This window comes from Jaculus jaculus, chromosome 1 (assembly GCF_020740685.1).
Source record: "Jaculus jaculus isolate mJacJac1 chromosome 1, mJacJac1.mat.Y.cur, whole genome shotgun sequence".
Taxonomy (NCBI): Eukaryota; Metazoa; Chordata; class Mammalia; order Rodentia; family Dipodidae; genus Jaculus; species Jaculus jaculus.
This window is the reverse complement of record NC_059102.1, coordinates 176715829-176830026: the sequence shown is the minus strand read 5'-3', so window position 1 is coordinate 176830026 and position 114198 is coordinate 176715829. Positions and strand designations below refer to the sequence as shown.

The following is a 114198-nucleotide window of genomic DNA, read 5'->3' as shown; positions in this document are numbered from 1 at the left end:
ATTCATAGAGTCAAACGATAATGAGAACACAACATATCAAAATCTCTGGGACACAATGAAGACAGTTATAAGAGATAAATTTATAGCCTTAAGTGCCTATATTAAGAAATTAGAAAGGTCGCAAGCTAACGACCTAATGCTTAACCTTAAAGCCTTGGAAAAAGAAGAACAAGGCAAACCAAAAATCAGTAGGTGGGAAGAAATCATAAAGACTAGAGCAGAAATTAATGAAATAGAAACAAAAAAAATCCAAAGAATTAATGAAACAAAGAGTTGGTTCTTTGAAAAGATAGACAAGATTGATAAACCCTTAGCAAATCTGACCAAAAGAAAGAGAGAAGAGACACATATTAATAAAATCAGAGATGAACAAGGTAATATCACAACAGATTCCAGAGAAATTCAAAAAATCATAGGGACATACGATAAAAGCATATACTCCACTAGGTATGAAAATCTGAAAAAAATGGATGATTTCCTTGATTTCTATGACCTACCTAAATTAAATCAAAATGAGATTAATCACTTAAATAGACCTATAACAAACATGGAGATCCGAACAGTTATCAATAATCTCCCAACTAAAAAAAGCCCAGGCCCAGATGGATTCACTTCTGAATTTTACCAGACCTTTAAGGAAGAGCTAACACCATTGCTTCTTAAGCTTTTCCAGGAAATAGAAAAAGAAGGAATTCTACCAAACTTCTTCTATGAGGCCAGCATCACCCTGATACCAAAACTATGCAACAATAGAAAAAAAAAAAAAAGATAATTACAGACCAATCTCCCTCATGAACATAGATGCAAAAAAATCTCAACAAAATATTGGCAAACAGAATACAAGAATATAACAGAAACATCATTCACCCTGACCAAGTAGGCTTTATCCCAGAGATGCAGGGATGGTTCAACATACGCAAATCTATAAATGTAATACATTATATAAACGGGTTGAAGGACAAAAATCACATGATCATCTCATTGGACACAGAGAAAGCATTTGACAAAATCCAACATCCCTTCATGATAGAAGTCCTACAGAAACTGGGAATAGAAGGAACATATCTCAATATAATAAAAGCTATTTATGACAAGCCTATAGCCAACATATTACTAAATGGGGAAAAGCTGGAGGCTTTTCCACTAAAATGAGGAACAAGACAAGGGTGTCCACTGTCCCCACTTTTATTTAATATAGTTCTGGAAGTCTTAGCCATAGCAATAAGGCAAGAGACACACATAAAAGGGATACAAATTGGAAAGGAAGAGACCAAGTTATCATTATTTGCAGATGACATGATTCTATACATAAAGGACCCTAAAAACTCTATTAGCAAACTGTTAGAGCTGATCAAAACCTACAGCCATGTAGCAGGATACAAAAGAAATACACAGAAATCAGTAGCCTTCATATATGCTAACAACAAACACACAGAGGATGAAATCAGAGAATCACTCCCATTCACAATTGCATCAAAAAGAATTAAGTACCTTGGAATAAACATAACCAAGGAAGTAAACAATCTCTACAATGAGAACTTTAAAACACTCAAGCGAGAAAATGCACAAGACACTAGAAAGTGGAAAAACTTTCCCTGTTCCTGGATTGGAAGAATCAATATTGTGAATATGGCAATCTTACCAAAAGCAATCTACACATTTAATGCAATCCCTATCAAAATTCCAAAGGCATTCTTTCATGGAAATAGAAAAAACAATCCAAAAATTCATTCGGAATCACAAAAAACCTCGAATATCTAAAATAATACTGAGCAACAAAAATAAGGCTGGTGGTATCACCATACCTGATTTTAACCTATACTACAGAGCCATAGTAACAAAAACAGCCTGGTACTGGCACAAAAACAGACATGTAGATCAATGGAACAGAATAGAGGACCCAGATGTAAGTCCAGGTAGCTATAGCCACCTGATATTTGATAAAAATGCCAAAAATACTCATTGGAGAAGAGACAGCCTCTTCAGCAAATGGTGTTGGGAAAACTGGATATATATCTGTAGAAGGATGAAAATAGACTCTTCTCTCTCTCCGTGCACAGAATTAAGTCCAAATGGATTAAAGACCTTAACATCAGACCTGAAACTCTGAAACTGCCAGAGGAAAAAGTAGGGGAAATCCTTCAACATGTTGGTCTTGGCAAAGACTTTCTGAATACAACCCCAATTGCTCAGGCAATAAAACCACAGATTATTCACTGGGGCCTCATGAAATTACAAAGATTTTGCGCTGCAAAGGACACAGTGAAAAAAGCAAAAAGGCAACCTACAGAATGGGAAAAAATCTTTGTCAGCTATATATCTGATAGAGGATTAATATCTAGGATATACAAAGAACTCAAAAAGTTAAATAATAAGGAATCAAACCAGCCAATCAAAAAATGGGCTATGGAGCTAAATAAGAGCATTCTCAAAGGAAGAAATACGAATGGCATATAAGCATCCAAAGAAATGTTCCACGTCACTAGCCATCAGGGAAATGTAGATTAAAACTATATTGAGATTCCATCTCACTCCTATCAGATTGGCCACCATCATGAAAACAAATGATCATAAATGTTGGTGGGGATATGGAAAAAGAGGAACCCTTCCACACTGCTGGTGGGAATGCAATCTGATCCAGCCATTGTGGAAATCAGTGTGGAGGTTCCTAAAACAGCTAAAGATTGATCTACCATATGACCCAGCTATAGCACTCCTAGGCATATATCCAAAGGACTCATCTCATTTCCTTAGAAATACCTGCTCAACCATGTTTATTGCTGCTCAATTTATAATAGTTGGGAAATGGAACCAGCCTAATGTCCCTCAACTGATGAGTGGATGATGAAGATGTGGCACATTCATACAATGGAGTTCTACTCAGCGGTAAAGAAAAATGAAGTTATGAAATTTGCAGAAAAATAGATGGACCTGGAAAGGATTATTCTAAGTGAGGTAACCCAGGCCCAGAAAGCCGAACGCCACATGTTCTCTCTCATATGTGGATACTAACTACAGATGATTGGGCTTCTGCGTGAGAAGGAAAATACTAACAGAGGCAAGTAAGTTAAAAAGGAGACATAAAGGGAAGAGAAAGGAAAGCAGGAGGGTACTTCATAGGTTGATATTGTATATATGTAGGTACAATGATTGTGATACGGAGGTAATATGATGGAGAATGGAATTTCAAAGGGGAAAGTGTATGGGGTGGGGAGGGAGGGAATTACCGTGGGATTTTTTTTTTTTTATAATCATTGAAAATGCTAATAAAAATTTAAAAAATTAAAAAAAAAAAGACAACATAACATCCAGCAGATGTTACGAGTAATATATTCCTTATAGGGAGAAGGAAGGAGAATGAGAGAAAATTGGTTGCTTTGGGTTTTTTTCTACTTTGAGGATTGCAGATTCTACAGAGAGAATTACTTAGGGCTCAAGTTAGGAACCAAAATTCTACTTAAAGAGCACTATAGAACTTCAGAGAAGAGGGGAAGGTTTGGGGGTTTCTTCCAAGGCCGCTTTGGTCTGTACAGCGCATAGGCGAGGAGCAGACCACGTGTACAGCTGCGAAGAGTTAGGCAGGTGCAGCCCGGAACGTGGCCATGAAGTCCAGGAGGAAAAGCAGGCTTCAAAACACGATACAGATGGAACCCAGTTTTCAAGCAGACAAGTCAGAACTGCTTGAAGCATGAGAAATAGACCCAGGGGTTAATTCGGACTATTTCTGAGTAACTTACATTTCACATGAAGTTCTCTACGTTTCCAAAATGTTAATTTTCTGTCCATACTTTGTAAGACCCAATACTAACTACTTTTTTAACCAAAGTACTGTCAACGCCATAGATATATATACACACACATATATATTCCATCAGGTTCAGGCCTGAAAACCCTCTTCACAAGGAAAAGTTGGAGACAAGGCAGATGGGGGAGGGAGCTAAGAAACGGGGGCCGAAGTAGGGGGAGCCTATCTTAGCCTGAAAGTCGGACCACAGACTTCACCGCTGGGAACCGGGTCGCTTTGCCCCTGCCCGGGGCCACGCTCCAGGGGCCGCGCGCAGGCCCGGTGTCCGCTCGTCCCCAAGCGCCCCGGGCGCGCGGACAGCACCGGCCGCAGCACGTCCCGGCGGCCGCCCCGGAAACGACCCGGCGGGACGGACGGCGCGGAGCAGTCGGCAGGGGCCGCGGTGAAGCCGCAGCTGCGCGGGAGGCGGCTCTCCCCGGCCAGGGCGCGAGTCGTGCGGGGACTTCGGGCGGAACCCCGGCTCTCCTCGGGTCGTCCGCGGCTGCCGAGCGAGGGACCGGACCGCACGCACCGTCCCCACGGCCGGGGTCCCGGGAAGCGGCGCCGAGGAGAGGAGAGGAGCGGCTCCACGACGGGCACGCTGCCCACACAGCCGCCGTGCGCCCGAGACCCACAGCGCTCCGACCGCCGCTCGCGGCCCCGCCAGCGCCCGCGCGGCCCGGAAGCCCGGAGCCCGGACGCCCACGCCCGCGGGTTCCCAGGCAACGCCAGGGGCGGGGCCCGGCTGCTGCCCGGGACGGGGTCACCTGAGCAGCGGGGCTCCGGGGAGGAAGGACCCCAACCCTGGCTTCCTGCCGAGCCGCCTCCTTCCTGTTGACAGTGAACGTCCTGGGGCTCTGCTGGCTTCCTTCCCTGGTCAGAGAGGCCGCCGGAGACCTGAGAGCCAGGCTGAGCACTGGAAATGAACAGTCAGGGAAAGAAAGAAAAGCATAGGTTTTAATATATACATGTGGAAGCAGAGGGAGAGAGAGAGAGAGGCCGGGCACCTCAGGGCCTCCAGCCACTGCAGAGGGACTCCAGATGCACGCGCTACCTTGTGAATTCCAGCTCAGCCTGCACCAGAGTGGGACCCTACCTGGAAAAACGAAAACAATGACAAAAATTCCTGAGGGCGTTTACACTCCAGGCACCCCTCTAGTCTCCTTGGGCAAGAGCTCTGCCTTCCTTGTCTTAAGTCATGTCTATAATCTAAGAAAGTCACTAAACTTAAAAAAATGCATGAGTATAACTACATAGAGAATTAATCTGTCAAGCATGATGTTTTGTTCTAGCCACATTTCTATTGCAAAAAATAGAAAACAGAAAATAATTCCATGTAGAAAATCTCACTAATTCATAACCTCAGCATTAAGAGTTTTCTGGCTTTCAACCCCAAGTTTCTGGGCTTTGTTTTCTGGCCCAATGTGGAAATATGTATGATGTAGTTTGGGGGCAGTATTTCCACTGTTCCCCCAACTCAACAATGTTCTTACTGAAAGATTAACCAGCTAGAGGTCACTGTTGAGCCCCACTCTGATGTTTGCAGCTGGACCAGAAATCAAAGACAGGGAAGAGAGGAATGAGACCAGGCTGCTGGCCTTGACATTTTCCTTGGACCTCAGCATCACCTCAGGTTTTCATTTCCCTTCCCCACCTTGGAAATGTCTTTTGAGATTGGAGAGAACGAGATTCAGTTAGAGAGGATTAGTAAGGGTCTATGGCCCAGTGGGGTGACTGCAGGTAAACACATCCTGTAGTAGTAGCAGGTAGGAGAGAGAATGTTGAATCTTGCCAGTATTAAGAAATGGAAACAGGGGCTGGATGATGGCTTAGCGGTTAAGCGCTTGCCTGTGAAGCCTAAGAACCCCAGTTCGAGGCTCGGTTCGTCAGGTCCCATGTTAGCCAGATGCACACGGGGGCGCAGGCGTCTGGAGTTCGTTTGCAGATGCTGGAAGACCTGGCGCGCCCATTCTCTTTCTCTCTCCCTCTATCTGTCTTTCTCTCTGTGTCTGTCACTCTCAAATAAATAAATTAAAAAAACAATTAAAAAAATGGAAACAGGGGCCATAGCTCAGGGGTACAGCGTTTGATGGAAGAAATGGAAACTATTTGAGGTGATGGGTTTGTCTGCTACCTTAATTTTATCATAGCTCATGGACAAGTATCAGATATCCTACTGGATTTGTGCCACGATGTGTATCTGGCTCACATGAGTTGTGGTGGTTTGATTCAGGTGTCCCCCATAAACCTAGGTGTTGTGAATGCTAGCTCCCCAGCTGATGGACATTTGGGAATAAATGCCTCCTGGAGGGAGTATATTGTTGGGGGTGGGCTTAAGGGCTTTATAGCCAGTTTCCCCATGCCAGTGTTTGGCACACCCTCCTGTTGCTGTGGTCTGTCTTATATTGGCCAGGGGGTGATGTCCACCCTCTGCTCATGCCATCGGTTTCCCCTGCCATCATGGAGCTTCCCCTTGAGCCTGTAAGCCAAAATAAATCTCTTTTTCCCAGAAGCTGCTCTTGGTTGGGTGATTTCTACAGCAATGTGAACGTGACTGCAACAGGTCTTTTGTGAATATACTATGCAAAAATGTTCCTCATTCTCCACACCTTCTCAGCATTTATTGTCATTTGATTTTTTTTGTTATTTTTTTAAAATTTTTGTTTATATTTATTTATTTGAGAGTGACAGATAGAGAAAGTAAGAGGCAGAGAAAGAGAGTGAGTGAGAGAGAGAATTGGTATGCCAGGATATCCAACCACTGCAAATGAACTCCAGAAAAATGCGCCCCCTTGTGCATCTGTCTAAGGTGGGCCCTGCGTAATCAAGCCTCAAACCAGGGTACTTAGGCTTCATAGGCAAGCGCTTGACCACTAAGCCATCTCTCTAGCACTGAGTTCATTTTTAAAAATTTTTTATTGTTTATTTTAATTTATTTCTTTGAAAGCAACAGAGAGAAGTAGGGAGAAAGAGAGAGAGAATGGGTGCACCAGGGCTTCCAGCCACTGCAAACAAACTCCAGATGTATGTGCCCGCTTGTGCATCTGCCTAACGTGGGTCCTGGGGAATCGAGACTCGAACCAGGGTCCCTAGGCTTCACAGGCAAGCACTTAACCACTAAGCCATCTCTCCAGCCCTCTGGCCCTGATTTCTTGATGGCAGCCATTCTGACATGAGTGAGATGGAATCTCAAATTTCTATAATTTTCATTTCCCTGATGGCTAAGGATGTAGAAGATGTTTTAGATGCTAATTGGCCATTTGTATTTCTTCTTTTGAGAATTCTCTACTCTGCTCTATAGTCCAGTTTTTGATTGGGTTGTTTAATTTCTTATTTAGTCTTGAGAGTGCTTTATATATCCTAGATATTAATGCTCTGTCAGGTATATAGCTGGCAAATATATTCTCCCATTCTATAGGCTCCCTCTTGGCTCTATTCACAGTGTCTTCATTGTGCAGAGCTTTTCATTTCATGAGGCCCCAGTCGTTGATTTGTGATCTTATTTCCTGAGCAACTAGGGTTCTATTCAGAAAGTCCTGGCCTATATATTAAAGTCTTTCCCCTACTTTTTCCTCTAGCAGGTTCAAAGTTTCATTGAGAGAGATAATAATCTCTTTTCATGCTAGTACACATGGATTTCCAGTTTGCCCAGCACCATTTATAAAAGAGGCTATCTTTTCTCCAGTGAATAGTTTTGTCAATAATGTGGTGGGTGTGCTTATATCTGGGTCCTCTATTCTGTTCCATGCCCTTGATCTACATGTAGATTTTTGAGCCAGTACCATGCTGGTTTTGTTACTATGGCTCTGTAATATATTTTAAAATTGGGTATGGTGACATCGCCACCCTTATTTTTGTTGCTCAGAATTGCCACTTTGTGCATCTGGCTTTATGTGGGCACTGTGGAAAAGAATACCAGCCATCAGGCTCTGAAAGTAAGTGACTTTGACCTCTGATCCATCTCTACAGCCCAATTCCTGGAGTTCTGCAGCTATGGATGTGATCAGAAAATTTTTGAAGCATTCCTCTCATGTTGAATGGAGAAAGTCCACATTTGTGTGGTGGAAACCATAGTCTCTAACCTGTAGTGAAGTATGGAGATGCGTCACTGAGCCATGCGTCTGGGTAGGCAGGAATCAGCATGATCCAGAGAAGAGCATATAGTATGGAGAAATGGCTCAGCAAGATCTATTAGTGAGGTAGGTGAATTAAGTAAGGAGGTAGAGGTAAGGAATGCAAAAGAGGCTGCCATATGTCAGTTCAAAGAGACCAAGTAGTTGGGGAATGTCAGAGAGGGCCCTGAGTTGAATAAGACAAGAAGCAGGGGTGATCCTGTCCCCATGAAGCTGGAGTGAAAAGTGGTGAGGGTGTCCATTAGAAGGCCATTTTTGTGCTCCACCTTTCCTGATGACTGAGGACCCCAAGTACTGTGGAACTTCCATGTGACATTAAGAGCTTTGCTAATGGCCTGTGTAACTTGACATACAAATTTGAGGTCATTATCTGTCTGGATGGAGGATGGGTCCCCAAACCAAGGAGTTATCTCGGTTGGAAGCTTTGCTATGACTATGGAAGGCTGTCTGTTAGTTGTAGGAAATGCCTCTACCCATCCTGATAGAGAAGGTGTCAACCGGCACCAGAAAGTACTGGTGTCATTTACGAGGGTGCTTGCATGTGGAATCAAGTTGCAGAGCTCTGCAGGCAGATGACCTCAGAACTGGTAAGTGGAAAAGCCAGGGCTAAGAATGGTTTGAGGGTTAGTTTTCTGGTATACGATGGAACTCAGAGATGTAGTTCTGAAAGTAGTTTCAGGTGAGGGTTTAAGTGAATATGGGTTTCGAGGAATTGAATGAAAGGGTGAGTTAGCTTTCATTTCAGTGTGGATTTATTTGAAGAAGTCTTCTACCTGGGAGTGCAGAAACAATTTTCCTGAAAGAAAGCAGACGGTTTCCCTAAAGGTTTCTGCTTCCTACTATTGATGTGTGCGAATGTAAGAAGGTGGGACAAGTGACGAGTAGAAAAGGGCGTTGTGGGGTGTTCTGAGATCAGGGGCGCTCAGGGTTATATGGCCATAGGACACTGGTCACTGTGGTATTTCCCGGACCAAGACAGTGTGTTGAGCCCAAATACTGGCCTACAGCCACATGAAATAGAGCTTAGCTTCTATCTCTCTTGTTTCATTAACAATGGATAATAGCAACCTTAGTGAATGGGAAATCTGACTCTTGGAAACTTTGCAATAATCTTGCCATTTGAACTTGGGGTCTCCTTGAACATGAACTATCTCCATTTCTTCCAAATCAGTAAATTTGAGTGAACAATATTGTATGCATACTTGGAGTCTATATATGTTCATTCATTTATGCTCGGCTACAGTGAACATTCTAATTAATGCTATGAGTGTGCCTGTTGAGAGGTAGTGCCAGGGATGGGAGAGGATTGGTCTCTAAGATCTTTCATTGTGGAAAGTGAATTCTGTGTCTTGGTATCCCTCCACAACAGCATACCAGCCTGGTAGGAAGGCTCTTTAGAGGAGCTCCCACCTAAAAACCAGTCTTGCACTTCTGGAATATGTGTGTCCATGGAATGGTCATAGAGTCTAAGATGTCAGTGCAGGAATGCTGGAGGTCAGGAGGGAGGGGAGGGTTTGGAGGGAGTAGAGTGGCAGTATTAAGAGGAGGCAGAGGTTCAGGGACACTGAGGGATGAAGAAGAACAGAATGGAGAGATTAGAGGCACCAAGGAGAGGAGGAAGACAGGGCACAGGGGCTGAGCATATTGGGTAGTAGATGAGAAGGGAAGACAAAGGATGTGTTTAAAAGTAATACTTAAGGCTTCTGCAATATGAAGGGAGTCTGTGTCCAGGACCTTAAGGCAGGGGATCCGACCCTTATAAATAGAATCTATTTGTTTGGAAAAATATGCCAAAAATTTGTCAGTCTCCCACTGGTTGAGCTAAAGGAACTATGGCTTGCTTTGGGACACTATGGGGATAGAGGTGAAGATGATGGCAGAATTAAGGGAGAGAGTGGGCTGGAACCTGGGATAAAGCCTGTTTGTGGGGGGTTGTAGTTCGGAAGTGGACACTGGATGCTCAGGAGGGTCTCCTTTTCCTGCATCATACAAGGGATTGGCAAAGATAATGACATTGGAAACTCAGAAGCCAAAAAAATAAAAAATAAAAAAGCCTTAGAAGGAAAGGAAGTCTCCTTTAGTTTTGGGGCAGGGAACCACAGAAATGGACAGTTTCCAGTGGTCAGGAATTCCACAGGTTAATGACTAACACCAGGTAAGTTACCCAGGGGCATATGTGCTGAACTTTGGACCTGGATACTTAACATTACTGGTTGTCCAAGAAGCTAAAGAGAGAAATGGTATGAATTTGGTAGAGGTCCTATGAGGATGAGCAAAGAAGCAGTTCATCCACACTAAATTAATTGTAGGAAGGAAAGAGAAACCAGGGAAGGGAAAATAAGCCTGTTTGTAGAATCAGACCAAAGAACTGGGGGCTGTGCCTACTCCCTTCAGGAAGAACTGTCCAAGTGAGTGTTGAGATGGATGGGATTCAGGGCAGCTCCAAGTGAAGACAAAGGGGTGAAGGGATGGTGAAGATGCCATCCTTGAGATCAAGGACTGAAGATTGGTGGTAGATGAGGAAACTTGAAAAGGGAGGAAATAGAGATCAGGAACCAGAGGGTAGGTTGGTATTGTGGCAGGATTAATTTAGGTTTCCTAAAAGACAGGCAGATTCCTGTCAGAGTACTTGATGGCCCACCAAAGGTTAGTGGTAAGACCCTACTGCTGAAGGCACCTTATGTGGTTGACATGTGAAATGGAACGGCATGGCTGGAAGTTGGAAGAGAGTCAGTCCCCAGACAGTCAGCACATCTAGTGCCAGAAGGTGCTACATGGACAACTGAGGGAAATGACCAATATGTGTCCAAGCAACTCATGATCTAACCTACTTAGTAGCAAATAACTGGTTGTGATGCCCACACAAGTGCAATAGTGGCACACAGCCATGGTGGGGAACCAACTGCTCTTGGTTTGGCTAACGGATCCCCTCAGTGGAATGGGACCCATAGCTGGAGCTGGGAAACAAGTCAGAACCATAACCAAACATAAGCTCACTGTGTAGTTTCAAGCTACCAACAATCATGGGCTACAAAAGGGTCTACCTCTATTAAATTCTCTATAAAAAAAAGTTAGGGTTATCTAATTTTTCCTGGTGGTAACCTACTCTCTGTTGGAGAATCTGCTTTTCTTTTTCAGATAGATGTAGATCCTAAGGAGAAAGCCACCCCATCATACCTCAATAGGGGCCCGGATGAAACTAAGAAAAATTGGTGAAACAAGCAAGAGTGCCGTTTTCCTGATGAACCAGATACCAACACAAGGGGGAAGGAGATCAACATAGAGAAAAACCAACTCCTACCAAATCAGAGAGCCAGAGCTCCAGAGGCCCCCAATAACTCATCATTGAAGCAGACCAAGAATGAACCCAACATGGCTCAGGGAAATGTTGCGGAAGAAGGGGCAGAATGTCAGAGTCACATGTTGGGTCAGGGTATGCAGAGACAATTATCTTACCCTTAACTGTGGTTAACTCCACAATGCATGACCCATTTACCTCAACAAGGAGGGGCTGAGGGGAGGGGATAGGTCTTGGATGAGCCTAACTATGGTACCAAACTGACTATATTTACTGAATACTAAACTATTTAATCAAATTAAAAATAATAATACAAAAAGAAAAAAATGGCAAAAGTCCTGTAAAAAACAGTATTGACAATTCGGTTTTTATAGCAGGAATGGAAGTATTGGGGCTAGACAGATGGCTTAATGGTTAAGGTGCTTGCCTGCAAAGCCTAAGGACCCAGATTCGATTTCCCAGTAGCCACATAAGCCAGATGCACAAGGTGGTGCATACATCTGGAGTTTGTTTGCAATGGCTATAGGCTCTGGCTTGCTGATTCCCTCTCTCTCTCTCCATCATCATTAATAAAATACTTTTTAAAGGAGGGAAGTATATGGGGAGTGTTCTAGTTATTTTTTCATTGCTTGAATAAAGTACTTGAACAAAATCAGCTAATGGGAGAAAAGTTTTTTTGTTGTTGCTATTGTTCATACAGGCTTACACTCTTGAGGGGAAGGATCATGATGACAAGGAAAGCATGTCATGCACAGAGGCTCATCACCTCTGCCATAGCAGGTAAAAAACAGAAGCCGGAGAATGAGCCAAGTTCTGGCAAAGAGGGCCAGCTATAATGCCATTAATCTTGCCCCCAATAACATGTCTCCTTCATTAAGCTCCACCTCCCAAATTACCATCAGCTGGGAACCAAGTATTCAGAACACATGAGCTTAGGAGGAACATCTGATTCAAACATCAAAGGTGCATTGTTCAGCCGTGCTTGGTGGCACACGCCTTTAATCCCAGCACTTGATAGGCAGAGGTAGGAGGATTGCCATGAGCTCAAGACCACCCTGAGACTCCATAGTGATTCCAGGTCAGCCTGAGCTAGAGTGAAACCCTAACTCAAGAAAACAAAAACAAACAAACAAAAAAAGTTGCACTATTCAGAATTGAAATATCAACAGAAAGAAGGCAGAAGGTGGGTGCTTCAAGGCCCTGGAGCCCTCTAGGCCGAGTGGTGGGGAGTAACAGTGATATAGTGGGAAGGGTCTTAAAGGAAGATTTTTAATGGGGCACGGTGGGAAGTTTGATAGGGTGGCAACTACCCCAGATCAGAGGAACAATTAGTGACTCCATCCGGGATGAGTGCAGTGAGTTGGGGTGGGTGCTTCAATACGGCATGAAAAAATGAATTGGGAATTGTTAAACAATACAGATATGGACAGCAGCTGCTAATTTGTGGAGAAGGTCCCATGCAGTAGAGGGAAGGGATAATTAGAAATGACCGAAGGGAATGTTCAAAAATAATCTTATAAAGGGAGCAAACAGGTAGGAGAGTGAGATGATGATTCTTGTTGGACTTTCAAGCCTATAACTGAGAAGTCTCAGAAGAATGCTTAAGTGGATTCCTTATAATCAGTTAAGAAGATATGCTCGCCCCAATATCCAAGAAAAAAAATGTTCTTACCTGCTACCTCATGACCACCTTGGGCTCCATGGACTCACTTGATGTGGGGGAAGGGATCCTGAGCACCTACAGTCATCTGTTGTTAGCACCAACAAAGAGGGGAGATCATTAGACAGAAGAAGGAAGGAGGAAACAGACATTGTAAGGAACCTCAGATGTGGGTAAGACCCCGGGTACGGACTGTCCATCTTCCAGTCCCCCGTTGGCTGCAGAGTGGGAGTGGCTGTGAAGATGGCCTTGGGTTAGGGCATGCTTTTGCCTAGTGCCCTCAAGTACCACATTGAAACAGGCTACCAGCTGGCAGGGGACTGGTTGTCATTCATTTCCTTATGACTCTCAGGATGAAACTTGGACTGCTGAGACAGCTGATATTTTAAATGAATCCTTTTGGTTTTTAGAGATTATGCTTTTCCTTTTATTAAAACACCTGAAAGGCCTCATAGAGAAGGTCCCTTCTTGAAGTATGTGGTCTCTCTTCTAGGCATTGTAACATTTTGAAAATATTGGGACAGATTTGAGATAAAGTTGTAACTGAAGATTGGTCCTCAGGGAATACAGAGGTGATGCTACTATGTTCTAATCTTGAGGAGAGAAGGCCAGGTTTTCCATAGATTCTTGAGTAATCTCTCTAAGTTTTTCTTACTTGGTTACCTATCAGCCTGTTTCTATCCTATCAGGAGGCATTTGGTCGTGTGATGCCTTCAGGCAAGTCACTCATCTCCCAGTTAATAAGTTCAATTAGGGCCCTGCATGGGACCAGCAATGGTGTGTACTGTGTTCTGGGCTGGCATCCAACTATGAAGATGGTCAACATGAGTTCTGGACAACCTCAAAATGTGTTCCTCTTCATCCAGTATAAAGGGTAGATATTAGGAAAATGTAAGTGTCATACAATGTCAGATTAAAAGACTAGACAATATGAACTGGATATTGAGTGGAATGTTCAGAAAAGTACCCAAAGGGTTCCCCACTTGAGTCAGACCAGACATGGAGAAGGGGAAATGGATTGCACAGTACCCTCACTACTTGCCTCTCAAGAGAGGGCAAGAGTGCCTATGACTGGTGAAGGCCAGGCAAAGAACAGTGAAGGAAGGGAAAGTCAGCACAAAGCAGCTCCTGTGAGTGCTTGGAAAGTAGTGGGTTGGTCGGGAAGAGGTGGTGAGTGAGTTGCCAAGCTGAAAGAATCAAGGGCATTGAGGTGGCTGAGGGAATTGGGGGACATGACAAGGCAGGTAATGGGGTATAAGGGAAGGGTCATCATAGGATGGAAGGGAGGCTCCTTGGAGGTAATGAGGCAATGAAGGAGTTTTCATCACACACTAGGACGTAGGTGAGAAAAGATCATGGGCAAAGACAGGGACAGAAGAGAGGTAGAAGAAAGGCTAAATAAGGGACACTTCTTGTCCCTTGCCATTCCATTCCAGTCTATGAAGCTATCCAGGCCTTTAATAATTTGGAAAAAAAAATGTGCCATTTTCAGTTCAGCCAGAACCATTGGTCCAATTTCATATTGTGGTCACACTACATGGAATAAAAATGAGGCACGTGGACTTTATGTCTCCTTTTAATTCAGCGGTATTAAGACTGTCCAGGAGACAATCCCACAGAGAGCCAGGTGAACTTTTGGAACATTGGGAGCCCACAGGCAAGGAGAAGGGCCAGGCCTTTATCGTAGGATCAAGCATCCCGGGTTAGCAGACCGAATCTGAAAGTCTTCTCCTGGGAGGGGTTTCAGAATGTAAACTGATGACCCAGAATAATCATGTTTGCATTGAAGAAGATAAGGGAGAAAGGTATGGAGTCCACGAACCACGCTTCCCCTGACCCCGTCAGAACAGTATGGAAGCACACCCCTGCCATGCAGAAAGGAGAGAGAAGGGAGAAGGGCTTCAGGCTTGCTCTGGGCAATGTCAAGGCTCCACAGCTGCACAAGTGGTGTATTCTCTATGACTATCCACCACCAGGCTTTAGATTTTACCCAGAGCCAGGCCAGCCCATGTAGACTTAGTTTCTGGCATGTTCTGGAACCAAGCTGTCCTGAGCAACTGTAAATGGTGTTTTGACTATGGAAAACAGTGTGGAGTCGTACAGAATAACTTAAAGATGGAATTACCATACAAAGCACAAATCCTATTTCAATCCAAAAGAAACCACAGAATGTAAGAGATATTACCTGATATCCTCATTGGATCATGATTCATGATAGTCAATTGGTAGTATAATTTAGATGTCAGTTTATTGGATGACCATGTAAAGAAAATATGGTATGGATATACATACAATGGAATGCTATGTAGTCAGAAAAAAAGAATTCCTTTTTCCAGCCACAGTCTGGAAAATCATGAGAAATGTAAATTAACTGAAATAATCCAGTTACAGACAGACAAATACAGTGTTAGTCTACTAACATGAGTTATCTGAAATATCTAGACTCAGAGAGCACAAGTTTAGTTGTCTTAAGTTAGAAAAAATGGGTAACTCAGAGTGACCATTCCACAGGTATAAAGATTCATCTGTCCAACATGAAGATGTTCTGGAGATCCATACTGGGTTGAACATGGTCCAATAGTACCATCCTGTGTTCTCAAAATTTTGGTAAAATGGTAGATCTTATCTTAAATGCTCAATATAATTTGAAAAACTCAAGAGGCAATAAATTAAATGTAACATATACATAATTAGGAGTATTTTTTAGCATTCAAATACTTAGAGTAAGCCTTTGTGGTTTTCCTCTAGTTTCAGTCACCTGTGGTCAACCAAGATCTGTAAAAGGTTAAATGAAAACTCTAGATTAAATCAAAAACTCGAGAGCTGGAGAGATGTTTTAGCAGTTAAGGTGATTGCCTGCAAAACCTAAGGACCCAGGTTTGATTCCTCAAGATCCACGTAAGCAGATGCACAAGATGGTGCATGTATCTGCCATTCATTTGCAATGGATAGAGGCTCTGGTGTGCTGATTTTCTCTCTATCTGCCTTCTTTCTCTCTCTCTCTCTCTCTCTCTCTTTCTCCCTCTCTCTCTCTCTTTTTTTTTTTTTTCAAGGTAGGGTCTCACTCTGGTCCAGGCTGACCTGGAATTAACTCTGTAGTCTCAGGGTGGCCTTGAACTCACGGCGATCCTCCTACCTCTGCCTCCCGAGTGCTGGGATTAAAGGCGTGCTCCACCACACCCAGCTCTCTCTCTCTCTCTTGAATAAAATGTTTTTAAACTCCAGAAATAACGTTTAGAGTTCTGGTCTGTTCCCTCCGTGTGAATATGTCTGTATGTGAAGGCTTGGCAGTGTAGCATTTCCCCACTAGCCACCGTCTGAAGCATTTTGTCCTCTTTGTGCAGCAGAGAGGAAATGCACGCCCTGAACTCAGTGCAAGAGTGGCACACTGGGAATTACTCTGAAAAAGGCTGACACTTCTGTAACTTCTGACAACTTCTGTCCTATATTTGGTGCTGGGAATCCTGCCATCTATTTCCTTTAACTGAAGGGGTCACTGATTGAATTGTCACCATTTCTAATGCAAATCAGGTGCATATTCTAGAACTGTTGCATTTTATTATTCCTAAAACAACCATATCATTCAGGACGGCCATGTGTTCAGAGAGAAATCCATTCTTTGGATGCTGAATGAGTCCTATAAATACTGCATATTCTAGGCCAGGCTCAATCATGTTGCAATTAGGAAAGAAAATTATAACTCAAACTACAGCTTAGACACATCTTTAAATGCACCCTAATTGCATTTCTAAAACTAGCCACTGATGATGATGTTTGTGGGACCCAAGTGGGAGAAAACAAATGACCTTGACTCCTGTCTTGGCAAAGATTTCAGCACAAACAATTACAAGTCCTCTGAGAGGGCAGAGTGTTAAGAGATTGTGCAATACATGAAAATCTATTTAAACCTTTTAGAAATAAGGAAGAATCACAGAGGAGGGTTTGTGAACCATGATGAGAGCAGAGCATGTATCAACAAGAGGAAGATTTGTTGAAGAGGCAATACTCTTAATCTTCATAGGATTCCAGCATTCCCTGGGATGAAAGGAATTCTCTCTGCACAATGTGGATGCTACTGAGGGAACAGAGAGCTTTGCCCACATTGGTAGAGAAAACAATGTCCAATCAAGCTGATTTGATTCATTATACATTTGCAATTGAATACACTGTTTTTAGATATGAGTAATTTGGCTTTTTCCCCAGTATATATACTTTGGATTGAGTGTAATTCAAAGATTATACAAGTATGTAAGCAACAAAGTGAATCAGAATTTAATCTTAAAACTATCAAAGTTCCTTACTGAAGTAGTTGATTTTCCAATTAAATCTTGACTGATAATGAAAAACAAGTAAACAAAATCATCACACTTAGAGAATTGTCTATATAGATAATAATTACAGTGTTGGTTTGCAGAGACCATTGGAAATGTGTTGTCTATGCAGAGAGAAAAATAAAACCAACAATGCCTGCACTCAATCTTAAAGCAGAGGAATCCACAGTAAATTAAACACAGGTCAGTGAAAAGTAATCTTATTTTATCTATGTTTTGAGCAAAATAACTTGATTTAGCTTAATTACTCTTGCTAAAGTAGATTTAGTACTTATATATTTGATTTGAATTTGAGTATTTTGCTATGAATTCTAGATGTGGGCAAATCATGTGAAAATACTATTTGATGGAATGCCATCTGCAGTGTTGTCAAATGAGATACTGTGGCATGTGATTGACATCACTTTTTAAAGACTGTGATTGTTGTGTACCCCTGACTATTTAATACAGTTGTGTTTGTGATTTGTACAGTTCTCTCCTTTCTGTGACAGCCATATTGATGCTTTAAAGTTAGATTTTGTGAACTCAATTCATTAAGAAGGATTATCAGTCATCACCTTCAAGAGCCACCTAGACATAGAAAATAACTCAGGGACTAATTTTCCTGAAAGAAACGTGTAGTTTTCTTCAGTTTCACTGAACTGAGATATCATGATTCTGACCTCTATACCAAGCAATTTGGGTAGGTATGTGTATGTGGGGAAGGGGGGCAGTTGTGCAGTGTGACTTTTAGAAAGGTTTGAGGAGAGAAGAATAAAATGGCACAAGAATATTAACGTCCCTCCTACTTTTTGGTAACAACTAACTTACTCTGGAAAATCCACATCTACATCATTTAAAAGAAAATAACACTTTTTGTATAACTCCAATGTTTGTTCCAGTTAGCAATGAAACCCAAAATTCATCTTATGTTGGCTGGTTTTATGCCAAAATGGAAAAGTATATGATCTTAGATAACCATCTCATTTTAATAGGAAATGAAGGTTAACTTCATATCTCACTTAATTGCAATTATAAAATGAAAGGGGAGAGTAGAAAATTCTGAAGTCCTGAAGACAATCACATAAGCAAGAAAAATTTAACCACAAGGACGATTTGTTTTCAGAATATGTGAACGTTTTCTTTTCTTTTTTTAATTTTTTTTTTTTTAATTTGAGAGCGACAGACACAGAGAGCAAGACAGATAGAGGGAGAGAGAGCGAATGGGCGCGCCAGGGCTTCCAGCCTCTGCAAACAAACTCCAGACTCGTGCGCCCCCTTGTGCATCTGGCTAACGTGGGACCTGGGGAACCGAGCCTCGAACCGGTGTCCTTACGCTTCACATGCAAGCGCTTAACCGCTAAGCCATCTCTCCAGCCCTCTTTTATTTTATTTTTGACGTAGGGTCTCACTCTAGCCCAAGATGACTTGAATAGTCTCTGTAGTCCCAGGCTGACCTTGAACTTATAGTGATCATCTTACTTCTACCTCCTGAGTGCTGGGATTAAAGGCGTGTGGCACCACGCCCATGGAATATGTAAACTTTAAATGGAACTTTGTACCATCTGGACATGAACAACCAAAGATAGAGAGAAAAAGACCAGGTAAGAAGGGACCTTGGAGACCCCAGTCTAACATCTAGAGCTGCTGAATACCATAAGCCAGTTCGCTGTCGTGATGATAGCTCCTTGATTCCAGAAAGGAAAATCTCTGTGCACAGCTCTGTACCTCTCTCTTATGTGTGTGATACGACAGGGAGGCATGGGCCAGTGAACCCAGGCTGTATGGCTTTAACATGACTTGTATCTTCTTTATCCAATACAACCCGACTTTAATAGCATATTGTATTCATAACCCTAAATATGCTTGTGAATAGACATGTATAACTTCAAAACAATTGACATTGATTTTTGGTCTAAAAAGCATAACAATGAGAGAAAGCCATGTTTGTGACTGTTCAGAGGAACATAAGAAAATAGTTACAAAAACACTGTTGTATTGTAGTGTTTATTAGTCACATGACCTACTACTGCTCATCTCTAAAACTCTATGCTATCTACAGAGGTAGGAGTAAAAGTGTACCATCCCTTTCAGGAACCAGAATTCACGAGATAATGAAGTGTTTTGTATTGAATTTAAAAATACTATAACTTCATAAAAAGGCTATGAATTTTTTTCAGATCCCCATATACCTACAATTCGAATGAATTGATGGGAAGGATGGGCAATGTAACAGAATTCATCCTCCTGGGCTTGACCCAAGACCCAGATCTGCAGAAACTCTTATTCATTGTGTGTTTAGTCATCTACTTGATCACCCTGGCAGGTAACACGCTCATCTCAGTCACCATCTTCATCAGCCCAGCCCTGGGTTCTCCCATGTACTTTTTCCTGTCATACTTGTCCATTATAGATGGTTTCTACTCCTCTTCCATAGCACCCAAGATGATCTTTGACTTAATCTCAAAAAACAGCACCATATCCTTTAATGGCTGCATGACTCAGCTTTTTGCTGAACACTTTTTTGCTGCAGCTGAAATCATCCTGTTAATTGCCATGGCCTATGATCGCTACGTAGCCATCTGCAAGCCCTTGCACTACACGACCATCATGAGCCGACCTGTGTATTTTCCTGGTGGGGGCAGCGGGGATTTTGGGGTTCATTCATGGAGGGATACAGATTTTGTTTATGGCACAGTTGCCATTCTGTGGCCCCAATACTATTGATCACTTTATGTGTGATTTAATTCCGCTCCTGGAGTTGGCCTGCACGGACACTCACACTCTGGGGCCCCTAATTGCTGCCAACAGCGGGTCACTGTGTTTTCTCACTTTTTCTATGCTGGCTGCTTCTTATGTCATCATCCTGCGCTCCCTTAGGAATCACAGTTCTGAGGGGCGTCGCAAAGCTCTATCCACCTGTGCCTCTCATATCACTGTGGTCGTCTTATTCTTTGTACCTTGCTCATATCTGTACCTAAGACCCTGTACTTCCTTCCCCATGGACAAGGCTGTGACTGTGTTTTGTACCTTAGTAACACCCATGTTGAACCCTTTAATCTATACCCTTAGAAACAAAGAGATGAAAAGAGTTATGACAAGACTATTGGACCAAATAATGAAATCTGGTGATAAATAAGTCCTATAACTTTTATTCTTAGATAAAAATATCTAGCCCTGACTCATGGAGATTTGTTCTTCTTAAATTAAATTTTTGATAGTCAATTATCCTCTCTGTATCAAATTTTAATTGGCTAATAATTGTGTTTATTATGGGTATAGTGTGAGAGTACATGTAGACCTTGTGTGTGACCAAATCAGGGCAACAACTATTTCCATCCATTAAATTTTTCTCATTTGTTTGTGTTTATCTTCTCTGCTTCAGTATAAAGTGAGTGAGTAGTTTCTGTGAACCATGACCCCTGCTGTACTGGGAATTTCTTGTTTCTGTGATAGTGTATTTGCTGCTCAGAATCTCACCTCACAGCTTTTGTCCTTCTCCTTTCTAGTCTGTAGACATCGCTGTTCCACTCTCACTCCCTATGTGATCAAACATCTTGCATTTGATATATGGTTGAGGACATGCAACATTTTGCTTTTTGCACCTGATTTGTTTTCCTTATACCATGTCCTCTAGTTCCACCCATATTGCGACAAATGATAGGATTTCATTCTCTTTTAAACATTTTCTTAACAGCCTTCATACATAAGAACAATATACCAATCCCTCCCTCATCCCCCTCCTAAATCCCCTTTCCACTGACTCCTTTCTTCTTTCCAACAAGCCCTTCTTCTATTGTGATGTCATCATTTTCCATCCTCTTATGCAGGGCTTCTGTAGGTAGCCTTAGCAGCTGTGATGTCAGGTGCCATGGCCACCTTGTGTCTGGAAGACAGTGTTGCAAAGTCTCCTCTTCATCATCACTGGCTCTTACGTTCTTCTGCCATCCTTCGCACAGTGTTCCCTGAGCTTTAGGGGAGGGAGTCTGATAAAGATTTCTTACTCTTTGCTAAACATTCCACTGTAGGATTTCATTAATTTTGTGGCTGAATAACATTCCAGTGAGAAAGCGTACATTTTCTTAATCCATTCTTCTATTGATGGAAACAATTTTTGTTAATACATAACAAAGGACTGGACTATAATATTTGCTAAGACACAGTAGCAGCAGTATCAAGAGGTCACAATGCTCCTAGAAGCCTTGATAAAACTAAATTTCCCTACGATAAGAAGAAAAAATACATACAATATAAATACCACTTGGATTATATTCTGCTTATTCCAATATACTCATAACACAGAAACTTTAATATTTTTAAAAAGCATTCATGACCACTAAAGAGCCAAAGGCCCACACAGTCCTATTTTTGGCCTAATTATAAACATGAAACAGATCAATGACTGCATTTAGTAAAAGGGTGTATTTAAAAAAAGAAAAAGCATATTAAGGTAGCATAGAATAGTATGTCTTCAAGGAGGTGTTCATCAAAATATGGACCATATAACCAGCTACATACCATTCCCCAGTATTGATCTAAAGGACTCCAAGTCAAAATATGCAGATACACATTCACATGAATGTGTTTTGTAGCACTCTTCACAGTAGCTAAGTTAGAGAACCGACCTACATATCCACAAGCAGAGGAATGAGCAAATAAAATGTGTTTTGTAAACACAAAACAGCTTTTCAGCCATCAAGAACTGAGTTATGGGACTACAGGTCAAGTTGGCATCCGCCTAACCACACCGCACTTCCTGGGAAAGGAAAGGGAAGACATTAAGGGCTCATTGGGTCCTCCAGGGGGGAGCAGACTCTAATAGCCCTCCTGTGGGAGGGTGCAAGGATCAAAGAAGGGAATCAGCTGATTCCCACACTCTAGGGTAGCCCACCAGGTCCCCAATCTCCTCAGGCATCCGTCCTAGCTGTACTCCCAGCCTCAGGTTCTTCCTGCACTGAACACAGGCAAGGGGGCGCAGGCCAGCCGACCAGCATAGCTCTACCAGCACCTCCACGCTGGAGAATGCCTCCACTCGCTGCTGCCCCCAACCACCCCTCCCCATGCATGGACCCAGGCCAGCGCAGCTCCACCCAGGAGAATGATAATGCACTATCTGCACCTCCCACCCCAGCGTGCAGTCCCAAGCCAGCAGGCCAGCACAGCTCCTCTTGTGCCTCCAGGCTCATGAACGCCATCCCACTGTCACCTTACATCACCCATCCCCCTACGTGCACCCAGGCCAGCAGGTCAGCATAAGCCCACCCATGCTCCAGGCTCCCAAACACCACCCTACATACTGCTGTTCCCCACCACGATGCATAGACCCAGACCAGGAGGCCTGCATAGCTCCTAGGGCACCTCCAGGCTTGGGAACACTCGCTGTGCCTCCACCACCCCAGTGCACAAACCCAGACCAGTAGTCTAGCACACCCCCAGGGGACCTCCAGAGCAAACACCATCCCACTCGCCACCAGCGCCTCTCACCCCCATGCATGGACCTGAGTCAGCAGACCACCATAGCTCCACCCTCTCATCCACATACATGTACACTGCACCGACCCAAGCCAGCAGGCTAGTGCTCCCCCAGGGGACCAATAGATCACCCACAGAATGGGAAAACTTTTGATGGCTGTACAACTGACAGAGACCTAATTTCTAGAATCTACAAAAAACTCAAAAAACTAAACACTAAAAAAATCAAACAACCCACTCACAAAATTTGGCAAAGAACAGTCCTCAGAGGAATAAATACAAATGCCAAACAGACACTTCTGAAAATATTCATCATCTCTAATCATAAGGGCAATGCAAATGAAAACAACTGAGATTCCACCTTACCCCAGTAAAGATAGCAAACATTTAAAACAATCAAATGAAAACAAATGCTGGAGAGGATGTGGAGAAATAGGAATCCTTATTCATTGTTGATAGGAATGTAAGATGGTACAACCACTATGGAAAGCAATATGGAGACTCCTAAAAAGGATGACTATAGAGTTACCAACAGACCCAATTATTCCCCTTCTGAGAATGTATCCTAAAACCTCCATGCCTCAGTTCAGAGAAATTTTCTCAATCATGTTTAAAGCTGCTCAACTCATAACAGCTAGAATCAACCCAACCAAGATGTGGTATACCTACAAAATGGAATTCTACACAGCAGTAAGGAGAAATGACACAATGAAATTTAGTTGAACCTGGAATAGAACATTGTCAGCAAACCCACCCAATCACAGAAAGATAATTGCCACATGGTCTCACTCATCTGTGACTCCTAACCTGAACCTACCTGAGATACTGACATACCTAATAAGCATCTCGAGGCCCAGATATTTGGGAGGTTGGGGCAGGAGGGGAAGGTAAGGATGTGGGAGAGAGACACAAAATTGGACCCAAACAGCAATCCTAAAAGACAGACTAACTGGTTGAACCTTCATCAGGTCCTTAGAAGGAACACCTGAATCACAGGGCCCTGGAGAGGATACAATGAAGACCAACCTTAATCTCCTGTTTCTCTCTCTCTCCCTCTTCTTTCTCCCTCTTCTCTCTACTCTATCTTCCACTTATATTACCTATCTTTTTCTTCCTTCTTTTCCTTGGTGCTGGCCTGAAACTCCTAGTACCAGCATGTGACTAACATCCACAATGAGCTGTTGATCAGAGAGAACTATAAGGTTTCCCAAAAGATAACAGATTTCTGTCAGAGTACTTGATGACCCACCAAAGGTTAATGATAAAACCCTACTGCTGAAGATACCATATGCTGTTGGTATGGGACATGAACTGGCTTGAAGCTGGAAGAGTCCCCCACACAGTTAGCTCATCTAGTGCCAGAAGCTGCTACATGAGTGACTGGGGGGAAATGACCAACATTTGTCTAAGCAACTTATGGTCTAAGCTACTCAGCAGCAAATAACCTAAGACAATGCTCACACAGGGCAGTAGTGGCACACAGCCATGGTGGGTAACCAACTGCTCTTGATTTGGCTAACTAAACTGCTCAGTGGAATGGAACCCATAGCTGGAGCTGGGAAACAAGTCAGAACCACATCCAAAAAATGAGCCCGCTCTACATTATCAGCTCCTACCAACCATGGGCTACAAGAGGGCCTACACCTATTAAATTCTCTCTAAAATAACAACAGTTGTCCCATTTATTTGGTGCTGACTTCACTCTCCATTAGAGAATTTGCTTCTCTTTTCCAGCTGTACGCAGATCCTGAGAAGAGAATCAGCCTATCGCACCTCATCACGGGCCCCAGCTGAAACCAAGAGTGGGGAAATGAGCAAGAGTGCTGCTTTCTTGGTGAACCTGGTACCAGAAAAATGGTGAAGGAAATAACAGAGAACACTCAAACTCCTACCAAACCAGATATACAGAGACACAAAGGCTCCCAAAATCTCATCACTAAAGTAGACCTAAAATGAACCCAATATGGCTCAGGGAAATTTGTGGAAGAGGGAGGAAAGACTGTTAGAGCCAGATCATTATGCACAGAGCCATTGCCTCTTACACTTTCTGGTTAGACCCTCTTCTACTTTGATAAAATTTCCGCCCTCCTCCATGTAGCAATGTTAATGAGCTCAGTTATCAGGGACGACATGGAGGCAGAGACTACAGCGGCAAGATCATGACATAACATGTCACGTCCAGAAGACACTGTCCCAAAGTGTTCCTCCGCACACTCTGGTTCTTACATTCCTTATGACTCTTGAACCTGGGAGGGAGTGGTAAAGATGTCTCCACACTGAGAAGGCAACATGCTTTTTGTCCATCAATTTGACAAGTCTTCGGTCTCCCCAGTAGTCATATGAGGACTTTTTCCAAATATATGTGTAGAAGTGAATCAGTTTGATTTTTGTTTATTTATTTATTTATTTAATTTGAGACAGAGAGAAAGGGAGAGAGAGAATGGGTGTGCCAGGGCCTCCAGCCAGATGCATCTCCAACTGCAGATGCATGCGCCACCTTGTGCATCTGGCTTATGTGGGTCCTGGGGAATCAAGCCAGTTACCAGCAGGGTGTGGGAAAGCTGACACATCTCTGACATTGTCTGACTATATTCACATTATCAAATGTGTTAGTCTTAAGCTGAGGCTGGGTATCTTTAACGATGTTAATACAAACTGTAAATTCACATATCAGCTATTGACTCTAACTTTGTCTTTGTATTCTGCATTTTTGTTACAAATATCTTCTCCCAGGTAGGGACTGGTATCTTCTTATCTTCTTAGAAGTAGTTTGTTTACTAAAGAGCTACATCTTTTAATCCATTTATCATCTCATTTCTGAAAACTTTCTCTAGGCTAGATCATGAATGTATCACCAAATACTTTCTTCTAATGATTTCTCAGAAGTGATTCTTGAAATAAGTAGGTTTTTCTCATTTGGAATTTAATTTTGATGTCATATGAAACAGGAATTTAGTTTTATTTTTGAACTCACAAATGGCTCTACATTTTCTTATAGGGTTGAATCCAAAGTCTTACTGATGGCATCATTGTAAACAACTATGGAATTCAGTTTCACTTGTACCTAGCTATTATTAATGTACATAAAATAGTCAATTATACAAATAATTATTATATATAATTTGTATATTATTATAATAATTATAATGTAATGTACTCCATTAATATTGTATAATTAATAACAAAATGTGAAAAGTTAAAGAAGATAATATTTTGCTTTAAAACTCTTCATGTTTCATTTTATTAGATACACAAGTTTCAGGATGAAGTAAGAAGACATTCTATAGCCAAACCTTGTTTATTCTTGAAGTTAAGTTTTGAAAATGTTTTCTTATATTGAAGACATTTCATATTAATTTCTAGCTTGTTTTCTTCATAGTACAAAAGTGGATATGGGCCTGTGGGTGGCTCAGCATAAGCAGATGGGAGGGTGCAATACACTAGCACACAAGCCCCCAAAACCAAAAAGTGGATTTAAGCCGGGCGTGGTGGCACATGCCTTTAGTCCCAGCACTCAGGAGGCAGAGGTGGGAGGGTCACCATGAGTTTGAGGTCACCCTGAGACTACATAGTGAATTCTAGATCAGCCTGAGACAGAGTGAGACCCTACCTCAAAAAAACAAAAAAAGTAGATGATTTCAACAAGCTGAAATACAGATTTTCAAGCAAATTATAAAGCTATTATAAAATATGGAAGCCTATAATCTTAAAAGGCAAAAAGTTACAAGGTATATGGTAAAATAAAAAAGATGATGTAAACATGGGTATGTCTTCCAGATTCCAGAGCATGAGACTACCTTGGAGTGTGAGACAGGAAGAGTTGTAACACATGAGAAGAAAAGCTATTTATTCTCTATCCCTCACCAAACAAGTGTTCTGCTATAAAGACAATGGACATTTCAAACTTAATAAGAGAAAATAAAGCAATCTCTTTGTGGGAGGAAAGGACTGAGGTCGACACAGCAATATCAAACATGTTAGGAGTTTCCTATGTATGGGAAACTGTATTTTAAAAACATCTACATGATCTAGTTTAATTCTCAAAATAACACTTTGAAACATAAACTGCCTTTACATTTTCCCCAGTTTTATTGAGGTTATAATTAATACCTTTAAAAAGTAGGGAATCCATGGGACGTGGTGGTGCATGCCTTTAATTTGAGAACTCAGGAGACAGAGGTAGGAAGATCGCGGTGAGTTTGGGACTATTTTAGGACTACAGAGTGAATTCCAGATCAGCCTTGGCTAGAATAAAATCCTCCCTTGAAAAATATAGGGAATCCTTTCAATAGTTACAACATGGATAGACATGGAGAGTGTACTAAGTAAGATAATCCAGACATACAAAGATGAATGCTGCATGATCTCACTTAAATGTGGAATCTAAAATATTTATAGTCTTAATTTAAAGCATCAAGACCATATAGATAGTTTCTTTTTCACTTACTAAAGTCATGTAACTAATAATCACAGGAACTGAGACTAACTAAGAGTCATCTATCTGAGATCACAGAGCTTGGAGCCAAGCCCTTAACCATCTGCTGTAGTGTAGATGCCACACTGATGATGTTACAACAGTGAGGAGAAGGAAAGAAAACAGTCTTGGATGTATACAGAACTGCTTATACACGGATAATATGAAAGTTTTATTTTTGCCTCAGCCCAGTTAATTGTCACACAGATTCAAATGGATTGCCACCCAAAGACAGGGATAATGGATCAAGAGTAATGATTTTGAGTTGTAAAACTATACAGCCTTGATCAAATAGCAAATTGACCACATCAGACAATAGTTTCCTTATTTCTGAAATAGGAATATTGAGAACTTAGGTTATATGAACTTTATACAGCTAATTTTATAATAAAGTACAATTCAAGAGAAAAGTCTATGAAGATGGACGAATAGATAGATGGAATAAGATGAAACACAACAGTAAAAAACAAGTTTTGGTTGTTCCACATTTACAGTGTATTTTTCATTTTACCACTCATTACCTACCTTCAGTTTCTTACAGTGTGAACAACCTTCTCATGGCACTTTTTACCTCTTCGTTCCTCAGAGTGTAAATGAGTGGATTCAGCATAGGAGTCAGAATACCATAAAATACTGCCATGGTTTTGTCTATGGACAGCGTAGTTGAGGGCCTCATGTAAATAAATATGCATGGCATAAAGAACAAGGCAACAACAGTGAAGTGGGCCCCACATGTGGACAGGGCTTTGCGTCTCTCCTCCACACTGTGGGACCTCAAAGAGCGCAGGATGACAATGTAGGAGGCAACCAGCATGAGGAAGTTCAGCAGGCAGATCACACCACTGTTAGCCACCACCAGCAGACCAGTGACATAGGTGTTGGTGCAGGCCAGCTCCAGCAAAGGATATAAGTCACACACAAAGTGATCGATCACCTTGGGCCCACAGAAGGGCAGCTGAAGGACCAGGAGGAGCTGAACCAATGAGTGCAGGAAGCCTCCTAGCCAAGCCACCTCCACCAGGAGGGCACAGAGGTGCCTGGTCATGATGGTCGTGTAGTGCAGGGGCTTGCAGATGGCCACATAGCGATCATAGGCCATCACTGTGAGCAGAATGATTTCAACTCCTCCCAGAAAATGGGCTCCAAAGAGCTGGGCTAAGCAGACACCAAAAGAGATGGCTCTCCCCTCATGCAAGGAGTCAGCAATGAGTTTAGGGGCCAAAGAAGAAGAATAACAGGTGTCAACAAAGGATAGGTTAGAAAGGAAAAAATACATGGGAGAAGCGAGGCTAGAGCTGGAAGCGATGGTGACCACAATGAGCATGTTGCCACAAACCGTGACCGCATAGATAATCAGGAAGACCACAAAGAGAGCTCTCTGTACCTCTGGCTTCTGTGAGAGTCCCAGAATGAAAAATTCTGTAATATTGTGTGGTATTTCCATAGATCCTGAATGTACTGAAAGCGCAGGTGCAGTAGTGTCTATAAAGTAAAATAAATAAATAAAGGAATTAATTCCAGGGGATGGAAATGATTGCAAAGTTTGCTTTGACACACCCAGTTCCCTGTGTCCCTCTTAACCCACGGTGGTCCAAAAATCTTATAGCAATTTATTCTTTTACCCATAAAATGTGAGTATATGTCTTTTGTTTCTCTGGGAACTAAATATTACAGTTACTAGATGAAAATTATAACAATCATTCCAATTTGCAATTTTTGTTATGGTTGAAATTAAACATTTAACCTTGACTTTCTAATTCAAACTGGATTGCATTTCTGTTTTCAGGATAAACAGGATGGTGTGTGAGAAAGAATATTTAGGAGCTCCTAAATCTCTGTTTATCTGGCTCATACCTTTTGAATTTCAGCTTTCTACCTGGACTTTGAAGAGTATTTTTATCTACTTTTAGATAGTCTTGCTGAAGGCAATATTAACTGCAGCAGGACTTGAAGAAACTGAGGAGGTGGCAGTTAAAGATGTCCCAAGGATCCCACTCCTCTCCTGACTCCTTTACCTTACTCATGCCCTGGTGTGGACAGCATCACATCTAAAGTAGTAAACCTAATTTCTATTATCTCCTTTATATATCTTACATCTGTATTTCGCTTGACTTTGCCTTAGCAAAAGTCCATGTACTACGCCTACAGTCTATGAAGAGGACTGGATGTAAAACAAATAGTAATAAAATGAACTTAATTGGGATATCACTCTACTACATGAGTATCTGTTTTTTGGCTGGATAATGGGAAACTACAAGGGGACAAAGAATAGGTGCTCTGTCTTGTCTTCACTTTTTTTAAGGTAGAATTTCACTAAATAGCCCAGGCTACTTACCCTCCTGCCTCAGCCTTCCTAATACTGGGACTACATACATGCACTACCATGCCTAGCTCAGAAGGCATACCTTAATTAGCTATAAATTATAATCCTAGATGTCAGAATATAATGATATTAGGGGAAAGCCTGTGCCTATACTACCCTTTATTCTAAAATACATATATAGGGGCTAGAGAGGTGGCTTAGAAGTTAAGGCACTTTCCTGCAAAGCCAAAGAACCTGGGTTCAACTCCCCAGGACCCACAGAAGCCAGATGTGCATGGTACTACATGCAAAGACAAAGTTTCCTGTTTGGGTTATTCAAAGCAATTTTTCTGAGGAATCTAATGAAAATGCCAATGAAATTATATTACTTTATTTTAGGTTGCTTTCTTCGTTTATTTTAAATATATATTAGCAAAAAACATATTATCAAGCAGGGCTTTGTAGTGTGTGCTTGTGATACAGAACACAAGAGGTTGAAACAGGAGGATCACCATGAGTTCAAAGCTAGTCTGGGGTACATAGTGAACACTGGGCCAGCCAGGGATATGTAACAAGACTCTGTCTCAGAAAGCTAAATGAAATAAAAATAGATCATTGAAAACTTACATTGATTAGATCTGAGGATAACACAGTACCTTCACAATCTCCTTACATTTCAACATCATGGAATGATAAACCTGGAAACAATCTTAAACTCCAGGTATGTGATCCCAAATTTCAGTTTTATGTTTTTAAAATCCTAGATGAGAGCCAGAGGTGAGGTGTCACATGCCTTTAAGCCCAGCACTCAGGTGGCAGAGGAAGAAGGATTACTGTGAGTTCTAGGCCAGTCTGGAACTACATAGTGAATTCCAGGTCAGCCTGAGGTAGAGTGAAGCCCTACCTCAAAAAATGTCCTAGATGTAATACACACTGTTTTTATACAGTGAAGTGAAACACTGATTATATAGTTGCCATCAATTAAAAAACTTACCTAAGGGCTGGAGAGATGGCTTAGTGGCCAAGTGCTTGCCTATGAAACCTAAGGACCCCAGTTCAAGGCTGCATTCCCCAGGACCCACGTAAGTTACATGCACAAGGTGGCACATGCATCTGGAGTTCATTTGCAGTGGCTGGAGGCCCTGGTGCACCCATTCTCCCTCCCTCTCTCTTTCTCTCTCTTTTTCTTTCCCTTTCTCTTTATCTCTCTCTTTCTTTCATAACGAACTAACTAAATAAATAACTTATCTAAGAGGTGGAGAAATGGCTCCATGGTGAAAGGTGCTTGTCTGCAAAACTAGGTTTGATTCCCCAATACCCACATACAGCCATGTAGGAATGCATTTCCAGTGCCTAGAGGATCTCTTGAGCCTATTCTCTCTCTCTCTCTCTCCCTCCCTTCTACCCTCTCTCAAGTAAATAAATAAAAATAAAACTTAAAAGAAAAAGAACCAACATGGCTGTATAATATGCACTGTGTACATAATTAATGGGAAAAAAACATAAACAGAGCTGGAGAGATTGCTCAATGGTTAAATCCACATGATAACAAAGCTTGAGGGCCTGGGATAAATTCTTCCATATCTATGTAAAGTCAAATGCACAAGGTGGGACATGCATCTGGAGTTGTGTTTGCAATGGCAAGAGGTCCTGGCAGCCCATTATCTCTCTCTCTCTCTCCTTGCAAATAAGCAATAAATAAAATATTTTTAAACAACAGTAGCAAAAAAAAGTTACCTGAGGTGAAAATTATATACTCTTGATTCCATTGAATTAATTGTAAAGCCCAAAGGGGATCATTCACTTATAAGTAGCTAGGAATTCGTTTTCATCTCCCACTTTCTTTTTATTTGCTGAAGAACATGATGATGCTGAAAATCATCTTCTTTTATTTGAGACTCAGAAAAATGCAGTACAGTTAATCTAAAGCCACGTGTGTGGTTTAAGGCAGAAGCGTAGCCAGGCTCTAGATCCTTCCTGGTGCTAAGCTGTGTCTTGTCCTGTATAACCGCCACCCCCACTGCCTTCTTCCTCTGGCTTTGGCAAGTCAGAAAAGCACTGCAGCTAATCTTCAGGAGGAGACACCAGGGATGGAAAGCAGCTTGCTCACTCAGCTTTATAAGAAGAACATTCAGGAGCACTGACAGAGCCAATCTTTCCCCTTTGCTGCTGTAAAGAGCTATTTATGAGGCGGAAAAGTAGCTCAGGGCTATAACCCTGCATGCACTCTGTGTCTCTGAGGGAGACCACTTCCCTCCCCCTCATAGGATCACCGACTAGAGCAGTCCTGGGAGCAACTTCTGTTGTTGGGACAATATTGAGTCCATCAGTTAATTAATCCCTGTGAATACAGTTTGGTCTCCCAAGAAAGAAACTTCTTCTCTGCTTCTTAAATTACTCTGCGTCCAACTTGTGTCTAGAGGGGCAGTCCAGACATTATCAAGAAATGACTCAGGGAAATTTTGCGGAAGAGGGGATGGAAAGAATGTCAGAGTCACATGTTGGGTCATGATATGCAGAGACATTTATTGTGCCAATAACTGTGGGCTAACTCCACAATGCACGACCCATTTATATCAACAAGGAGGGTCCACTGGGAGGGGGTAGATCATGGATGAGCATAAACAATGGTGCCAAACGGCCTGTATTTGCTGAAAAGAAAAATAATAAAATAAAATTTAAAAAAAAGAAGAAGAGAGAGTGTAGGTATTTCAGGAGCTGATGGCAAAGGAAGCCACTGACAACAAAACACCATCACCAGTGTTTATGGGGCACTCCGTTCTAGGCACAGGGAGGTGCCCTCTCACGACATCATCGATTTCAACTCCCCTCTACAAAGCTGAGAACAGAATCGCTGTCCATTCCTCAGGCCTCTACAGTGCAGGGTGCTGAAAGATGGAGTGAACTAGGGTCATAACAACCTGAATTACGTTTTTACCACTTCCACCCTTCTGTATTTACTTTATTCAGACCCTACTACACATAAGATAATATTTTGCTAAAAGCCAGGCACATCAAAGTGAATAGACAGTCCTATTTCCAAGTAACCCAGAACCTGTAACATGAAAGGAGTAGCATCCACAGGTATACACCTCCAAATCAAAGTAGGCTAGAAAACAAGTAATTAAGAAATCAAATAAATGGTGTTGCTGAGCTAATTTTACTTGCATTTTAATGCTAATAGGATTGACTGGCACATTTCTCTCCATAAATCCACATTCCCATCTGAGCCAAAAAAAAAAAAAAAATCTTCATATAGGAATTAATTCAACAGGGAAAGAACTTCATGCATACGTAATGGAATTTCTGGTCCACAGGCCTAAATGTGATTAATAATCATTGATAAATGTAGCAAACATTCCTTCATGAAGTGTGTGACCATTTACGTTTCCAGTCCGCTTGTTTATATGCATCAGGGAATTATCCAGTACTGATGCATCCCCTTCTAAGCCTTCTCCAAACTTTCTGTTTCCTGACCTAAAAGATCCTAAAAGTGACAAAATAGAGAAGATTCAGTCTGCTACCAACTTATTCCCCTTACTTTAAAAGGCCCAGCATCCTTGCTCAGTAATCCTACAGTATTTCTTCACCCAGAATATGTTCCCACTTCTACTCAAGACAGTTACAACCTTCTTCACTTTCCTCAAAATCCCCTCTCTAACCCCAGTCTCTAGGAGTATAAACTCTTTTCTTTTTAACTTAACCCAGAATCCCTCCAGTCTTGACAAAATTTTCTTACAACTACATTGAAATCTGGAACTTTTCCTTCCTTCCTTTTTTCCCCTCTTTTCTTCATAAGAGTCAAACCTGCCTTATTCCCACCTTTACTCCCTAAATCCCCAACAAATCTCTTGCATATTTATTCTATCATAACATCTATTTCATATATAAATATGAAAATTTTAGACAACCAAATAAGCCTTGAATAATCACTTCAGGACAGAACATGACTACTGGCCATACAAGAAGCAGAAGAGGTCCTCTGCTCTAGTCACCTGGAAAGCACATAAGCCACCATGAAATGCCACTGCAGTGCTCCTCCTACATGGCCAACTCCTGGTGTTAGAACAGAGGAGTGGGTGGAGATACACATTGGTTTTCTAAGTGGATATTGGAAACTGCTAATGGTTGTCTGCTTATGTCAAATATGCGTAGAAACTAATGATTCAGAAAACTCCATGAAGCCATGTTGTGCTTTGACATATGTATAAGGGTGCTTCTAGATTATAATTGGGTTATGTCCCAAGAATTCAATCATAAATTGAAAACATTGTAAGTCAAAAATATTCCAATGACAACCATGGCCTTATGCATTCTCAGAACACTTACGCAGCCTAGAGTTGGGCAAAAGTTTTCTAAACAGACTATTTCATAACAAATTGTTTAGTATTGCATATATACACAATCATTTTGTAGACAAATGTGAAATCACAAGACATAATATCTAACTAGGCTGGAAGGACAGCACACTACAGAACACGGGTCATTTACCTCATGAACAGTGGCTAACTAGAAGCTATAAATCACTGCACCCATCATTATTTCAGAAAAAAGATCAAAAGTTAGGGCTGGGGAGATGGCTTTGTGGTTAAAGGCATTGGTAACAAAGCCTGCAGTCATGGGTCCAGTTCTCCAGTGTCCACATAAATTCAGACACACAAACTGGTGTATGTGGAGTTCATTTGTACTGACAGGATGCCTTTTGGTGTGCCCATTCTCTCTCTCTTTCACTCTCGCTCTCTCCTTTCTATTTCCTTGTAAATAAATAAATTATTTTAAAACAGATCAAAATTGGACTGGAGAGATAGTTTAGATATTAGGGAACTTGCTGCAAAGCCTACGGAGCAAGTTTTGATTCCCCAGTGCCCACAGAAATCAGAAGCACAAGGTGGTGCAGGGGTCTGGAGTTTATTTTTAGTGGATAGAGGCCCTGGAGTGCCCGTTCTTATTCCCTCTCTCTCTCTCTCTCCCTCTCTCTCTCTCTCTCTCTCAAATAAATAAGTGATAAAATATTAAAATTCTTTTTTCAAAGATCAAAATTTAGAATTTGTGGTATGGTAAATTTTCTGTCATTATAATGTAGCATAATCAAAAGTGTTGGTATGTTGTGCTTCCAATTTTATTTTTTGAATATGATTTTTTCCTACATTTTTATCAAGTAGAAACTTTGTATGGACACATCATATGTTGGTCCCATCATTTCATTCTCCCTGTTCCCACTCCACTAAGGGCCATCTTAGTGGGATTGCTGATATTCACCATGTAGTTGTAGGTTATGAGCTGTGAGAGCAGCAGTCTCTCGTTGTGGGGAGGGCTGGGTCTCTGGATAGTCCTTCCCACCTGTGGCTCTTACATTCTTTCTGCCTCCTCTTCCACAAACTTCCCTGATCCTCCATGGGTGTGCTTTCATTCTACTTTAGTGTTGAGCTCTCAGAAGCTTCTGGATTTCTGCACTGGTGTGTTTTGAGTGTCCTCAGTGTCTATCTGCATCACCCTGGCCCAATTATCCGGCTCTCTGTGGATGCAGCATACTCGCTTGTCTGGCCAGGTTCTCCCTGGTTTCACCTGGGCCCTGGCTGCTGTGTGAGGGGCAGTTCATCTGCCAGAAGCCAGCGATCTGTTCTTGTCTTGTTGGTAGATTGTGCTTGTCCTCAGTTCTTCCTGCTTTCTGATCTTAGCACTGGAGCTGTGGCGTGGTTCTGAGTCTGCCACTTTGATCAGAAATCCTCACCTCCTGGATATTTTTTATTATCACTTTGACCCACTGGGTGTTCACTATACATTACTTAATTTTTACACACTTGTGAATCTTCTAATAATTCCTTTGAATTGTAAATTGTCCAATCAAATGGTCCTGAATATCTGAATGGTTTAGGAAAAGGCCTATTTGTATGCTGCCTACAGGAGTCTCTCCTCAAATATTCAAGAACATATGTAGACTGGAAGTAAAGGGATGGAAGAAGGTGTTCCTTGAAAATAAAAACCAATAGCTGAAGAGATTGCTTAGTGGTTAAGGCTCTTGCCTGTGAAGCCTAAGAATTCATATTCCAATCTCCAGGTTCCACATAAGCAGTGATGCAAGCTTTGCAATGCCATACATGCACACAAGGGGGCGCACGTGTCTGGCATTCATTTGTAGCAGCTGAAGGCCCTGGTACGCCCATTCTTTCTCTCTCTACCTTTTTCTTTAATAAATTTTTTAAAAGAAAATGAAAACCAAAGTACTAAACTTTTATTCAAAAATTATTTTTAAAAGTAGGAGAAAAAGGAGGAGAATAAGAAAGTAGTCCTGTTTAGGGCTGAGCAGACAATAGTCACTTACTGTTCTTACTTTGCATCTCTGCATTAAGCACTGCCCAGCACAAAAAGAATTTTCTCTGATCAAGGCAAAACAGTATTAGTCTGTGGCTATCAATATACACACTTAGAAGCATCCTGTCCATTCAGCATAACAATACAGGTTTCCCCTTAGAACCTGTCACTGTCCTAGACATGTAGTTTTGTTCACAGTACCGGAATGAATTACCTCTTGTGGAATGGGCCTTTAATCCAATCAGAAGTAGTTAGTTACCCTATAATAGTCATTCCACTGTTGCAACAGTGGGCTCATCTTGCCTGGCTGTTTGGTTGTGGAGCACCCACAGTCACCAGTTGGGTAAGCCTTGTGATGACTCTTCTCATCCAGCAGCCAGCACAGCTCCTTCCATTCGTGCCACAAAAGCTGGTCAGAATGGAGGCAACTTACACCTCAGATCCAGTTTCGCTTCTCTACATCCTATAACTAAAATGTACAGTGTGGGCTGGAGAGATGGCTTAGCGGTTAAACACTTGCCTGTCAAGCCTAAGGACCCCAGTTTGAGGCTCGATTCCCCAGGACCCACGTTATCCAGATGCACAAGGGGCAGGCATTGGGAGTTCCTTTGCAGTGGCTGGAGGCCCTGGCATGCCCATTCCTATCTATCTATCTGCCTCTTTCTCTCTCTGCCTGTCGCTCTCAAATAAATAAATAAATAAATAAATGTATAGTGTATTCAGTAATGGACATAGCATTTAGTTTGGTGAGCACTCAAGAGTGATAGTATTGTTTTATCCCACAGCAGCGTGTATTGTTTTAGTGGTCACTGACCAATGACTCATGGGGAGGGGGTCTCACACTTAGTTCTGGGTTTTTTGTTTTAATAACGTATACTTCTGGGTGCAGCTTTATCTACATGAAGAGCACCTTCATTCAGTCTCTTTTTTAGATACACCTTAATTGGTTTACACAGTATTCGGATTCTCATGTTTTTCATTCATCTTTAGTTTTGATTAATGCTCCCTCCACTGCCTCCTCTCCACCATTCCCCCACCCTGATTCCTGTTCAAACTGTCTTCCTCCCCACTATTCCCCACTCGGCCTTCACACTGCATGTGTTCGACTATTTCTTCTCCTTTCCCCATGGCTCTTTTCTAGCCTCCTGAACTCTACAGACAATCGTTCTAACTTAAACACACAAATCTAAACATTGGAAGCTAGGATCGGCATATGAGAGAGAATATGCATTAATTGTCTCTCACTCCCTCCAAGGAATAACATGGGAGAGTGGGCAGAAAGAATGTAAGAGTAGAAAGAAAGGGGGAGAAATGCTGTCGAATGTTGTCTCTTGTACACTCATGAGCTTTCAACATCTGTGGCTTCCTGCACAAAATTGAGCCAGTCAACATTCCACATTGGGTGAAGGAGAGACCCATGAGGTCCTCTCCTCTCAAAGGAGCTCTTGGCAGTTAATTGTTGCTGGGAGAGGAAAAGTCATGTTCAGTGGTTCAGCCACTGGTAAGTTGTCCATACTGCAATAAATAATCCATGCTCACGCAAGAAACCCTAACTAAACTCACTGGCCACAAAAAAATAAAAATAAAACATGCAAAAGTAGGAAGGGGGCTAGGTGAAAAGAAGAGGCTTAATAGGGCGTGAGGGGATAAAAAGAAAAGGGGAGGTAATTCTCAAAATACATTATATACATGTATGAAATTATTAAAAAGAACAAAGTATAAAAACTGACAAGATATAAGAAGATCATTGAATCAAGACAAAGGTGTCCATTTATCAAGAGGATGTGATCGTTATAAATATATATATGCAACCACAATGAACATACCTCAATATATAAATCAAATATTAATAGACCTGAGTGAAAACATAGATTTCAGTACAGTGATGGCAGGGAGCTTCCCTGTTGTGTATCAACAATGGCAGATCATCTAGATGATAAGTAAGAAAGGAAGCCCCTGGCCAGAATGATGAAACAGGCAGGCAGACAACACTGGATGCCACAGTAGCAGCATGTGCTTTCTTCTCCAGCTCACACAGAGCGTTCTCCATGATAAATCATATGTGAAACCATAAGCAAGCCTCAGAGGATGTAAGAAAACCATGATCATACAGAGTATCTCTTCTGACCAGAATGACATCAAAACTAAAAATAGTTAACAAGAGGAATCTTGTGAAATGCCTTTGTCTTTACCAGTTTCATTATAATGTATCTGGGGTGGAACCCTAGAAGTTCCTCAGTTGGATGTTTGCTAAGATTTTTGAAGCTATAATTATATATCTGACACCAAATTTATGACATTTTAACCAATGGGTTTTTTCTGAACTATATTATTTCTTCCCTTTTTCTGAGACTTGTGATATTAATATTACACATTTTGATATTGCTCCAGAAATTCTGAGTCTCTGTTCACCTTTTCTTTTTTTTTAAATTTTTTTTTTAAATTTATTTATTTGAGAGCGACAGACACAGAGAGAAAGACAGATAGAGGGAGAGAGAGAGAGAATGGGCTCGCCAGGGCTTCCAGCCTCTGCAAACGAACTCCAGACGCGTGCGCCCCCTTGTGCATCTGGCTAACATGGGACCTGGGGAACCGAGCCTCGAACCGGGGTCCTTAGGCTTCACAGGCAAGCGCTTAACCACTAAGCCATCTCTCCAGCCCTGTTCACCTTTTCTTAATCTTATCTTTCCCATGTGTGGAGCACAGTCAATCATTTCTATTGATTTATCCTCAAGTGACTAATTCTTTTACCATTTTCACTCTATTGAGTCCAACCCATGAAATTTTTATCCTGATTATTTTTATCTTTCACTTCCAAAATTTTAATTTGATTCTTCTTATTATTTTTATTTAATTATCCTTTTCAAAATATCTCTTTTACATATTTATTTATTTAAGAAGGTGGAAGAGAAAGAGAGACAAAAAATGGGTGTCCCAAGGCCTTCAGTCACTGCAAATGAACTCCAGACACATGTACCACCTTATGTATCTGTCTTACATGGGGGCTAGGGAGTCAAGCCTGGGTCCTTGGGCTTTGCAGGAAAATGCCTTAACCACGAAGCCGCTTTCCAGCCCTAATTCACTTTTTTGCCTTTCCATTAATTCAAGTGTGTTTTCCCTTTATAACTGGTAGCATGGCTATAGTAGTTGCTTTAGTGTTTGGTAATTGCAATATTTGCATCATAACTAGATCAGCATCTATTGATTGTATTTTCCTTTGCAAGTTGATATTTCCCAGTTCTTTTTTATAGTAAGGCTGGATTGTATCCTAGATATTTTTAATATCATGTCTAAACACATTCAGTGTATCTGACCTTATTTGGTAAAATATATTTCTTCTACCATCAATACAATCTATCAATTTTAGGAAAGAATAGATGTAAATGATATATATAAGGTGTCAGGGAAAATCACCTCTCAATATGTAACCCCTTAGGAATTTTTGATCCTTTTATCTTTCATTGAGAGACATAGCTTGATGTAGAGGTTAAGTGAGAAAAATTGAAAGAAAAAAGTGCCTAGCCAAAGTAAGCACCATGGACAGCTGCCCCACGACTATGCTACAGAGATGCAGGAACGGGAGAAACTTGAAAGATACTGAAGAAATTCAGTCATACAACCTTGGAGATAGCACTATTTAAGTTGGTTCATGCTAGAATGTGACATTGTTTTATTCTCACGTGACTTATGATGTAACATAATAAAACTTTGTTTTCCAGAAGTATTTTTCATTTTAAATTATCTCCAGGATGTGTAATGGTGTGACTACCAGAAGCATGGGTCATAATAATTTGTAAAAATATTCTAACATAATGTATGAAGAAAATCACATAATGTGCTTGACAGTAAGCTCTACAGAACATAGTTTTCAGAGAGGTGTATCTATTTTGACATAAGAAATCACCTCATATAAGAAAAGGAAGCAATTAAGTAAGCATTGACCTTTGATACTTGCCAAATCCTCTGCCCACACATTAATTTCCCAGACAGAGAAAATTGCATATAGTAATTCATTCCTTGAAAACAGAAATTTTAGTGTGATTGTATCCAGTGCTTTATTCCCAGAATCTAGAAGGGCATCTGATGTTTTTATTTTGATCTAAGCCAGTTGACTTACAAATTATAGCATGCTCTGTTTTTACATGTCTTTATTGATTTGAAAAAAAAAATCTCACACCCTTGCAAATAAAAATAACACAAAATATAAATGAAAATTTAGCAAGTAAAATAGATTCCAACCACAGAGTTAGTGACTGCTACTGTTATGACAGACTTACTTCTAAACAGTTAGCTGATTATGCCTACATATACAGATAACATACTGAACTTTACAGCACTGGGATTTACAGCCCTGTTGTTTCAAAGCTGCATTTTAACTTCTGTCTTACACTGAAAATATTTATATGACCAGAAACAGAGACAAATATACTGTTTAAGTAAATTGATTAAATTAGTGTACAATGAGACAATGGGACCTCAAAGAGCGCAGCCCTAAACTGATTTTTATATAATCATTTTCCTGATAAAAAATTTTGGACATGGCTATATTATGAAAAAACTCAAACATTCATAGCAGTGTTATCCTGAATTTTAAAAAAAATCCCGCAGGTCTCATAGATATCAGTATCTGATGTCCTCAACTACTAATCCACATGTTTCCTTAAAACAGAATCTAAACCAAGAGCTGAAAATCAGCATAGTTTTTCTGGCATTACGTGTAAAACAGTGAAATGGTGAGATAACGAAACCAGGTAAACTATCCAATGTCATTACATAAGTGATGTTGTTGCACCTAGTGAATGTTTTCACTTTGTTTCTTTATTATTATCTTAGCCAATGGAACCTTTGAAAAGAAATAAAATCTCCTTTCATCATGGTGTCAACTCAGTCCAGACCTCAAGTAGAAGACCTATGACAGCTGATCAGAGAACTCAGAAGCTTCAAGTGATAGTGAGACATACGGACTGCAGGCCAGCGTGTAATCAGGGTGAATGCTTTGCCAAGTACCTTAAGTAGAATCCATGCTTCCTTGGTTATATGCTTAGTAATGGCTCTGGACTTTAAATCTGAACAAGAATATCAAAAATTGACAGAGTTGTGAGCAAAATGAAGCTCAAGAGTGGAAAACATGAGCAACTGGGGAGAAACCAGCACATCATGAAGCATATGTAATATGACAAAATTAGACTTAAAGACAAGAATCTGCATATACATCCTAGCTTGACCTTGCTTAAGTAACTCAGTTTCTATTTCTGTCTCTTTATATTAAAAAAAAGAAAGCATGCCAATTGTTGTGAGGATAATATGCGATCTTGTTCAAGAAGTGAGCAATGCAAAAAAAGAGCAATGCCTAGCACTAAACCACTGTTTGATCATTTGTGTGTGGTGAGGCGTTGCCTGTACACACTGTGTAGGAATTTATTTCTCAACTTTATGTTATAATTTAAATAGGTAGATAAATAGATAGATAGATAATAACTATAGATATAGACATGTTAATTTTAGTGTAGAACAGCCTTTATATATTTCCATGATTTAGTCTGTCATTTCTAATTTAATATGCTATATTGTCAATGTCCCAAGCTAAAGATTCCTCTGATACTCTTGTAGATACAAAACAGATAAAAGTGAATGAACAGTGACACTAATGGAATCCATATTCTGTGCCCACTTTGGAGAGCTAGGTTACTAATATTCAACAAAAGGATTCCATTCACCAGACACTCACTATTCCCCACTGAAGAACTTCCTTCTTAAACTTGGGTGAATAAGATAGAGATTGTTCCTCCATGCTATTAAGTTTAGGGTAAACTGATGAGAAGAAACTAAACTGATTTTTATATAATCATTTTCCTGATAAAAAATTTTGGACATGGGCTGGAGAGATGGCTTAGCGGTTAAGCACTTGCCTGTGAAGCCTAAGGATCCTGGTTCGAGGCTCGGTTCCCCAGGTCCCACGTTAGCCAGATGCACAAGGGGGTGCACGCGTCTGGAGTTCATTTGCAGAGGCCCTGGCACCCCCATTCTCTCTCTCCCTCTATCTGTCTTTCTTTCTGTGTCTGTCACTCTCAAATAAATAAATAAATAAATAATTTTTAAAAAAGTTTGGACATGGCTATATTATGAAAAAACTCAAACATTCATAGCAGTGTTATCCTGAATTTTAAAAAAATCCCACAGGTCTCATAGATATCAGTATCTGATGTCCTCAACTACTAATCCACATGTTTCCTTAAAACAGAATCTAAACCAAGAGCTTTCATTTTGCAAACCCCAGTGCTCCTATGGTGTCTGCTCTGACAAGATGGCGATTACTGGCATGTGTGGCTAAGACCAGCTATGTACACAAGTGATAGACGAACTAAGGTGGTCTGAAGCCCCTCATGTTTGCAAGCACTCTTGCCAGGCGAGCTGTCTCCCTAAGTCAGATTCTTCACTTTTTCCACAGATTCTTCATGGCATTTTTCACCTCTGCATTTCTCAGAGTATAAATCAGGGGGTTGAACATGGGTGTCAAAATACAATAAAACACAGCCACTATTTTGTCTATGGACAGCGTAGTTGAGGGCCTCATGTAAATAAATATGCAAGGCACAAAAAACAAGGCAACCACAGTGAAGTGGGCCCCACATGTGGACAGGGCTTTGCGTCTCCCCTCCACACTGTGGGACCTCAAAGAGCGCAGGATGACAATGTAGGAGGCAACCAGCATGAGGAAGTTCAGCAGGCAGATCACACCACTGTTAGCCACCACCAGCAGACCAATGACATAGGTGTTGGTGCAGGCCAGCTCCAGCAAAGGATATAAGTCACACACAAAGTGATCAATCACCTTGGGCCCACAGAAGGGCAGCTGAAGGACCAGGAGGAGCTGAACCAATGAGTGCAGGAAGCCTCCTAGCCAAGCCACCTCCACCAGGAGGGACAGAGGTGCCTGGTCATGATGGTCGTGTAGTGCAGGGGCTTGCAGATGGCCACGTAGCGATCATAGGCCATCACTGTGAGCCGAATGATCTCAGTTCCTCCCAATAAATGAGCAACAAAGAACTGGGCCAAGCAGCCCTCAAAAGAAATGGCTCTCCCCTCATGCAAGGAGTCAGCAATGAGTTTAGGAGTCATGCAGGAGGAATAGCAGGTATCAATAAAAGACAAGTATGAGAGGAAAAAATACATAGGGGAGCCCAAGGTGGGGCTAAAGATAACAGTGATCATGATAAGAAGGTTACCCCCAACAGAGACCAGGTAGACAAACAGAAAGAGCAAAAATAAAGCTCTTTGTACCTGGGGATTTTGTGAGAGTCCCAGCATGAAAATTTCTGTGATGTTTCGTGGACTGTCCATGAATTCTGGCCTACAGCAAGAGAGTTCACAAGAACATTTTGTTACTTTCACTTTCAAAACATTCATTGGAACTGGTAGTATGGGAATTGTGTTCATGAGATATGATTAACTAAATCCGGAATCCCAAAACAAGGAGCAAAAATACTAATACAGTTCTTATTCTGCATTTCTGATTAGCAGCAGTGTTAAGTAACAAATAAAATAAGTACGTATCAACATACATCTTACTGTTTGATACATAGTAGTTTATTTTTTAAAGCATAAAAGCAATATTTTTTTACATGTGTATATAAAATATATGTGGTGTGGTGTGGTGTGTGATGTGTGGTGTGTGCGTGTGTGTATGTGCTGATGCATGTATGTTGCACACGCATGTGGAAACCAAAAGGAACTTTGAATGCCCTTCTCTTTAATTCATGCATTTACTTCAAATAAGTCTCACTCTGAACCAAGAGCTTCCATTTTTTCAGTCGGCAAACACCAGTGATTCTCCAGCTTTCCCTGTTGCCCTTCTCCTCCTGCAGTACGGACTGGGGTTACACATAGGCATATGCATGGCCACACCCGTGTGGGTTCTGGGAAATCACTCTCAAGTGCTTTCAAGCCCTCTCAGGCACTGATGCTTAAACAGCAAAACATTTTCCCTTTTTTTGAAAATTCTTATAAATCTTTATTTCCACTATATTTTTCAGGCAGTTGGAAAAATTTCAAGATGTAAGGAGCCACATCTCAGTTCCCAGAATTTCAATGTACAAAGAACACTTTTGGATTTGGCACAAAATTTTTCCTGTATTTTTCTGTACTTTATTCTTGACCACTTGCTTTCCTAAAATACGTATTAATATATTTCATACAGAAAGATATGAATACATAATAATTACTGAACCATCTCCCTAGCCCATAGGTCTATTTTTCAGTTTGAAAACATTTTATAATGCTGTCTTACAACATAATTCTCTGATTATACTTCTTGGTAGTCTATTATATATTTTACAAAGACTTAGAAGAGAGGATTTTGAAATGGCTGAACCTTCACCAGGCCCTTACAGGGAACACCTGAACCACAAGACACCAGAGAGGGTATGATGAAAACTGACCTTAATCTTCTACATCGTCCCTCCCTCCCTCCCTCCCTCCCTCCCTCCCTCCCTCCCTCCCTCCCTCCCTCCCTCTCTCTCTCTTCTCTCTAACTCTTGTATATTATTTATCTTTTACCTCCTTCTGTCAGTGGGCACTGCCCTGTAATTCCCAGTACCATAATGTGGCATCATCCACAATGAGCTTTTGATCAGAGAGACCTACAAGGTTTCCTAAAAAAAGACAGATTTCTGTCAGAGTACCTGATGACCCACCAAAGGTTAGTGGTAAGACCTTACTGCTGAAGACACCTTATGCTGTTGACATGTAAAATGAAATGGCATGGCTGGAAGTTGGAAGACAGTCAGTCCCCAGACAGTCAGTGCGTCTATGCCAGAAGGTGCTACATGGGCGATTGGGGGAAAATGACCAATATCTGTCTAAGTAACTCATGGTCTAACCTACTGAGCAGCAAATAACCTGTTGTGATGCCCACACAAGTGAAATAGTGGCACACAGCCATGGTGGGGAACCAACTGCTCTTGATTTGACTAACTGAGCCCCTCAGTGGTACAAGACCCATAGCTTGAGCTGGGAAACAAGTCAGAACCACACCCAAACATAACCCCACTCTCCATTATCAAGCTACCATCAATCATGGGCTATAAGAGGGCCTACACGTATTAAATGCTCTATAAAAAAAGAGTAAGTGTTATCTCACTTGTCCTGGTGCTAACATACTCTCTGTTGGAGAATCTGCTTCTCTCTCTCTCTCTCTCTCTTTTTTTTTATTTTTTTATTTTTTGTTTTTTTGAGGTTGGGTCTCACTCTATCTCAGGCTGACCTGGAATTCACTAGGGAGTCTCAGGGTGGCCTCAAACTCATGATGATCCTCCTACCTCTGCCTCCCGAGTGCTAGGATTAAAGGCGTGTGCCATCACACTTGGCTCTCTGCTTCTCTTTTTCAGATAGATGTAGAACATAAGGAGAGAGCCACCCCATCATAACTCAAAAGGGCCCTGGCTGAAATGAAGAAAAATTGGCAAAATAAGAAAGGGTGCTGTTTTCCTGATGAACCAGATACCAGCACAAGGGGGAAGGAGATCAACACAGAGAAAAATCAACCCCTACCAAAACAGAGAGCCAGAGCCCCAGAGTCCCCCAACACCTCATCACTGAAGCAGACCAAAAATGAACCCAAAATGGCTCAGGGAAAATTTGCAGAAGAGGGGGTGGAAAGAATGTCAGAGCCACATGTTGGGTCATGATATGCAGAGACATTTATCCTACCCATAACTATGGGCTAACTCCACAATGCATGACCCATATACCTCAACAAGGAGGGGCCATGGGGAGGGGGTAGATCATAGATGAGCCTAATAATGGTGCCAAACTGACTGTATTTGCTGAATACAAAACTAATTTAAAAGAAAAGAAGAGCGGATTTTGAAGGTTCCAAACAAAGAAATGACAAGTAGATAACCATGCTAATTACCGTGAGTTGATCAGTGCCTGCTGTATGCATGTGTTGAAATGTCACACTATGCCCTGTTATGTGCAATCATTATATGCTAATCAAAATGTGAAAACAGGAAAAAATATAAACATACATTATACATAACAGCATATTTTACTTTTCAATTTATTTTAATTGTACATCATTTCTTTAAAGATAACTACTTATAGACAATTTCCTTGAAATCCTTCTGCACTTTTTTTAGTGATATTTCTAATTCTTGACTTCTCATTTCAAATGGACATTTCCTCAAAATTGAACTTTTCTATTTCCATCCCAACTTACTTGACTTTCTGTATGTCCTCCCCTACTTACTAAAACCTCACCTCAGCCTAGTAGTCCATTTCATAATCCCAAAATCAGTCACCATTTCTTAACAAATCTTGTTCCTTGGCATTGATCCATATTCATCCACTCATTCTTTTATTTATATTCAAACATTCCCAAAACCTTTCTGAGCTCTAGCTGTGCCTCATTCACCTTTCTTAGCACTAGACTGGAGTCAATTCAAAAAATAAGTTCATGTTCTCATTACTTCCTAGCCAGTCTCTTCTGCTTTATATTTACCCATATATTTATTGTTTATACATAGTAGTCCTAGTGGCTTAAAAGCCAACCTTCCAATCATCTCATTACCCATTTCTAAATGCCCAAGGCTCCCTTTACATCCAGAATAAAATCTAAGTATTTCATTATCATCATGAGGATATTACTGACCCATCCACATTCTTCAGAGCCTATCCTTGTCCACTACTGTGTGCTATCACTTTACCAACTAAATTTCCTGATCCAGGCATGCTCACTCACTCATGACCAAGTTTTCTACAGGAAACACTAGGAAAATGGCCTTCATCTTAAACAGTCTCTTCAAAGCTAAGCACTGATAGCTTTCATCTCTGTAAGGAGTGCAATCTCTTCCCTGCCCTAGGTTATGTTATAAGGCCTTCCACTGTGTTCCTGTAGCATCCAGCTTGTAACTCCATTCTAGCTCTCTGTACCCTACTTTAGGTAGGTCTGCCTCCAATCCTCTAATGTATCCTTACAGCATCTTGAAAGCAGGAATTCTGTGCATTTAACATCCTTATTGCCAAACCTTGAATCATGCCTAATGATATGAAAAGTGAAAGTGTAGATATTGACAACTTACAAAAACTGGAACTAGTTTCTTACCTCAATTTGTATTATATCCTGACACAGTAGACGGGTAGAATCCACATGAATGCTAACAGGTCGCCTGTCCATCCTCTTACATCATCCAGTCTTTTGCTCTGAGTGTTGCATATGTCAAATGTCTAGATATGTTTAAAGAAAGTTGCCACAATGAGAAAAATGTAGTGAGAAACTATACTTTGGCATTCTCCTACAGGAAGAAAAATGTAATGAGACACTATACTTTGGAAATCTCTTCTCTGGCTTGGAAATCTGTCACAATCTGAATGATATGTTCTCAAAGCTCAGATAGAGGATCCATCCATTTATAAGCCACAGGAGACCTCCCAAATGACCACTTCCAGTTGATTTTTCTGATAATCTTATGTAATACCTTTGCTTTTAAAATAGTAAGCTTTTGACCTAGAGAGATTAGGTAGCTAGCCCAAGTCATAACTCTAGCCTTCATGCTTTCTGATTCCTCAGCCTGAATCCCCCTTCAACACCACACCATTTTCTCTTAGACCCCAGATTACTCAACACAGAGAGGGCAAAAGGAACACAAGGGAAGGTTAAGTTTATAGTCCTGGCTTTTTAAAAGCTATACATCAGTATAAGACTTCAGGCAAAGGGGGAAAATGAAATAGCAAAGATAAATACAAAACATAGGAAACATTTAAAGGGTAAAATTTACTTTATTTTACAATAAAAGAAAAACAACTTCCTAATATATTTTTCAGCTCTTCTTCTTCTGTTTACTTCTCATTTGTACTCTGTAAATCATATCATATATTGAATTTATTATACCCATATTGTAATATGAAATTTTTCCTATATTGCTATAAATTCTTTAAAAATATGGTTTGCAATGATTGCATATTATTCTGTCCTGTATACATATTAACAAAGACTCATTGTTTTTAATACTACAAAGAACCTCATCATGTAAGAAGTTACTTAAGGATCCCTAAGATAATGCTCAGATGCATATGGTGAGCAAATGGTACAGATAATATACCTTTGAGATGAATTGTCAGAGAGCATTTTCAATTTAGATACCCACCATAAAATATAGATTACTAATGCTGGGTGTGGTGGTGCATGCCTTTAATCTCAGCACTCGGGAGGCAGAAGTAGGAGGATCGCCATGAGTTTGAGGCCACCCTGAGACTACATAGTGAATTCCAGGTCAGCCTGAGCTAGAATGAAACCCTACCTCCAAAAAAATATATAGATAGATTACTTGTTTCTTATAGCATGGTAACTAATGGACATCAGTGGATTTTCAGGAGCTCATCATTTTGGTCTTAATTAACATTTTTTACCACCACTGTTATTTAATAATAATCCATGTTTTTCTATAAATTATATTCCTCCTTTGAAAAGCATTAACACTAAGTAAGCTAGTGTGTGATCAATGTGGCCCAATCTCACCCTCTCAGCTACCAGACTTGTAGTTTCTCACCAAAACAGCTGTTGGAACTAATGGAGAAAATTTTATCTCCATCTAAGTGGTCTACTTGAATGCATGACTTAGAACTGGGCTATGCATAATATTATTTCATCACTATAATGAGACTGAAAATGAAGTTTATTTTGCCCTTCATAGATAATTTAGCCTCATTTCCTAAGTTATTTGGTAGTCAAACAGAATTTTATCTAAAAGGAAAAATAATTTCTTGATTCACAACACTTCTGATATCTAGTGTGTGAGCATTCCACACTCAACAGTACTCCAGTTCTCTGCAGGTAACAGTTTCCTATCCTACCATTTACTTTAGTTCTGACACTTCCTATGCACAGTTAGCCTGAGTTACACAAGTTAAGGACTCAATTGCACAAGACTGCTCCCAACGTCAGACAACAGTAGTAATCCCATGGTAATCACACTGTGACTGAATCCAGAGTTCCTACAAATGTCTCTTCAGGTTGTTATTTTGCTTTGGCTGCTAAATTTACTTACATTTACTACTTTGTTATAATGGATGCATCCAGATAGAGAAGTGTGCAGGGTGAGGGCCATTCTTTGTAGCTAATACTTTTCTTCCCCCTCTCCTTTGAGTGTGACTCTGTTTTCCAGCTGGTTTGTAAGTCTGAAATTACAGGGTCATCTTCAGTCTCATTTAGATAAGTAAGGCTTGCTTAATTCATGTGATGTACTCTTGAATCTCTAATTAAAAAATTTACTATTTCCACTTTCTAGTGTCTTCTGCAATTTCTCGCTTGAGTGTTTTAAAGTTCTCATTGTATAGATTCTTTACTTCCTTGGTTAGGTTTATTCCAAGGTATTTTATTTTTTTGATGCAATTGTGAATGGGAGTGATTCTCTGATTTCATCCTCTGTGTGTTTGTTGTTAGCATATATGAAGGCTACTGATTTCTGTGTATTTATTTTGTATCCTGCTACATTGCTGTAGGTTTTGATCAGCTCTAACAGCTTGCTAGTAGACTCTTTAGGGTCCTTTATGTATAGAATCATGTCATCTGCAAATAATGATAACTTGATTTCTTCCTTACCAATTTGTATCCCTTTTATGTGTGTCTCTTGCCTTATTGCTATGGCCAAGACTTCCAAAACTATATTAAATAGAAGTGGGGACAGTGGACACCCTTGTCTTGTTCCTGATTTTAGTGGAAAAGCTTCCAGTTTTTCCCCATTTAGTAATATGTTGGCTGTAGGCTTGTCATAAATAGCCTTTATTATATTGAGATATGTTCCTTCTATTCCCAGTCTCTGTAGGACTTTTATCATGAAGGGATGTTGGATTTTGTCAAATGCTTTCTCTGCATCTAATGAGATGATCATGTGATTTTTGTCCTTCAACCCGTTTATGTAATGTATTACATTTATAGATTTGCGTATGTTGAACCATCCCTGCATCTCTGGGATAAAGCCTACTTGGTCAGGGTGAATGATCTTTTTGATATACTCTTGTATTCTGTTTGCCAATATTTTGTTGAGAATTTTTGCATCTATGTTCATGAGGGAGATTGGTCTGTAATTTTCTTTTTTTGTTCTATCTTTGCCTGGTTTTGGTATCAGGGTGATGCTGGCCTCATAGAAGGAGTTTGGTAGAATTCCTTCTTTTTCTATTTCCTGGAAAAGCTTAAGAAGCAATGGTGTTAGCTCTTCCTTAAAAGTCTGGTAAAATTCAGCAGTGAATCCATCCGGGCCTGGGCTTTTTTTAGTTGGGAGATTATTGATAACTGTTCGGATCTCCATGTTTGTTATAGGTCTATTTAAGTGATTAATCTCATTTTGATTTAATTTAGGTAGGTCATATAGATCAAGGAAATCATCCATTTCTTTCAGATTTTCATACTTTGTGGAGTATATGGTTTTGTAGTATGTCCCTATGATTTTTTGAATTTCTCTGGAATCTGTTGTGATGTTGCCTTGTTCATCTCTGATTTTATTAATTTGTGTCTCTTCTCTCTTTCTTTTGGTCAGATTTGGTAAGGGTTTATCAATCTTGTTTATCCTTTCAAAGAACCAACTCTTTGTTTCATTAATTCTTTGGATTGTTCTTTTTGTTTCTATTTCATTAATTTCTGCCCTAATCTTTATTATTTCTTCCCATCTACTGATTTTTGGTTTGCCTTGTTCTTCTTTTTCCAAGGCTTTAAGGCGAAGCATTAGGTCGTTTACTTGCGACCTTTCTAATTTCTTAATATAGGCACTTAAGCTATAAATTTACCTCTTAGAACTGCCTTCATTGTGTCCCAGAGATTTTGGTATGTTGTGTTCTCATTATCATTGTACTCTATAAATTTTTTGATTTCCTTTTTGATTTCTTCATTGACCCACTCATCATTTAGTAGTGTATTGTTTAGTTTCCATGATTTTGTGTATGCTCTATAGCCTTTCTTGCTACTGATTTGTAGTTTAATTCCATTGTGGTCAGATGGAATGCAAGGAATTATTTCAATTTTCCTGAATTTGTTAAGATTTGCTTTGTGTCCTAATATATGGTCTATTTTAGAGAATGTTCCATGTGCTGCTGAAAAGAATGTATATTCTGCAGCTTTTGGATGAAATGTCCTGTATATATCTGTTAGGTCCATTCCTTCTATGTCCTCATTTAGTCCAGATGCCTCTCTGTTTATTCTTTCCCTGGATGACCTGTCAATTGATGAGAGTAAACGACCTAATACTTCGCCTTAAAGCCTTGGAAAAAGAGGCTGGTGGTATCACCATACCTGATTTTACCCTATACTACAGAGCCATAGTAACAAAAACAGCATGGTACTGGCACAAAAACAGACATGTAGATCAGTGGAACAGAATAGAGGACCCAGATGTAAGCCCAAGTAGCTATAGCCACCTGATATTCGATAAAAATGCCAAAATACTCATTGGAGAAGAGACAGCCTCTTCAGCAAATGGTGTTTTGAAAACTGGATAAATATCTGCAGAAGGATGAAAATAGATTCTTCTCTCTCGCCATGCACAAGAATTAAGTCCAAATGGATTAAAGACCTTAACATCAGACCTGAAACTGCTACAGGAAAAAGTAGGGGAAACCCTTCAACATGTTGGTCTTGGCAAAGACTTTCTGAATACAACCCCAATTGTTCAGGCAATAAAACCACAGATTAATCACTGAGACCTGATGAAATTACAAAGATTTTGCGTTGCAAAGGACACAGTGAAAAAAGCAAAGAGGCAACCTACAGAATGGGAAAAAATCTTCGCCAGCTATATATCTATAGAGGATTAATATCTAGGATATACAAAGAACTCAAAAAGTTAAATAATAAGGAATCAAAGAAGCCAATCAAAAAATGGGCTAAGGAGCTAAATAGAGAGTTCTCAAAGGAAGAAATACAAATGATACCATAAGCATCTAAAAAAATGTTCTACGTCACTAGTCATCAGGGAAATGCAGATTAAAACTACATTGAGATTCCATCTCACTCCTGTCAGATTGGCCACCATCATGAAAACAAATGATCATAAATGTTGGCGGGGATGTGGAAAAAAAGGAACCCTTCTGCACTGCTGGTGGGAATGCATTCTGGTCCAGCCATTGTGGAAAACAGTGTGGAGGTTCCTAAAACAGCTAGAGATTGATCTACCATATGACCCAGGTATAGCGCTCCTAGGCATATATCCAAAGGACTCATCTCATTTCCTTAGAAGTACATGCTCAACCATGTTTATTGCTGCTCAATTTATAATAGCTGGGAAATGGAACCAGCCTAGATGTCCCTCAACAGATGAGTGGATAATGAAGATGTGGTACATTTATACAATGGAGTTCTACTCAGCGGTAAAGAAAAATGAAGTTATGAAATTTGCAGAAAAATGGATGGACCTGGAAAGTATTATACTAAGTCAGGTAACCCAGGCCCAGAAAGCCAAGCGCCACATGTTCTCTCTCGTATGTGGATCCTAGCTACAGATGACTAGGCTTCTGCGTGAGAATGAAAATACTTAGTAGCAGAGGCCAGTAAGTTGAAAAGGAGACATAAAGGGTGGAGAAAGGAAGGGAGGAGGCTACTTAATAGGTTGATATTGTATATATGTAATTACAATGATTGTAATGGGGAGGTAATATGACGGAGAATGGAATTTCAAACGGGAAAGTGTGGGGGTGGGGAGGGAGGGAATTACCATGGGATATATTTTATAATCATGGAAAATGTTAATAAAAATTAAAAAAAAATTTACTATTTCCAAGGTTTTAATACAGCTGTTTGGACATATCACAAGCTGGGGGCAAGTAGAGTTGGAAAGGACAAGGACCAGAGAGCTATTTTTTATAGAGTGAAAACAGGCGTGTATTGATATCAGACTGTAAGTTGAGCTCCTTATACCTTATCTCATTCAAACTCCACATCAATTAAGAAAAGAGATGCCACCTTTACAATGAAGAAATTGGGTCCAAGAGAAGATTTTGTTATGTGCTCAAGCTTTTTTCCCAAGACCAATCATTGGTTCAGTCTGGATTTAAGTTAAAGTCATCTACTATGCATCAGAGATGTAGGGGATAAGGAAGTAAATGATCAAATGTGGTCACCTGGAAAGAGAGAACACTGGCTGTAGATAAATTAATAGGGGTCTTCAGAGCCATGGTGACCTCTTAAGAGCTCAGATGGAGAGCACTGATGGTCATGCCCAGTGCCCTTTTATGTACTGTTGTGGAAAAGACTTAAACCTGGGAAAAGGAAAGAATAAACTCTGGTATTCTTATCTGCTTAGTGGTTAAATTAATATTTTAACTTCAAAAAATAGAACATATTAACCCAGAAGAAGGGTATGCTCCAAGATACCTTAATAGTGTCTTCACTATCCAGTCTATTTCCAATCACCTTCATATATGAAGGTGTCCCACAGTGTAACTGCACCAGTGAAGAACACTTTCAAGGAGTGAATTCAATGAGGTTAAAAATAAAGCTGGCATATAGGAGTCTTATATGCTTTATTCATACAATCATTTACTTAGTCGATGGGTACTGGGCTAGCTAATGTGAAAGAGAAAGGGGTAGTAGAAGGAGGTTCTTATTCTCACAGAGCACCTGGTGCTGAGTGCTGTGTAACTAAATGAGTATGAGACGCCCTGCCCCAACCTGAAGTCAAAGATAGGAAATCACCTCAAATTTACCTTCATCCCATGCCACACAGTCATGCCCAGCTCTTACCCATGTCTGTCCCTTACCACTAACAGCACATGGCCATAGGCTGATAACTCCTTAGACTTTGTCATCCACCTTCTGCCACACCCTTGAAGCCCCATCTTGTACCTCCTAACCTTGCATCTCCTCTATTCCAAGATCTGAAATGCTCTTGACCTCTACACTTCAACCCCTGACATCCTACACTTAATTAGAATTCATAAATTTCAAAGTCTTTATTGCTAATGCTTCCAATCTCCATTATTAATTCTGAGAGTCAAGAACAAAGAAAGCCAAAATGATTTCTTCTGCAGAATCTGAAGAATATTGGAAGATGCTCCTATAGAATTTCCAAAGAAGTCCAGTAATCTCCACAGAGAGGGTAGCTGAAATGTATTTTGTATTTTTAAAAGCTGTGTCTTTAAAGAAAGAGATTGAGAAAAACTGTGCTGTCTGCCTTCACGTATTCCTCTGAAGTAAAGGAGAGCTGACAGAGGAATGAATAAACCATATAAAAGAACAATAGCAACAGAGTCAGGTAACACAGTTGGCTGGACCAGAAGTTTCCTCTGACCTCCACCATCATACAGGGGCACACACATGCACACACTCCCACACATGAACCCATATGTACATGGATACACACATATACAAGGAGGACTGATTGCTTTAAAAGAGAAACAAGGGCTTAGCAGTTAAGGCACTTGTCTTCAAAGCCTAAGAACTTATGTTCAACTCTTTAGATCCCACATAAGTCAAATGCACAAAGGTTACACAAGTGTGTAAGGTCACACATGCTCACAAGGTGGCACACACGTCTGGAGTTCCATTACAGTGGCTGGTGGCCCTGGCGTGCCAATTCTCTCTCTCTCTCTCTCTCTCTCTCTCTCTCTCTCTCTCTCTCATTTAAGAAAAGGCTAGTTTGTTGGACTTGCTTCAAAAAAAGAGAGAGAGAAGTAAAATTAAAGTGATTACAAAAAGTTTATCAGGTGATTTTGTTACCTTTTAACATAAGAAATAATAGAAAATTTGAATTCAACAGATACATTATCAGAAGTGAAAGAAAACTTACTTGTATGACCAAGTTGAAAGATTTGAATAAGGTACATCTTTATCCTCTTGCTTAGGCATTTTATCTAGGGGAAAAAAGCCAAAAGGATTGGAAATTTCTGAAATACCAGTTCAAATTTTGGACTCTGCCTTAAGAACAGTTCTCAGTATGCTGCATGTAGCAACCACCACAGCTCCAATTCACCTGCAGCTGCCCAATATCCTGTTCCCTTCTTCTCTGGCTCTGGAGTCAGAGAGAGGAACAGAGGATAAGGGGAAGGGGAATTAACTTTTCTGCCTCTTAAATGATCTCAGTTCTAATGTCCCATTGTTTGTCCTCTTGGATGAACTCCCTAAATATATAACCCAAGCAGATAGGGAAGACCATAACTCTATTGTCCTTCCTTCCTTCCCTGAAAACTAGAATAAGTTGAAGGTATCTACCCTGGGTGTCTGAGATGGAGAGTCAGCTACTAACAGTAAACACTCTCCTCCACCTTCCAAGCTGGATGAACTTGGCATCGGATCAGTACATTTGAGCACCACACTCCTCTGAGACCCTGCCTTGGCTTAGGTCCAAGGTCTGAGAACACATGGTGGGCATCTGACAAACAGGCAGAGGCAGTAACCTCAGGGTTTCTAGCCTTCCATGGTCATGCATTCCTATCCAAATGAAAGAGCTCAACACTCAACATCAGTCTGCATCTGTCTGCAGGAATTTATTCCCACCCATATTTCTGTTCCTCATCTTTCCTTTGGGGTAAATTGTTCCACTTATACCACTGTGTGGGCAACAGACTCCATTTGCTCGTCTTTAAAATGGGCATAAAATAGTCCCTACCTTTGATGGTCATTATGAAAGGGAAAATGAGATCCAACATACAAATGCTTAGAATGCTGCCTACACACAGGACCTGGCTTTTAGGTATTTGCTACCACCACAACTATTATTAACATCACTGTAGTCCACATAGCCAAATTCCTCACCAGCTTTCTCTGCTTCCCCAGTCTTCTCTTTCTTTCTTTCTTTCTGGCATCCTGGTCCCGCGCTGAGTCTCATGGCCAATGGATGCCACAGAGAAAGCAGATTATAGGAAATCCTACAGTTTATGATCACAGATGCAGAACCTTACTCTCATAAAAATCAAAGTCTTATGAAAATATTTTTTTCCTTCAAAAGAACAATAATTGGGTTGGGAAATGGTCCAAGCAGTTAAGAGTGATGGCTGCTTAAGCATGAGGGCCTCTCGGGCCCCAGATGACCTGTTTCAACTCTCTGAAGCTCCAAATTTTGCTGGGCATGGTCATGCATGTCTGTAACACCAGTCTGTGGGGGAAGAGCTGGGGCTGGCTGGTGAACAGAAACTCCTGGTTAAAGAAATGACCCCTTTCAAGGAAAGAAACACACAAATGAGCAGTAAGAGAACATCGAACATTCTACTCTGGCCTCCACACAGTACATGGGCCATGCACACCTACACACACATACACGTATACACCACATACCACATATACTTTATATGCACACATGCAAAAAATTAAAAGACAGCAGTAACCTCAAAGGAGCAGAAGAATTCATAATTAAGGGAGGGTGGAGGGGGGAAAAGAGACCAATAGAATATATCTGACATGAAAGCAGAAAATGAGACTATATGGGAGGAGGAAGAGGACCAGCCAGGTGGGAGGAGAAGGAAAGGGGGAAGGCAATGTGGAAGGAATGAATAAAAACAAAATATGGGCTGGAGAGATGGCATAGCAGTTAAGGCACCTGCCTGTGAAGCCTAAGGACCCCGGTGTGATTCCACAGACACTGTGTAAGCCAGGTGCACAAGATGGCGCATTCATCTGGAGTTTGTTTGCAGTGGATAGAGGCCCTGGTGCACCCATTCTCTCTATCTATCTACCTCTTAAATAAATATTTTTAAAATATGACATATATATACATATATATATGAAAAAGCCATTATTAAACTCATCATTTTGTATATTCACTTTAAAAATACATAATAAATAAATAATGAGTAAATGACTAAATCAGTAGCTCTCACACCAAAACCAAATTGTGCCATAATCATTAGTGTGTTACATCAACTGTCATTTTTTAAAATGTGAATCAAAAATTCTTCTAAAATTTTGCTTTATCTAACTTGTTATGGTTTGAATCTTAAATATACTCAAAAGTCTTATGTGTTGAAATCTTTGTTCAGAGATGAAGCTTTTGAGATGTGACCAGACCATAAGGGTTCCCACTTCATTAATAGATTAATCCATTAGTTGGTTTATAAAAATCAGTGACATTAATGGGACATGGTACAAATTTTCAGAGATGGGGGCTAGTTGGAGAAAATAGATCACCAAGGGCATGCCTCTAAAGGCGATAATGTGTCCCTGCTCTCTCCCCCATGTTCTCTCTCTGTCTCTCTGTCTCTCTCTCGTCCCCTCCTCTCTTCTTCTTCTTTCCCTTCACTCTGCGCATTTCCAGCTTTGCTCTACAACACACTCCCCGTCATGATGACCTGCCTCCCTGTTTCTCAGAAGCAGTAAATCCAGCTGCTGATTAGGAGCTGGAACCTCTGAAACCATGAGCCCAAACAAACTTTTCCTCCATTAACTTGTCCCAGGTATCCTGTTATAGCTATGAAAAGCCGACTGAGGCTGGAGAGATGGCTCAGCATTGAAGGCACTTGCTGGCAAAGCATACTGGCCAAGGGTTCGAGTCTCTAGCACCTACGTAAAGCCAGATGCACAAAGTGGCACACATGTCTGGAGTTCATTTGCAGTAACAGGAGGCCCTGGTGCTCTCTCTCCTCTTGCAAATAATTTTTTTTTTTTTTTAAAAAAAGGTGACCAACAAACAATCTATGGCCCTCCATGAACCCAGTGCTGCCTGACTTTTTCAACTTCCTCATTCTCAAATGATGCCCTCCGAGGCATGTTGCAAGTCCTCAACATCTTCACGTTGTGCCACCTAGAACCAGGAATGCACATGTGTGTCTCTGTACTCCCTTCCTCTCCCTCTGGCCACTTATTATATCAAAGGTGCATAAAATCCAAAAAAGAAATCTTAGGAAACCTATTAATTATTATTTGGTATAACATTTGAGAGTCTGTATAGATCGAATATTATTTTATTTTAAAGAAAATAGAATTATGTCTCGGGGAGATGAGTCATATCCCAGAACCCACATAGGGGTGGACACTGTGCCAGGCGTGGTCGCGCACACCTTTAATCCCAGCACTCAGGAGGCAGAGGTAGGAGGATTACTGTGAGTTCTAGGCCACCCAGAGACTATGTAGTGAATTCCAGGTCAGCCTGAGCTACAGTGAGACCCTACCTCGAAAAATCATAAATACAGGTCACCATAGAGGGTATCTGTAATCCCAGCATGCCTACAGGTGATCTAGAAAGCTGAAAAAGAAGTCCCATAGGCTCACAGGTGAGCTAACTGGGAAAATGCTGCAGTAAACAATGAAAGAGCCTGACTCAAACAGGGTGGAAGATAAGGACATGCCCAAGGGTGTCCTCTGACCTGAACACATTTGCCTCAGCACACACAAACACTCACACATATAAGCATGCACACACACACACATCAAAAAAAGAAACAAAAAAGAAAACAAAGAGAGCAGCAACTAGATAAATTAGTAAATAAGCAAGAAAAGGTAGAAAACAAGAGTTAAGATCCATCTCAGAAAATAAACACATTTTCAATGTTGTATTATTTCCCTGTGCTTTATCCTTCACCCAGGAGGGGCCTAAGTCACAAGAACTGGACATCGTGCATATGGAACTTTGCCAAATAGAAGGGCACAGAACACACACTATCCTTTCCTTTGAGCCTTGGTCATTATAGTAGACATCATACACTTAGGGGGAGGTAACTGAGATTCAGAAGTTTTCTCACACTCCCAACAAGATAAGCCAGAGGTAGCCCATGACTGATGGTTGCTAATGATGTTTACGCTGTTTCTTATTTGTGGACTAGACTCTGCATGTGCTTTTCTCATCCATTGACACTCACTTTCATCAGAGTGTTAACGACAAAGGGCAGATGTGATTGGCAGCACTCTGTTTTCATGGCTTGTGTGATGTGCTGCCACCCCAGTAGCCACTCAGCTAGCTCGGCGGTCTCGTGCTCACCCGGCTTGGAAAGCACACCCACACGCAGTAATGATGGTCCTCAACCCTAACCTAACAGCTGTATAGACTCCACCCACTGGGCTCATGGGGGATGGGGACATTATGGGAAGGAGGTTGAGGAAGCACCGAAGGGAGAAGATGGTAAGCGGTCCAGCCCCCAAGTGCAGCTGGAAGCATGGCAACAAACGCCACACAAGGCATCAACTGGGGCCATCAATAAAGTCCACCGCTTTCTAGGTGCCCACATCTTTACCCCTCCTATTTCTTGCTTTCTTAGATACTCTGTTAGCTTCCTGTGTTTATTGGCATGGCTTGGAAATGACAAAATGAAATAACATGGCACTAAATCTCATTGGCTTAGTTTAAACAAAGATTTATTTTACATTCACACTTCATCCAATGCTAGTATGCTTATTCAAGCAGATCTACACAGCTCTCCTCCAAGCTTTGATTCCCAGAAATAGGTCCACACCATCATTCCCTGTGTTCAGTCTCTGGGCTTCCTGGACACTTTGCTGGGTCACATTCACCTGGCTAATCAATGGCTCAAGCAGATTAATTATTATGGGGAACATTTTATGGACCAAGCCTAGGCTGAGGTGACTGTAATACATTCCCTGATATTATATACTTTTAAAAGTTAAAATGCACATTATCTAACTTTTACTTCAATACTTTGACATTTACAATTTTTATTTGTATAATCTTAATTGGGATCTTTAAGATATGAGCATTATACAAGTTGGTCATGTTCCCATTGAGTTATCCTCTTTTGTTCCCTCCTCCTCAATGGGGAAATTAGTGATTATTGTGGAGTCATGAATACACCAGTGGGTTCCTGTGAGGAGGACTGTAGGGAGCCAATGCAGATGCCATTACAAGATGATGCTGGCTTCCCGCCAGTCTTGAGGTAAATACTTCCTCATTTAGGCAGCAACCTCCCTTGAGGTTGTGCATGCGCTTGATGCACCTTGTCCTGAGCCTATCCCGTGGCTCCTGTGGGTGGGTGAGCCTATGGCAGCCAATCAGCAGGCGTCCCATAGTATTCTGCCCTATAAAAGCAGCTACACTCCTGCGCCCCTCGCCCCTCGCCATCAACTTTCCTGTTAACCAAGAGGCTCTCCAATAAAGTGTGATCGAGAAGGATCTTCGTCTGGTGGTCGTTCTTTCCCTGCAGGACAGGGGCTCGCCCCAAAGTGGTACCGAAACCCGGGAACGCCGGGTGTTTTGTGGTCACCGGGCGAGGGGCCGAAGAGGATCCAGAACTTGACACACGGAGAGGAAGACGTCGGTAAGTCATCCCCAGTCATAATGTTTTTTTACTTAGATCCCTACCTGGTCCTTCTTATTTTCATTCCTGTGTGGTTTGTTGTCTTTGTCGTTTGCTGTGAGCGCAACATGGGCAATTCTCAGGGTGCGAGTTTTGTGACTGTTGACTTTGTCCAGCCGATAAAGGAATTGCTTAAGCAGAGGGACATTAGGGTCTCCTCTGCAACAATTAAAAAGATTGTTAAAGACCTAGATACAATTGCGCCCTGGTTTGTGGTCTCAGGGGACCTTTCTCTCCCTACTTGGGAGAAATTACGTAGAGAATTGGAGGCAGCAAAACAAGAGGACAGAATTGGTAAGGGTACACTGCCGTTTTGGCGGCTGATTCACTCTTGCTTAAGTAAAGAAAACCACATGGAACTTATTAGAAGGGGACGGGAAGTTCTCGCAAGGCATCAGGATAGCCTTTCTGAGTCAGATTCAAATGGGGAGTCAAAAACTAGGCCTAGAAAAAGAAAAAAAATAAAAAAGAAGGGATTAAACAAAGAAAAAAGTTTACAAGATGAGCTCAGAGAAACAGGTAAAATCTATAATTGCTCCCCCCCCCCCCCCCGGGGGAAAGAGGAGCCTTTAACAGGCTCTATCCTCCTATTGAAGAGCTTACACATGCAAATGTACTTGACACAGATGAGGAGGCTAGCTCCGATTCTGCAGAGGAGGAAGAAGAAGAATTATTTAAAGGGGAAGAGGAAAGACTAAAGGAGGCCACCGCCTGTTATAAAAGGGAGCAGACAAAGGGGCCTAAAGGCCAAGGGTGTAGTCCTTTACAGTCCCTAGAGCCTTCCGCACCCCCACCCTATAACTCCCCTGGGGACACATGCCGCTTCATTAAAACCTCCCCTGGGGACACATGCCGCTTCATTAAAACAAAAACCTGGTCGCGGCTGGCCTCTGCTTTTCCCGTTTTTGAGGACCCAGTAACTCAACAAAGGAGACATGAACCAGTTCCCTATAAACAACTAAAGGATTTGGTTCAGGCTGTCAAGGATTTTGGACCAGGTGCAGATTATTCCGTTGCGCTATTGCGCAGAATCATTACAGCTCCTTTAACTCCTACAGATTGGACAGAGTTGGCAAAGGCTTGTCTTTCAAAAGGCCAGTTCCTTGAGTGGAAATCTTTGGTTACAGATAATGCTCAGACACAGGCTAGACAAAATATCCAGAATGGCCATCCGGGATGGACAGCTGACATGCTCCTGGGGCTCAGCCCTCACATGGCTGACCAAGTAAATTTTCCCATAGAGGTATATCAACAGGTTAATGACATTCACTATCGAGCATGGAGAGATGTCCCCAATAAGGGGGAAGTAGCTGGCAACCTGACAAAAATTATACAAGGCTCAACAGAACCTTTTGCAGATTTCGCTGCCAGATTGATGGAGGCTGCTGAGAAAACTATAGGTACTGCAGATCATACCATGCCCTTTGTGCTCCAATTGATATAAGAGCAAAGCACAAAGGAATGTCAGAGAGCTATAAACCCAGTCAGAAAAAAGGGAATTGAGGCCTGGATCAAAGCATGTCGTGAAATTGGCGGGCCACTATCTAATGCAGGCCTGGCCGCTGCAGTTCTTGCTGCCACAAAGTCTCAACAGACTCAAAATTCAAAAGGATGTTTTAAATGTGGACAGCTTGGGCATTTTAAGCGTCAATGCCCTCAGGCTGGGGAATCTGCCCCCCTAGTCAGGGAGGGACCAAAGCAGTGACCACCTGGTACTTGCCCAAGATGTAAGAAGGGTAATCATTGGGCTAATGAGTGTAGGTCAGTGAAAGATATTAATGGTCTACCTATACCTCCCCTTCAACGTGCTCAGGAGTCAAAAAACGGAATGAGGGGCCCCCGTCCCCAGGGCCCACAAATTTATGGGGCACTCCAGGCGCCAGTCCCAACATTGGGCCCGCCGCCGTCCTCCCACTCAGAAGAGCCACATCAGGCTCCGCAGGGTTGGACCTCTGTGCCGCCTCCGGACAGGTCCTGACCCCTAAGATGGGTATACTAGCCATAGAGACTGATGTCCGCAGACCTTTACAAAAGGATACCGTGGGCCTCCTCTTAGGACGTTCATCATCAACTTTAAAAGGATTGCTTGTTTTCCCTGGAGCCATTGATCCTGATTATATGGGCACAATAAAGATTCTCTGTCATTCCCCTTATGGGGCTGTGTCTATTGCACCAGGAGATCGTATTGCTCAATTGTTGATTTTGCCTTCTACTCATTCCTCATTCCCGGCCCAGCAGAGAGAGAGGGGAGATGGATGTCTTGGGTATACTGGGATAGACTTGGCTTGTTTATCGCTAGAATTAGATCAGAGACCACTTTTACAGTTGACCATAGAGGGAAAGACATTTTCAGGCCTGGTTGATACAGGTGCAGATAGAAGTATAATTCAAATGAATTCTTGGCCCAAGTCTTGGCCCCTGCAGAAATCTTCTCAGACCCTTCAAGGACTGGGATATGCAGAAACACCCCAGATGAGCGCAAAAGAATTAACCTGGTACACCGATGAGGGACAGAAGGGAAAAATACAGCCTTTTGTATTGGCAGTACCAATCAATTTGTGGGGTCGGGACATTCAGTCCCAGTTGCGCCTCCGTCTGACTAATGACTATTCAGAGGCTAGTAAAAATATGATGAAAATACAAGGCTTTGTCCCAGAACAGGGACTGGGAAAATTCCTCCAGGGACATCCAGACCCAATCATCCCAAAAGAAAAGTTGGGCCGCTCTGGATTGAGTTTTTCCTAGGGGCTGTTGAAAACGCCGCTTCTGAGAGAGTCCAGGTGCCCATTCCTTGGTTAATTAACAAAGCCATATGGGTTCCTCAATGGCCCCTATCACAGGAAAAACTGGAAGCAGCAAGAGTCTTAGTCCAAGAACAGTTGAATCTTGGCCATCTAGAGCCTTCTGTGTCCCCCTGGAACACCCCAATATTTGTGATTAAAAAACAATCAGGCAAATGGAGATTGCTCCATGATTTGAGAGCGGTTAATGCCCAAATACAGATTCTGGGGCCTGTTCAAAGAGGCCTCCCAGCCCTTTCTGCCCTGCCCAAGGGATTGCCTATCATAGTTCTAGATGTTAAGGACTGTTTTTTCTCTATACCGCTTTGCCCTCAAGATAGGGAACGTTTTGCTTTCACTCTTCCCTCAGTTAATCATGAGAGGCTGGATGCTCGTTTCCAGTGGCGTGTGTTGCCACAAGGAATGGCTAACAGCCCTACTATCTGTCAGCTTTTTGTAGATGCTGCGTTGGCCTCTGTCCGCCAGGAGTTCCCTTCTCTTCGCATGATTCATTATATGGATGACATTTTGTTAACAGCCCCCATATTGGCTACCCTACATTCCTCTTTTCAAAGAGTTATTCAGGCCTTAGAGAATTATGGCTTGACCATTGCCCCTGAAAAGATTCAACAGACAGATACTGTTACCTTTCTGGGGTCTGTCATTAGCCCTTGTTCTGTGAGGCCACAAAAGATGTGCATTTGCACCTCCCATTTACATACTCTCAATGATTTTCAAAAGTTACTGGGAGATATTAATTGGTTGCGAGGATTCCTTCATGTGCCTCGATCAGAGCTGTTGCCGCTCTTCTCCATTCTTGAAGGCAACCCCGATGTTATGTCTCCTCGCACGCTTACACAACCTGCCCGTGAGGCACTTAATAAGATTGAAGAGGCACTTAGTAAAGCACAACTTGATCGGTTTGATCCTTCTAAACCACTTCTTTTATGCATCCTAAAAACTAAAGATGTCCCTACAGGAGTGATCTGGCAGGAGGGACCTCTATTATGGCTTCATGGAAACTCCTTGGGAGCCCGCACTCTCCAATATTTTCCACAGCTGGTAGCCCGACAGGCTTGTTTGGGGCTTAAATATTGCTTAATACACTTTGCAAAGTTGCCTGACAAACTTATCATTCCTTATACTAAGGAACAAGTAAAGCTCTTGTCTGGCACTATAGATGATTGGAACATTCTCATGTGCGCTTTCCCAAATGTCATAGATAATCATTATCCAAAGAGCCCTATTTTGTCTTTTGTTGAAAATAATTTGGTGTATTTTCCTAAAATCACTGCTCAAGAGCCTATTACATCAGCCCCTGCCATCTTTACTGATGGTTCAAAGTCTGGTCGTGGGGCCTACTTGGTACAGGGCTCAGAGCCTATTGTAAGAATGTTTAGACCCGATTCCCCTCAAATTGTTAAATGCCTAATTGTTTTGGAGGTCTTTCGGACATTCTCTACTTCTTTTAACTTGTTCACGGATTCCCTATATGTAGCTAATGCGGTTGCTGGCCTAGAGATTGCCGCTTCGGTTCGCTCTGCTAGTCTAGTGTCTAATATTCTTTTACAACTTCAGTCTTTAATTTTGCAGCGAACTTGCCCTTTTTATGTAACTCATATTCGGGCACATTCGTTGCTGCCTGGCCCCTTATCACAGGCTAATGACCTCGTGGACTGGGCCACTAGGCTCGCCATGATTTCTCTGGAAGATACAAAAGCTTCAGCTACTGAATTCCATAGACTATATCATGCTCCTGCAAACACCTTGAGAAAGAAATTTTCTATTTCTAGAAATGAAACACGAGACATTGTAAAATCTTGTCAGTCTTGTGTCACCTTTCTACCCTCCCCACATGTGGGTGTTAACCCCCGGGGCCTACGTCCTGGAGACCTTTGGCAAATGGATGTAACACATCTTCCAGAGTTTGGGAAAGTAAAATACCTACATGTCTCAGTGGACACGTGCTCAGGTATTATTTTTGCCTCACCATTGGCAAGTGAGAAGGTCTCTCATGACAAAACTCACTGCCTAGAGGCCTGGGCTGCTTGGGGAAAGCCACACCGCCTAAAAACTAATAATGGCCCAGCGTACTCATCTGGTGGCTTTCGAGCCTTCTGTGCCCAAATGCAGGTTGCTCATACCACTGGCCTTCCTTACAACCCACAAGGTCAAGGTATAGTAAAAAGAGCCAATAAAAGTCTAAAAGCTCTTTTATTTAAACAAAAAGGGGGTATAGCGGAAAATGCAACTCCCAAGGAAAGAGTGTCTTTAGCCCTTTTTACCCTTAAATCTGCAGCTGACAGGCACAGTCAACATGTGATTCAATCATCCAGTGAGATGGTGATGTGGAAGGATGTCTTAGATAATAAATGGAAAGGACCGGATCTTGTTGTAATAAGATCCAGGGGAGCTGTTTGTGTTTTTCCACAGGAACAGGATTCCCCTCATTGGGTTCCAGCCCGGCTGGTGAGGACAGTCAAGCGATCTCCGGAGGAGGGTCCAGGAGACAGTGATGTCCATCAGGGCGGAGATGATGAAGGTCTTGTGGATAATCTTCCTCCTGTGCCTGGAATCCATTGAAGGAGAGCCACGTTGGGGTATTCTGTCAACCTTTCCCAAACTTATGCCGGTGCTCCATTCTGCCACGGTCTTCCCTCGCTTCTTTACAACTCCATTTTCAAAGTGGATTTTGTGTGGGAAAAATGGCAGCTGCACGGACTTTACACCCTTTGTACTGTTACAAGGAGGACTTGTAGCTTGCAATAATGTGTCCAGGACCCTCCATATGGAGAATCAATTGGAAGAGAAAGAAACACAAGATGAAGGGATGTCTTGGAAGCGCCTCAATACATCTGGGGGTGTTAATGACATTGGACATGGCTGTGGGAGGAATACTTCCTTTGCCCCTGCGCCGGTGTGTGTTCATCCACCGTTTCTGTTTGTTCTTAGTAACTTCTCTTTTAGTAATTACACCAATGCTTCCTTCTAGCTGTCATTTTAAGAAAGGGGTAGGAGTGGGAATGTTCCTAGTGTGCTGCCTGGGAGGATGCGTACTTTGCCTCTGGTTGATTTGCCGCCTGAGAACCCAGACCAAGAGAGAAAAGATGGTCATTTCTCAAGCGCTCACTGCCTTGGAAAGTGGTTCCTCCCCCCAAATTTGGCTGTCAGCTTTAAAAGGCAAATAGCTCCCCTGGCCCTTGCACCCTCAGGGTCTCAGAGTACCCATTGCATGAGGATGGGCAGGGATCTGGTAGCTTTCATTTGACTGCCGCCTTTGCACTCTCAGGGGATCTGTCCCATTGCACTGAGGAAGGGGAGGTTGAACTTCTTCCCTTGATCGGTCAACACATCATGAGGTGCGGACCTGATCGGGAAGGTGGCTATTTTTCTGAGCTATGCCATAAGTTAATAAAAAAGGGGGAACTGTAGGGAGCCAATGCAGATGCCATTACAAAATGGCACTAGCTTCCTGCCAGTCTTGAGGTAAACAATTCCTTATTTAGGCAGCACCTTGTCCTGAGCCTATCCCGTGGCTCCTGTTGGGCGGGTGAGCCTATGGCAGCCAATCAGCAGGCGCCCCATAGTATTCTGCCCTATAAAAGCAGCTACACTCCTGGGCCCCTCGCCCCTCGCCATCAGCTTTCCTGTTAACCAAGAGGCTCTCCAATAAAGTGTGATCAAGAAGGATCTTCGTTTGCTGGTCGTTCTTCTCCTGATGGTCAGGGGGTTCGCCGCATCTAGAGTTCGTTTGCAGAGGCTGGAAGCCCTGGTGCACCCATTCTCTCTCTCTCCCTCTATGTGACTTTCTCTCTGTGTCTGTCACTCACAAATAAATAAATAAAAATTAAAAAAAAATTCAACATGACACCTGAAGAAACTAGTTAAAAAAACATTCCTCAACATAATAAAGGCTATGCACAGGAAAGCAATAGTTGACATTGTAATCAACAGGAAAAAAATTGAATCATTCTAACAAAAAATCAGGAACAAACACAGGTACCCACTTTATCCCTTATTCAGTAGAATACTGGAAGGAAGTTTTAGCTATAACAATAAGACAAGAGAAGTTAATAAAAGGTTGCAAATAAGAGAGGAATAAGTAAAATTTTTGTTACTTGCAGATGATATGACTCTATATGTGTCCTGAAGACTTCGCCAGAAAACTCTGAGAATTAAAGAAATGCAAGATTGGCATTCAAAAATCAGTAGCCCTCCTATATACCAATGACAAACATGCTAAAGAAGCAAATGGGCAAATAATCCCATTCATAGTGCCCTCAAAGATATCTTGGAATAAATCTAACCAAGGAAGTTAAATACTTTTACAGTGAAAACTTTAAGTACTCAAGAAGCACATTCCAGAAAACACTAAAAGATGAAGCTTTCTCCTGCTTAGGAATTTGAAGAAACAGTGTTGTTAAAATGGCTATCTGACCCAAATCCATCTACAGATCCAATGCCTTCATTATCAAAATGCCAACAACGTTCTTTTTAAAATTTTTTTTTGTTTCTTTGTTTATCATTTGAGAGCAACAGAGAGAAAGAGGCAGAGAGAGAAAGAGAGAATGGGCACACCAGGGCCTCCAGCCACTGCAAACGAATGGCAGACGTGTGTGCATCCTTGTGCATCTGGCTAACGTGGGTCCTGGAGAATCGAGCCTCGAACCAGGGTCCTTAGGCTTCTCAGGCAAGTGCTTAACCACTAATCCAGCTCTCCAGCTCCAACAACATTCTTTATGAAAAAGAAAATTAAACTAAAATTCACTTGGAAGCACAATAGACCTTCATGTGTGTTTGCCATTTGTATTTCTTCCTCTGTGAACTGGCTGTCCAGCTCTTTGCCCTATATTGTGAGTGGGTTGTTTGACTTTCTATAGTTTAGGTTTTTGAGTTCTTTGTAGATTCTAGAGATTAGGCCTCTGTCAGTTGAATAGTCAGCAAATATTTTCTCCCATCCGGTGGTATTCTATTGGCTTTGATTATTGTATGCTTGCCTGTGAAGAAACTCTTCAGCTTCATGTGATCCCATTGGTTGAGTGACTGTTTAAGATCCTGTACTACTGGGGTTTTATTCAAGAAGTCTTTTCCCATTCCTATATCATGGAAAGTTTCTCCTATATTTTATTCCATTAGCAGCTGAGTTTCTAGTCTTCTGTTTGTTTGTTTTGTTTTGTTTTGTTTGTCAAGGTAGGGTCTCACTCTGGCTCAGGCTGACCTGGAATTAAATATGTAGTCTCAGGGTGGCCTTGAACTCATAGCGCTCCTCCTACCTCTGCCTCCCAAGTGCTGGGATTAAAGGCATGTGCCACCATGACTGGCAGAGTTTCTAGTCTTACATTGAGGTCTTTTCCATTTCAACTTAGATGTTGTGCATGGCGAGATGTGTGGATCAAGTTTCAATTTCCTGCATTTGGTTATCCAGTTTGTACAGCACCATTTGTTGAAGATGCTATCTTTTTACAAGACTAGATTGTTAGGGCCTTTGACAAATATCAAGTAGCTGTAGTTGCTTGACCCAAAGTCCAGGTCCACAGTTCTATTCTGTTGGTCTATACTCCTGTTTTTATGCCAGTACCATGCCACTTGTATTACTATGGCTTTGTAATATAGCTTTAAACCAGGTATGGTGATGCCTCCAGAGATATTTCTTTTGCTGAGGATATTCTTGGATATCTGAGGCCTTCTGCCTTTCCATATGAATTCTGAGATCATTTATTCTAGTTCTGTGAAGAACAATGTTGTGATTTTATTGAATTTTTTAATTTTTTTGGTTTTCTAAGATAGGGACTCACTCTAGCTCAGGCTGACCTGGAATTCACTATGTATTCTCAGGGTGTCCTCAAACACTCAGCAATCCTCCTACCTCTGCCTCCCAAGTGCTGGGATTAAAGGCATGTGCCACCACGCCTGGCTAATGTTGTGATTTTAATTGGAATTGCATTAAATCTGTATATTGTCTTTGGTAGGATTACCATCTTCACAATCTAGGAGCATGAAGGATCTTTCCATTTTTTTCAAGTCTTCCTCAATTTCATTTTGAGTGCTTTTATGTTTTCATTGTATAGACCTTTCACTTTCTTGGTTAATGTTATACAGATGAATAATATATAGTATATACAAAAAACTCAAAAAACTGAGCAATAAGAAAATAACTTAATCAAAACTGGGCTGTATGACTCAACTGTACCACCCTTAGATATTTACCCAAAGAAACTAAATCAACATACCACACAGATACTTGAACACCAGTGTTTATTGCAGCAATATTCAAAGAACTATATTAAGGACCAAATGAGATATCTAAAAACAGATGAATGTTTCAGGAAAACGTGAACCTTATATGTATATTAATTTCCTTTTGTAGTCATAATGAAGAACAATTCATATTGTTCTTAGAAAAATAGATGCAAGTGAGATAATTATATAAAGTGAATTAAAACAATCTCAGAAATAATAATGTAATGTAATTTGTTGTCATCTGTAGTTTTTGGCTTCATATAGATACAAAAATATCACATACATATTTATAAGGCAATACACTTAATATAAAATGTATACATGAGTGTACTTTAAAAAATAAAAAAAGAATAGCTTTCTAATAAATTATCCACATATTACTATAATGGGACTAGGCCTATGTTCATCACTATTTACAGAAATGAAACCATAATAGATTGAAGATTAACTTACATAGCGGAATTGAGCCAAGGCAGGCTAGAAAGTGTAGGAAAAAAACCCCGCAGGGGGCCCCCACGCTCTGCCCGGATAAGGCGACACCCCAAATCACTCACGAGAAGCGGTCTTGATGCAAACTGCAAGAGGATTTTATTCCAAGCGCGCTGGGGCCCACAGTCGTACACCTCACAGGGGTAGAGGACTGCAGAGCCCCGAATGCAGGAACAGGACAGTTTTTATAGGGTTTCTAACAAAGCCTGTGCCTTAGACCAATCATTTTCTAATATTAGGAGCCCCGCAGGGTGTTAGCCAGTCAGTTGGTGCCACCCCATAGTTTCTAAGCCAATTAGTTTATGACCTTGGTGGTCAGCATTTGCGCAGGTCCTTGGGTGGGAGTAGCAGAGTGTGGTTCCAGTCTCCTATGACCTTGGAGGTCAGCACTTGTGTAATTCCTTAGGTGGGGGTAGCAGAGTATGGTATCAGCCTCCTATGACCTTGGTGGTCTGAGGCAGGCTGCTACAGCTTATGGTGCGAGCTACTAAGGCTAACAGTGTGGGCTATTAAGGCTTATAGTGTAAGGCTTATAGTGCAGGCTATTTACAGAAACCAAATAAGTGGTTCACTTCATTACTCATTTCCCATCCTTGAGGGCTATCTCATGCCCTTTTACCTAGTTTTATATTAGGAGTGGGCTCTGATATAATGAGAAGAGGGATTCTTTACTTGCTTCCAACAGAGAGTAAAGCCTGGAGTTTGAGGTATGCAGGGAGCCCGCTTAAGGTCCCCTTGGAGCGTGATAGTATTTCTGAGCTTCTGAATTCTTGGGCCTTTCAAAAGTTGCTCTATTACTAAGCTCCATCACTAGCCCTGTTCACACTTATTTCTTCCAAGACAGAGTCTCAGTTGCTGAGGCAGGCCTGCTACTCTCCACAGATGGGCCTCAGTCTTCTCAAGAGCTTGGATTGCTTGCCTGTACCATTAGACCCAGCCGAAGCTTTTCATGATTCTCCAAACTGTGAAATTATGGAAAGAAAACAGAGACATAATTTGGATGTTGGAATTCTCAAAGACATTTGTGCAAAACCCCAAAGCACAGGGAAAAAAGTCAAGTAGGATTATATCAAACTAAAAATTTCTCCTTGGGACTTCCGACCAAGATGGCGACCACCTAGCTGAGCTGCAAATCCTGGGAAAAGAAAGACAAGACATTAAGGGTTTTCTGGGTCTTTTAATCAGTGGGAGGGCACAGTGGCGGGGGGGAACAGGCAATCGTGGATCCCCTCGAGGGCAGGTAGACCACCCCTAACACCAAATAGCCTTTGCTCCCCTCTGCCAAGGCCCCACTCAGCATGACCGCTCCCCGCACCCCGCTGCGGCTCCACACCCCTACAGCCGCTGTGCCCTTCTCCGCGCTCCCACACGATTGATCCCTGTGTGTGGAAGCTTAAACTGCTCTGCACACTTGCCCACATTACTGTTAGGCAAGCCCAGTCCCACAACAACTGCCACACAAGCCCACACTGTCTCTCACTTGTGCCAGCTCAGGTGCCCTCCCCTAACTGTCTGCCGGCCAGCCATCCTACATTCTCCTGTGGCGGGGAAACTCAGACTGTTTCTGGGTCCCAGTGTTCCCAGCCAGAGTTTGGGCTGCCTCAGGGCTTGGTACCTCAGTCCCACTCCAAGTTCCACTTGAGAATTCAGGCAACTTTGGTGCCCCATCAGGCAGTAGATAGGTGGCTTTGGCAAGTGGGAGCCAAAGCCCAGGATGCTTGGCAACTGCCCCAGGCTGCCTCAGATTCCCATTGCACTAGAGCCCAGGCTGATCCACCCACCTACCTGCCCATACACTGTCATGGGCAGACCACAGCACAAAAGAAATAACATGAAAAATCAAATGCAAGAAAACCCAGTTAGACCACCCAGTCCTATGATGAATGCATCTAACCAAAACATAGAAGAGTTGTTAGGATCAGAACATCAAATTGAAGCTATGAGCAATGCAAGCCTGACTACCCTACTGGTAGAACTTGCAGGAAAGCAACAAAAGACCAATAATTGTGTGGATGCAACCATTACTAAGCTAAAATAATTTGATAAGATATTGGAAGGAGTTCGTTGAGAGTTAAAGTTTTGAGGGAGAGTGGAAAAAAAGAGGACCTTAAAAATCAGCTGGCCACACTAAATGAAGACATAAAGAAATGCAAGGATGAATTCCAAGATACATCAAGAAAATCAGAAAATGATGTGAAAAGGGAGTTTGACAGAGTGATGGAAAGGATCCATAGAAAAGTAGTAGAAAGTGCAAACTTAATTGAACAAGTCCAAAACTCTCTAGAGGCTCTCAAAATAGAGTCATCAAAGTGGAGGATAGAAACTCTGATCTAGAAGACAAGATGGAAGAAACAGTTCGAGAGTACTGAGAGGGGATTATCATCCTAGTATATTATTTATATTTTTGGAAGTTGTTAATAAATAGTTAATCAGAAGGCAGAAAATCAGACAATGATAAGAACTCTATGCAGACATGAGAAACATGACTGACTCTTCAGAAAACAAGGGTGCTATTGCCATTTGGGTGCATCATACACTTTAAGATCAAAATTTCCCAGAGTGACTAATAATTACATGAGTTATAATTTTATTTGTTAAAATGTTTATTGAAAACTTTTCTTTTCAGCTTGGCTTACTGTGTTGTTTTAGACCCATTCTTTAATAAATAAAATGCTGATCATTCATGAGATAAAGAAAACAAAATCGAAACAAGAGCAGTTGGTTGGGATGTATCTCATTGGTAGAGAATTTTCCTAACATGCATGAAATCCTGGATTAAACCCCTAATACTGTTTAAACTGGGCACGGTGGTCTAGATAATGTAATCCTCGCATTTGGGACATGGAACCAGGTGGGTCAGAAGTTCAAAGTCAGGCTGGAGGGATGGATTTACAGTAAAAAAGGTGCTTGATTTTGAACCCTGCCAGCCTGGGTTAAAATCTCCAGTACCCATGTAAAGCTTGATACACCAAGTGGCCCATGCATCTGGAGTTCTTTTGCAGTGACAGGAGGCCCTGGCGCACCTATTTCCAACCCTTCCCTTCTCATTCTCTTGCTCTTTCTCTTTGCTGGAAAGTAAATAAATAATTTTTTTTTCAAAAAAGCAAAACTAACAATAAGGCAATGGGAAGGAATGGTAATTTGAATGTATGTCCCCTGTAGACTCAGGTGTTTTATTAATGTTGCAACTTGGGTCTCCAGCCATCTTGCTGGAGGTGGTGTCCACTGGTGCCTGGAACCCAACCCTACGGTGTCACTGGGGATGAATCTGATCTCCAGCTCAAAAGTTTGCAGCGTGGTCTGAGCTCTGGCTGGGTTCTTGGTGCCAATTAGTGCTTTTTGCTTTCAGTTTTTAAGGTATTTTTGGTTGTGTTGCTCTGCTTGGATGCATGGAAGCAGCTTGTTCTATCACTGCAAGAACTCACCCCTGCATCTGTAAGCTTGAAGTAAATCTTTTCCTTCTCTAAACTGTGCCTAATGTGGGTGTTCATCCCAGCAACATGACACTGCCCACAACAGATAGGATTAGATCAACATATATTTTTGGGACTGGAGAGATGGATCAGTGGTCAAGACACTTGCTTGGAAGTCTGCTGGCCTGGGCTTCTATGCCCCACTATCCATGTAAATCCAGACACACAAAGTGGTGCATGTATCTGGAACTTGTTTGCAGTGGCAAGAGGCCGTGGTACACCCATTCTCATTCTTTCTTTTTCTCTCTTTCCTTTAAAATAAATGATAAATAAAAAATACATTTTGTACATGTATGAAAATTGTCAATAAAAAGTTACAAAAAAGCCTATACTGAAACACGTTCTTGAAATAATGAAACTGTAATATAATTTGTGTAATGAACTTTGAATGGATTAATATAAGAAGTCAAGCTACAGAAAATTGCAGTAAAAGGAGCACACATTGGTTACATACATAGTAGAAAAGCACGAAATATCTGTGGTTGATTCAACATCATATTTAATCCTCAGTTGCTGAAGTCTTTGAGTGATGAAAACTTGCTGGCAGAGGTGTGTCACTGGAGGAGTTGAGGCATCTGGTATTAACGCAGCCCCACTTGGCTGATCTGACCACTCAATCTCTCTATTTTCTGCCTGCTACTATGGTTTTATGGCATCTATTTTTCTGCTCTTGCCATGCTTTCTCCACATGATGAAATTTCTCCTTGAACTAAAAGCCAGAAATAAACTCGTTCCTTCCATAAGCTATTCCTAATTTTTTTTTTTTTTACCAGCACCTAGACAGGAGCTACTATGGGAAGTTGGTACTCAGAAATGAGGTATTACTGAGATAAACTCATCATGTGTTTTTAAATTTTTTTTAGAGTTGGTTTTATGGTGGAATATGAAAGCATTTTGAATTTTGGAATAAAATTAACATTAACATTAAAATTAACATTAAAATGCTATAAGCTGAGCTGCATTAGCCTTTGTAGTAAGGGTTTGAAAGATAAGTATGCAGAGAGGCATGGATTGTGGATGCTCTTGAAATTCAGTCACACACAGAAGATACCTAAATGTTATGTGTACAATTAACTTGGGGCTAGCATTCATTTCACACTGTATGCTCATCAAACTTCACATCATGTTAAACGTCTGGCATTTTCGTCAGAGAATTGTACTATAGTAAAGCTGAAGAAGAAGGAAAAACGCAGGTAGGATTTAAAGTGAATGCCGGTCGTCCTCTTAGTGTGGTAGGCAGCACGTCAGTCTCACAAAGTGAAGTGCTGGAGTGAAGGTAAAGCCCTTGTTTGCAAAGCATGGCAGCCTGGGGTCAGTGCCTCAGTACCCATGTGCAGACAGATGCACAAAGTGGTGCATGCATCTAGAGAATTTCGAATCATAAGAAGAAACTGTGTGTCTCTGGTCCTGTTAGAGAACAGTTGGTTAGCCCTGGTCTCATAGTGTCTGTCGCTACTTTCAGGAAACCTCCACAAGACTGACCTTTTCACATGGGTAATGGAGAAGGGTGAAAAGAAAGTCATCAAAATAATGGAAAGAAGAATGAGTTCAGTGCATGAAATAGGTAAGGTAGGGGTAAAAAGAAGATGTTGGAAAGGGATTATGATCCGATTACATTATCTTCATGTATGATAATTATCACTAATTTTTAACAGAATGTATGAGCTTATATGTGTAGGTTGTCATTCCTGCTTCACACGTACAATAGAGGGCCTGGTATGTAACTCTCCTTCCAAAACTTAAACATTCCATAGAACAGTCTAATTTTGAAATCAAGAAAAGTTAAAAGGGAAGATAAGGGAGTAGTAAATCTGAATGTTATCATGTTTTAGAGTCTGAGTAATAGAATTTCTCTTTCAAACATATTTCAGGACCATATTATTACATCGCCATTTTCCCCAACTCCAGTGAATTTGATTTTGTTTCACTGCACCAAGAAGTTAACCAAGGCTGGGAAAATGACAATCATGCAGCAGAACTAATTGGTTTCAGTTATTTCCCATTGTCCTGTGAGAAGATTTTTCTACTCCACAGTTTCTTCATTGCATTCTTTACTTCTGCATTTCTCAGAGTATAAATCAGCGGATTTAACATGGGGGTGATGATAGTGTAAAATACAGCTACATCTTATCCTCTGAGAAGGTAGTGTCAGGTCGCATATACATAAAAGTACATGGACCGAAAAAGATGATGACCACCGCGATGTGGGAGCCACAGGTGGAGAGAGCTTTGCGCCTGCCTTCAGCTGACTGCTTTCTCAGAGACACCAGAATGACGGTGTATGAAATTAGCAAAATGACAAAACTGCCCAGCGCAATGGTGCCACTGTTGGCTGTTACAACAACACCGACAACATAGGTATCCGTGCAGGCAAGTTTCAGAACTGGATGGACATCACAGAAGTAGTGATCAATCTCATTTGGTCCACAAAAGGGAAGTTGCACTACCAGAGCGACTTGGATAATGGAGTGTAAGAATCCACCGACCCATGTTCCCAGCAACATCTTATTGCATCTCTCTCTGTCCATGATGGTCATATAGTGCAAAGGTTTACAGATGGCCACGTAACGATCGTAGGCCATGACAGTGAGAATGAAGATTTCAGTGCAGCCAAAGAAATGAACTCCAAAGAGTTGAAGCATGCACCCCACATAGGAGATGGTTTTTTTCTTAGCTAACAGATCAACAATCATCTTGGGTGCTGTGACTGAAGAGTAACAAATGTCCACAAATGACAAGAAGTTGAGGAAAAAATACATGGGTGACTTAAAGAGGTTACCGAGGCACACTGTGAACATGATGAGGAGGTTTCCCAGAACAATGACCATGTAGAAGAAAGAAAACACCACAAAACATGCTTCATCCATCTTTGCATTCTGAGAAAGGCCCCAGAATATGAACTCAGTCACATTGTTTACTGTTTCTGTGGAGTGAATCCATGAGGTCATATTCTCAAGAGGCAATTATATTACCTAAAGGACACACAAAAGGACTGTCAATATTCATTTCTTTTTCAGACGAAATAAATAAACATAGTAATTAAAACAAAAAACATTTACTGTTGACCTCTTGAAAAAGATGAAAATAGACCTACTAACTGACCCAGTTATTCCTCTACTGGGCAGCTACCCTAAAGGCTCCACTCTTCACTGCAGAGGTATTTGTTCAATGATTTGTATTGTTAAGGTGAAATGCATCTGTTCTGATCTGCTTACCTTAATAGTATATACCAGTTTGCACTTGATATGACAAAGTGGAAAGAGATAAAGTAAATTGTCTAAGTCTTACAGATCTTTTGTAAATTTGTCTTCCGTTAACTTTTTAAGACTTTTACATTTTTTTCTAAATATATTTAATGCTTATTTTGTATAAAGCCCTCTATTGGGTTTAGAATTGACCTCTTTTTGAGGATGTGTTAATGTTTAATAAACAGAAATAGTTCATTTATTTTTGATATAGAAATGAAAACATACACCCACGGTACTCTGCTGAACATCAGCCCTAAATGGTTGTCACATTTTATCAAGGGTTTCTTAGCAACTGAATCTTACTGATTTCTGCAGTCCTTCCTTTGCGTAAAACTTAGATTTTGTGGGAATTAATTTATGGCTCTTTTCTGATCTCAAGCTTTCAATATTATCAATATGAGATGTGATAGAAAGAGACTTTAGTGACACTGAAATATTTCTGAAATAATATTGTTATAATGGATAAGTCATTTAACTTCATGGGACCTTGTTTCATTTGCAAAATGCTAATTTTTTATTTTTATTTTTTATTTATTTGAGAGCGACAGACACAGAGAGAAAGACAGATAGAGGGAGAGAGAGAGAATGGGCGCGCCAGGGCTTCCAGCCTCTGCAAACGAACTCCAGACGCATGTGCCCCCTTGTGCATCTGGCTAACGTGGGACCTGGGGAACTGAGCCTTGAACCGGGGTACTTAGGCTTCAGAGGCAAGCACTTAACCGCTAAGCCATCTCTCCAGCCCGCAAAATGCTAATTTGAATTTCATTATCATTTGTCATATTGAGTTATTTCTAGTATGAAATTAAATCTTTATAAATCATGGACCAACAACCAAACCCTGATTTGGAGTAAAGACTAGAAGAATCAGTTAAAAACAAGGCAGTGAAAAATCTTGTGTAGAGAAATCCAGCCCTTCTGCTGGATGGAATGGAAATCAGGGTCTCAGATAATTTGTTCAAGTGCAAATTGTAAGAACTCCAGGATGTCTCATCAGTTTCTTGCCTTGGAACTTAACTATTAAGTGCCACAAAGAAAAGAAAACCACAATGAAAACGCACTTGTTTATTACTGAAATATTCATCCTAATACTTCTAGTTTTGTGCTAGTTACATTATACATCTCAGCTTTGGTGAAATTCTATTTTTTCAAGAAGAGTTGATCATTCACTGGAATTAGAATTGGTCTAGGAAGAGGACAGTACTTAATTTAATTAGACTTGTCTTCAGTGCTAAAAGTCAAGACAATGTTGTGGGGAGTCACTGGCATGTTTTAGTAGACAAGCAGTTGGGATTAAAGGGGCTTTCTTCCAATATTCTTTCTCAAATCACCCATGATTATAGTGATTCATGCTGTTTTAGGCTGTCTTGAGAACACATTCCCTATGATCTGTTATGTTTAATGCTTCCAACCCCTCTATTAATGTGACAGAAGAGTCACTACAGTCTGCCTGCTTTTGTGCATCATAATGCAGTTCAGATTCAGAATTAGGCACACGTGCACAGTTTTACATCCTGGAGGGAGAAGGAAATAGACACAGAGAATACTCAACTCCTACAAAACCAGATTTCCAGAGACATAGAGGCTTCCAAGACCTCATCACTGAAGCAGACCTAAAATGACCTGACGTGGCTCAGGGAAATTTGTGGCAGAAAAATTATTAGAGCCTCATATTGGGTCATTATGCACAGAGACATTGCTTCTTACCCATAACTTATGGCTAACACTACAATGCATGACCCTTATTCCCCAACGAGGAGGGTCCCTGTAGGGGGCTAGAATAGGGAGGAGGCTAACAGTGGTATGAACATGACTGTATACATTGTGTACATAACTAATAAAAAATTAAATAAATAAATAAAAATAAAATATTTTCCAAAAAGAAAAAAAAATACTACTTACTAAATTTAAAGGAAGATCAAACCATAGCAGTTTGGACAATAATAATTTATCTCTTGATTCTCCTCTAGAACATTTGAGCATTGACACACATAAACTTGGGAATGGTCTTCTACTATTTAAAGCATGAGGACTTAGAGGAAATCTTTCTCCCTAAGGCAAGGTCATCTCAAAGACACTTCCTATACTTTTTTAGTGTTGAAAAGTACCAGCTAACCTTCCTTTGAAATGACTGGCATTTTATCATCATGCCACCATCGTTCATATTCATGTACTTATTCACATAAACACAGTATGTTTATTATCTTATCATCACAGACACATAGTAAGCAGTATACTGTAATTTTATTATATGTGCAAATTTTACTTTCCAACAAACATCCTGTATTATTTGAGTAGAAAGACAAATCTCACCAGTCTTTTCCAAAAGGGCTTGAAATTTGCCTCAGTGTTCTCTCCTTAGATAGTGTGCGTATAGAAGTCTAACATTACAAAAGGAAGATGCCTGCAAGTCTGTTTTGTGAACAGTTAGTACCTGAGAATCCCTGTCTCCCTAAATTCAAGGGTAAAAAGAATCAGTTTTCCTTGTTCTTGGCTCTCTCATGGCTCTGCCATGTCATTGTGCCTTTGGCAATAAAAGCTCTTTTTCTACTTCTTATATATTCTGCTTTGAGAGAGGAAAGTAAAATGGTAATGACCTCAGGGAAATCTTTTCCTTCCCCAAAGTCATCCTCCATTATCAAACCAAACTGGTGACCTAAAAGTGAATTGTAATTTACCATGGCTGTTGAAGGTAGAGTCAACAGAATTCTTCAAATTCTTCAAATCTATTGATTGTGTGTGAGAAGCATAATAGTTAATGATGCTGTAATATTATTATAGTCAAGAACTAATTAGGCATTAAAATGCATGGAGATAAGGGAAACTGAGGAAGGAAAAATTTTTGTAGCATTTTTATTAGTTATGTTCACAGTGTATATACAGTCATGTTGATACCATCATTAGCCTCCTCCCTGTCCTCCCCCACACAGGGATCCTCCTCATTGTGAAATGTGGATCGTGCATTCTGGGGTTAGCCATCAGTTATGGGTAAGAGGCAATGTCTCTGTGCAAAATGACCCAACGTGTGGCTCCAACATTCTTTCCACTCCCTCTTCAGCAAATTTCACTGAGCCTTGTTGGGTTCCTTTTAGCTTGGCTTCAGTGATGAGGTCTTGGGAGTCTCTGGAGCTCTGATTTGGTAGGAATTGAGTTTTCTCTGTGTCTATTTCCTTCACCTTTGTGCTGGTATCAGTTTCACCAAGAAAGCAGCATTCTTGCTTGTTTCCCCAAAACAAATTATTTTGTAAAATGAAAAAGCATCACTTTAAAATGCAAACTTGAAATCCAACTGGAGATGTAAATTAGGTATTTATACTTGTGATTCATTCATAATTTATTCTGCATATTTGACTTATGAAGTACTTTTTTCCTCAATTATAACTTTTTCTATGAACCTGATATCCTTTTTTTGTAGAATTTCTACCTACACTCTTGTTCTAAACAGTGCTATATCATTTATTCTAAAGATCAGCTAAGGCACTGCTTTCTCTGAGAAGGCTTCCCTGAAGATAGCTTGATTAGCATGTTTTTGTCTTTTGAACCTTTAGCACCTGATAAACATACTTGTAATCACACTCGCTAATTCATTTGGCTAACTCTACTCCCATGTAGAGAACTACCCTGTATGTACATGGTTAAGTGCCCTGACATGGAATGAATAGATGCTCCATACATATAATTGATTGAATCAATGCCAATGACAAATAGGTAGAAACAAGGACAATGTGACACATGTGTCTTTCTGGTCCTCATAGAGGATCCAGAGAAAACAACACAAAACATAACAAAAGAAAAAAAAAAAACACCACATTGATTTTTGAACCTTGTGTTGAAAGGGTTTGATGCATTCTATCTAAGCTTGCCTAGAGAGAACAAGAAGATAACATAAGACATGAGTCAGAGCAGAAAAACTGCAATGCAGATCAGTCTTCTACTAGCTGCAACCAAGATACCAATGGTTCAATTATAATGATTTTTTTTAAGGAGTATATGTCATAGATTAAATGATCTGTGATAGTGGAGTCAATGAGTGAAAGTCTATAAGTAGGAATGAGTTGAATTACTGATTGCAATCTCTTCCTACCCTGGATACATCCAGCAATATAACATTTACCCATTTCCTCATGATAATCACACAATTCAAAACTATTGAGTCCCCAGTCAGGCATTAGATAGTCAGCTTTGGGAAGTGGGAGCCAATGCCCAGGTTGCTTGGCAACTGCCCCAGGCTGACTCAGATTCCCATTGCACTAGAGCCCAGGCTGATCCACCCACCTACCTGCCCATACACTGTCGTGGGCAGACCACAGCACAAAAGAAATAACATGAAAAATCAAATGCAAGAAAACCCAGTTAGACCACCCAGTCCTACAATGAATGCATCTAACCAAAACATAGAAGAGTTGTTAGGATCAGAACATCAAATTGAAGCTATGAGCAATGCAACCCTGACCACCCTACTGGTAGAACTTGCAGGAAAGCAACAAAGGACCAATAATTGTGTGTATGCTACCATCACTATGCTAGAATAATTTGATAAGATATTGGAAGGAGTTCAAAGAGAGTTAAGGGTTTTGAAGGAGAGTGGGAAAAAAAAGAGGACCTTAAAAATCAGCTGGCCATACTGAATGAAGACATAAAGAAATGCAGGGATGAATTCCAAGATTCATCAAGAAAATCAAAAAATGATGTGAAAAGGGAGCTTGACAGAGTGATGGAAAGGATCCATAGAAAAGTAGTAGAAAGTGCAAACTTAATTGAACAAGTCCAAAACTAGCTAGAGGCTCTCAAGAATAGAGTCAGCAAAGTGGTGGATAGAAACTCTGATCTGGAAGACAAGATGGAAGAAACATTTCGAGAGTTCAAAAACTTCAGTAAGTTCAAAAGTTCCTGCGAACAGAACATGAGGGTATTGTGGGATACAGTTAAACGTCTAATATCAGAACCATTGGAATACCAAAAGGAGAATTTCACACCAAAGGCATGGAGAACTTATTTAACAAAATAATAGAAGAAAACTTCCCCAGTCTCTTAAAAGAAAGGCCCATCAAGATACAAGAAGCCAACAGAACTCCAGCCAGACTGGACTAAAGGAGAACCTTTCCAAGACATATTATCATTAAGACTATAAACATTGACACCAAAGAGAAAATCCTAAAAGCAGCTAGGGAAAAACAGTGCACCACTTTCAAAGGTAACCCCATCATGATTACTTCAGACTTCTCAATGGAAACCCTGAAAGCTAGAAGGGCCTGGAATGAAACTCTCCAAAGTCTAAGAACCTATGGATTCCAACCCAAACTACTCTACCTGGCAAAAGTATCCCTCATAATAGATGGTGAAAGAAAAACCTTCCATGACAAAAGCCAGCTTTACAATTATATGAACACAAAATCAAACCTACAGAGAGTATATCAGGAAATACTCCACAGAGAAGAAACAAATAACCAAACTCAAATGTCTACAAGAAACGGATCCTAGGAGTGCCTCATCCCTAGCCCTTAGCTGAGCTGCAGAGACACGGCATCCAGCATCCAGCCTGGGAGGACTAGAAACTGAATCCACCAAAGGGCAGGTATGACAGTCACACACCATTTAAGCTGAGACATTGGTTTGTCACACCTTAGACATACTGTCAACCCATGGCACATCACACAGGTGTCCATCCCTGAAGCAGGGTGCTGGACCACCAGCTGTGCCATTCTCTGACTGCCCCCATCTCGCTGTCACATGACTGACAGGACCACCCATTGTGGATTATGGGGAGCTGTGTGTCCTTTGTTGGCTTGTGTCCTCTTTGTACCTCAGTAGGTGGAGAAGGAGTGAACCCTGGGTGGAGGCTGAGCAGGGCCTTATCCAGAGTCCCGTAATGTGAAGGGATGTAGGAAGCACCTGTAGGTTAGCAGATGCTCATCCTACAAACCTAGCTCCCACCAGTAGAGAGCAGGACCAGGAATTCAGCCTGGGGAGAAGGTGATGCCTGCAGGCTGGAGAAAGACAGGAGGAAGAGAGCCTGGAAATAGACACCTTTATGTGCTCTGTCCTGTGTTCCTTCACAACCTGATCAGGCTTGAGTCAGACATGCATTAGAAAATCTCACCCTCTAGCCCAATAGCCCTTGCCCCAGAAAGCCCAGATCTGGTAGGTTGAATGTGTGGTCCCATAAATTCAGGCTTGTAATTTGAGTCTCCAGTGGGTAGAGCACTCCTGGAGAAGAGACATGTCACAGAGGGAAGTTCTTGAGTCCAGCCCTAAGGTGTGTGGAGAGCAGTTTTGGAGCTCTGCCTGTGCTTGCTGGTGTTGGCGGGCTGACTGGTGGTGACTCTCCACTATTCATGTGTGGTGTGTGGAAGTCAGCCCTAGTCTTCCACCGCTGATGCTGCTTCCCTGGATTTATAAGCCTGTAATACACCCTCTCCCCCCATGAGCTGCTTCTGACTGTGTGTGTCCAGCAGTGTGAAGCTGCCTGCAACACAAATTGTTGCTGATATGTTGGGACATTGCTGTGATGAATTTGACGATGTGGATTTTGGAGTTTTGGAATGTGTATGCTGGAGCAAGGTGGACGGACTTGGTACCTGGGTGTGGAGAAGCCTCACAGTGCAGTAAGCCAAGTTTTATGGGCTATTCTTTCTGGTAAGTGTTTGAAAATACATATTAGAGGAGAGTGGACCATGAAGTCTTGGCTTTTGAACATTCAAAGTGGAAGGACAGACATTGGAGACTTTGTTAGAGTTGGGCTACTGGTAATGCCTGGCTCTGTTCTACCCATGACCAGAGAGTTTGATCAAGGTAGAATTTAAAAGTAATGGGCTGGTGTGTTTAGCAGAAGAGAAATAGAACAGAAATATATTTTAACATGTATGGCTTATTAGAAGAAAAATTTAATGAAATTTAAAGGAACTGTCACAGAGCATAGGTTTAGATTTAGAATTAGATTAAATGTCAATGAGATTACCACCATTAAGGGTGGGTCAACTGCCATGCATTGGGACAATAGAAAAGATGCTTGAGGATGAAATCCACCCAGGAAAGGCTAGATGATAGTAATGCAAACTCTATTTTAAGCTAGTCACTTAAAACAAAATTTTAAAGCGATGTTCTGCTCTTCAAAATCAAGGTTTATCTCCCCCTTTGATTAACTAATTTGGCTTGCATCACACATGTTAATGGTTTTGAAAGCAAGAAAAGTGCAGGGAAACATGTCCTGTAGTGCACACAGTTCCAGGGGCTGCTGAGTGGAGGCATGTGAAGCAGGGTGACGTCCCTGTGTAAGGCCAGTGAATCTGTTCTCTGTAGTAGAATTAGAAGCCACTACTGAGATGTGGCACCTGAAACATGGTTGTTGGAATCCCTTGATTAGATACCAAATAAGGATATCATAGCGGGCTGTGAAAATGGAACTTAGTTTGCAGTAGATGTTCTGGATACAGCATAACTGTAGAGGCGACCATGGAGTGCTGTTGGCTCACATGAATATTTTTCATGCTACTCAGCCCAGCTGGCAGGCAGAATAGAAATCCAGAGACTGAGCTCACTGGCTATAGTTGTTGGACTTAAATGGTAGATGTTTGATGTGATGGTTATTGGTTTGTATTGGTTCAGTCTCTCCTTGTTATGCCCTTTTGCAATGGAAATGTTTACTTTGTACTGTTATGTACTAGAAGTGTGTAACTTGTTTTGACTTCATAGGATGCACAGTTAAGAGACAGTCTTGAGAATCTTACATCAGACTTGGGACTTTTGAACAATGTTCAAGTTCATGAAGCTTATGGGGGACCTTTGATACTAGACTCTATGTAACTTGCATTGTGAGGAGTGAGCAATGGTGATACACGACTTTATTCCTAGCACTTGGGAGGCTGAGGTAGGAGGATTGCTGTGAGTTTGAGGCCAGCCTGAGACTATATAGTGAATTTCAGCCTGGGCTGGAGCAAGAGCCTAACTTGAAAGACTAAAATAAATAAATAAATAAAATAAAATAAAATAAAATAAAATAAAATAAAATCATTGTCAGATGGTTGTGAGTCTTTGGGGGCCAGAGGTGCAATGTAGCAGTTTGAATGTATGGCCCCAGGGTTGGAGAGATAGCTTAGTGTTTAAGCGCTTGCTTGCGAAGCATTAGAATGTATGTGCAAATCTCCAAGACCCATTTAGCCAGATGCACAGTGACACAAGAGCGCAACGTTGCACATGCACACAAGGGGGCATACCCATCTGGAGTTCTGCTGAAAGGCCCTGGTTTGCTCATTCTCTCTCTTGGCCTCTTTCTCTTTTTCTTTCTGAAAGATTTGAAAAAATAAAATAAAAAGAAGGTATGGCCTCATGAACTCAGCTTTCAAATATGAGTCTCCAGGAGGAGAGCCCTGCTGCGAGAGAGGATATCTGTGGGTGGACCTTAAGTCCAACGCTGAGGTGTACGGAGAGCACTTTTGAAGATCTGGCTGTTCATGCTTCTGGGTGTGTGCTGGCTGTTTGATTTTGTCTTTCTACTATGGATCTACAGGAATGTGCCAGCATCCTCTACCATTGATGAGGTTTTCCCGGGTCTGAATCCTGAAATCAGCCCTTTCTTCCCACCAGCTTCTTCTGCTTTGGTGTGTCTTCAGCAATGCCAAGGTGACTCCAACACCAGGCATGCTAACCAGTGAACAAGGGGCCAAACAGCCCTGCCATGCACATCAGTCACCTCGACTCCACAGGGGCAAGAAGCCTGCCCTCTGCTGGCAGAGCTTCCTCCTGCTCAGGGCCAAGCCATGACCCAGTGAATGAAACAGGAGCACAGGATTAGCAAGATGGTTGGTCATTTATTAAAGATTAAATGAGAAAACGCATAGCAGATACATCATGAAGGCCTCAAACTATCATACAGGGGTTATTCCTTGCTGGAAAATATGGAGTGGTGTAGTATGTGCACCCACCACAGTGTAGCCTCTGCTCTGCCCAAAAATGCCTCTAAGTATATGGAAGAGCTGGAGCAGCCTGGATCTGTTCTGCCTTTCCTAGTGCACAGAAAATAAGATGGAAAAAAAGGAAAGAAAATGGAAAAAGAATAAAAAGTGTTATTAAAAATATGAAAATGTGGGCTGGGGAGATGGCTTAGCAGTTAAGCGCTTGCCTGTGAAGCCTAAGGACCCCGGTTCAAGGCTTGGTTCCCCAGGTCCCACGTTAGCCAGATGCACAAATGGGCATACATGTCTAGAGTTCGTTTGCAGAGGCTGGAAGCCCTGGTGCGCCCATTCTCTCTCTCTGTCTTTCTCTCTGTGTCTGTCGCTCTCAAATAAATAAATAAATAAAAATTTAAAAATATGAAATGTAAGTAAAAAGCACCTTTCCTGAACAGAAATACACAAGACAGTATCTCAGGAACGGGAAAAGAAACTGCAAGAAGAAAAAGGAAAATTAAAAACGACATAAAATGAGTAAAAAGAAAAGCATGTGGAAAAAAAGGAAGAAAATGGAAAGAAAAAAAAACAGAACAAATTGGATTTTGAAGATCCACAGTGCTTTGCTGAATGTACCATGTTTCCTGCCAGACTGTGCCCTGATAGTCTCAAGGCCAAGACAATGTTGTCCAGCTATTCATGCCAGGGTGCCACCGAGTAAGAATCCAGGCCCTCTGGTGGAGGTCTTGTTGGTGAGGAAGGCAGCAAGGTCTCCTGGGCCTCAGAGAGGTAGGAGGTGTGATATCTGAGTCTCTAGTTCCTTTATTCCAAAAGGAATTTGGAGGAAGAATAGCAGTGGCCAAGAAGGAAAAGTGTCAAACCTGTTTGCTGTCTCTTTAGACCTGGCTGTCTGCTGATGCATTAGGTAGCTGAGGGTGAGCTTGAACTTCTGATCCACCTGCCCCCACCTCTCGAGGATAAGAATGCAGAGGTGCTAGGATCCAAGCCATGGCTTCTTACATGCTAGGTGAGCACTCTTCCAACTGAGAGGAAAGTTGGATTGGTAAGGAGTAACAGAGACTGGGTTGAAATAGAGCTTTTCGTAGTTTTATGAGGCATTTAAATAAATATGATCTCTCAATTTCTTCTTTGTGAGAGAAGAAAGGGAAGCAGGGTTGACCCCCAAGCTGTGGCATGTCTGAGCCTTCTGAACTTGGATCAGCAATTCCTCCTGGTTGGTATCTTCTGGGTGATCACAATCATTAGAAACGAGTGAGAAGTACAGTGGAGGCCAAGCTTCTCACTGCCTTCGCCACGCTTTGGTCTCTTGTAACTCCTGGCCAGCCATCTTGGCCTGAGCCTCCTCAGGTTGTGGCTGGTCTCCAGGCTGGCACTGCAGTGCAAACTGTATGTTCAGGGCCTCCGTCTTGGTGGTCAGCTGCTCGACAGGCAGCAGCATACTACTGTAGGTGAGAAAGGCCCTGGAGAAGTTCTTCTTGAAGATACTGAGCCAAGTCTTGGCTCTTTGCTCCACTTGGGGAAGACTTGGATATGGGGGCAGGATGGTCGCAGAGGGACAAAGGGAAGAGAATGTGCAGGGCCGAGCCCAGACCACCATGGCATTTCTTCGGCCTAGATATTTGGGATGGTCACATGGGCTGAGGATCCTCCTCATCCTGCTCCTGCTTGGCCCCTTCTTTTTCACCTGGGGACAGACAGCAGGTTCTCTGGATCCTCCACAGGCATTTAGAGGTTCTAGGGAAGAAAGCTCAGCTCTCCTGGTTCCATGCACAGTGGACCCTGGTTCAGCACCTGCCTGAACAACGACCAGCCATTTGCAAAAGCTCTTGTGTTGTTTTGGTTTTTGGAGCAGGGTCTTCCTCTAGCTCTGTTGACTTAAGCCTAGTATTATAGCCCAGCCTGCCCTGCTGTATGGAGCTCATGCTGTACCCTCCTCACTCATACTGTGATCCTCATAACACAGCCTGTTTAGCCCTAGGAATAGCCATGTGAGACACCATGTTGCGTCAAAGCCATCTCAATGGGATCAGTTCTCTAAGGCCAAGAGTCCCTCAGGCTCTCACATCTCCTCCTTGTGCTTGCCCTCAGCTTCCCCTGGGAGAGATGTTTGGTCATATTGGTCTGTAGCTGCTGGTTCTCCTTTCTAATGGCTTCCAGGTGTTCCTCAAGTAACAACAAGAGCAACAGCAAGAGGGCACAGGGGCGGCCAGCTCTTGCTGAACCGTCCTAGCCTCTGAAGTCCCCTTGCTTGGGCCTCTTGTAACTTCTGTGGGCCATCGTGAAGGCCGTCTTGGTCTGGGGCTCCTCGTGCTGCAGCTGCTGCACATTATGGCCAGGCCACTGTGTCTGCTTGTCCGCACACTCCCTGCTGGAGGTCGGTTGTTGACACGTAGCTGTGATCTACTGATAGGCCCGTTCATGCTAGTGCAGGTGGGACAGGCACCGGTGCGGCTGCTCATGTAGATGCTCAGCCTCTTGGCTCTTCTGCTCACCCTACATGAAGACCTGGGCATGCGGGCAAGATGGCCCCAAAGAAACACAGGAAGAGAGAAGGGGTAGGACACAGGCCAGCTCACTGTGGCCTCTCAGCTTCCTGGGTCCACTGGGATGGTCAGAGAGGGTGGAGGGGCCTCCTTTTCTGCTCCTCATTAACCTCTCCTTGTTCCTGAGGAGAGACGCCAGGTTGACTGTACCCTCTGACCACCTCACCAGACAGGCAGAGGCTTCAGGGAAGAAAGCTCAGGTCTCCCTTCCCTGCGCAGGCACAGAGTACTACTAATGGTCCAGCTTCTTACTGATGATATACAAGAGAGTCTCAAAGATTTGTGTTATTTTGAGCTATACTTTGAGACAGGAGCCCTGCGAGCTGGAACTCACAGTTTAGCCCAGGATCGCCTGTCTCACTGTGATCCTCCTAACAAAGGCTTGTGAACACAGGCAGTATTGACTTGAGATACCATGCCTTCCCAGTGCCTTTAAAGAAATCAATTCTATTAGGCCAACAGTCCCTCGTGCTCTGTCCTTTCCTTTTTGTGGTCTCACTCAGCTTCCCCTGGGAGAGGCTTGCTTAGTTGTTTGGTGCCCTCTATATTGTTTACATGGGTGGGAAAGTATATGAAGACACAGGTTTTGTAGAAAGAGAGCTCACCGGTTTAAAAGTCCTTTCTTGATAGCCTGCAATCCATCGTCTGATTCCACACTATCAACATAAAGCCAAATACACAAAACAGTGCATATGTCTGCAGTTCATTAACAGGAGCCCTGGCATGCCCATGGTGTCAATTTCACTGTCTCTCAAAGAAATAGAATTTAAAAAAATAAGACACAGTGGTGGTGTGATCCTCCTATTTGAGCTTGTGCTCAAAAGCTGCCTCACCTGGCCTGTTGAGAACTCCTGGCATACCCTCTTGGGGAAAGCAAATAAAAAGAGGACCTAAAAAACCAGCTGGCTGTCAGGCTCCCCCCTGGCAGGTACTGCTGAGGAAGGACTAGGGCCACTGGTTCCTCCCCAGGGGTTGAGGAGGAGGGTGGGTGTCGGCAGCCAAGAACACACCAAGCTGGGAGTCTTGTCAAAGCAGGATCTCCCTTTATTGTAAGAGGCAGGTGTTTATATAGTGTTGAGAACGAGGGTGGGGAATCTCAGGAGGGGATAAGGCATAACGGCGAATAGCATGCTGTGACTTTTGAAATAATTGCTTCTAACCGTGCACTCGAGAACGCTAACTTCCTAAGCAGAAGTAGAGGCCATTATGTATCCTGCTGAGTCACAGCTGGCCAGAGACAGGTCCCCAACCTTTAGCTAGGCTCAGGAAGTTCCACCAGGCCTCACGTCCAGGCTTCTCAAGTCTCATCAGCTGGCTATGCTAAATGAAGCCATAAATGCAAGAAACATCAAGAAAATCATGTGAAAAAGGAACTTGACAGAGTGATGGAAACCATACTAGAAAAGTCATGTTAAATTCAAACCTAACTGAGCAAGCCCAAAATTCCTTAGAGGCTGTCAAGAATACAGTCAGTCATGTGGAGGATAGAAACTCAGATCTGGAAGGCAAAACAGAAGCATGTGCTACATTTGAACCACAGTACTAATTTATAGTCACCCCTTTATTTAATGCAGAATTGAAGAGTTTAGAATTTATAACCTGATCTGTACTAAGCAAAGCAGTTGCAATCAATTAACTTCCATTAAGTGCCCAAAATGCCTTTCAGCCTGGGTATTTGAAAGGGTTATGTAAACAATTATTTTCCAACCCATCCAACTCTTCAATGGCTATACATATATGTATGTGTGTAGTTTGTATGTGTGTGTAACTGTTTATGAAGAAAATAGTCGCAAATTTAGTTGTGGCAACTCTGAAACCACCTTGCTAGTATATCTTAAAAACAAGCTGCTTAAACCAGGTATGAGGAGGCTCAGTTCTGTAATCTCAGCACTTGGGAGACAGAGGTAGAAGGATTTTTGTGAATTCAAGGCCACTCTGGGCTACAGAGTGAATTCCAAGTCAGTCTGAGTTAGAGTGAGACCCTGCCTTAAAAAAAAAAAAAAAAAAGGAAGCTGCTATCTCATTTCTTTGCTTTGTTTCTGGAAGGCTGACAGAGGAGAATTGCCATGAGTTGGAAGCTAGCCTGTGCTATAGAGATGTTTCCAGGCCAGCCTGAATCCCCTGTCTCAAAATAAATAAATAGGAGCTGGAGAGATGGCTTGGCCATTAAGGTGTTTGCCTGCAAAGCCAAAGGATCCCAGTTACACTCTCCAGGACCCACATAAGCTAGATGCACAGGGTGGCACATGCATCTGGAGTTCATTTGCAGTGGCTGGAGGCCCTGGTGAGCCCATTCTCTTCCTCTCTCTTTCTCTCTCTCTCTCTCCCCTTCTTTCTCTCTTATACATAAACAAAATATATTTTTTTAAAAATTATAAATAAAAACATAATTTGCCCTACAACATTTAAAAGTTAACATATCATTATAAACCTACTATCATCTTTGTGACAATAAGGATTCAAGCTCATCCGAAAGAAAGAATTCCATCAAGAAAGCATACTGATGGTGAACATGTCTCTACCATGGTTTATTTTATAATTTCATCAAGTTCAATCAATCTTTTCTGGAGGTAGGATCTCATTCTGTATCCCAGGCTGGTGTAAAACTCACAAATTTCCTGCCTTCTTCCCTGCCCCTCCCAGTGTTGGGATTACAGTTATGCACCACCTCCTCAGTTTCAAATAGTCATTTCCATACTTATTTCTATAGTTATTTTAAATGTTTTTGTATATTTTCATTTTGCTAAAGACATTTGCTTAGGTTTTGGTCAACATCCTGATTCATTTGTAAATCAGTATCCCAAGTCACTTTTTGTCCGTCAGATCAGCGAGCCACACGCCGCACAACAAGTAAAATTGCAGAGGCCTTCTCTCCTCCTTCCCAAAAGACACGATCTTTTAAAATCTTTTATTAGTATGTACAATGTGTGTATACAGTCAGATTGGTCTCACCGTCAGTCTCCTCCCTGTCCTTCACCTCCCCTGCAGGGACCCTCCTTGTTGGGGAATGTGGGTTGTGCATTGTGGGGTTAGCCATCTTTTGCCGTTTGCCATACTTTCCCAGGAACTGTCATGCTGGCTGAAAGCCATGGATTAATAAATGTTAGAGCCCTCTTGCTTATGAAAATATGTTTGCATATCGCAGCTTTTGTTTCCAGTTGTTGATTTGTGTATTTGGCTCCCAGGTGTCACTGTGTCATACCATCCCTCCTTGACAGAACAACACGGTTTAGGCCTAACCAGCTGTACAACAGGAAAGATAAATGGGACCAAAATATCTGTGGTAGAGAATAGTAAGTGTAACACTGAAATAACATGTCATGAATGAAGCTGGACCAGCTTCTTGGCCAACAGATGCTAGAGGCATTATATGGCATAGAGATTAAGATATACACTATAGTTTCTGCATAATATTGCGAGCCTTCTCTCAGGTATAAAGTTGCATAGTGAGGTCATTTCTTTGCTTATCACTATGACATAATATCTGACAGAAACAAAGAAAGGCAGATACATTTCGGCTCACAGTTTCAAAGAACTCTAGCCCATCATGGCAAGAAAGGCCTGGTTGATGGAGCACCTCCTTCCATCTCTAGCAGCAGGTACATTGCTTCCACCTTGCATGTGGCAGAGAACATACCTAGAAGCAGCTGGTCAATAACCATAAAAGTCCTGCCCCCGGTGACACAACTGAGGCAGCAGTGCCCCACAACCTTCTCAAACGGCATCACCAGCTGAGGAACAGGTATTCACATATGTGAACCTGTCGGGATATTGCAGGTGCAAACTCTGGCCTTTCACGTGCATAATCTCACAGGGATCTCATAATGCAAAATGCATCCAATCAGGATCAAAAGTCCTCGTAGTCTTAACAGACTCAACATTGTTTAAAAGTCTGTGGGCTAGAAAGATTGCTCAGTGGTTATAGGCACTATCTTAAAAAGCCTGCCAGCCTGGGTTCAAAGCCAAAAGCACAAAGTAGCCCATGGTGTCTAGAGTTCACGTGAGGCTGCAAGAGTTTCTGGAACACCCATACTCATCTAAATAAATAAATGTTTTCTTTCTTTTTTATTGTTTATTATTATTATTATTAACAAGATGTTTTGTATGGATACATCATTCATTGGTACCCACTTTTCCCTCATCCCTTCCCCCATTCTGTTGGGGGCTCATCTCAGTAGGGTTGCAGATATTCCCCATGGGGTTGTAGTTTGTGTGTGTGGAAGCCATACTCAGATATTTTGGGGGTAGGGAATGCCTCCAGGCATGATGTCTAAACTTGTGGCTCTTACAATCTTTCTGCCCATTCTTATGCAAAATTCCCTGAGTCACGGTGGGTGAGTATTAAGTCTAATTCAGTGATGTGCTCTTAGGAGCCTCTGGACCTCTACTTTGGTAGGTATTGAGTATCCTCAGGGTCTGTTTCCTACACCCTGGCACTGATTATAAGGGACAGAATGGAAGCAACACTCTTGCTCATTCCCCATTCCTCTGTTGATTCAGCTGTGGCTTGGCTGAAGTGTAAGGGTAGTTTATCTCCTCTGGTCTTGCTACTGTCTGAAAAATAAGAACAGATTCTCCAAAGGACAGAGAAGTCAGTATACTTTAAATAGTATAAATTATTTTAATATTAATGTAGGGAGAATTTGATGTATGTAATCCCTCTTTTAGCCAAAGTCTACTGAGAGCTTGCAACTGGAGAACATAATCATTGTCTCCAGATATGAGTTCCTTTACACTGAGTAGATCTCTTATCCAATCACAAAGTTATTGGTTACCCACCAAGGCTGTATGCCCCTATTGCATTGGCATTTACATCGTGTCAGGGTGTTTGCTGCTAAGTAGAAAAAGATTGCTTTAGTCTATCTTTAATCAGCAGCTCCTGTGGACTGAATTGTGTTCTACCCACCCCAAAATTCGTACTGTGAACTCAAGTCCCATCTGTTACAGTATTTGAAGAAGAGGTCCTTGGGAGGTACTTATGATTAGATGAGTTCTCTCTCTCTCTCTCTCTCTTTTTTTCTCTGTGGAATTGTGTCAGCACATAACATGAAGTCTACCTAATAAAAGAGAACCCACAAAGAGGGTTCTCAGTAGAAATAAGGCTACCTAAAAAAAGGGAACCCACAAAGAGGGTTCTCAGTAGAAACAGAACTGCATGTAATCTTGACTTACAGACCCATCCTTCAGACCTATGAGAAATAAGTACTTCATTTAAATCATCCAGCTTATAGTATTTCACTATAGGATCTCAAGCAGATTAAGACAGGAGAGAGAAACGGAAGGGAGAAAGATGGTGTGCTGGTTAAATTCTGTTGTGAGCTTGATCAAATTAGGAGTCCATGGACAATCCTCCTGATTGGGTCTCTGAGGTTACTTCCAGGACTGACAGAAGGAGGGAGCCCTTCCTCCAGAGTGAGCTCTTCTCCCACAGTGTGCAGCCCTCCTGGAGGGAGGTTTTATCTAAGGAAGCTCTGGGAGAAAAGAATCTCTTCCTCCCACCTGGCTGCCAGTGCTGCTTGCTGGTGAGTGGTTCAGTTTCACAGGCATCTTTCCTGTTGGGCTATCCTTCATTGGTATTGGAACCACATTTCCTCAGCCTTCCAGCATCAACTGAAGACCAGCAGCTCTACAGGAAGCCTTTGGGCCTTCAGTGCTGGATTGGAACTGCTGAGGCATCCAGCCACTTGGACTGAGAAGCTACTGGGTTCCTTGACTCTCAAACCTGTGGAATGCTAATGTTAGACTGCCATAGGCTAATACAGTGAATCCACTTTTTAATATAATTCATTTTATTGGTTCCATGACTTCAGAGAACCCTGACTAATACAGACAGAAAAAGGCAAGGAGGAAAAGAAGGGAGAGAAAAAGGGAGCAAGAATGGAAGGAGGGAGAAAGAGAAAGAGCACGACTAGTTTTGAAGTGGTCTTACAGAAATTGTGAATGTTTTCATTCCTAGATCTTGATCAACCTATGACTGCTTCTTTTCTTTGCTATAATATTGCTCTCATTTCTTTTTAGAAGTATCTTTACCTGCAATCATCTCCCACCATCAGATTTCCTGGTTCAACCATATGATGTACCTACAGGAAGGCTATGAAACAACCTTATTAATATTTATTTTTGGACACACACTCAGTAGATATTCTAAGATATGCTAGGAAAAGAATCACAGAGTTATACTTGTTGTTAAATACCAAGATCATGTTTGGAACTATCTAAATTATCTACATGAAGAAACACTATGATCCACCCTAAATATCTTAAGAAACATGTACTGTTGAACTTAATTGCCTGGAAACCATGTCTTAGTCATCAGTACTAGCTTTCTCTGGTATACATATATTTAAACCCATACACCTGCTCTTTGGGGTCAGGAAATATAAGAGAAAAAATTTGAAAAGTGGTAAATATGGGGGCTAGGGGATGACTTGGTGGGTAAAAATGCTTACTGTGCAAGCATGAAGACCTCAATTGAGATTCCCAGGCCTCATATAAAGGCAGACACAGTAGTGTCTATAACACCAGTATGAATATAACAGGATGGGAGGCAGTCAGGAGAACCCCTGGAAACTCCCAGGCCTACAGTACACAGTGAAATCCTGCCTCAAATAAGGTGGAAGATAAGGACTGCTAGCCAAGGGTGTTCTCTTACTACCCCACATACACATGTGAACACACACACACATGCACACACACTTCACCCATAGACACAAAACATTTAAAAATAGGGTAAAAAGGGCTGGGGAGATGGCTTAGTGGCTAAGGTGCTTGCCTGAAAAGCCTAAGTATGCATGTTCAAATCTCCAGGTCCCACATAAGCCACATGCACAATGATGCAAGTATGCAATGTTGCACATGAGCATAAGGGGGGCACACATGTCTGGAGTTCACCTGCAGTGGCTAAAGGCCCTGGTGTGCCAATTCATTCTCTCTTTCTCTCTCTCAAATCAAAATAAAATAAGATTTTTTAAAATAGGAAAAAAGTGCAACTATAGAAAGTTGTGTTATTGTATCACCCATTTCTTCTTGTGATCCTAAGCATACTTATACTAGAGTCACCAGTGCAAGGATTTCACACTGTGGACATCTGAACTCACAAGACTCCATAGACCACTCCATATGAAGCATTTATTTAAAGTAAACTGACTTGGTTGTAATGTATGGAAGGAAATGCACTGGCTAGCCACCTATACTAATTATACTCTCTTGTAGTGCATCCCTACAATCTGCAGACCAAAATCTTTGTATAAATTTATGTGTCATGCTTCTACTGCTGAGAGGCCAAACCACTGTCCAAGAGCTCTTTTTGCAGCCATCTAGAGGACTAACATTTGCTTTGGGGGCCAGTGTCTTAATGAATGACAATAGGAGAAAGCTAGCTTTTGGGGGTAGTTTCAGGAGGGATTGAGGCCCAAAGAGAACCAAGAGATACCACCCCACATGCCACCTCACACTGGCCCAAGAATGGACCTGTTGGCAGAAATGGAACTTGTGTCTGACTGAGACTGATCTATAGCAACCCTGGCTATCTACAGCCAATGCGCTACCTGGGTGGGCTGGCCCAGGCCGGCTGACCCTCACATCCATCCTCCAGATCTACTGTCAATTCAGTCTTACCCTTGCATACCAAATCTGATGCTATAAAGGCTGTGGCCCTCCAGGCCCTCCCATTCTTTTACCGCAACTCTGCTCTGTGTGATCCTCTCATCTCTGCTCAGACACACAGTGAGTCTGGGCCCTAACCCCAAGCCTGACTAGGTGGTTCTAGGGGAGCATCATATTGTTTCTTGGTCTGGATAGTTTTTCTGCTTGCTTTTACTTTATAGTTTGGAGTAACTTATCACTTTTGCAGATTTTCTTTTGGTCTCTGATTTATCATATGGATGCTTTCACTAACTCCATGTCTGCTACCTGTGTAGTTTCCTCAACTTCAGGGTAACCATGAGGTAACTCTCTTCATTACTCATTTCTTCACTGAATTTCTTGGTCTCTGCTTTGATATTTTCCCTACATGGAAAGACACATGGAAGATGCCGAGCAGGTTCCCCCTAAGTCTCCCTCTACATGCCCCTAGATGATACTTTCCACGTGCCAGCAGCTTAACTCTAGGCTCTCATTAAAAACCTCAGTGTTTCTTAAATGCGATATATGAATTCCCTACCATGTGCTTGTGGCTCTACTTCAGCATTTCTCTAAAAACCTCAGTTGCTCTTAAAAGAACTTTATAACTTAAAAGAAACTTTATACTATGCAGTATTTTCCACATGCAAGTGTGTTTCATACTTTCCATGTGTTTATTATTCTGCCCTAGCCTCTCTTCCTAATCTCCTTTAATTAAACCTCATAAGTTGTGATTTCCCCCTAAATAAGGTTAATTTGTAATTTATCCTTTTTGAGTCAATCTTCATAAATTCTTTATTAAAGATAGGACAGAAACCAAAACTTGGGGTTCACAAATTCTGGACAACTCCTCCTGAGCCCCAAAATCCTGCATCAGTGGTCTCCCCTGTCTTTGTTGTTGGTAGTGTCTATATCAAGATACCCATGGTTTTATACAGCTGTTTTATATTTAATTTGCTTCCTATTCTTTCTTTCCTCCTAAAATAGTATCCCTTTAAAGGAGAAAATAAAAGATAGGCATAGTGGCAATACCTATAACCCCAAACTCAGGAAGCTGAGGAAAGAGGATTAATTACCACAAGTTGTGGCCATGTTGGGCTACACAGTAAGTTCCAGGCCAGCCTGGGCTATATTATGAGAACCTGTCAAAATAAACAAATAAGAGCTGGAGAGATGGCTTAGAAGTTAAGGTTCTTGCCTGCCAAAGGACTCATGTTCAACTCTCCAAGTTCCACATAAGACAGACACAGTGAAGCAAGCATGCCATGTTGCACATGTGCACAAGCGGGCACACACATCTGGAGTTCAATTGCAGTGGCTGAAAGCCCTGGCATACCAGTTCTCCCCCCACCCCTCACTCTCACTGAAAGAAAGGCAAGTCTATTGGACTTGCCTCAAAAAAAAAAAAATAGTGAATGAATAAGTAAATAAATATGTGACTAAGGAGCCAATAAAAGTCATGGAGATTTTTCAATATAGACAAATTCTGAGCTGGACAACTTTATCAGGGTTCTTGTAGTGTTTTGACCAATGTCAGTGTATCCACATAGCATGAGGTTACCATAGAATGTTACCATAGAATGAAGGCAGTCCTCAGGGGAAAATTCATAGCACTCAATGCCTTCATAAAAAAGACAGAAAGATCCCAAATCAATAGCCTAACCATCCACCTAAAGGCATTGGAAAAACAAGAAAAATCCAACCCAAAGAGCTCCAGAAGGAAAGAAATAATTTAAATCTGAGCAGAAATTAATGAATTGGAAACCAAGGAAACAATTAAGGCAATTGACAAAACTATGAGCTGGTTCTTTGAAAAAATAAACAAGATTGACAAACCTCTGGCCAATTTGATCAAGCAAAAAAAGGAGAGACTCCAAATTAACAAAATTCAAAATGAAAAAGGAGAGATCACAACAGACATGAGTGAAATCAGCAGAATCATCAGGATTTATTTCAAAAACCTCTACTCCACAAAACTGGAAAATGTGGAGGAGATGGATAAATTCCTGGATGCATATCATCTACCAAAGCTAAACACAGAGCAGATTAATCACCTCAATGAACCCATCACACTCACGGAGATTGAAAAAGTAATAAAAAACCTCCCAAAAAAGAAGAGTCCAGGACCAGATGGATTCCCAGCCTAATTTTATCAAACCTTCATGGAAGAACTCAAACCAATCTTTCTAAAACTGTGCCACACAATTGAAGAACAGGGAAAGCTACCCAACTCCTTCTATGAAGCTAGTATCACACTAATCCCAAAACCAGGCAGAGATGCCACAAGAAAAGAAAACTACCGGCCTATGTCCTTAATGAACACAGATGCAAAGATCCTCAACAAAATACTCGCAAACCGAATCCAACAACACATCAAAAGCATTATCCACCTTGACCAAGTGGGATTTATCCCAGGAACACAAGGGTGGTTCAACATACGAAAACCTGTCAATATAATACAACACATAAACAAGCTTAAACATAAAAACCACATGAGCATTTCGTTAGATGCAGAAAAGGACTTTGACAAGATACAACATCACTTCATGATCAAAACATTGGAGAGAATCGGCTTGGCCGGTTCACATCTTAACATAATAAAGGCAATATACAAAGCCCCAAAGGCCCAAAGAATACTTAATGGAGAGAGACTGGAGGAATTCCCATTGAGATCAGGAACAAGACAAGGATGCCCTCTCTCACCTCTGCTTTTCAATATAGTTCTGGAAGTCCTAGCCCAAGCAATAAGGCAGGAGAAGGAGATAAATGGGATACAATTTGAAAGGAAGAAGTTAAGTTAGCTCTACTCGCTGATGACATGATTGTATATGTAAGATACCCGAGAGACTCCATCCCAAAACTCCTGAAGGTGATTAACTCCTATAGCAAAGTAGCAGGATACAAAATCAGTGCACAAAAATGGGTAGCATTTCTGTATGCAAATGGCAAAGACACAGAAAAAGAAATAAAGGACATAGTCCCATTTTCAAAAGCAACAACAACAAAAAAATAAAATACCTTGAAATGTTAAACAAGGAAGTAAATGATCTATGCAACAAAAATATAAAAACTCCCAAAAAGAAATTTAGGAGGACTTGAGAAGATGGAAAGACCTCCCATGCTCCTGTACAGGCAGAATTAACATTGTGAAGATGACAATCCTACCAAAGGCAATATATAGATTTAACACAATTCCAATTAAAATCCCTACAGTGTTCTTCACAGAGATAGAAAAACTGATCTCAAATTTCATATGGAAAGGCAGAAGGCCTGGCATATCCAAACATATCCTCAGCAAAATAAATACCTCTGGTGGCATCACCAAACCTGATATAAAGCTATATTACAAAGCCACAGAAATAAAAACAGCATGGTACTGGCATAAAAACAGGGGTATAGATAAATGGAATAGACTTAGGACCCGGATTTTGGGTCAAGCAACTATAGCTACTTGATATTCGACAAAGGCCCAAACAATATAGACTGGAAAAAGATAGCGTCTTCAACAAATGGTGCTGGACAAACTGGATAACCACATGCAGGAAACTAAAACTTGATCCACACATTTCACCATGCACTACACTCAAATCCAAATGGATCAAAGACCTCAACATAAGACCAGAAACTCGAAAAATACTGGAAGAAAATTTAGGAAGTATTTTCCATGATATAGGAATGGAAAAACACTTCCTGAACAGGGCTGGAGAGATGGCTTAGTGGTTAAGTGCTTGCCTGTGAAGCCTAAGGACCCTGGTTCGAGGCTCGGTTCCCCAGGTCCCACGTTAGCCAGATGCACAAGGGGGCACATGCTTCTGGAGTTTGTTTGCAGAGGCTGGAAGCCCTGGCACACCCATGCTCTCTCTCTCCCTCTATCTGTCTTTCTCTCTGTGTCTGTCACTCTCAAATAAATAAATAAAATTATTTAAAAAAAAAAGACTTCCTGAACAAAACCCTAGTGGCTCAAGTTGTTAAACAGTCACTGAACCATTGGGATCATATGAAGCTGAAGAGTTTCTTTACAGACAAGCTTATAATAAGCAAAGCCAATAGAATACCCACAGAATTGGAGAAAATATTTGCAGGTTATCCAACTGATAGAGGCCTTATCTCTAGAATTTACAAAGAACTCAAAGGTCTAAACAATAATAAGACAAATACCCCACTCACAAAATGGGGCACAGAGTTGAACAGGCAATTCACAGAGGAAGAGATACAAATGGCAAACACACATTTAAGAAAATGTTCATCATCCCTAATCATCAGAGAAATGCAAATTAAAACAACTATGAGATTCCACCTTACCCCAATAAGGATAGCCAACATCAAAAAGTCAAATGAAAATAAATGCTGGTGAGGATGTGGAGAAGCAGGGACACTAATTCACTGTTGGTGGGAATGCAGGATGGTACAACCACTTTGGAAAGCAATATGGAGACTCCTGAAAAAGCTGACTATAGAAATACCAGCAGACCCAGTTATACCCTCACTGGGCATCTACCCTAAAACCTTCAAACCAAAGGCCAGAGAGATTTGCTCAACCATGTTTGTAGCGGCTCAATTCGTAATAGCTAAAAGCTGGAATCAACCCAGATATCCATCATTAGAAGAATGGATAACAAAGATGTGGTATATCTACACAATGGAATTCTATACAGCAGTAAGAAAAAACAACATAAAGAAATTTGAGGAAAAATGGTTGAACCTGGAACAGATCATTCTCAGCAAACTTACCCAATCACAGAAAAAAAATCGACACATAGTCTCACTCATGTACAACACCTAACCTGAATCTACCCAAGATACCTTACTTACCCAGCAAGCACCTCATGGACTAGATAATAGGATGGATGGGAGGGCAGGGAGGGCATCGAAGGGTGGAAAACAGTAATCCGGACCCAAACTGCAATGGTACCATAAAATTCTACTTCCTAAAAGACAGACCAAATGGCTGAACCTTCACTAGACCCTTACAGGAAACACCTGAACCACAAGACACTGGAGAGGGTAGGATCAAGACTAACCTAAATCTCCTACATCTTCCTTCCCTCCCTCTCCCCCTCCCCCCTCTATCTCTCTCCTCTCTAACTCTTGTATATTAGTTATGTTCTTCCTCAATTTCTTAGTGGACACTGACCTGTAACCCCCACTTCCAGCTTTGGCCTACCATCCACAATGAGCTTTTGATCAGAGAAACCTACAAGGTTTCCCAAAACAATGACAGACTTCTGTCAGAGTACTTGATGACCCACCAAAGGCCAGTGGTAAGACCCTATTACTGAAGACTCCATACGTAGCTGACATGTAAAATGGAATGACATGGATGGAAGCCAGGAGAGAGTCAGTCCCCAGACAGTCAGCATGTGTAGTGCCAGAAGGTGCTACATAGGCGACTGGGGGAAATGACCAAGATCTGTCCAAGCAACTCATTGTTTAACCTAATTAGCAACATATAACCTGAGGTGATGCCCACACAGGTGCAATAGTGGTACACAGCCATGGTGAGGAACCATTTGCTCTTGATTTGGCTAACTGATCCACTCAGTGGTACTAGACCCATAGCTGGAGCTGGGAAACAAGTCAGAACCATACCCAAACACAAGCCCACTCTACAATAGCAAGCTACCATCAATCACGGGGTATAAGAGGGCCTACCCCTATCAAACTGTCTATCAAAAAAGTAAGTGTTATCTCAATTTTCCGGGTGCTAATTTACTCTCTGTTGGAAAGTCTGCTTCTCTTTTTCAGATAGATGCAGATCCTAAGGAGAGAGCTGCACAAACATACCTCAAAAGGGGCCAGACTGAAACTAAGGACAATTGGCGAAACAAGGAAGGGTGATGTTTTCCTGTGAACCAGATACCAGCACAAAGGGGAAGGAGACCAACGCAGAGAAAAATCAACTCCTACCAAATCAGAGAGCCAGAGCCTCAGAGGCCCCCAACACCTCAGCACTGAAGCAGACCAAAAATGAACCCAACATGGCTCAGGGAAATTTTGCGGAAGAGGGGGTGGAAAGAATGTCAGAGTCACATGTTGGGTCATGATTTGCAGAGACATTTATCATACCAATAACTGGGGGCTAACTCCACAATGCACGACCCATTTACATCAACAAGGAGGGTCCAATGGGAGGGGGTAGATGACAGATGAGCCTAAACAATGGTACCAAACTGCCTGTATTTACTGAAAAGCAAACTAATAAATTAAATTTAAAAAAAAGATATTATTGATCCAGATCTGATACTAAAAAACAAGTTCTTTTATTAATTATATTACTGAGTAAAAGGTAATATATTCATTTTGTAGACAACTCAGGTCAGAATCTTTTAAATGACACAAAAACTGTCCTAAATTCTACAATTCAGATAAACATTGTTAGTGTTTAGTGTACTTTTTGAAATATTTTTCTATAGATATGTGCCATTTTAGATAATTTGGTTCATTATAGTGATCATTACATATGATAAAATCTATTATGTATATTTTATTTGTTATGTTTTCCCTTCATTTAATGTTAAATGTTCCCTTCAGTACCATTATTTCTTGCTATGAAAGATTTTAATGTCTACATATTTCATACATCAAATTTAACTGTTCCTCTTTTCATAGACTTTTGAATTGGCTTTTCTTTTTCATTATGATAAAAATATATTCTGAAGTATACCTAAATGCATAAATTTGTCTTTATTTTTAGTGACTATATTTATAAATAAGGAGTAATTTACCAAGGATGTGATCAATTATAAGTCTCTTGTTTTATGGAGTCGAACCTCCATAAAGTATAAGAAATATTTTTTATCAACACTCATTTATCAACACTAGATACTCTAATTATAATAAATCTTTGCTAATTTTCTGGATATTTTAAGTTTTTCACTGTATTTAAAATGCATTTTGTCATCATAAAATAGATGATTCTTTAAATGTTTAATGTATTTCCTGAGAATATTTGTTCTTGGTGTTTTTCTTATTTTTATATTATATCAACAATTTTAATTTTTTAAACAATTTCCATAATAACTGCCATCATATTTGTTACAAATATTTTACATGTCTTTATGCAGTGGAATGCATTATTTCTGTATATTATACTGTGGTGTTTTCACTTAAAATGGCTTGGCTTTGCTAGATATAGATCATTCTCTGTGATTTTTCTGCTTTGGTAAACATGTATGTTTTATCTAAAACCTTGAACACATGCCATTTTCCCCTTTTTATCCTTATGGTGATGGTATTGAAAGTAGGTTCAGTTTTAAGAAAGGCCTAATTATTGAAAATCCCTTAGGAACCATAATCTTATCCTTTTAAATACCTTTGAAAAATAAAATCTTTTATGATTAAGCCATGCTTACTATTTTTATTGAGTTAATATTAGTTCACTAGTTTTGTCTACATTTTAAAGTACCAAAAAAAGCTTTTCAGTATAAAAAGATGAAAATTTTTCTATTGCCTAATACATTTATTTCTGTGTTCAACCATTTTTTCTGAATACATTTAGTTGCTTTTCCACTTTTTAAATTGAGTTCTTCATTTATTTTCATATTAAAGAGACAATTAAATATTTCAAAAATGAATTTTATTAAAAATTTTGTGCCTATTACCAAGAATTTAGAATACATGTAAAACTGTGTTTGACTCTTAAGATTCAAACTTTGATATATGGAATAAAGATACCCATTCATTCTTCTATATCATTTCTTATTTTTCCTTTATTACATGTGGAAGAACTTTAGTGGTATACTCAGTGGAAGCAGAAGACAGTCTGGCCCTAAAGAGCACACCTCTGCCCAGTGTTCTGTGACTTTCGTTTCTTCAGCTCAGAGCATCTGTTTTCGGAGCACATCCAGGAGTTTTTCATCGCCCCTTTCTTAAGTTGCATTTTGATTTGTAAAATGCTCCTGAAACCTAAGCCTGACTGAAATTAAATGACCTTGGCAGATGTAGCACTGCACCCTGCTGCCTGTAGATCTCTTTAGGGTACACTCCTTTTGGGGTGTTATGATCGTGATTACAAATATTCTTATATTCTTTGGAAGTAGCCGGGCATGCAAATTTGACCAACATGGTTAACTGCCATGCTTGTTGACAGGAACGAATGTGTGTGTTGTGTGGCCAGGTGTGAGAGAGAAGGATGCTGTGGATTCAGTTTAGTACTATTAATATGGCCCAACTTTTAAGTCATATGTTATTACATTTGAAATTCCTACCACTGTTACAGAAAAAGCACAATCCTGACAGGAATTATTTTTTGTTGAAAACTAGTCTATGACATTTTAGTCCTCGTGCTGTTCGCAGGTGAATCACTCATCCCCACGTCTGACTGGCTTCCGGGAGCAGGTGAACAAGGTGACAGAGTTCATCCTACTTGTCCTGACACAGAGCCGGGAAGCATGGAAAGTCCTGTGTATTGTGTTTGCAGCCATCTACCTTCTCAGGCTGGCAGGAAATCTCATCATTGTCACAATCACCACCAGCCCAGCCCTGGGCTCCCCCATGGACTTTTTCCTGTTTTTCTTATCCTTCATAGATGGATTCTGCTCTTCCACTGTAGCCCCCAAAATGATATTTGCCTTACTTGCCAAAAAGAAAACTATCTCCTTCAGTGGCTGTCTACCCAGGTCTTTTCAGAGCATTTCTTTGGGGGTGTTGACATCATTCTGCTCACAATGATGGCCTATGACCGCTATGTGGCCACCTGCAAGCCCCTGCTCTACATGGTCACAATGAACAGGTGAGTGTGTGGCCTCCTGGTGTCCGTGGCCTGGGCAGGAGGATTTCTTCATGCTCTGATTCAAATTCTCTTTGTGGTCTGGTTGCCCTTCCATGTTCCAAATATCATTGACCATTTCATCTGTGACCTTACCCACTCCTGAAACTCTCCTGTACCAACTCACATGGTTTTGGACTCTGTTGCTGCCAACAGTGGGCTGAGGTGTCTGCTCATTTTTTCTGTCCTTATCACCTCCTACGTCCTCATCCTTAGCTCTCGGAAGACTCACAGCACTGAAGAACAGCGAAAGGCTCTCTCCACCCGTGCCTCCCACACTACTGTAGTCATCCTGTTCTTTGTACCATGCATATTTGTGTATCTTCGGCCCATGATCACCTTCCCCTTTGATAAAGTGGTGGCTATGTTTTATACCATGATAACTCCCTTGTTAAACCCTTTAATCTATACCCTCAGAAACACAGACGTGAACAATGCCATGAGGAAGCTCTGGAGCCAAAGAAAAACTGGGAAGTAACTCATATGAGTAGAGAAGATAAAAATAAAATCTAGTTCAGTTAAAGTGTAACTCACAGAAGGGATATGATTTTGAAGTCAGAATATGTGAATTTAGTATATTTTGCTCTTCTTCAGGAATCTTTAGTTCCTCTTTCCTAAAAGCTAACTGTTTGAAAAAAGAACAAAAACCTGTTCCAGTTAGAACTTTTTGGTGTTTACAATTACAGACCAGAAGAATGCTGTTAATAGCAATATATATCATAATATGGAAACATTTGTGGTTACATATTCACGAAAAGAAGTACCTTCAAAGGTTCATGTATGGATTGTACATATTTTGTTGAAAATAAAGTTCTACAACACAGAGGAGGGGACAGAAAGAAAATAGAAGTTAGAGGACGGGGAGGAGTGCTGTGAATCTTGTCATGGCCTTGGCAGCCATAAGTTGTCAGCAGCTGTGGACCTGCGTAAGATCTGTGCAAGACAGGGTCAGCCAACATTCTGTCATGGATGTGGGTGGGGCTATGAAGCTACCTTGTGCCCTGAGTAGCTATTGGAAGTCAGTGGTTGCAGGGGAAGAAAGAATCATTGCAGTGATTAAGCCACTGGTAGATGGTGAGAAGAAAGGGATCATCAGGTGTGTGAAGGGAAAAGAGAGGGTAATGGGGTTTGTATGATCAAAACACAATATACATATGTGTGAAATTGTCAACAAACAAATTTAATAGAAAAAGAAAGTGCAGTTGTAGTTCCTACTAATGAAATCAAGGTAGACCTGTTGTGAGAGATAATAAACAGGAGGAATAGATTGTGTATTATCAAAATGCAAAGAATGAACAAAGGAGAAAGAAGAGGAAAGATTCAGCTCTACACCAGAGTAACAGGCTTTAATTGGGAAAGCCTGAAAAGGGCACTGGCCAGGCAGGTCAAAAACAATTTCTCTTACATACTAGGGAGTTCTTAAAGGCGCAGTGCAATCATTGGAGTTCTTCTCTTGCAGGACATTCCACTTTGGGAGCCTGGGCCACTTCAGAGAAACAGCAGCTAGACAACTGATCTGGACCATTTCAGAGAAATGATCTTGCAGTTGAGATAGATGGTTGAGGCCACTTCTAGACACCAGAAACTCGTGCATTGTTAAATGACAATCAGAGTTCAAACATGGAGACATACTGGTTCTAACACTCCCAACTATGTAATTATATAAAGTGTACAAGGAGGGATGATAAGAAGTGGGTTCCAGTCACATAGTTCTGGCAGTAGGGGTCACGGTGAACTTGGACCTTCATAGGACTGTAGCTGGAGTACTGCTTCAATCTGATCTTAAGAGGTTACTCTGGAAATTTTTATAAGAAATCTCTGAAAAGGGCAGAGAAAGCAGTGGAGAAACAGTAGGCTGAGGAGGCTGAGTACAAATGTGATTGATGAGGGCGGAGCCATGTGCAGGGTGGGGATATTCTGACCATGCCTAATCTAGAGGCAGTTCCTGTAATTTTTTAACTTTTGATTGACCATCTCCACATATATAGACAATATCCCATGATCATAATACCTTCCTACTGCCCCCCCCTTTTCACCTGCCCTGTTTCACCTGCACTGAATTCCCCTTCTTTCCAACTAATTTCTCATCTGTTTTGATGTCATCCTTTTTTCCCTCCTCCTCTTATGCAGTTCTTGTGTAGGAAGCATAGGCCCTTTGAGGTCGTGAATGGCATGGCTACTTTGTGCCTGGAAGACAATGTTGCAAAGTCCTCCTCACCTACCTTTGGCTCTTATATGCTCTCTCCCACCTCTTTCTCGATGTGGTAGAGATGCCTCCCTTAGTGCTAAGTACTGCAGTGTCACTTTTTCCCAGCACTTTGATAAGTTTTGAGTCTTCTCAAGTGTCTGTGCCATCTGAAAAGAGAAGCTTCTCTCACCAAAAGTTAACAGTAGTACTAGTAAGTGGGCATAAACATACACATTTAGAGGACAGTTTGGTGGGCATAATATATCAGTTTTGCCAGACAACAGTAGTAGTCCCCCACCCCCAAGGCTTATGACCTCTCCATAAGCTTTCGATCAGGTTTTCAGTGTCAGGAAGGGATTCCTTAACACAAGTCCAATCAGAGAGCAGTTGGCTTTCCCCATAACAGACGTGCCACCATTAAATGTACTGGTACTTTTGGTTCATTGGGCAGATATCAAACTTGTAGAGTCCACTACTGGTTAAACCTATTGAAAATTTTTCTTTCCTACCAGGCTGCATAGCCCTTTTTTGTATTATGACAGCAGAGAGGAGGCTTCTACCTCAGCTCTGGGTTGATTTCTAGGTATCCTGCAGTTCAAGCATATGGTGTCTTCATGAATATGGTCTCACCATCTACTTCGGGTGGAAAACCAAAAGCTATGGAAATAGCCTATGCTCTTTTGGGGGGCATCAGATCAACAACTGACTGGAAGGTATCCCAACACTGGCACTGATTTTTTCTTATAATAATCTATGGATTTAGGGGCACAGCATTATCTATTCCCAGACCCTACTTCTTCCCAAACTTTTTTTTTATTATTAAGTAGAAACTTTGTGTGGGCACATCACATGTTGGTACATCATTTCACCTCTCCCTGCTCCCACTCCACTGAGGACCCTCCATAGTGGGATTGCTGGTATTACCATGAAGTACTGGATAATGAATTGTGAGAACAACAGTCAGTTGTTGTGGTAGGGAGGCAATGTCTCAGGATAGTCCCTCCCACTCTGTGGCTCTTCCATTCTTCCTGTCTCTTTTTCTGAAAAATTCCCTGAGCCTTGGTATTCTTTTTTTTCCACTTTTTTTTTTCAATTGACAACTTCTATGATTGTAAACAATAGCTCATGGTAATTCTCTCCCTCACCTCACTTTCCCCTTTAAAATTCCACTCTCCATCATATTTCTTCCCCTCACTTTTGGACAAAGGATTTTTGAAGGATTCCTCTCATGTTGAGTGGAGAAAGTCCACATTTGTGTGGTGGAAACCTGTAGTGAAGTATGGAGGTGCATCACTGAGCCATGCATCTGGGTAGGCAGGAATCAGCATGATCCAGAGAAGAGCATATAATATGGAGAAATGGCTCAGCCAGATCTATTAGTGAGGTAGGTGAATTAAGTTAGGAGGAAGAGGTAAGGAATGCAAAAAGAGGCTGCCATATGTCAGTCCAAAGAGACCAAGTAGTTGGGGAATGTCAGAGAGTGCCCTGAGTTGAACAAGACAAGAGGCAGGGGTGATCCTGTCCCCATGAAGCTGGAGTGAAAAGTGGTGAGGGTGTCCATTAGAAGGCCATTTTTGTGCTCCACCTTTCCTGATGACTGAGGACCCCAAGGACTGGGGAACTTCCATGTGACATTAAGAGCTTTGCTAATGGCCTGTGTAATTTGACATACAAATTTGAGGTCATTATCTGTCTGGATGGAGGATGGGTCCCCAAACCAAGGAGTGATCTTGGTTGGAAGCTTTGCTGTGACTATGGAATGCTGTCTGTTAGTTGTAGGAAGTGCCTCTACCCATCCTGATAGAGAAGGTGTCATTTCCCAGGGTGCTTGCGAGTGGAATCAAGTTGCAGAGCTCTGCAGGCAGATGACCTCAGAACTGGTAAGTGGAAAAGCCAGGGCTAAGAATGGTTTGAGGGTTAGTTTTCTGGTATACGATGCAACTCAGAGATGTAGTTCTGAAAAGTTGTTTCAGGTGAGGGTTTAAGTGAATATGGGTTTCAAGGAATTGAATGAGAGGGAGAGTTAGCTTTGAAGTTGGTGTGGATTTATTTGAGGAAGTCTTCTACCTGGGAGGGCAGAAACAATTTTCCTGAAAGATAGCAGAAGGTTTCCCTAAAGGTTTCTCCTTCCTACTATTGATGTGTGCGAATGTAAGAAGGTGGGACAAGTGACGAGTAGAAAAGGGCGTTGTGGGGTTTTCTGAGATCAGGGTGCTCAGGGTGATATGGCCATAGGACACTGGTCACTGTGGTATTTCCCGGACCAAGACAGTGTGTTGAGCCCAAATACTGGCCTACAGCCACATGAAATATAGCTTAGCTTCTATCTCTCTGGTTTCATTAACAATGGATAATAGCAACCTTAGTGAATGGGAAATCTGACTCTTGGAAATTCTGCAATAATCTTGCTGTTTGCACTTGGGGTCTCCTTGAACATGAGATATCTCCATTTCCTCCAAATCAGTGAATTTGAGTGAACAATATTGTAAGCATACTTGGAGTGTATATATGTTCATACGTTTATGCTCGGCTAAAGTGAACATTCTAATTAATGCTATGAGTGTGCCTGCTGAGAGGTAGTGCCAAGGATGGGAGAGGATTGGTCTCTAAGATCTTACATTGTGGAAAGTGAATTCTGTGTCTTGGTATCCCTCCACAATAGCATACCAGCCTGGTAGGGAGGCTCTTTAGAGGAGCTCCCACCTATAAACCAGTCTTGCACTTCTGGAATATGTGTGTCCATGAGATGGTCATAGAGTCTAAGATGTCAGTACAGGGATGCTGGAGGTCAGGAGGGTGGGGAGGGTTTGGAGGGAGTAGAGTGGCAGGATTAAGAGGAGGCAAAGGTTCAGCGACACTGAGGGATGAAGAAGAACAGAATGGAGGGATTAGAGGCACCAAGGAGAGGAGGAAGACAGGGCACAGGGGCTGAGCATATTGGGTAGTAGATGAGAAGAGAAGACAAAGGATGTGTTTAAAAGTAATACTTAAGGCTTCTGCAATATGAAGGGAGTCTGTGTCCAGGACCTTAAGGCAGGGGATCCGACCCTTATAAATAGAATCTAATTGTTTGGAAAAATATGCCAAAAATTTGTCAGTCTCCCACTGGTTTAGCTAAAGGAACTATGGCTTGCTTTGGGACACTATGGAGATAGAAGTGGAGATGATGGCAGAATTAAGGGAGAGAGTGGGCTGGAACCTGGGTAAAGCCTGTTTGTGGGGGGTTGTAGTTCAGAAGTGGACACTAGATGCTCAGGAGGGTCTCCTTTTCCTGCATCATGCAAGGGATTGGCAAAGATAATGACATTGGAAACTCAGAAGCAAAAAAAAAAAAGAAAACAAAATGTGCCTCAGAAGGAAGGGAAATCTCTGTTAGTTTTGAGGAAGGGAACCACAGAAATGGACAGTTTCCAGTGGTCAGGAATTCCACAGGTTAATGACTAACACCAGGTAAGTTACCCATGGGCATATGTGCTGAACTTTGGACCTGGATACCTAATGTTACTGGTTGTCCAAGAAGCTAAAGAGAGAAACATTATGAATTTGTCAGAGGTCCTTTGAGGATGAGCAAAGAGGCAGTTCATCCACACTAAATTAATTGTAGGAAGGAAAGAGAAACAATGGAAGGGAAAATAAGCCTGTTTATAGGATCAGACCAAAGAACTGGGGGCTGTGCCTACTCCCTTCAGGAAGAACTGTCCAAGTGAGTGTTGAGATGGATGAGATTCAGGGCAGCTCCAAGTGAAGACAAACGGATGAAGGGATGGTGAAGATGCCATCCTTGAGATCAAGGACTGAAGATGGGTGGTAGATGAGGAAACTTGAAAAGGGAGGAAATAGAGGTCAGGAACCAGAGGGTAGGTTGGTATTGTGGCAGGATTAATTTAGGTTTCCTAAAAGACAGGCAGATTTCTGTCAGAGTACTTGATTGCCCACCAAAGGTTAGTGGTAAGTCCCTACTGCTGAAGACACCTTATATGGTTGACATGTAAAATGGAACGGCATGGCTGGAAGTTGGAAGAGAGTCAGTCCCCAGACAGTCAGTGCATCTAGTGCCAAAAGGTGCTACATGGGCAATTGAGGGAAATGACCAATATCTGTCCAAGCAACTTATTATCTAACCTCTTAGCAGCAAATAGCCTGTGTGATGCCCACACAAGTGAAATAGTGACACAAAGCCATGTTGGGGAACCAACTGCTCTTGATTTGGCTAACTGATTCCCTCAGTGGTATGGGACCCATAGCTGGAGCTGGGAAACAATTCAGAACCATAACCAAACATAAGCCCACTCTGTAGTTTCAAGCTACCAACAATCATGGGCTACAAAAGAGTCTACATCTATTAAATTCTCTATTTAAAAAAATGTTAGTGTTGGGCTGGAGAGATGGCTTAGCGGTTGAGCGCTTGCCTGTGAAGCCTAAGGACCCCGGTTCGAGGCTCAGTTCCCCAGGTCCCACGTTAGCCAGATGCACAAGGGGGCGCACGGGTCTGGAGTTCGTTTGCAGAGGCTGGAAGCCCTGGCGCGCCCATTCTCTCTCTCTCCCTCTATCTGTCTTTCTCTCTGTGTCTGTCGCTCTCAAATAAATAAAAAAAAAAAAAAGAATGTTAGTGTTATCTCATTTTTCCTGGTGCTAACCTACTCTCTGTTGGAGAATCTGCTTTTCTTTTTCAGATACATGTAGATCCTAAGGAGAAAGCCACCCCATCATACCTCAATAGGGCCCTGGATGAAAGTAATAAAAATTGGTGAAACAAGCAAGAGTGCTGTTTTTCTGATGAACCAGATACCAACACAAGGGGGAAGGAGATCAACATAGAGAAAAACCATCTCCTACCAAATCAGAGTGCCAGAGCCCCAGAGGCCCCCAATAACTAATCATTGAAGCAGACCAAGAATGAACCCAACATGGCTCAGGGAAATTTTGCAGAAGAAGGGGCAGAATGTCAGAGCCACATGTTGGGTCAGGATATGCAGAGACATTTATCTTACCCATAACTGGTTAACTCCACAATGCATGACCCATTTATCTCAACAAGGAGGGCCAAGGGGAGGGGATAGGTCACGGATGAGCCTGACAATGGTACCAAATTGATTGTATTTACTGAATATTAAACTATTCAATTAAGTTAAAAATAATAATAAAAAAAAGAAAAACAATTGGCAAAAGTCCTGTAAAAAACAGTATTGACATTTGGGTTTTAGAGCAGGAATGGAAGTATTGGGGCTAGACAGATGGCTTAATGGTTAAGGTGCTTGCCTGCAAAGCCTAAGGACCCAGATTCAATTTCCTAGTAGCCACATAAGCCAGATGCACAAGGTGGTGCATATATCTGGAGTTTGTTTGCAATAGAGGCCCTGGCTTGCTGATTCCCTTTCTCTCTCTCCATCATCATTAATAAAATACTTTTTTAAAGAAGGGAAGTATATGGGGAGTGTTGTAGTTATCTTTTCATTGCTTGAATAAAGTACTTGAAGAAAATCAGCTAATGGGAGAAAAGTTTTTTGTTGTTGCTATTGTTTATAATGGCTTACACTCTTGAGGGGAAGGATCATGATTACAAAGATAGCATGTCATGCACAGAGGCTCATCACCTCTGCCACAGCAGGTAAAAAACAGAAGCCAGAGGATGAGCCAAGTTCTGCAAAGAGGGTCAGCCATAATGCCATTAAGCTTGACCCCAATAGCATGTCTCCTTCAGCAAGTTCCACCTCCCAAATTACCATCAGCTGGGGACTAAGCATTCAGAACACATGAGCTTAGGAGGAGCATATGATTCAAACCATCAAAGATGCATTGTTCATCCAGGCATGGTGGCACACGCCTTTAATCCCAGCACTTGGGAGGCAGAGGTAGGAGGATTGCCATGAGCTCAAGACCACCCTGAGACTCCATAGTGATTCCAGGTCAGCCTGAGCTAGAGTGAAACCCTACCTCAAGAAAACAAAACAAACAAACAAAAGAAAAAGGTGCATTGTTCAGAATTGAATATCAACAGAAAGAAGGCAGAAAAGGTGGGTGCTTCAAGGCCCTGGAGCCCTCTAGGCTGAGTGGTGGGGAGTAACAGAGATATAGTGGGAAGGGTCTTTAAGGAAGATTTTTAATGGGGCACAGTGGGAAGTTTGATAGGGTGGCTACTACCCCAGATCACAGGGACAATTAGTGCAGTGAGTTGGGGTGGGTGCTTCAATACGGCATGAAAAAACGAATTGGGAATTGTTAACTAACACAGATATGGACATTTCTTCCCATTTTGTGGAGAAGGTCCCATGCAGTAGGGGGAAGGGATAATTAGAAATGACCAAAGGGAATGTTCAAAAGTAATCTTATCAAAGGAGCAAACAGGAGAGTGATATGGTGATTCTTTTTTTTTTAATTTTTATTAACATTTTCCATGATTATAAAATATATCCCATGGTAATTCCCTCCCTCTCCACCCCCACACTTTCCCAGTTGAAATTCCATTCTCCATCATATTACTTCCCCATTACAATCATTGTAATTACATATATACAATATCAACCTATTAAGTATCCTCTTCCCTTCCTTTCTCTACCCTTTATGTCCCCTTTTTAACTTACTGGCCTCTGCTACTAAGTATTTGCATTCTCACGCAGAAGCTCAGTCATCTGTAGCTAGGATCCACATATGAAGAGAACATGTGGCGCTTGGCTTTCTGGGTCTGGGTTACCTGACTTAGTATAATACTTTCCAGGTCCATCCATTTTTCTGCAAATTTCATAACTTCATTTTTCCTTACCGCTGTGTAGAACTCCATTGTATATATGTGCCACATCTTCATTATCCGCTCATCTGTTGAGGGACATCTAGGATGGTTCCATTTCCCAGCTATTATAAATTGAGCAGCAATAAGCATGGTAGAGCAGGTACTTCTAAGTAAATGAGATGAGTCCTTTGGATATATGCCTAGGAGTGCTATAGCTGGGTCATATGGTAGATCAATCTTTAGCTGTTTTAGGAACCTCCACACTGTTTTCCACAATGACTGGACCAGATTGCATTCCCACCAGCAGTGCAGAAGGGTTCCTCTTTTTCCACATCCCTGCCAGCATTCATGATCATTTGTTTTCATGATGGTGTCCAATCTGACAGGAGTGAGATGGAATCTCAATGTAGTTTTAATCTGCATTTCCCTGATGACTAGTGATGTAGAACATTGTTTTAGATGCTTATATGCCATTCGTATTTCTTCCTTTAAGAACTCTCTATTTAGCTCCATAGCCCATTTTTTGATTGGCTTGTTTGATTCCTTATTATTTAACTTTTTGAGGTCCTTGGAGCTCTTCCTTCGGAGAGCACTATCAAGAGAGCCACAGCACTTGTGCATTACTATGGAGACTGATGGGGAGAGGGCATGATCTTGAATGGAGTTTCAATGGGGAAAGAAGCGGGGCAGGAGGGTATTACCGTAGGATATTTTTTATAATCATGGATGTTGTTAAAAAATTGGAAGAAAAAAATAAAAAATATACTATGTTACAAAATATCTACAAAACAATAATTGAAAGTGCATGTCCATTCCCATAATTCCTGAATCTAGAAACAAGTCAGAAAACACTTATATAGCAAATGTTAAAACATACTGAAGTGCCAGAGAGCTGTGCCCTAAAGGAAAAGATCAACTCAGGTATACTGAATTAAGCCTGTAATCCTAGAATCTAGGAGATAAAGACAGGAGGATCTGGAGTTCAAGGTCGTTCTTGGCTATACAGCAAGTTCAAGGCCAGCCTTGGCTACATGAAACTATCTCAAAAGAAAAGGAAAGAAGGGAGAGAATGAACAATGATGGTATGTCCCAAACATATCATTCAGTTAATCATTATAAGGTTTTGGAAGACTCAGTCTGACATTGCGATTGTTCAGAGGGAACAATATCTGACAACTCTGTTTTGTATTTATTGGAATGAAAACCCCCAAATATGAATCTTGTCTTGATGAGTATCCAACATTTACATAACT

General features: G+C 41.5%; 3 protein-coding genes and 2 pseudogenes across 3 annotated transcripts; 2 read left to right on the top strand and 3 right to left on the bottom strand.

The window, feature by feature from the left end:
• The first annotated feature begins 19396 nt into the window (after positions 1–19396).
• LOC123463617 (olfactory receptor 4C45-like) lies at positions 19397–20324 on the top strand. Its single transcript, XM_045159879.1, is given in 2 exon segments — positions 19397–19803; positions 19805–20324. Coding segments are annotated over 2 exon segments (927 nt in total).
• Positions 20325–27666: 7342 nt separating this feature from the next.
• On the bottom strand, positions 27667–28575 carry LOC123463676 (olfactory receptor 4C3-like). Its single transcript, XM_045159881.1, has one exon. The coding sequence runs from the start codon at positions 28573–28575 to the stop codon at positions 27667–27669; it is 909 nt and encodes a 302-aa protein (XP_045015816.1).
• A 13603-nt stretch (positions 28576–42178) lies between these two features.
• Positions 42179–43086, bottom strand: LOC123463692 (olfactory receptor 140-like). Its single transcript, XM_045159882.1, is given in 2 exon segments — positions 42179–42669; positions 42672–43086. Coding segments are annotated over 2 exon segments (906 nt in total).
• Positions 43087–74941: 31855 nt separating this feature from the next.
• On the bottom strand, positions 74942–75897 carry LOC123463606 (annotated as a pseudogene).
• A 20456-nt stretch (positions 75898–96353) lies between these two features.
• LOC123457719 lies at positions 96354–104508 on the top strand (annotated as a pseudogene).
• The last annotated feature ends 9690 nt before the right edge of the window (positions 104509–114198 follow it).

Excerpts from the sequence above, each read along its gene's own strand:
- LOC123463676 (XM_045159881.1), bottom strand. The coding sequence starts at position 28,575 with ATGGAAATACCACACAATATTACAGAATTTTTCATTCTGGGACTCTCA.